A 137,706-nucleotide genomic window follows, 5' to 3' on the forward strand; every position below is an offset into this window, starting at 1 on the left:
CTACTCGAGTTTTTTACCCGAGTCGGGTCTACTCGAGGTTTTCCCGAGTCGGGTCTACTCGAGTTTTTTTCCCAAGTCGGGTCTACTCGAGGTTTTTACCCGAGTCGGGTCTAGTCGAGGTTTTTAACCGAGTCGGGTCTACTCGAGTTTTTACCCGAGTCGGGTCTACTCGAGGTTTTTATCCGAGTCGGGTCTACTCGAGGTTTTTACCCGAGTCGGGTCTACTAGAGTTTTTACTTCGAGTCAGGTCTACTAAAGTTTTTTCCCGAGTCGGGTCTACTGGAGGTTTTTACCCGAGTCGGTCCTACTCGAGGTTTTCCCGAGTCGGGTCTACTCGAGTTTTTTCCCCGAGTCGGGTCTACTCGAGGTTTTTCCCCGAGTCGGGCCTACTCGAGATTTTAACCCGCGTCGGGTCTACTCGAGTTTTTTATCCGAGTCGGGTCTACTCGAGGTTTTTACCCGAGTCGGGTCTACTCGAGGTTTTTAGCCGAGTCCGTCCTACTCGAGTTTTTTACCCGAGTCGGGTCTACTCGAGGTTTTTTCGGAGTCGGTCCTACTCGAGGTTTTTACCCGAGTCGGGTCTACTCGAGTTTATTCCCCGAGTCGGGTCTACTCGAGTTTTTACCCAAGTCGGGTCTACTCGAGGTTTTTATCCGAGTCGGGTCTACTCGAGGTTTTTACCCCAGTCGGGTCTACTAGAGTTTTTTCCCCTAGTCGGGTCTACTAAAGTTTTTTTCCGAGTGGGGTCTACTCGAGGTGTTTCCCCGAGTCGGGTCTACTCGAGGTTTTTAGCCGAGTCCGTCCTACTCGAGTTTTTTACTCGAGTCGGTCCTACTCTAGGTTTTTATCCGAGTCGGGTCTACTCGAGGTTTTTCCCCGAGTCGGGCCTACTCGAGATTTTAACCCGCGTCGGGTCTACTCGAGTTTTTTATCCGAGTCGGGTCTACTCGAGGTTTTTAACCGAGTCGGGTCTACTAGAGGTTTTTACCCGAGTCGGGTGTACTCGAGGTTTTTATCCGAGTCGGGTCTACTCGAGTTTTTACCCGAGTCGGTCCTACTCGAGTTTTTAACCGAGTCGGGTCTACTCGAGGTTTTTACCCGAGTCGGGTCTACTCGAGGTTTTTATCCGAGTCGGGTCTACTCGAGTTTTTTCCCCGAGTCGGGTCTACTCGAGTTTTTTACCCGAGTCGGGTGTACTCGAGTTTTTTATCCGAGTCGGGTCTACTCGAGTTTTTTACCCGAGTCGGGTCTACTCGAGGTTTTTACCCGAGTCCGGTCTACTCGAGGTTTTTACCCGAGTCGGGTCTACTCGAGGTTTTCCCGAGTCGGGTCTACTCGAGTTTTTTACCCAAGTCGGGTCTACTCGAGTTTTTTTCCGAGTCGGGTCTACTCGAGGTTTTTACCAGAGTCGGGTCTACTCGAGTTTTTTACCCGAGTCCGGTCTACTCGAGGTTTTTCCCCGAGTCGGGTCTACTCGAGTTTTTTTATCCGAGTCGGGTCTACTGGAGGTTTTTACCCGTGTCGGTCCTACTCGAGGTTTTTACCCGAGTCGGGTCTACTCGAGGTTTTTACCCGAGTCGGGTCTACTCGAGGTTTTTAGCCGAGTCCGTCCTACTCCAGTTTATTACCAGAGTCGGGTCTACTCGAGTTTTTTACCCGAGTCGGGTGTACTCGAGTTTTTTATCCGAGTCGGGTCTACTCGAGGTTTTTACCCGAGTCGGGTCTACTCGAGTTTTTTACCCGAGTCCGGTCTACTCGAGTTTTTTACCCGAGTCGGGTCTACTCGAGGTTTTCCCGAGTCGGGTCTACTCGAGTTTTTTTCCCAAGTCGGGTCTACTCGAGGTTTTTACCCGAGTCGGGTCTAGTCGAGGTTTTTATCCGAGTCGGGTCTACTCGAGTTTTTACCCGAGTCGGGTCTACTCGAGGTTTTTATCCGAGTCGGGTCTACTCGAGGTTTTTACCCGAGTCGGGTCTACAAGAGTTTTTACTTCGAGTCAGGTCTACTAAAGTTTTTTCCCGAGTCGGGTCTACTGGAGGTTTTTACCCGAGTCGGTCCTACTCGAGGTTTTCCCGAGTCGGGTCTACTCGAGTTTTTTACCCGAGTCGGGTCTACTCGAGGTTTTTCCCCGAGTCGGGCCTACTCGAGATTTTAACCCGCGTCGGGTCTACTCGAGTTTTTTATCCGAGTCGGGTCTACTCGAGGTTTTTACCCGAGTCGGGTCTACTCGAGGTTTTTACCCGAGTCGGGTCTACTCGAGTTTTTTCCCCGAGTCGGGTCTACTCGAGTTTTTTACCCGAGTCGGGTGTACTCGAGTTTTTTATCCGAGTCGGGTCTACTCGAGGTTTTTACCCGAGTCGGGTCTACTCGAGGTTTTTACCCGAGTCCGGTCTACTCGAGGTTTTTACCCGAGTCGGGTCTACTCGAGGTTTTCCCGAGTCGGGTCTACTCGAGTTTTTTTCCCAAATCGGGTCTACTCGAGTTTTTTACCGAGTCGGGTCTACTCGAGTTTTTTTCCCGAGTCGGGTCTACTCGAGTTTTTTATCCGAGTCGGGTCTACTCGAGGTTTTTACCCGAGTCGGGTCTACTCGAGGTTTTTACCCGAGTCGGGTCTACTCGAGGTTTTTACCCGAGTCGGGTCTACTCGAGTTTTTTACCCGAGTCGGATCTACTCTAGTTTTTTTATCCGAGTCGGGTCTACTCGAGGTTTTTTCCCGAGTCGGGTCTACTCGAGGTTTTTACCCGAGTCGGGTCTACTCGAGGTTTTTACCCGAGTCGGGTCTACTCGAGGTTTTTCGGGAGTCGGTCCTACTCGAGTTTTTTATCCGAGTCGGGTCTACTCGAGTTTTTTACCCGAGTCGGGTCTACTCGAGGTTTTTACCCGAGTCGGGTCTACTCGAGGTGTTTCCCCGAGTCGGGTCTACTCGAGGTTTTTAGCCGAGTCCGTCCTACTCGAGTTTTTTACCCGAGTCGGGTCTACTCGAGGTTTTTTCGGAGTCGGTCCTACTCGAGGTTTTTACCCGAGTCGGGTCTACTCGAGTTTTTTCCCCGAGTCGGGTCTACTCGAGTTTTTACCCGAGTCGGGTCTACTCGAGGTTTTTATTCGAGTCGGGTGTACTCGAGGTTTTTACCCGAGTCGGGTCTACTAGAGTTTTTTCCCCTAGTCGGGTCTACTAAAGTTTTTTTCCGAGTCAGGTCTACCCGAGGTCTTTCACCCGAGTCGGGTCTACTCGAGGTTTTTACCCGAGTCGGGTCTACTCGAGGTTTTTAGCCGAGTCCGCCCTACTCGAGTTTTTTACCCGAGTCGGGTCTACTCGTGGTTTTTACCCCAGTCGGTCTTACTCGAGTTTTTTACCTGAGTCGGGTCTACTCGAGATTATTTCGGAGTCGGTCCTACTCGAGGTTTTTATCCGAGTCGGGTCTAGTCGAGGTTTTTATCCGAGTCGGGTGTACTCGAGGTTTTAACCCGCGTTGGGTCTACTCGAGGTTTTTATCCGAGTCGGGTCTACTCGAGGTTTATACCCGAGTCGGGTCTACTCGAGTTTTTACCCGAGTCGGTCCTACTCGAGTTTTTACCCGAGTCGGGTCTACTCGAGGTTTTTACCCGAGTCGGGTCTACTCGAGGTTTTTATCCGAGTCGGGTCTACTCGAGTTTTTTCCCCGAGACGGGTCTACTCGAGTTTTTACCCGAGTCGGGTCTACTCGAGGTTTTTATCCGAGTCGGGTCTACTCGAGGTTTTTACCCGAGTCGGGTCTACTAGAGTTTTTTCCTTGAGTCGGGTCTACTAAAGTTTTTTCCCGAGTCGGGTCTACTCGAGTTTTTTCGCCGAGTCGGGTCTACTCGAGTTTTTACCCGAGTCGGGTCTACTCGAGGTTTTTATCCGAGTCGGGTGTACTCGAGGTTTTTACCCGAGTCGGGTCTACTAGAGTTTTTTCCCCTAGTCGGGTCTACTAAAGTTTTTTTCCGAGTCGGGTCTACCCGAGGTCTTTCACCCGAGTCGGGTCTACTCGAGGTTTTTACCCGAATCGGGTCTACTCGAGGTTTTTAGCCGAGTCCGCCCTACTCGAGTTTTTTACCCGAGTCGGGTCTACTCGTGGTTTTTACCCCAGTCGGTCTTACTCGAGTTTTTTACCTGAGTCGGGTCTACTCGAGATTATTTCGGAGTCGGTCCTACTCGAGGTTTTTATCCGAGTCGGGTCTAGTCGAGGTTTTTATCCGAGTCGGGTGTACTCGAGGTTTTAACCCGCGTTGGGTCTACTCGAGGTTTTTATCCGAGTCGGGTCTACTCGAGGTTTATACCCGAGTCGGGTCTACTCGAGTTTTTACCCGAGTCGGTCCTACTCGAGTTTTTACCCGAGTCGGGTCTACTCGAGGTTTTTACCCGAGTCGGGTCTACTCGAGGTTTTTATCCGAGTCGGGTCTACTCGAGTTTTTTCCCCGAGACGGGTCTACTCGAGTTTTTACCCGAGTCGGGTCTACTCGAGGTTTTTATCCGAGTCGGGTCTACTCGAGGTTTTTACCCGAGTCGGGTCTACTAGAGTTTTTTCCTTGAGTCGGGTCTACTAAAGTTTTTTCCCGAGTCGGGTCTACTCGAGTTTTTTCCCCGAGTCGGGTCTACTCGAGGTTTTTTTCCGAGTCGGGTCTACTCGAGGTCTTTCACCCGAGTCGGGTCTACTCGAGGTTTTTCCCCGAGTCGGGTCTACTCGAGGTTTTTAGCCGAGTCCGTCCTACTCCAGTTTTTTACCCGAGTCGGGTCTACTCGAGTTTTTTACCCGAGTCGGGTGTACTCGAGTTTTTTATCCGAGTCGGGTCTACTCGAGGTTTTTACCCGAGTCGGGTCTACTCGAGGTTTTTACCCGAGTCCGGTCTACTCGAGTTTTTTACCCGAGTCGGGTCTACTCGAGGTTTTCCCGAGTCGGGTCTACTCGAGTTTTTTTCCCAAGTCGGGTCTACTCGAGGTTTTTACCCGAGTCGGGTCTAGTCGAGGTTTTTAACCGAGTCGGGTCTACTCGAGTTTTTACCCGAGTCGGGTCTACTCGAGGTTTTTATCCGAGTCGGGTCTACTCGAGGTTTTTACCCGAGTCGGGTCTACTAGAGTTTTTACTTCGAGTCAGGTCTACTAAAGTTTTTTCCCGAGTCGGGTCTACTGGAGGTTTTTACCCGAGTCGGTCCTACTCGAGGTTTTCCCGAGTCGGGTCTACTCGAGTTTTTTCCCCGAGTCGGGTCTACTCGAGGTTTTTCCCCGAGTCGGGCCTACTCGAGATTTTAACCCGCGTCGGGTCTACTCGAGTTTTTTATCCGAGTCGGGTCTACTCGAGGTTTTTACCCGAGTCGGGTCTACTCAAGGTTTTTAGCCGAGTCCGTCCTACTCGAGTTTTTTACCCGAGTCGGGTCTACTCGAGGTTTTTTCGGAGTCGGTCCTACTCGAGGTTTTTACCCGAGTCGGGTCTACTCGAGTTTATTCCCCGAGTCGGGTCTACTCGAGTTTTTACCCAAGTCGGGTCTACTCGAGGTTTTTATCCGAGTCGGGTCTACTCGAGGTTTTTACCCCAGTCGGGTCTACTAGAGTTTTTTCCCCTAGTCGGGTCTACTAAAGTTTTTTTCCGAGTGGGGTCTACTCGAGGTTTTTCCCCGAGTCGGGTCTACTCGAGGTTTTTAGCCGAGTCCGTCCTACTCGAGTTTTTTACTCGAGTCGGTCCTACTCTAGGTTTTTATCCGAGTCGGGTCTACTCGAGGTTTTTCCCCGAGTCGGGCCTACTCGAGTTTTTTATCCAAGTCGGGTGTACTCGAGGATTTTACCCGAGTCGGGTCTACTCGAGGTTTTTACCCGAGTCCGGTCTACTCCAGTTTTTTACCCGAGTCGGGTCTACTCGAGGTTTTTCCGGAGTCGGTCCTACTCGAGGTTTTTACCCGAGTGGGGTCTACTCGAGGTTTTTACCCGAGTCGGGTCTACTCGAGGTTTTTATCCGAGTCGGGTCTACTCTAGGTTTTTACCCGAGTCGGTCCTTCTCGAGGTTTTTATCCGAGTCGGGTCTACTCGAGTTTTTTACCCGAGTCGGTCCTACTCGAGGTTTTTTACCTGATTCGGGTCTACTCGAGATTTTTACCCCAGTCGGGTCTACTCGAGGTTTTTACCCGAGTCGGTCCTACTCGAGTTTTTTATCCGAGTCGGGTCTACTCGAGGTTTTTACCCGAGTCGGGTCTACTCGAGGTTTTTACCCGAGTCGGGTCTACTCGAGGTTTTTACCCGAGTCGGGTCTACTCGAGGTTTTTACCCGAGTCGGGTCTACTCGAGGTTTTTAGCCGAGTCCGTCCTACTCCAGTTTTTTACCCGAGTCGGGTCTACTCGAGTTTTTTACCCGAGTCGGGTGTACTCGAGTTTTTTATCCGAGTCGGGTCTACTCGAGGTTTTTACCCGAGTCGGGTCTACTCGAGGTTTTTACCCGAGTCCGGTCTACTCGAGTTTTTTACCCGAGTCGGGTCTACTCGAGGTTTTCCCGAGTCGGGTCTACTCGAGTTTTTTTCCCAAGTCGGGTCTACTCGAGGTTTTTACCCGAGTCGGGTCTAGTCGAGGTTTTTAACCGAGTCGGGTCTACTCGAGTTTTTACCCGAGTCGGGTCTACTCGAGGTTTTTATCCGAGTCGGGTCTACTCGAGGTTTTTACCCGAGTCGGGTCTACTAGAGTTTTTACTTCGAGTCAGGTCTACTAAAGTTTTTTCCCGAGTCGGGTCTACTGGAGGTTTTTACCCGAGTCGGTCCTACTCGAGGTTTTCCCGAGTCGGGTCTACTCGAGTTTTTTCCCCGAGTCGGGTCTACTCGAGGTTTTTCCCCGAGTCGGGCCTACTCGAGATTTTAACCCGCGTCGGGTCTACTCGAGTTTTTTATCCGAGTCGGGTCTACTCGAGGTTTTTACCCGAGTCGGGTCTACTCGAGGTTTTTAGCCGAGTCCGTCCTACTCGAGTTTTTTACCCGAGTCGGGTCTACTCGAGGTTTTTTCGGAGTCGGTCCTACTCGAGGTTTTTACCCGAGTCGGGTCTACTCGAGTTTATTCCCCGAGTCGGGTCTACTCGAGTTTTTACCCAAGTCGGGTCTACTCGAGGTTTTTATCCGAGTCGGGTCTACTCGAGGTTTTTACCCCAGTCGGGTCTACTAGAGTTTTTTCCCCTAGTCGGGTCTACTAAAGTTTTTTTCCGAGTGGGGTCTACTCGAGGTTTTTCCCCGAGTCGGGTCTACTCGAGGTTTTTAGCCGAGTCCGTCCTACTCGAGTTTTTTACTCGAGTCGGTCCTACTCTAGGTTTTTATCCGAGTCGGGTCTACTCGAGGTTTTTCCCCGAGTCGGGCCTACTCGAGTTTTTTATCCAAGTCGGGTGTACTCGAGGATTTTACCCGAGTCGGGTCTACTCGAGGTTTTTACCCGAGTCCGGTCTACTCCAGTTTTTTACCCGAGTCGGGTCTACTCGAGGTTTTTCCGGAGTCGGTCCTACTCGAGGTTTTTACCCGAGTGGGGTCTACTCGAGGTTTTTACCCGAGTCGGGTCTACTCGAGGTTTTTATCCGAGTCGGGTCTACTCTAGGTTTTTACCCGAGTCGGTCCTTCTCGAGGTTTTTATCCGAGTCGGGTCTACTCGAGTATTTTACCCGAGTCGGTCCTACTCGAGGTTTTTTACCTGATTCGGGTCTACTCGAGATTTTTACCCCAGTCGGGTCTACTCGAGGTTTTTACCCGAGTCGGTCCTACTCGAGTTTTTTATCCGAGTCGGGTCTACTCGAGGTTTTTACCGGAGTCGGGTCTACTCGAGGTTTTTACCCGAGTCGGGTCTACTCGAGGTTTTTACCCGAGTCGGGTCTACTCGAGGTTTTTACCCGAGTCGGGTCTACTCGAGGTTTTTAGCCGAGTCCGTCCTACTCCAGTTTTTTACCCGAGTCGGGTCTACTCGAGTTTTTTACCCGAGTCGGGTGTACTCGAGTTTTTTATCCGAGTCGGGTCTACTCGAGGTTTTTACCCGAGTCGGGTCTACTCGAGGTTTTTACCCGAGTCCGGTCTACTCGAGTTTTTTACCCGAGTCGGGTCTACTCGAGGTTTTCCCGAGTCGGGTCTACTCGAGTTTTTTTCCCAAGTCGGGTCTACTCGAGGTTTTTACCCGAGTCGGGTCTAGTCGAGGTTTTTAACCGAGTCCGGTCTACTCGAGTTTTTACCCGAGTCGGGTCTACTCGAGGTTTTTCTCCGAGTCGGGTCTACTCGAGGTTTTTACCCGAGTCGGGTCTACTAGAGTTTTTACTTCGAGTCAGGTCTACTAAAGTTTTTTCCCGAGTCGGGTCTACTGGAGGTTTTTACCCGAGTCGGTCCTACTCGAGGTTTTCCCGAGTCGGGTCTACTCGAGTTTTTTCCCCGAGTCGGGTCTACTCGAGGTTTTTCCCCGAGTCGGGCCTACTCGAGATTTTAACCCGCGTCGGGTCTACTCGAGTTTTTTATCCGAGTCGGGTCTACTCGAGGTTTTTACCCGAGTCGGGTCTACTCGAGGTTTTTAGCCGAGTCCGTCCTACTCGAGTTTTTTACCCGAGTCGGGTCTACTCGAGGTTTTTTCGGAGTCGGTCCTACTCGAGGTTTTTACCCGAGTCGGGTCTACTCGAGTTTATTCCCCGAGTCGGGTCTACTCGAGTTTTTACCCAAGTCGGGTCTACTCGAGGTTTTTATCCGAGTCGGGTCTACTCGAGGTTTTTACCCCAGTCGGGTCTACTAGAGTTTTTTCCCCTAGTCGGGTCTACTAAAGTTTTTTTCCGAGTGGGGTCTACTCGAGGTGTTTCCCCGAGTCGGGTCTACTCGAGGTTTTTAGCCGAGTCCGTCCTACTCGAGTTTTTTACTCGAGTCGGTCCTACTCTAGGTTTTTATCCGAGTCGGGTCTACTCGAGGTTTTTCCCCGAGTCGGGCCTACTCGAGATTTTAACCCGCGTCGGGTCTACTCGAGTTTTTTATCCGAGTCGGGTCTACTCGAGGTTTTTAACCGAGTCGGGTCTACTAGAGGTTTTTACCCGAGTCGGGTGTACTCGAGGTTTTTATCCGAGTCGGGTCTACTCGAGTTTTTACCCGAGTCGGTCCTACTCGAGTTTTTAACCGAGTCGGGTCTACTCGAGGTTTTTACCCGAGTCGGGTCTACTCGAGGTTTTTATCCGAGTCGGGTCTACTCGAGTTTTTTCCCCGAGTCGGGTCTACTCGAGTTTTTTACCCGAGTCGGGTGTACTCGAGTTTTTTATCCGAGTCGGGTCTACTCGAGTTTTTTACCCGAGTCGGGTCTACTCGAGGTTTTTACCCGAGTCCGGTCTACTCGAGGTTTTTACCCGAGTCGGGTCTACTCGAGGTTTTCCCGAGTCGGGTCTACTCGAGTTTTTTACCCAAGTCGGGTCTACTCGAGTTTTTTTCCGAGTCGGGTCTACTCGAGGTTTTTACCAGAGTCGGGTCTACTCGAGTTTTTTACCCGAGTCCGGTCTACTCGAGGTTTTTCCCCGAGTCGGGTCTACTCGAGTTTTTTTATCCGAGTCGGGTCTACTGGAGGTTTTTACCCGTGTCGGTCCTACTCGAGGTTTTTACCCGAGTCGGGTCTACTCGAGGTTTTTACCCGAGTCGGGTCTACTCGAGGTTTTTAGCCGAGTCCGTCCTACTCCAGTTTATTACCAGAGTCGGGTCTACTCGAGTTTTTTACCCGAGTCGGGTGTACTCGAGTTTTTTATCCGAGTCGGGTCTACTCGAGGTTTTTACCCGAGTCGGGTCTACTCGAGTTTTTTACCCGAGTCCGGTCTACTCGAGTTTTTTACCCGAGTCGGGTCTACTCGAGGTTTTCCCGAGTCGGGTCTACTCGAGTTTTTTTCCCAAGTCGGGTCTACTCGAGGTTTTTACCCGAGTCGGGTCTAGTCGAGGTTTTTATCCGAGTCGGGTCTACTCGAGTTTTTACCCGAGTCGGGTCTACTCGAGGTTTTTATCCGAGTCGGGTCTACTCGAGGTTTTTACCCGAGTCGGGTCTACAAGAGTTTTTACTTCGAGTCAGGTCTACTAAAGTTTTTTCCCGAGTCGGGTCTACTGGAGGTTTTTACCCGAGTCGGTCCTACTCGAGGTTTTCCCGAGTCGGGTCTACTCGAGTTTTTTCCCCGAGTCGGGTCTACTCGAGGTTTTTCCCCGAGTCGGGCCTACTCGAGATTTTAACCCGCGTCGGGTCTACTCGAGTTTTTTATCCGAGTCGGGTCTACTCGAGGTTTTTAACCGAGTCGGGTCTACTCGAGGTTTTTACCCGAGTCGGGTCTACTCGAGTTTTTTCCCCGAGTCGGGTCTACTCGAGTTTTTTCCCCGAGTCGGGTGTACTCGAGTTTTTTATCCGAGTCGGGTCTACTCGAGGTTTTTACCCGAGTCGGGTCTACTCGAGGTTTTTACCCGAGTCCGGTCTACTCGAGGTTTTTACCCGAGTCGGGTCTACTCGAGGTTTTCCCGAGTCGGGTCTACTCGAGTTTTTTTCCCAAGTCGGGTCTACTCGAGTTTTTTACCGAGTCGGGTCTACTCGAGTTTTTTTCCCGAGTCGGGTCTACTCGAGGTTTTTACCCGAGTCGGGTCTACTCGAGGTTTTTACCCGAGTCGGGTCTACTCGAGGTTTTTCCCGAGTCGGGTCTACTCGAGTTTTTTACCCGAGTCGGATCTACTCTAGTTTTTTTATCCGAGTCGGGTCTACTCGAGGTTTTTTCCCGAGTCGGGTCTACTCGAGGTTTTTACCCGAGTCGGGTCTACTCGAGGTTTTTACCCGAGTCGGGTCTACTCGAGGTTTTTCGGGAGTCGGTCCTACTCGAGTTTTTTATCCGAGTCGGGTCTACTCGAGTTTTTTACCCGAGTCGGGTCTACTCGAGGTTTTTACCCGAGTCGGGTCTACTCGAGGTGTTTCCCCGAGTCGGGTCTACTCGAGGTTTTTAGCCGAGTCCGTCCTACTCGAGTTTTTTACCCGAGTCGGGTCTACTCGAGGTTTTTTCGGAGTCGGTCCTACTCGAGGTTTTTACCCGAGTCGGGTCTACTCGAGTTTTTTCCCCGAGTCGGGTCTACTCGAGTTTTTACCCGAGTCGGGTCTACTCGAGGTTTTTATTCGAGTCGGGTGTACTCGAGGTTTTTACCCGAGTCGGGTCTACTAGAGTTTTTTCCCCTAGTCGGGTCTACTAAAGTTTTTTTCCGAGTCAGGTCTACCCGAGGTCTTTCACCCGAGTCGGGTCTACTCGAGGTTTTTACCCGAGTCGGGTCTACTCGAGGTTTTTAGCCGAGTCCGCCCTACTCGAGTTTTTTACCCGAGTCGGGTCTACTCGTGGTTTTTACCCCAGTCGGTCTTACTCGAGTTTTTTACCTGAGTCGGGTCTACTCGAGATTATTTCGGAGTCGGTCCTACTCGAGGTTTTTATCCGAGTCGGGTCTAGTCGAGGTTTTTATCCGAGTCGGGTGTACTCGAGGTTTTAACCCGCGTTGGGTCTACTCGAGGTTTTTATCCGAGTCGGGTCTACTCGAGGTTTATACCCGAGTCGGGTCTACTCGAGTTTTTACCCGAGTCGGGTCTACTCGAGGTTTTTACCCGAGTCGGGTCTACTCGAGGTTTTTATCCGAGTCGGGTCTACTCGAGGTTTTTACCCGAGTCGGGTCTACTAGAGTTTTTTCCTTGAGTCGGGTCTACTAAAGTTTTTTCCCGAGTCGGGTCTACTCGAGTTTTTTCCCCGAGTCGGGTCTACTCGAGTTTTTACCCGAGTCGGGTCTACTCGAGGTTTTTATCCGAGTCGGGTGTACTCGAGGTTTTTACCCGAGTCGGGTCTACTAGAGTTTTTTCCCCTAGTCGGGTCTACTAAAGTTTTTTTCCGAGTCGGGTCTACCCGAGGTCTTTCACCCGAGTCGGGTCTACTCGAGGTTTTTACCCGAATCGGGTCTACTCGAGGTTTTTAGCCGAGTCCGCCCTACTCGAGTTTTTTACCCGAGTCGGGTCTACTCGTGGTTTTTACCCCAGTCGGTCTTACTCGAGTTTTTTACCTGAGTCGGGTCTACTCGAGATTATTTCGGAGTCGGTCCTACTCGAGGTTTTTATCCGAGTCGGGTCTAGTCGAGGTTTTTATCCGAGTCGGGTGTACTCGAGGTTTTAACCCGCGTTGGGTCTACTCGAGGTTTTTATCCGAGTCGGGTCTACTCGAGGTTTATACCCGAGTCGGGTCTACTCGAGTTTTTACCCGAGTCGGTCCTACTCGAGTTTTTACCCGAGTCGGGTCTACTCGAGGTTTTTACCCGAGTCGGGTCTACTCGAGGTTTTTATCCGAGTCGGGTCTACTCGAGTTTTTTCCCCGAGACGGGTCTACTCGAGTTTTTACCCGAGTCGGGTCTACTCGAGGTTTTTATCCGAGTCGGGTCTACTCGAGGTTTTTACCCGAGTCGGGTCTACTAGAGTTTTTTCCTTGAGTCGGGTCTACTAAAGTTTTTTCCCGAGTCGGGTCTACTCGAGTTTTTTCCCCGAGTCGGGTCTACTCGAGGTTTTTTTCCGAGTCGGGTCTACTCGAGGTCTTTCACCCGAGTCGGGTCTACTCGAGGTTTTTAGCCGAGTCCGTCCTACTCCAGTTTTTTACCCGAGTCGGGTCTACTCGAGTTTTTTACCCGAGTCGGGTGTACTCGAGTTTTTTATCCGAGTCGGGTCTACTCGAGGTTTTTACCCGAGTCGGGTCTACTCGAGGTTTTTACCCGAGTCCGGTCTACTCGAGTTTTTTACCCGAGTCGGGTCTACTCGAGGTTTTCCCGAGTCGGGTCTACTCGAGTTTTTTTCCCAAGTCGGGTCTACTCGAGGTTTTTACCCGAGTCGGGTCTAGTCGAGGTTTTTAACCGAGTCGGGTCTACTCGAGTTTTTACCCGAGTCGGGTCTACTCGAGGTTTTTATCCGAGTCGGGTCTACTCGAGGTTTTTACCCGAGTCGGGTCTACTAGAGTTTTTACTTCGAGTCAGGTCTACTAAAGTTTTTTCCCGAGTCGGGTCTACTGGAGGTTTTTACCCGAGTCGGTCCTACTCGAGGTTTTCCCGAGTCGGGTCTACTCGAGTTTTTTCCCCGAGTCGGGTCTACTCGAGGTTTTTCCCCGAGTCGGGCCTACTCGAGATTTTAACCCGCGTCGGGTCTACTCGAGTTTTTTATCCGAGTCGGGTCTACTCGAGGTTTTTACCCGAGTCGGGTCTACTCAAGGTTTTTAGCCGAGTCCGTCCTACTCGAGTTTTTTACCCGAGTCGGGTCTACTCGAGGTTTTTTCGGAGTCGGTCCTACTCGAGGTTTTTACCCGAGTCGGGTCTACTCGAGTTTATTCCCCGAGTCGGGTCTACTCGAGTTTTTACCCAAGTCGGGTCTACTCGAGGTTTTTATCCGAGTCGGGTCTACTCGAGGTTTTTACCCCAGTCGGGTCTACTAGAGTTTTTTCCCCTAGTCGGGTCTACTAAAGTTTTTTTCCGAGTGGGGTCTACTCGAGGTTTTTCCCCGAGTCGGGTCTACTCGAGGTTTTTAGCCGAGTCCGTCCTACTCGAGTTTTTTACTCGAGTCGGTCCTACTCTAGGTTTTTATCCGAGTCGGGTCTACTCGAGGTTTTTCCCCGAGTCGGGCCTACTCGAGATTTTAACCCGCGTCGGGTCTACTCGAGTTTTTTATCCGAGTCGGGTCTACTCGAGGTTTTTAACCGAGTCGGGTCTACTAGAGGTTTTTACCCGAGTCGGGTGTACTCGAGGTTTTTATCCGAGTCGGGTCTACTCGAGTTTTTACCCGAGTCGGTCCTACTCGAGTTTTTAACCGAGTCGGGTCTACTCGAGGTTTTTACCCGAGTCGGGTCTACTCGAGGTTTTTATCCGAGTCGGGTCTACTCGAGTTTTTTCCCCGAGTCGGGTCTACTCGAGTTTTTTACCCGAGTCGGTCCTACTCGAGGTTTTTATCCGAGTCGGGTCTACTCGAGTTTTTTACCCGAGTCGGGTCTACTCGAGGTTTTTATCCGAGTCGGGTCTACTCGAGGTGTTTCCCCGAGTCGGGTCTACTCGAGGTTTTTAGCCGAGTCCGTCCTACTCGAGTTTTTTACCCGAGTCGGGTCTACTCGAGGTTTTTTCGGAGTCGGTCCTACTCGAGGTTTTTACCCGAGTCGGGTCTACTCGAGTTTTTTCCCCGAGTCGGGTCTACTCGAGTTTTTACCCGAGTCGGGTCTACTCGAGGTTTTTATTCGAGTCGGGTGTACTCGAGGTTTTTACCCGAGTCGGGTCTACTAGAGTTTTTTCCCCTAGTCGGGTCTACTAAAGTTTTTTTCCGAGTCAGGTCTACCCGAGGTCTTTCACCCGAGTCGGGTCTACTCGAGGTTTTTACCCGAGTCGGGTCTACTCGAGGTTTTTAGCCGAGTCCGCCCTACTCGAGTTTTTTACCCGAGTCGGGTCTACTCGTGGTTTTTACCCCAGTCGGTCTTACTCGAGTTTTTTACCTGAGTCGGGTCTACTCGAGATTATTTCGGAGTCGGTCCTACTCGAGGTTTTTATCCGAGTCGGGTCTACTCGAGGTTTTTATCCGAGTCGGGTGTACTCGAGCTTTTAACCCGCGTTGGGTCTACTCGAGGTTTTTATCCGAGTCGGGTCTACTCGAGGTTTATACCCGAGTCGGGTCTACTCGAGTTTTTACCCGAGTCGGTCCTACTCGAGTTTTTACCCGAGTCGGGTCTACTCGAGGTTTTTACCCGAGTCGGGTCTACTCGAGGTTTTTATCCGAGTCGGGTCTACTCGAGTTTTTTCCCCGAGACGGGTCTACTCGAGTTTTTACCCGAGTCGGGTCTACTCGAGGTTTTTATCCGAGTCGGGTCTACTCGAGGTTTTTACCCGAGTCGGGTCTACTAGAGTTTTTTCCTTGAGTCGGGTCTACTAAAGTTTTTTCCCGAGTCGGGTCTACTCGAGTTTTTTCCCCGAGTCGGGTCTACTCGAGTTTTTACCCGAGTCGGGTCTACTCGAGGTTTTTACCCGAGTCGGGTCTACTAGAGTTTTTTCCCCTAGTCGGGTCTACTAAAGTTTTTTTCCGAGTCAGGTCTACCCGAGGTCTTTCACCCGAGTCGGGTCTACTCGAGGTTTTTACCCGAATCGGGTCTACTCGAGGTTTTTAGCCGAGTCCGCCCTACTCGAGTTTTTTACCCGAGTCGGGTCTACTCGTGGTTTTTACCCCAGTCGGTCTTACTCGAGTTTTTTACCTGAGTCGGGTCTACTCGAGATTATTTCGGAGTCGGTCCTACTCGAGGTTTTTATCCGAGTCGGGTCTACTCGAGGTTTTTTTCCGAGTCGGGTCTACTCGAGGTCTTTCACCCGAGTCGGGTCTACTCGAGGTTTTTCCCCGAGTCGGGTCTACTCGAGGTTTTTAGCCGAGTCCGTCCTACTCCAGTTTTTTACCCGAGTCGGGTCTACTCGAGTTTTTTACCCGAGTCGGGTGTACTCGAGTTTTTTATCCGAGTCGGGTCTACTCGAGGTTTTTACCCGAGTCGGGTCTACTCGAGGTTTTTACCCGAGTCCGGTCTACTCGAGTTTTTTACCCGAGTCGGGTCTACTCGAGGTTTTCCCGAGTCGGGTCTACTCGAGTTTTTTTCCCAAGTCGGGTCTACTCGAGGTTTTTACCCGAGTCGGGTCTAGTCGAGGTTTTTAACCGAGTCGGGTCTACTCGAGTTTTTACCCGAGTCGGGTCTACTCGAGGTTTTTATCCGAGTCGGGTCTACTCGAGGTTTTTACCCGAGTCGGGTCTACTAGAGTTTTTACTTCGAGTCAGGTCTACTAAAGTTTTTTCCCGAGTCGGGTCTACTGGAGGTTTTTACCCGAGTCGGTCCTACTCGAGGTTTTCCCGAGTCGGGTCTACTCGAGTTTTTTCCCCGAGTCGGGTCTACTCGAGGTTTTTCCCCGAGTCGGGCCTACTCGAGATTTTAACCCGCGTCGGGTCTACTCGAGTTTTTTATCCGAGTCGGGTCTACTCGAGGTTTTTACCCGAGTCGGGTCTACTCGAGGTTTTTAGCCGAGTCCGTCCTACTCGAGTTTTTTACCCGAGTCGGGTCTACTCGAGGTTTTTTCGGAGTCGGTCCTACTCGAGGTTTTTACCCGAGTCGGGTCTACTCGAGTTTATTCCCCGAGTCGGGTCTACTCGAGTTTTTACCCAAGTCGGGTCTACTCGAGGTTTTTATCCGAGTCGGGTCTACTCGAGGTTTTTACCCCAGTCGGGTCTACTAGAGTTTTTTCCCCTAGTCGGGTCTACTAAAGTTTTTTTCCGAGTGGGGTCTACTCGAGGTGTTTCCCCGAGTCGGGTCTACTCGAGGTTTTTAGCCGAGTCCGTCCTACTCGAGTTTTTTACTCGAGTCGGTCCTACTCTAGGTTTTTATCCGAGTCGGGTCTACTCGAGGTTTTTCCCCGAGTCGGGCCTACTCGAGATTTTAACCCGCGTCGGGTCTACTCGAGTTTTTTATCCGAGTCGGGTCTACTCGAGGTTTTTAACCGAGTCGGGTCTACTAGAGGTTTTTACCCGAGTCGGGTGTACTCGAGGTTTTTATCCGAGTCGGGTCTACTCGAGTTTTTTACCCGAGTCGGGTGTACTCGAGTTTTTTACGCGAGTCGGGTCTACTCGAGTTTTTTACCCGAGTCGGGTCTACTCGAGGTTTTTACCCGAGTCCGGTCTACTCGAGGTTTTTACCCGAGTCGGGTCTACTCGAGGTTTTCCCGAGTCGGGTCTACTCGAGTTTTTTACCCGAGTCGGGTGTACTCGAGTTTTTTATCCGAGTCGGGTCTACTCGAGTTTTTTACCCGAGTCGGGTCTACTCGAGGTTTTTACCCGAGTCGGGTCTACTCGAGGTGTTTCCCCGAGTCGGGTCTACTCGAGGTTTTTAGCCGAGTCCGTCCTACTCGAGTTTTTTACCCGAGTCGGGTCTACTCGAGGTTTTTTCGGAGTCGGTCCTACTCGAGGTTTTTACCCGAGTCGGGTCTACTCGAGTTTTTTCCCCGAGTCGGGTCTACTCGAGTTTTTACCCGAGTCGGGTCTACTCGAGGTTTTTATTCGAGTCGGGTGTACTCGAGGTTTTTACCCGAGTCGGGTCTACTAGAGTTTTTTCCCCTAGTCGGGTCTACTAAAGTTTTTTTCCGAGTCAGGTCTACCCGAGGTCTTTCACCCGAGTCGGGTCTACTCGAGTTTTTACCCGAGTCGGGTCTACTCGAGGTTTTTAGCCGAGTCCGCCCTACTCGAGTTTTTTACCCGAGTCGGGTCTACTCGTGGTTTTTACCCCAGTCGGTCTTACTCGAGTTTTTTACCTGAGTCGGGTCTACTCGAGATTATTTCGGAGTCGGTCCTACTCGAGGTTTTTATCCGAGTCGGGTCTAGTCGAGGTTTTTATCCGAGTCGGGTGTACTCGAGGTTTTAACCCGCGTTGGGTCTACTCGAGGTTTTTATCCGAGTCGGGTCTACTCGAGGTTTATACCCGAGTCGGGTCTACTCGAGTTTTTACCCGAGTCGGTCCTACTCGAGTTTTTACCCGAGTCGGGTCTACTCGAGGTTTTTACCCGAGTCGGGTCTACTCGAGGTTTTTATCCGAGTCGGGTCTACTCGAGTTTTTTCCCCGAGACGGGTCTACTCGAGTTTTTACCCGAGTCGGGTCTACTCGAGGTTTTTATCCGAGTCGGGTCTACTCGAGGTTTTTACCCGAGTCGGGTCTACTAGAGTTTTTTCCTTGAGTCGGGTCTACTAAAGTTTTTTCCCGAGTCGGGTCTACTCGAGTTTTTTCCCCGAGTCGGGTCTACTCGAGGTTTTTTTCCGAGTCGGGTCTACTCGAGGTCTTTCACCCGAGTCGGGTCTACTCGAGGTTTTTCCCCGAGTCGGGTCTACTCGAGGTTTTTAGCCGAGTCCGTCCTACTCCAGTTTTTTACCCGAGTCGGGTCTACTCGAGTTTTTTACCCGAGTCGGGTGTACTCGAGTTTTTTATCCGAGTCGGGTCTACTCGAGGTTTTTACCCGAGTCGGGTCTACTCGAGGTTTTTACCCGAGTCCGGTCTACTCGAGTTTTTTACCCGAGTCGGGTCTACTCGAGGTTTTCCCGAGTCGGGTCTACTCGAGTTTTTTTCCCAAGTCGGGTCTACTCGAGGTTTTTACCCGAGTCGGGTCTAGTCGAGGTTTTTAACCGAGTCGGGTCTACTCGAGTTTTTACCCGAGTCGGGTCTACTCGAGGTTTTTATCCGAGTCGGGTCTACTCGAGGTTTTTCCCCGAGTCGGGCCTACTCGAGATTTTAACCCGCGTCGGGTCTACTCGAGTTTTTTATCCGAGTCGGGTCTACTCGAGGTTTTTACCCGAGTCGGGTCTACTCGAGGTTTTTAGCCGAGTCCGTCCTACTCGAGTTTTTTACCCGAGTCGGGTCTACTCGAGGTTTTTTCGGAGTCGGTCCTACTCGAGGTTTTTACCCGAGTCGGGTCTACTCGAGTTTATTCCCCGAGTCGGGTCTACTCGAGTTTTTACCCAAGTCGGGTCTACTCGAGGTTTTTATCCGAGTCGGGTCTACTCGAGGTTTTTACCCCAGTCGGGTCTACTAGAGTTTTTTCCCCTAGTCGGGTCTACTAAAGTTTTTTTCCGAGTGGGGTCTACTCGAGGTTTTTCCCCGAGTCGGGTCTACTCGAGGTTTTTAGCCGAGTCCGTCCTACTCGAGTTTTTTACTCGAGTCGGTCCTACTCTAGGTTTTTATCCGAGTCGGGTCTACTCGAGGTTTTTCCCCGAGTCGGGTCTACTAGAGGTTTTTTCCCAAGTCGGGTCTACTCGAGGTTTTTACCCGAGTCGGGTCTAGTCGAGGTTTTTAACCGAGTCGGGTCTACTCGAGTTTTTACCCGAGTCGGGTCTACTCGAGGTTTTTATCCGAGTCGGGTCTACTAGAGGTTTTTACCCGAGTCGGGTGTACTCGAGGTTTTTATCCGAGTCGGGTCTACTCGAGTTTTTACCCGAGTCGGTCCTACTCGAGTTTTTAACCGAGTCGGGTCTACTCGAGGTTTTTACCCGAGTCGGGTCTACTCGAGGTTTTTATCCGAGTCGGGTCTACTCGAGTTTTTTCCCCGAGTCGGGTCTACTCGAGTTTTTTACCCGAGTCGGGTCTACTCGAGTTTTTTATCCGAGTCGGGTCTACTCGAGTTTTTTACCCGAGTCGGGTCTACTCGAGGTTTTTACCCGAGTCCGGTCTACTCGAGGTTTTTACACGAGTCGGGTCTACTCGAGGTTTTCCCGAGTCGGGTCTACTCGAGTTTTTTACCCAAGTCGGGTCTACTCGAGTTTTTTTCCGAGTCGGGTCTACTCGAGGTTTTTACCAGAGTCGGGTCTACTCGAGTTTTTTACCCGAGTCCGGTCTACTCGAGGTTTTTCCCCGAGTCGGGTCTACTCGAGTTTTTTTATCCGAGTCGGGTCTACTGGAGGTTTTTACCCGTGTCGGTCCTACTCGAGGTTTTTACCCGAGTCGGGTCTACTCGAGGTTTTTACCCGAGTCGGGTCTACTCGAGTTTTTTACCCGAGTCGGGTGTACTCGAGTTTTTTATCCGAGTCGGGTCTACTCGAGGTTTTTACCCGAGTCGGGTCTACTCGAGTTTTTTACCTGAGTCGGGTCTACTCGAGATTATTTCGGAGTCGGTCCTACTCGAGGTTTTTATCCGAGTCGGGTCTAGTCGAGGTTTTTATCCGAGTCGGGTGTACTCGAGGTTTTAACCCGCGTTGGGTCTACTCGAGGTTTTTATCCGAGTCGGGTCTACTCGAGGTTTATACCCGAGTCGGGTCTACTCGAGTTTTTACCCGAGTCGGTCCTACTCGAGTTTTTACCCGAGTCGGGTCTACTCGAGTTTTTACCCGAGTCGGGTCTACTCGAGGTTTTTATCCGAGTCGGGTCTACTCGAGGTTTTTACCCGAGTCGGGTCTACTAGAGTTTTTTCCTTGAGTCGGGTCTACTAAAGTTTTTTCCCGAGTCGGGTCTACTCGAGTTTTTTCCCCGAGTCGGGTCTACTCGAGGTTTTTTTCCGAGTCGGGTCTACTCGAGGTCTTTCACCCGAGTCGGGTCTACTCGAGGTTTTTTCCCGAGTCGGGTCTACTCGAGGTTTTCCCGAGTCGGGTCTACTCGAGTTTTTTCCCCGAGTCGGGTCTACTCGAGGTTTTTTTCCGAGTCGGGTCTACTCGAGGTTTTTTCCCGAGTCGGGTCTACTCGAGTTTTTTATCCGAGTCGGGTCTACTCGAGGTTTTTACCCGAGTCGGGTCTACTCGAGGTTTTTACCCGAGTCCGGTCTACTCGAGGTTTTTACCCGAGTCGGGTCTACTCGAGGTTTTCCCGAGTCGGGTCTACTCGAGTTTTTTCCCGAGTCGGGTCTACTCGAGGTTTTTACCCGAGTCGGGTCTAGTCGAGGTTTTTATCCGAGTCGGGTCTACTCGAGTTTTTACCCGAGTCGGGTCTACTCGAGGTTTTTATCCGAGTCGGGTCTACTCGAGGTTTTTACCCGAGTCGGGTCTACAAGAGTTTTTACTTCGAGTCAGGTCTACTCGAGGTTTTTCCCCGAGTCGGGCCTACTCGAGATTTTAACCCGCGTCGGGTCTACTCGAGTTTTTTATCCGAGTCGGGTCTACTCGAGGTTTTTAACCGAGTCGGGTCTACTCGAGGTTTTTACCCGAGTCGGGTCTACTCGAGTTTTTTCCCCGAGTCGGGTCTACTCGAGTTTTTTACCCGAGTCGGGTGTACTCGAGTTTTTTATCCGAGTCGGGTCTACTCGAGGTTTTTACCCGAGTCGGGTCTACTCGAGGTTTTTACCCGAGTCCGGTCTACTCGAGGTTTTTACCCGAGTCGGGTCTACTCGAGGTTTTCCCGAGTCGGGTCTACTCGAGTTTTTTACCCGAGTCGGATCTACTCTAGTTTTTTTATCCGAGTCGGGTCTACTCGAGGTTTTTTCCCGAGTCGGGTCTACTCGAGGTTTTTACCCGAGTCGGGTCTACTCGAGGTTTTTACCCGAGTCGGGTCTACTCGAGGTTTTTACCCGAGTCGGGTCTACTCGAGGTTTTTCGGGAGTCGGTCCTACTCGAGTTTTTTATCCGAGTCGGGTCTACTCGAGTTTTTTACCCGAGTCGGGTCTACTCGAGGTTTTTACCCGAGTCGGGTCTACTCGAGGTGTTTCCCCGAGTCGGGTCTACTCGAGGTTTTTAGCCGAGTCCGTCCTACTCGAGTTTTTTACCCGAGTCGGGTCTACTCGAGGTTTTTTCGGAGTCGGTCCTACTCGAGGTTTTTACCCGAGTCGGGTCTACTCGAGTTTTTTCCCCGAGTCGGGTCTACTCGAGTTTTTACCCGAGTCGGGTCTACTCGAGTTTTTTACCCGAGTCGGGTCTACTCGAGGTTTTTATTCGAGTCGGGTGTACTCGTGGTTTTTACCCCAGTCGGTCTTACTCGAGTTTTTTACCTGAGTCGGGTCTACTCGAGATTATTTCGGAGTCGGTCCTACTCGAGGTTTTTATCCGAGTCGGGTCTAGTCGAGGTTTTTATCCGAGTCGGGTGTACTCGAGGTTTTAACCCGCGTTGGGTCTACTCGAGGTTTTTATCCGAGTCGGGTCTACTCGAGGTTTATACCCGAGTCGGGTCTACTCGAGTTTTTTATCCGAGTCGGGTCTACTCGAGGTTTTTACCCGAGTCGGGTCTACTCGAGGTTTTTATCCGAGTCGGGTCTACTCGAGGTTTTTACCGGAGTCGGGTCTACTAGAGTTTTTTCCTTGAGTCGGGTCTACTAAAGTTTTTTCCCGAGTCGGGTCTACTCGAGTTTTTTCCCCGAGTCGGGTCTACTCGAGGTTTTTTTTCCGAGTCGGGTCTACTCGAGGTCTTTCACCCGAGTCGGGTCTACTCGAGGTTTTTTCCCGAGTCGGGTCTACTCGAGGTTTTTACCCGAGTCCGGTCTACTCGAGGTTTTTACCCGAGTCGGGTCTACTCGAGGTTTTTACCCGAGTCCGGTCTACTCGAGGTTTTTACCCGAGTCGGGTCTACTCGAGGTTTTCCCAAGTCGGGTCTACTCGAGTTTTTTTCCCGAGTCGGGTCTACTCGAGTTTTTTCCCGAGTCGGGTCTACTCGAGTTTTTTACCCGAGTCGGATCTACTCGAGTTTTTTTATCCGAGTCGGGTCTACTCGAGGTTTTTTCCCGAGTCGGGTCTACTCGAGGTTTTTACCCGAGTCGGGTCTACTCGAGGTTTTTACCCGAGTCGGGTCTACTCGAGGTTTTTCGGGAGTCGGTCTTACTCGAGTTTTTTATCCGAGTCGGGTCTACTCGAGTTTTTTACCCGAGTCGGGTCTACTCGAGGTTTTTACCCGAGTCGGGTCTACTCGAGGTTTTTACCCGAGTCGGGTCTACTAGAGTTTTTTCCCCTAGTCGGGTCTACTAAAGTTTTTTTCCGAGTCAGGTCTACCCGAGGTCTTTCACCCGAGTCGGGTCTACTCGAGTTTTTTACCCGAGTCGGGTCTACTCGTGGTTTTTACCCCAGTCGGTCTTACTCGAGTTTTTTACCTGAGTCGGGTCTACTCGAGATTATTTCGGAGTCGGTCCTACTCGAGGTTTTTATCCGAGTCGGGTCTAGTCGAGGTTTTTATCCGAGTCGGGTGTACTCGAGGTTTTAACCCGCGTTGGGTCTACTCGAGGTTTTTATCCGAGTCGGGTCTACTCGAGGTTTATACCCGAGTCGGGTCTACTCGAGTTTTTACCCGAGTCGGTCCTACTCGAGTTTTTACCCGAGTCGGGTCTACTCGAGGTTTTTACCCGAGTCGGGTCTACTCGAGGTTTTTATCCGAGTCGGGTCTACTCGAGTTTTTTCCCCGAGTCGGGTCTACTCGAGTTTTTACCCGAGTCGGGTCTACTCGAGGTTTTTATCCGAGTCGGGTCTACTCGAGGTTTTTACCCGAGTCGGGTCTACTAGAGTTTTTTCCTTGAGTCGGGTCTACTAAAGTTTTTTCCCGAGTCGGGTCTACTCGAGTTTTTTCCCCGAGTCGGGTCTACTCGAGGTTTTTTCCGAGTCGGGTCTACTCGAGGTCTTTCACCCGAGTCGGGTCTACTCGAGGTTTTTTCCCGAGTCGGGTCTACTCGAGGTTTTCCCGAGTCGGGTCTACTCGAGTTTTTTCCCCGAGTCGGGTCTACTCGAGGTTTTTTCCCGAGTCGGGTCTACTCGAGTTTTTTATCCGAGTCGGGTCTACTCGAGGTTTTTACCCGAGTCGGGTCTACTCGAGGTTTTTACCCGAGTCCGGTCTACTCGAGGTTTTTACCCGAGTCGGGTCTACTCGAGGTTTTCCCGAGTCGGGTCTACTCGAGTTTTTTTCCCGAGTCGGGTCTACTCGAGTTTTTTCCCGAGTCGGGTCTACTCGAGTTTTTTTCCCGAGTCGGGTCTACTCGAGTTTTTTATCCGAGTCGGGTCTACTCGAGGTTTTTACCCGAGTCGGGTCTACTCGAGGTTTTTACCCGAGTCGGGTCTACTCGAGGTTTTTCCCGAGTCGGGTCTACTCGAGTTTTTTACCCGAGTCGGATCTACTCGAGTTTTTTTATCCGAGTCGGGTCTACTCGAGGTTTTTTCCCGAGTCGGGTCTACTCGAGGTTTTTACCCGAGTCGGGTCTACTCGAGGTTTTTACCCGAGTCGGGTCTACTCGAGGTGTTTCCCCGAGTCGGGTCTACTCGAGGTTTTTAGCCGAGTCCGTCCTACTCGAGTTTTTTACCCGAGTCGGGTCTACTCGAGGTTTTTTCGGAGTCGGTCCTACTCGAGGTTTTTACCCGAGTCGGGTCTACTCGAGTTTTTTCCCCGAGTCGGGTCTACTCGAGTTTTTACCCGAGTCGGGTCTACTCGAGGTTTTTATCCGAGTCGGGTGTACTCGAGGTTTTTACCCGAGTCGGGTCTACTAGAGTTTTTTCCCCTAGTCGGGTCTACTAAAGTTTTTTTCCGAGTCAGGTCTACCCGAGGTCTTTCACCCGAGTCGGGTCTACTCGAGGTTTTTACCCGAATCGGGTCTACTCGAGGTTTTTAGCCGAGTCCGCCCTACTCGAGTTTTTTACCCGAGTCGGGTCTACTCGTGGTTTTTACCCCAGTCGGTCTTACTCGAGTTTTTTACCTGAGTCGGGTCTACTCGAGATTATTTCGGAGTCGGTCCTACTCGAGGTTTTTATCCGAGTCGGGTCTACTCGAGGTTTTTATCCGAGTCGGGTCTACTCGAGGTTTATACCCGAGTCGGGTCTACTCGAGTTTTTACCCGAGTCGGTCCTACTCGAGTTTTTACCCGAGTCGGGTCTACTCGAGGTTTTTACCCGAGTCGGGTCTACTCGAGGTTTTTATCCGAGTCGGGTCTACTCGAGTTTTTTCCCCGAGTCGGGTCTACTCGAGTTTTTACCCGAGTCGGGTCTACTCGAGGTTTTTATCCGAGTCGGGTCTACTCGAGGTTTTTACCCGAGTCGGGTCTACTAGAGTTTTTTCCTTGAGTCGGGTCTACTAAAGTTTTTTCCCGAGTCGGGTCTACTCGAGGTTTTTTTCCGAGTCGGGTCTACTCGAGGTCTTTCACCCGAGTCGGGTCTACTCGAGGTTTTTCCCGAGTCGGGTCTACTCGAGGTTTTCCCGAGTCGGGTCTACACGAGTTTTTTCCCCGAGTCGGGTCTACTCGAGGTTTTTTTCCGAGTCGGGTCTACTCGAGGTCTTTCACCCGAGTCGGGTCTACTCGAGGTTTTTAACCAAGTCGGGTCTACTCGAGTTTTTATCCGAGTCGGGTCTACTCGATTTTTTTACCCGAGTCGGGTCTACTCGAGGTTTTTACCCGAGTCGGGTGTACTCGATGTTTTTATCCGAGTCGGGTCTACTCGAGTTTTTACCCGAGTCGGTCCTACTCGAGTATTTACCCGAGTCGGGTCTACTCGAGGTTTTTACCCGAGTCGGGTCTACTCGAGGTTTTTATCCGAGTCGGGTCTACTCGAGGTTTTTATCCGAGTCGGGTCTACTCGAGTTTTTTCCCCGAGACGGGTCTACTCGAGTTTTTACCCGAGTCGGGTCTACTCGAGGTGTTTCCCCGAGTCGGGTCTACTCGAGGTTTTTACCCGAGTCGGGTCTACTCGAGTTTTTTCCCCGAGTCGGGTGTACTCGAGTTTTTTATCCGAGTCGGGTCTACTCGAGGTCTTTCACCCGAGTCGGGTCTACTAAAGTTTTTTCCCGAGTCGGGTCTACTCGAGGTTTTCCCGAGTCGGGTCTACTCGAGTTTTTTCCCCGAGTCGGGTCTACTCGAGGTTTTTTTCCGAGTCGGGTCTACTCGAGGTCTTTCACCCGAGTCGGGTCTACTCGAGGTTTTTTCCCGAGTCGGGTCTACTCGAGGTTTTTAACCAAGTCGGGTCTACTCGAGTTTTTATCCGAGTCGGGTCTACTCGAGTTTTTTACTCGAGTCGGGTCTACTCGATTTTTTTACCCGAGTCGGGTCTACTCGAGGTTTTTACCCGAGTCGGGTGTACTCGAGGTTTTTATCCGAGTCGGGTCTACTCGAGTTTTTACCCGAGTCGGTCCTACTCGAGTATTTACCCGAGTCGGGTCTACTCGAGGTTTTTTTCCGAGTCGGGTCTACTCGAGGTCTTTCACCCGAGTCGGGTCTACTCGAGGTTTTTTCCCGAGTCGGGTCTACTCGAGGTTTTTAACCAAGTCGGTCCTACTCGAGTTTTTATCCGAGTCGGGTCTACTCGAGGTTTTTAACCAAGTCGGTCCTACTCGAGTTTTTATCCGAGTCGGGTCTACTCGAGTTTTTTATCCGAGTCGGGTCTACTCGAGGTGTTTCCCCGAGTCGGGTCTACTCGAGGTTTTTAGCCGAGTCCGTCCTACTCGAGTTTTTTACCCGAGTCGGGTGTACTCGAGGTTTTTTCGGAGTCGGTCCTACTCGAGGTTTTTATCCGAGTCGGGTCTAGTCGAGGTTTTTATCCGAGTCGGGTGTACTCGAGGTTTTAACCCGCGTTGGGTCTACTCGAGGTTTTTATCCGAGTCGGGTCTACTCGAGGTTTATACCCGAGTCGGGTCTACTCGAGTTTTTACCCGAGTCGGTCCTACTCGAGTTTTTACCCGAGTCGGGTCTACTCGAGGTTTTTACCCGAGTCGGGTCTACTCGAGGTTTTTATCCGAGTCGGGTCTACTCGAGTTTTTTCCCCGAGACGGGTCTACTCGAGTTTTTACCCGAGTCGGGTCTACTCGAGGTTTTTATCCGAGTCGGGTCTACTCGAGGTTTTTACCCGAGTCGGGTCTACTAGAGTTTTTTCCTTGAGTCGGGTCTACTAAAGTTTTTTCCCGAGTCGGGTCTACTCGAGTTTTTTCCCCGAGTCGGGTCTACTCGAGGTTTTTTTCCGAGTCGGGTCTACTCGAGGTCTTTCACCCGAGTCGGGTCTACTCGAGGTTTTTTCCCGAGTCGGGTCTACTCGAGGTTTTCCCGAGTCGGGTGTACTCGAGTTTTTTCCCCGAGTCGGGTCTACTCGAGGTTTTTTCCCGAGTCGGGTCTACTCGAGTTTTTTATCCGAGTCGGGTCTACTCGAGGTTTTTACCCGAGTCGGGTCTACTCGAGGTTTTTACCCGAGTCCGGTCTACTCGAGGTTTTTACCCGAGTCGGGTCTACTCGAGGTTTTCCCGAGTCGGGTCTACTCGAGTTTTTTTCCCGAGTCGGGTCTACTCGAGTTTTTTCCCGAGTCGGGTCTACTCGAGTTTTTTTCCCGAGTCGGGTCTACTCGAGTTTTTTATCCGAGTCGGGTCTACTCGAGGTTTTTACCCGAGTCGGGTCTACTTGAGGTTTTTACCCGAGTCGGGTCTACTCGAGGTTTTTCCCGAGTCGGGTCTACTCGAGTTTTTTACCCGAGTCGGGTCTACTCGAGTTTTTTACCCGAGTCGGGTCTACTCGAGTTTTTTTATCCGAGTCGGGTCTACTCGAGGTTTTTTCCCGAGTCGGGTCTACTCGAGGTTTTTACCCGAGTCGGGTCTACTCGAGGTTTTTACCCGAGTCGGGTCTACTCGAGGTTTTTCGGGAGTCGGTCTTACTCGAGTTTTTTATCCGAGTCGGGTCTACTCGAGTTTTTTACCCGAGTCGGGTCTACTCGAGGTTTTTACCCGAGTCGGGTCTACTCGAGGTGTTTCCCCGAGTCGGGTCTACTCGAGGTTTTTAGCCGAGTCCGTCCTACTCGAGTTTTTTACCCGAGTCGGGTCTACTCGAGGTTTTTTCGGAGTCGGTCCTACTCGAGGTTTTTACCCGAGTCGGGTCTACTCGAGTTTTTTCCCCGAGTCGGGTCTACTCGAGTTTTTACCCGAGTCGGGTCTACTCGAGGTTTTTATCCGAGTCGGGTGTACTCGAGGTTTTTACCCGAGTCGGGTCTACTAGAGTTTTTTCCCCTAGTCGGGTCTACTAAAGTTTTTTTCCGAGTCAGGTCTACCCGAGGTCTTTCACCCGAGTCGGGTCTACTCGAGGTTTTTACCCGAATCGGGTCTACTCGAGGTTTTTAGCCGAGTCCGCCCTACTCGAGTTTTTTACCCGAGTCGGGTCTACTCGTGGTTTTTACCCCAGTCGGTCTTACTCGAGTTTTTTACCTGAGTCGGGTCTACTCGAGATTATTTCGGAGTCGGTCCTACTCGAGGTTTTTATCCGAGTCGGGTCTAGTCGAGGTTTTTATCCGAGTCGGGTGTACTCGAGGTTTTAACCCGCGTTGGGTCTACTCGAGGTTTTTATCCGAGTCGGGTCTACTCGAGGTTTATACCCGAGTCGGGTCTACTCGAGTTTTTACCCGAGTCGGTCCTACTCGAGTTTTTACCCGAGTCGGTCCTACTCGAGTTTTTACCCGAGTCGTGTCTACTAAAGTTTTTTCCCGAGTCGGGTCTACTCGAGTTTTTTCCCCGAGTCGGGTCTACTCGAGGTTTTTTTCCGAGTCGGGTCTACTCGAGGTCTTTCACCCGAGTCGGGTCTACTCGAGGTTTTTCCCGAGTCGGGTCTACTCGAGGTTTTCCCGAGTCGGGTCTACTCGAGTTTTTTCCCCGAGTCGGGTCTACTCGAGGTTTTTTTCCGAGTCGGGTCTACTCGAGGTCTTTCACCCGAGTCGGGTCTACTCGAGGTTTTTAACCAAGTCGGGTCTACTCGAGTTTTTATCCGAGTCGGGTCTACTCGATTTTTTTACCCGAGTCGGGTCTACTCGAGGTTTTTACCCGAGTCGGGTGTACTCGAGGTTTTTATCCGAGTCGGGTCTACTCGAGTTTTTACCCGAGTCGGTCCTACTCGAGTATTTACCCGAGTCGGGTCTACTCGAGGTTTTTACCCGAGTCGGGTCTACTCGAGGTTTTTATCCGAGTCGGGTCTACTCGAGGTTTTTATCCGAGTCGGGTCTACTCGAGTTTTTACCCGAGTCGGGTCTACTCGAGTTTTTCCCCGAGTCGGGTCTACTCGAGGTTTTTACCCGAGTCGGGTCTACTCGAGTTTTTTCCCCGAGTCGGGTGTACTCGAGTTTTTTATCCGAGTCGGGTCTACTCGAGGTCTTTCACCCGAGTCGGGTCTACTAAAGTTTTTTCCCGAGTCGGGTCTACTCGAGGTTTTCCCGAGTCGGGTCTACTCGAGTTTTTTCCCCGAGTCGGGTCTACTCGAGGTTTTTTTCCGAGTCGGGTCTACTCGAGGTCTTTCACCCGAGTCGGGTCTACTCGAGGTTTTTTCCCGAGTCGGGTCTACTCGAGGTTTTTAACCAAGTCGGGTCTACTCGAGTTTTTATCCGAGTCGGGTCTACTCGAGTTTTTTACTCGAGTCGGGTCTACTCGAGTTTTTACCCGAGTCGGTCCTACTCGAGTATTTACCCGAGTCGGGTCTACTCGAGGTTTTTACCCGAGTCGGGTCTACTCGAGGTTTTTATCCGAGTCGGGTCTACTCGAGGTTTTTATCCGAGTCGGGTCTACTCGAGTTTTTACCCGAGTCGGGTCTACTCGAGGTGTTTCCCCGAGTCGGGTCTACTCGAGGTTTTTACCCGAGTCGGGTCTACTCGAGTTTTTTCCCCGAGTCGGGTGTACTCGAGTTTTTTATCCGAGTCGGGTCTACTCGAGGTCTTTCACCCGAGTCGGGTCTACTAAAGTTTTTTCCCGAGTCGGGTCTACTCGAGGTTTTCCCGAGTCGGGTCTACTCGAGTTTTTTCCCCGAGTCGGGTCTACTCGAGGTTTTTTTCCGAGTCGGGTCTACTCGAGGTCTTTCACCCGAGTCGGGTCTACTCGAGGTTTTTTCCCGAGTCGGGTCTACTCGAGGTTTTTAACCAAGTCGGGTCTACTCGAGTTTTTATCCGAGTCGGGTCTACTCGAGTTTTTTACTCGAGTCGGGTCTACTCGATTTTTTTACCCGAGTCGGGTCTACTCGAGGTTTTTACCCGAGTCGGGTGTACTCGAGGTTTTTATCCGAGTCGGGTCTACTCGAGTTTTTACCCGAGTCGGTCCTACTCGAGTATTTACCCGAGTCGGGTCTACTCGAGGTTTACCCGAGTCGGGTCTACTCGAGGTTTTTTTCCGAGTCGGGTCTACTCGAGGTCTTTCACCCGAGTCGGGTCTACTCGAGGTTTTTTCCCGAGTCGGGTCTACTCGAGGTTTTTAACCAAGTCGGTCCTACTCGAGTTTTTATCCGAGTCGGGTCTACTCGAGGTTTTTAACCAAGTCGGTCCTACTCGAGTTTTTATCCGAGTCGGGTCTACTCGAGGTGTTTCCCCGAGTCGGGTCTACTCGAGGTTTTTAGCCGAGTCCGTCCTACTCGAGTTTTTTACCCGAGTCGGGTGTACTCGAGGTTTTTTCGGAGTCGGTCCTACTCGAGTTTTTACCCGAGTCGGGTCTACTCGAGGTTTTTATCCGAGTCGGGTCTACTCGAGGTTTTTACCCGAGTCGGGTCTACTAGAGTTCTTTCCCCTAGTCGGGTCTACTAAAGTTTTTTTCCGAGTCGGGTCTACTCGAGGTATTTCACCCGAGTCGGGTCTACTCGAGGTTTTTACCCGAGTCGGGTCTACTCGAGGTTTTAACCCGCGTTGGGTCTACTCGAGGTTTTTATCCGAGTCGGGTCTACTCGAGGTTTATACCCGAGTCGGGTCTACTCGAGTTTTTACCCGAGTCGGTCCTACTCGAGTTTTTACCCGAGTCGGGTCTACTCGAGGTTTTTACCCGAGTCGGGTCTACTCGAGGTTTTTACCCGAGTCGGGTCTACTCGAGTTTTTACCCGAGTCGGGTCTACTCGAGGTTTTTATCCGAGTCGGGTCTACTCGAGGTTTTTACCCGAGTCGGGTCTACTAGAGTTTTTTCCTTGAGTCGGGTCTACTAAAGTTTTTTCCCGAGTCGGGTCTACTCGAGTTTTTTCCCCGAGTCGGGTCTACTCGAGGTTTTTTTCCGAGTCGGGTCTACTCGAGGTCTTTCACCCGAGTCGGGTCTACTCGAGGTTTTTTCCCGAGTCGGGTCTACTTGAGGTTTTCCCGAGTCGGGTCTACTCGAGTTTTTTCCCCGAGTCGGGTCTACTCGAGGTTTTTTCCCGAGTCGGGTCTACTCGAGTTTTTTATCCGAGTCGGGTCTACTCGAGGTTTTTACCCGAGTCGGGTCTACTCGAGGTTTTTACCCGAGTCCGGTCTACTCGAGGTTTTTACCCGAGTCGGGTCTACTCGAGGTTTTCCCGAGTCGGGTCTACTCGAGTTTTTTTCCCGAGTCGGGTCTACTCGAGTTTTTTCCCGAGTCGGGTCTACTCGAGTTTTTTTCCCGAGTCGGGTCTACTCGAGTTTTTTATCCGAGTCGGGTCTACTCGAGGTTTTTACCCGAGTCGGGTCTACTCGAGGTTTTTACCCGAGTCGGGTCTACTCGAGGTTTTTCCCGAGTCGGGTCTACTCGAGTTTTTTACCCGAGTCGGATCTACTCGAGTTTTTTTATCCGAGTCGGGTCTACTCGAGGTTTTTTCCCGAGTCGGGTCTACTCGAGGTTTTTATCCGAGTCGGGTCTACTCGAGGTTTTTACCCGAGTCGGGTCTACTCGAGGTTTTTCGGGAGTCGGTCTTACTCGAGTTTTTTATCCGAGTCGGGTCTACTCGAGTTTTTTACCCGAGTCGGGTCTACTCGAGGTTTTTACCCGAGTCGGGTCTACTCGAGGTGTTTCCCCGAGTCGGGTCTACTCGAGGTTTTTAGCCGAGTCGGGTCTACTCGAGGTTTTCCCGAGTCGGGTCTACTCGAGTTTTTTTCCCGAGTCGGGTCTACTCGAGGTTTTTTTCCGAGTCGGGTCTACTCGAGGTCTTTCACCCGAGTCGGGTCTACTCGAGGTTTTTTCCCGAGTCGGGTCTACTCGAGGTTTTTAACCAAGTCGGGTCTACTCGAGTTTTTATCCGAGTCGGGTCTACTCGAGTTTTTTACTCGAGTCGGGTCTACTCGATTTTTTTACCCGAGTCGGGTCTACTCGAGGTTTTAACCCGAGTCGGGTCTACTCGAGGTTTTTACCCGAGTCGGGTGTACTCGAGGTTTTTATCCGAGTCGGGTCTACTCGAGTTTTTACCCGAGTCGGTCCTACTCGAGTATTTACCCGAGTCGGGTCTACTCGAGGTTTTCCCGAGTCGGGTCTACTCGAGGTCTTTCACCCGAGTCGGGTCTACTCGAGGTTTTTTTCCGAGTCGGGTCTACTCGAGGTTTTTAACCAAGTCGGTCCTACTCGAGTTTTTATCCGAGTCGGGTCTACTCGAGGTTTTTAACCAAGTCGGTCCTACTCGAGTTTTTATCCGAGTCGGGTCTACTCGAGGTTTTTATCCGAGTCGGGTCTACTCGAGGTGTTTCCCCGAGTCGGGTCTACTCGAGGTTTTTAGCCGAGTCCGTCCTACTCGAGTTTTTTACCCGAGTCGGGTGTACTCGAGGTTTTTTCGGAGTCGGTCCTACTCGAGGTTTTTACCCGAGTCGGGTCTACTTGAGTTTTTTCCCCGAGTCGGGTCTACTCGAGTTTTTACCCGAGTCGGGTCTACTCGAGGTTTTTATCCGAGTCGGGTCTACTCGAGGTTTTTACCCGAGTCGGGTCTACTAGAGTTCTTTCCCCTAGTCGGGTCTACTAAAGTTTTTTTCCGAGTCGGGTCTACTCGAGGTCTTTCACCCGAGTCGGGTCTACTCGAGGTTTTTACCCGAGTCGGGTCTACTCGAGGTTTTAACCCGCGTTGGGTCTACTCGAGGTTTTTATCCGAGTCGGGTCTACTCGAGGTTTATACCCGAGTCGGGTCTACTCGAGTTTTTACCCGAGTCGGTCCTACTCGAGTTTTTACCCGAGTCGGGTCTACTCGAGGTTTTTACCCGAGTCGGGTCTACTCGAGGTTTTTATCCGAGTCGGGTCTACTCGAGTTTTTTCCCCGAGACGGGTCTACTCGAGTTTTTACCCGAGTCGGGTCTACTCGAGGTTTTTATCCGAGTCGGGTCTACTCGAGGTTTTTACCCGAGTCGGGTCTACTAGAGTTTTTTCCTTGAGTCGGGTCTACTCGAGGTTTTCCCGAGTCGGGTCTACTCGAGTTTTTTCCCCGAGTCGGGTCTACTCGAGGTTTTTTCCCGAGTCGGGTCTACTCGAGTTTTTTATCCGAGTCGGGTCTACTCGAGGTTTTTACCCGAGTCGGGTCTACTCGAGGTTTTTACCCGAGTCCGGTCTACTCGAGGTTTTTACCCGAGTCGGGTCTACTCGAGGTTTTCCCGAGTCGGGTCTACTCGAGTTTTTTTCCCAAGTCGGGTCTACTCGAGTTTTTTACCGAGTCGGGTCTACTCGAGTTTTTTCCCGAGTCGGGTCTACTCGAGTTTTTTATCCGAGTCGGGTCTACTCGAGGTTTTTTCCCGAGTCGGGTCTACTCGAGGTTTTTACCCGAGTCGGGTCTACTCGAGGTTTTTACCCGAGTCGGGTCTACTCGAGGTTTTTCGGGAGTCGGTCCTACTCGAGTTTTTTATCCGAGTCGGGTCTACTCGAGTTTTTTACCCGAGTCGGGTCTACTCGAGGTTTTTACCCGAGTCGGGTCTACTCGAGGTGTTTCCCCGAGTCGGGTCTACTCGAGGTTTTTAGCCGAGTCCGTCCTACTCGAGTTTTTTACCCGAGTCGGGTCTACTCGAGGTTTTTTCGGAGTCGGTCCTACTCGAGGTTTTTACCCGAGTCGGGTCTACTCGAGTTTTTTCCCCGAGTCGGGTCTACTCGAGTTTTTACCCGAGTCGGGTCTACTCGAGGTTTTTATCCGAGTCGGGTGTACTCGAGGTTTTTACCCGAGTCGGGTCTACTAGAGTTTTTTCCCCTAGTCGGGTCTACTAAAGTTTTTTTCCGAGTCAGGTCTACCCGAGGTCTTTCACCCGAGTCGGGTCTACTCGAGGTTTTTACCCGAGTCGGGTCTACTCGAGGTTTTTAGCCGAGTCCGCCCTACTCGAGTTTTTTACCCGAGTCGGGTCTACTCGTGGTTTTTACCCCAGTCGGTCTTACTCGAGTTTTTTACCTGAGTCGGGTCTACTCGAGATTATTTCGGAGTCGGTCCTACTCGAGGTTTTTATCCGAGTCGGGTCTAGTCGAGGTTTTTATCCGAGTCGGGTGTACTCGAGGTTTTAACCCGCGTTGGGTCTACTCGAGGTTTTTATCCGAGTCGGGTCTACTCGAGGTTTATACCCGAGTCGGGTCTACTCGAGTTTTTACCCGAGTCGGTCCTACTCGAGTTTTTACCCGAGTCGGGTCTACTCGAGGTTTTTACCCGAGTCGGGTCTACTCGAGGTTTTTATCCGAGTCGGGTCTACTCGAGTTTTTTCCCCGAGACGGGTCTACTCGAGTTTTTACCCGAGTCGGGTCTACTCGAGGTTTTTATCCGAGTCGGGTCTACTCGAGGTTTTTACCCGAGTCGGGTCTACTAGAGTTTTTTCCTTGAGTCGGGTCTACTAAAGTTTTTTCCCGAGTCGGGTCTACTCGAGTTTTTTCCCCGAGTCGGGTCTACTCGAGGTTTTTTTCCGAGTCGGGTCTACTCGAGGTCTTTCACCCGAGTCGGGTCTACTCGAGGTTTTTTCCCGAGTCGGGTCTACTCGAGGTTTTCCCGAGTCGGGTCTACTCGAGTTTTTTCCCCGAGTCGGGTCTACTCGAGGTTTTTTTCCGAGTCGGGTCTACTCGAGGTCTTTCACCCGAGTCAGGTCTACTCGAGGTTTTTAACCAAGTCGGGTCTACTCGAGTTTTTATCCGAGTCGGGTCTACTCGAGTTTTTTACTCGAGTCGGGTCTACTCGATTTTTTTACCCGAGTCGGGTCTACTCGAGGTTTTTACCCGAGTCGGGTGTACTCGAGGTTTTTATCCGAGTCGGGTCTACTCGAGGTTTTTACCCGAGTCGGGTCTACTAGAGTTTTTTCCTTGAGTCGGGTCTACTAAAGTTTTTTCCCGAGTCGGGTCTACTCGAGTTTTTTCCCCGAGTCGGGTCTACTCGAGGTTTTTTTCCGAGTCGGGTCTACTCGAGGTCTTTCACCCGAGTCGGGTCTACTCGAGGTTTTTCCCCGAGTCGGGTCTACTCGAGGTTTTTAGCCGAGTCCGTCCTACTCCAGTTTTTTACCCGAGTCGGGTCTACTCGAGTTTTTTACCCGAGTCGGGTGTACTCGAGTTTTTTATCCGAGTCGGGTCTACTCGAGGTTTTTATCCGAGTCGGGTCTACTCGAGGTTTTTACCCGAGTCCGGTCTACTCGAGTTTTTTACCCGAGTCGGGTCTACTCGAGGTTTTTACCCGAGTCCGTCCTACTCGAGTTTTTTACCCGAGTCGGGTCTACTCGAGGTTTTTTCGGAGTCGGTCCTACTCGAGGTTTTTACCCGAGTCGGGTCTACTCGAGTTTATTCCCCGAGTCGGGTCTACTCGAGTTTTTACCCAAGTCGGGTCTACTCGAGGTTTTTATCCGAGTCGGGTCTACTCGAGGTTTTTACCCCAGTCGGGTCTACTAGAGTTTTTTCCCCTAGTCGGGTCTACTAAAGTTTTTTTCCGAGTGGGGTCTACTCGAGGTTTTTCCCCGAGTCGGGTCTACTCGAGGTTTTTAGCCGAGTCCGTCCTACTCGAGTTTTTTACTCGAGTCGGTCCTACTCTAGGTTTTTATCCGAGTCGGGTCTACTCGAGGTTTTTCCCCGAGTCGGGCCTACTCGAGATTTTAACCCGCGTCGGGTCTACTCGAGTTTTTTATCCGAGTCGGGTCTACTCGAGTTTTTACCCGAGTCGGTCCTACTCGAGTTTTTAACCGAGTCGGGTCTACTCGAGGTTTTTACCCGAGTCGGGTCTACTCGAGGTTTTTATCCGAGTCGGGTCTACTCGAGTTTTTTCCCCGAGTCGGGTCTACTCGAGTTTTTTACCCGAGTCGGGTGTACTCGAGTTTTTTATCCGAGTCGGGTCTACTCGAGTTTTTTACCCGAGTCGGGTCTACTCGAGGTTTTTACCCGAGTCCGGTCTACTCGAGGTTTTTACCCGAGTCGGGTCTACTCGAGGTTTTCCCGAGTCGGGTCTACTCGAGTTTTTTACCCAAGTCGGGTCTACTCGAGTTTTTTTCCGAGTCGGGTCTACTCGAGGTTTTTCCCCGAGTCGGGTCTACTCGAGTTTTTTTATCCGAGTCGGGTCTACTGGAGGTTTTTACCCGTGTCGGTCCTACTCGAGGTTTTTACCCGAGTCGGGTCTACTCGAGGTTTTTACCCGAGTCGGGTCTACTCGAGGTTTTTAGCCGAGTCCGTCCTACTCCAGTTTATTACCAGAGTCGGGTCTACTCGAGTTTTTTACCCGAGTCGGGTGTACTCGAGTTTTTTATCCGAGTCGGGTCTACTCGAGGTTTTTACCCGAGTCGGGTCTACTCGAGTTTTTTACCCGAGTCCGGTCTACTCGAGTTTTTTACCCGAGTCGGGTCTACTCGAGGTTTTCCCGAGTCGGGTCTACTCGAGTTTTTTTCCCAAGTCGGGTCTACTCGAGGTTTTTACCCGAGTCGGGTCTAGTCGAGGTTTTTATCCGAGTCGGGTCTACTCGAGTTTTTACCCGAGTCGGGTCTACTAGAGGTTTTTATCCGAGTCGGGTCTACTCGAGGTTTTTACCCGAGTCGGGTCTACAAGAGTTTTTACTTCGAGTCAGGTCTACTAAAGTTTTTTCCCGAGTCGGGTCTACTGGAGGTTTTTACCCGAGTCGGTCCTACTCGAGGTTTTCCCGAGTCGGGTCTACTCGAGTTTTTTCCCCGAGTCGGGTCTACTCGAGGTTTTTCCCCGAGTCGGGCCTACTCGAGATTTTAACCCGCGTCGGGTCTACTCGAGTTTTTTATCCGAGTCGGGTCTACTCGAGGTTTTTAACCGAGTCGGGTCTACTCGAGGTTTTCCCGAGTCGGGTCTACTCGAGTTTTTTTCCCAAGTCGGGTCTACTCGAGTTTTTTACCGAGTCGGGTCTACTCGAGTTTTTTTCCCGAGTCGGGTCTACTCGAGTTTTTTATCCGAGTCGGGTCTACTCGAGGTTTTTACCCGAGTCGGGTCTACTCGAGGTTTTTACCCGAGTCGGGTCTACTCGAGGTTTTTCCCGAGTCGGGTCTACTCGAGTTTTTTACCCGAGTCGGATCTACTCTAGTTTTTTTATCCGAGTCGGGTCTACTCGGGGTTTTTTCCCGAGTCGGGTCTACTCGAGGTTTTTACCCGAGTCGGGTCTACTCGAGGTTTTTACCCGAGTCGGGTCTACTCGTGGTTTTTCGGGAGTCGGTCCTACTCGAGTTTTTTATCCGAGTCGGGTCTACTCGAGTTTTTTACCCGAGTCGGGTCTACTCGAGGTTTTTACCCGAGTCGGGTCTACTCGAGGTGTTTCCCCGAGTCGGGTCTACTCGAGGTTTTTAGCCGAGTCCGTCCTACTCGAGTTTTTTACCCGAGTCGGGTCTACTCGAGGTTTTTTCGGAGTCGGTCCTACTCGAGGTTTTTACCCGAGTCGGGTCTACTCGAGTTTTTTCCCCGAGTCGGGTCTACTCGAGTTTTTACCCGAGTCGGGTCTACTCGAGGTTTTTATTCGAGTCGGGTGTACTCGAGGTTTTTACCCGAGTCGGGTCTACTAGAGTTTTTTCCCCTAGTCGGGTCTACTAAAGTTTTTTTTCGAGTCAGGTCTACCCGAGGTCTTTCACCCGAGTCGGGTCTACTCGAGGTTTTTACCCGAGTCGGGTCTACTCGAGGTTTTTAGCCGAGTCCGCCCTACTCGAGTTTTTTACCCGAGTCGGGTCTACTCGTGGTTTTTACCCCAGTCGGTCTTACTCGAGTTTTTTACCTGAGTCGGGTCTACTCGAGATTATTTCGGAGTCGGTCCTACTCGAGGTTTTTATCCGAGTCGGGTCTAGTCGAGGTTTTTATCCGAGTCGGGTGTACTCGAGGTTTTAACCCGCGTTGGGTCTACTTGAGGTTTATACCCGAGTCGGGTCTACTCGAGTTTTTACCCGAGTCGGTCCTACTCGAGTTTTTACCCGAGTCGGGTCTACTCGAGGTTTTTACCCGAGTCGGGTCTACTCGAGGTTTTTATCCGAGTCGGGTCTACTCGAGTTTTTTCCCCGAGACGGGTCTACTCGAGTTTTTACCCGAGTCGGGTCTACTCGAGGTTTTTATCCGAGTCGGGTCTACTCGAGGTTTTTACCCGAGTCGGGTCTACTAGAGTTTTTTCCTTGAGTCGGGTCTACTAAAGTTTTTTCCCGAGTCGGGTCTACTCGAGTTTTTTCCCCGAGTCGGGTCTACTCGAGGTTTTTTTCCGAGTCGGGTCTACTCGAGGTCTTTCACCCGAGTCGGGTCTACTTGAGGTTTTTTCCCGAGTCGGGTCTACTCGAGGTTTTCCCGAGTCGGGTCTACTCGAGTTTTTTCCCCGAGTCGGGTCTACTCGAGGTTTTTTCCCGAGTCGGGTCTACTCGAGTTTTTTATCCGAGTCGGGTCTACTCGAGGTTTTTACCCGAGTCGGGTCTACTCGAGGTTTTTACCCGAGTCCGGTCTACTCGAGGTTTTTACCCGAGTCGGGTCTACTCGAGGTTTTCCCGAGTCGGGTCTACTCGAGTTTTTTTCCCGAGTCGGGTCTACTCGAGTTTTTTCCCGAGTCGGGTCTACTCGAGTTTTTTTCCCGAGTCGGGTCTACTCGAGTTTTTTATCCGAGTCGGGTCTACTCGAGGTTTTTACCCGAGTCGGGTCTACTCGAGGTTTTTACCCGAGTCGGGTCTACTCGAGGTTTTTCCCGAGTCGGGTCTACTCGAGTTTTTTACCCGAGTCGGATCTACTCGAGTTTTTTTATCCGAGTCGGGTCTACTCGAGGTTTTTTCCCGAGTCGGGTCTACTCGAGGTTTTTACCCGAGTCGGGTCTACTCGAGGTTTTTACCCGAGTCGGGTCTACTCGAGGTTTTTCGGGAGTCGGTCTTACTCGAGTTTTTTATCCGAGTCGGGTCTACTCGAGTTTTTTACCCGAGTCGGGTCTACTCGAGGTTTTTACCCGAGTCGGGTCTACTCGAGGTGTTTCCCCGAGTCGGGTCTACTCGAGGTTTTTAGCCGAGTCCGTCCTACTCGAGTTTTTTACCCGAGTCGGGTCTACTCGAGGTTTTTTCGGAGTCGGTCCTACTCGAGGTTTTTACCCGAGTCGGGTCTACTCGAGTTTTTACCCGAGTCGGGTCTACTCGAGTTTTTACCCGAGTCGGGTCTACTCGAGGTTTTTATCCGAGTCGGGTGTACTCGAGGTTTTTACCCGAGTCGGGTCTACTAGAGTTTTTTCCCCTAGTCGGGTCTACTAAAGTTTTTTTCCGAGTCAGGTCTACCCGAGGTCTTTCACCCGAGTCGGGTCTACTCGAGGTTTTTACCCGAATCGGGTCTACTCGAGGTTTTTAGCCGAGTCCGCCCTACTCGAGTTTTTTACCCGAGTCGGGTCTACTCGTGGTTTTTACCCCAGTCGGTCTTACTCGAGTTTTTTACCTGAGTCGGGTCTACTCGAGATTATTTCGGAGTCGGTCCTACTCGAGGTTTTTATCCGAGTCGGGTCTAGTCGAGGTTTTTATCCGAGTCGGGTGTACTCGAGGTTTTAACCCGCGTTGGGTCTACTCGAGGTTTTTATCCGAGTCGGGTCTACTCGAGGTTTATACCCGAGTCGGGTCTACTCGAGTTTTTACCCGAGTCGGTCCTACTCGAGTTTTTACCCGAGTCGGGTCTACTCGAGGTTTTTACCCGAGTCGGGTCTACTCGAGGTTTTTATCCGAGTCGGGTCTACTCGAGTTTTTTCCCCGAGACGGGTCTACTCGAGTTTTTACCCGAGTCGGGTCTACTCGAGGTTTTTATCCGAGTCGGGTCTACTCGAGGTTTTTACCCGAGTCGGGTCTACTAGAGTTTTTTCCTTGAGTCGGGTCTACTAAAGTTTTTTCCCGAGTCGGGTCTACTCGAGTTTTTTCCCCGAGTCGGGTCTACTCGAGGTTTTTTTCCGAGTCGGGTCTACTCGAGGTCTTTCACCCGAGTCGGGTCTACTCGAGGTTTTTCCCGAGTCGGGTCTACTCGAGGTTTTCCCGAGTCGGGTCTACTCGAGTTTTTTCCCCGAGTCGGGTCTACTCGAGGTTTTTTTCCGAGTCGGGTCTACTCGAGGTCTTTCACCCGAGTCGGGTCTACTCGAGGTTTTTAACCAAGTCGGGTCTACTCGAGTTTTTATCCGAGTCGGGTCTACTCGAGTTTTTACCCGAGTCGGTCCTACTCGAGTATTTACCCGAGTCGGGTCTACTCGAGGTTTTTACCCGAGTCGGGTCTACTCGAGGTTTTTATCCGAGTCGGGTCTACTCGAGGTTTTTATCCGAGTCGGGTCTACTCGAGTTTTTTTCCCGAGACGGGTCTACTCGAGTTTTTACCCGAGTCGGGTCTACTCGAGGTGTTTCCCCGAGTCGGGTCTACTCGAGGTTTTTACCCGAGTCGGGTCTACTCGAGTTTTTTCCCCGAGTCGGGTGTACTCGAGTTTTTTATCCGAGTCGGGTCTACTCGAGGTCTTTCACCCGAGTCGGGTCTACTAAAGTTTTTTCCCGAGTCGGGTCTACTCGAGGTTTTCCCGAGTCGGGTCTACTCGAGTTTTTTCCCCGAGTCGGGTCTACTCGAGGTTTTTTTCCGAGTCGGGTCTACTCGAGGTCTTTCACCCGAGTCGGGTCTACTCGAGGTTTTTTCCCGAGTCGGGTCTACTCGAGGTTTTTAACCAAGTCGGTCCTACTCGAGTTTTTATCCGAGTCGGGTCTACTCGAGTTTTTTACTCGAGTCGGGTCTACTAGAGTTTTTTACCCGAGTCGGGTCTACTCGAGTTTTTTATCCGAGTCGGGTCTACTCGAGGTGTTTCCCCGAGTCGGGTCTACTCGAGGTTTTTAGCCGAGTCCGTCCTACTCGAGGTTTTTACCCGAGTCGGGTCTACTCGAGGTTTTAACCCGCGTTGGGTCTACTCGAGGTTTTCCCGAGTCGGGTCTACTCGAGTTTTTTTCCCAAGTCGGGTCTACTTCGAGGTTTTTACCCGAGTCGGGTCTAGTCGAGGTTTTTATCCGAGTCGGGTCTACTCGAGTTTTTACCCGAGTCGGGTCTACTCGAGGTTTTTATCCGAGTCGGGTCTACTCGAGGTTTTTACCCGAGTCGGGTCTACAAGAGTTTTTACTTCGAGTCAGGTCTACTAAAGTTTTTTCCCGAGTCGGGTCTACTGGAGGTTTTTACCCGAGTCGGTCCTACTCGAGTTTTTCCCGAGTCGGGTCTACTCGAGTTTTTTCCCCGAGTCGGGTCTACTCGAGGTTTTTCCCCGAGTCGGGCCTACTCGAGATTTTAACCCGCGTCGGGTCTACTCGAGTTTTTTATCCGAGTCGGGTCTACTCGAGGTTTTTAACCGAGTCAGGTCTACTCGAGGTTTTTACCCGAGTCGGGTCTACTCGAGTTTTTTCCCCGAGTCGGGTCTACTCGAGTTTTTTACCCGAGTCGGGTGTACTCGAGTTTTTTATCCGAGTCGGGTCTACTCGAGGTTTTTACCCGAGTCCGGTCTACTCGAGGTTTTTACCCGAGTCCGGTCTACTCGAGGTTTTTACCCGAGTCGGGTCTACTCGAGGTTTTCCCGAGTCGGGTCTACTCGAGTATTTTACCCGAGTCGGATCTACTCTAGTTTTTTTATCCGAGTCGGGTCTACTCGAGGTTTTTTCCCGAGTCGGGTCTACTCGAGGTTTTTACCCGAGTCGGGTCTACTCGAGGTTTTTCGGGAGTCGGTCCTACTCGAGTTTTTTATCCGAGTCGGGTCTACTCGAGTTTTTTACCCGAGTCGGGTCTACTCGAGGTTTTTACCCGAGTCGGGTCTACTCGAGGTGTTTCCCCGAGTCGGGTCTACTCGAGGTTTTTAGCCGAGTCCGTCCTACTCGAGTTTTTTACCCGAGTCGGGTCTACTCGAGGTTTTTTCGGAGTCGGTCCTACTCGAGGTTTTTACCCGAGTCGGGTCTACTCGAGTTTTTTCCCCGAGTCGGGTCTACTCGAGTTTTTACCCGAGTCGGGTCTACTAGAGTTTTTTCCCCTAGTCGGGTCTACTAAAGTTTTTTTCCGAGTCAGGTCTACCCGAGGTCTTTCACCCGAGTCGGGTCTACTCGAGGTTTTTACCCGAGTCGGGTCTACTCGAGGTTTTTAGCCGAGTCCGCCCTACTCGAGTTTTTTACCCGAGTCGGGTCTACTCGTGGTTTTTAACCAAGTCGGTCCTACTCGAGTTTTTATCCGAGTCGGGTCTACTCGAGGTTTTTATCCGAGTCGGGTCTACTCGAGGTGTTTCCCCGAGTCGGGTCTACTCGAGGTTTTTAGCCGAGTCCGTCCTACTCGAGTTTTTTACCCGAGTCGGGTGTACTCGAGGTTTTTTCGGAGTCGGTCCTACTCGAGGTTTTTTACCCGAGTCGGGTCTACTTGAGTTTTTTCCCCGAGTCGGGTCTACTCGAGTTTTTACCCGAGTCGGGTCTACTCGAGGTTTTTATCCGAGTCGGGTCTACTCGAGGTTTTTACCCGAGTCGGGTCTACTCGAGGTTTTTACCCGAGTCGGGTCTACTCGAGGTTTTAACCCGCGTTGGGTCTACTCGAGGTTTTTATCCGAGTCGGGTCTACTCGAGGTTTATACCGAGTCGGGTCTACTCGAGTTTTTACCCGAGTCGGTCCTACTCGAGTTTTTACCCGAGTCGGGTCTACTCGAGGTTTTTACCCGAGTCGGGTCTACTCGAGGTTTTTATCCGAGTCGGGTCTACTCGAGTTTTTTCCCCGAGACGGGTCTACTCGAGTTTTTACCCGAGTCGGGTCTACTCGAGGTTTTTATCCGAGTCGGGTCTACTCGAGGTTTTTACCCGAGTCGGGTCTACTAGAGTTTTTTCCTTGAGTCGGGTCTACTAAAGTTTTTTCCCGAGTCGGGTCTACTCGAGTTTTTTCCCCGAGTCGGGTCTACTCGAGGTTTTTTTCCGAGTCGGGTCTACTCGAGGTCTTTCACCCGAGTCGGGTCTACTCGAGGTTTTTTCCCGAGTCGGGTCTACTCGAGGTTTTCCCGAGTCGGGTCTACTCGAGTTTTTTCCCCGAGTCGGGTCTACTCGAGGTTTTTTTCCGAGTCGGGTCTACTCGAGGTCTTTCACCCGAGTCAGGTCTACTCGAGGTTTTTAACCAAGTCGGGTCTACTCGAGTTTTTATCCGAGTCGGGTCTACTCGAGTTTTTTACTCGAGTCGGGTCTACTCGATTTTTTTACCCGAGTCGGGTCTACTCGAGGTTTTTACCCGAGTCGGGTGTACTCGAGGTTTTTATCCGAGTCGGGTCTACTCGAGGTTTTTACCCGAGTCGGGTCTACTAGAGTTTTTTCCTTGAGTCGGGTCTACTAAAGTTTTTTCCCGAGTCGGGTCTACTCGAGTTTTTTCCCGAGTCGGGTCTACTCGAGGTTTTTTCCGAGTCGGGTCTACTCGAGGTCTTTCACCCGAGTCGGGTCTACTCGAGGTTTTTCCCCGAGTCGGGTCTACTCGAGGTTTTTAGCCGAGTCCGTCCTACTCCAGTTTTTTACCCGAGTCGGGTCTACTCGAGTTTTTTACCCGAGTCGGGTGTACTCGAGTTTTTTATCCGAGTCGGGTCTACTCGAGGTTTTTATCCGAGTCGGGTCTACTCGAGGTTTTTACCCGAGTCCGGTCTACTCGAGTTTTTTACCCGAGTCGGGTCTACTCGAGGTTTTTACCCGAGTCCGTCCTACTCGAGTTTTTTACCCGAGTCGGGTCTACTCGAGGTTTTTTCGGAGTCGGTCCTACTCGAGGTTTTTACCCGAGTCGGGTCTACTCGAGTTTATTCCCCGAGTCGGGTCTACTCGAGTTTTTACCCAAGTCGGGTCTACTCGAGGTTTTTATCCGAGTCGGGTCTACTCGAGGTTTTTAGCCGAGTCCGTCCTACTCGAGTTTTTTACTCGAGTCGGTCCTACTCTAGGTTTTTATCCGAGTCGGGTCTACTCGAGGTTTTTCCCCGAGTCGGGCCTACTCGAGATTTTAACCCGCGTCGGGTCTACTCGAGTTTTTTATCCGAGTCGGGTCTACTCGAGGTTTTTAACCGAGTCGGGTCTACTAGAGGTTTTTACCCGAGTCGGGTGTACTCGAGGTTTTTATCCGAGTCGGGTCTACTCGAGGTTTTTATCCGAGTCGGGTCTACTCGAGTTTTTTCCCCGAGTCGGGTCTACTCGAGTTTTTTACCCGAGTCGGGTGTACTCGAGTTTTTTATCCGAGTCGGGTCTACTCGAGTTTTTTACCCGAGTCGGGTCTACTCGAGGTTTTTACCCGAGTCCGGTCTACTCGAGGTTTTTACCCGAGTCGGGTCTACTCGAGGTTTTCCCGAGTCGGGTCTACTCGAGTTTTTTACCCAAGTCGGGTCTACTCGAGTTTTTTTCCGAGTCGGGTCTACTCGAGGTTTTTACCAGAGTCGGGTCTACTCGAGTTTTTTACCCGAGTCCGGTCTACTCGAGGTTTTTCCCCGAGTCGGGTCTACTCGAGTTTTTTTATCCGAGTCGGGTCTACTGGAGGTTTTTACCCGTGTCGGTCCTACTCGAGGTTTTTACCCGAGTCGGGTCTACTCGAGGTTTTTACCCGAGTCGGGTCTACTCGAGGTTTTTACCCGAGTCGGGTCTACTCGAGGTTTTTACCCGAGTCGGGTCTACTCGAGGTTTTTACCCGAGTCGGGTCTACTCGAGTTTTTTACCCGAGTCCGGTCTACTCGAGTTTTTTACCCGAGTCGGGTCTACTCGAGGTTTTCCCGAGTCGGGTCTACTCGAGTTTTTTTCCCAAGTCGGGTCTACTCGAGGTTTTTACCCGAGTCGGGTCTAGTCGAGGTTTTTATCCGAGTCGGGTCTACTCGAGTTTTTACCCGAGTCGGGTCTACTCGAGGTTTTTATCCGAGTCGGGTCTACTCGAGGTTTTTACCCGAGTCGGGTCTACAAGAGTTTTTACTTCGAGTCAGGTCTACTAAAGTTTTTTCCCGAGTCGGGTCTACTGGAGGTTTTTACCCGAGTCGGTCCTACTCGAGGTTTTCCCGAGTCGGGTCTACTCGAGGTTTTTCCCCGAGTCGGGCCTACTCGAGATTTTAACCCGCGTCGGGTCTACTCGAGTTTTTTATCCGAGTCGGGTCTACTCGAGGTTTTTAACCGAGTCGGGTCTACTCGAGGTTTTTACCCGAGTCGGGTCTACTCGAGTTTTTTCCCCGAGTCGGGTCTACTCGAGTTTTTTACCCGAGTCGGGTGTACTCGAGTTTTTTATCCGAGTCGGGTCTACTCGAGGTTTTTACCCGAGTCGGGTCTACTCGAGGTTTTTACCCGAGTCCGGTCTACTCGAGGTTTTTACCCGAGTCGGGTCTACTCGAGGTTTTCCCGAGTCGGGTCTACTCGAGTTTTTTTCCCAAGTCGGGTCTACTCGAGTTTTTTACCGAGTCGGGTCTACTCGAGTTTTTTTCCCGAGTCGGGTCTACTCGAGTTTTTTATCCGAGTCGGGTCTACTCGAGGTTTTTACCCGAGTCGGGTCTACTCGAGGTTTTTACCCGAGTCGGGTCTACTCGAGGTTTTTCCCGAGTCGGGTCTACTCGAGTTTTTTACCCGAGTCGGATCTACTCTAGTTTTTTTATCCGAGTCGGGTCTACTCGAGGTTTTTTTCCCGAGTCGGGTCTACTCGAGGTTTTTACCCGAGTCGGGTCTACTCGAGGTTTTTACCCGAGTCGGGTCTACTCGTGGTTTTTCGGGAGTCGGTCCTACTCGAGTTTTTTATCCGAGTCGGGTCTACTCGAGTTTTTTACCCGAGTCGGGTCTACTCGAGGTTTTTACCCGAGTCGGGTCTACTCGAGGTGTTTCCCCGAGTCGGGTCTACTCGAGGTTTTTAGCCGAGTCCGTCCTACTCGAGTTTTTTACCCGAGTCGGGTCTACTCGAGGTTTTTTCGGAGTCGGTCCTACTCGAGGTTTTTACCCGAGTCGGGTCTACTCGAGTTTTTTCCCCGAGTCGGGTCTACTCGAGTTTTTACCCGAGTCGGGTCTACTCGAGGTTTTTATTCGAGTCGGGTGTACTCGAGGTTTTTACCCGAGTCGGGTCTACTAGAGTTTTTTCCCCTAGTCGGGTCTACTAAAGTTTTTTTCCGAGTCAGGTCTACCCGAGGTCTTTCACCCGAGTCGGGTCTACTCGAGGTTTTTACCCGAGTCGGGTCTACTCGAGGTTTTTAGCCGAGTCCGCCCTACTCGAGTTTTTTACCCGAGTCGGGTCTACTCGTGGTTTTTACCCCAGTCGGTCTTACTCGAGTTTTTTACCTGAGTCGGGTCTACTCGAGATTATTTCGGAGTCGGTCCTACTCGAGGTTTTTATCCGAGTCGGGTCTAGTCGAGGTTTTTATCCGAGTCGGGTGTACTCGAGGTTTTAACCCGCGTTGGGTCTACTCGAGGTTTTTATCCGAGTCGGGTCTACTCGAGGTTTATACCCGAGTCGGGTCTACTCGAGTTTTTACCCGAGTCGGTCCTACTCGAGTTTTTACCCGAGTCGGGTCTACTCGAGGTTTTTACCCGAGTCGGGTCTACTCGAGGTTTTTATCCGAGTCGGGTCTACTCGAGTTTTTTCCCCGAGACGGGTCTACTCGAGTTTTTACCCGAGTCGGGTCTACTCGAGGTTTTTATCCGAGTCGGGTCTACTCGAGGTTTTTACCCGAGTCGGGTCTACTAGAGTTTTTTCCTTGAGTCGGGTCTACTAAAGTTTTTTCCCGAGTCGGGTCTACTCGAGTTTTTTCCCCGAGTCGGGTCTACTCGAGGTTTTTTCCCGAGTCGGGTCTACTCGAGTTTTTTATCCGAGTCGGGTCTACTCGAGGTTTTTACCCGAGTCGGGTCTACTCGAGGTTTTTACCCGAGTCCGGTCTACTCGAGGTTTTTACCCGAGTCGGGTCTACTCGAGGTTTTCCCGAGTCGGGTCTACTCGAGTTTTTTTCCCGAGTCGGGTCTACTCGAGTTTTTTCCCGAGTCGGGTCTACTCGAGTTTTTTTCCCAAGTCGGGTCTACTCGAGTTTTTTATCCGAGTCGGGTCTACTCGAGGTTTTTACCCGAGTCGGGTCTACTCGAGGTTTTTACCCGAGTCGGGTCTACTCGAGGTTTTTCCCGAGTCGGGTCTACTCGAGTTTTTTACCCGAGTCGGATCTACTCGAGTTTTTTTATCCGAGTCGGGTCTACTCGAGGTTTTTTCCCGAGTCGGGTCTACTCGAGGTTTTTACCCGAGTCGGGTCTACTCGAGGTTTTTACCCGAGTCGGGTCTACTCGAGGTTTTTCGGGAGTCGGTCTTACTCGAGTTTTTTATCCGAGTCGGGTCTACTCGAGTTTTTTACCCGAGTCGGGTCTACTCGAGGTTTTTACCCGAGTCGGGTCTACTCGAGGTGTTTCCCCGAGTCGGGTCTACTCGAGGTTTTTAGCCGAGTCCGTCCTACTCGAGTTTTTTACCCGAGTCGGGTCTACTCGAGGTTTTTTCGGAGTCGGTCCTACTCGAGGTTTTTACCCGAGTCGGGTCTACTCGAGTTTTTTCCCCGAGTCGGGTCTACTCGAGTTTTTACCCGAGTCGGGTCTACTCGAGGTTTTTATCCGAGTCGGGTGTACTCGAGGTTTTTACCCGAGTCGGGTCTACTAGAGTTTTTTCCCCTAGTCGGGTCTACTAAAGTTTTTTTCCGAGTCAGGTCTACCCGAGGTCTTTCACCCGAGTCGGGTCTACTCGAGGTTTTTAGCCGAGTCCGCCCTACTCGAGTTTTTTACCCGAGTCGGGTCTACTCGTGGTTTTTACCCCAGTCGGTCTTACTCGAGTTTTTTACCTGAGTCGGGTCTACTCGAGATTATTTCGGAGTCGGTCCTACTCGAGGTTTTTATCCGAGTCGGGTCTAGTCGAGGTTTTTATCCGAGTCGGGTGTACTCGAGGTTTTAACCCGCGTTGGGTCTACTCGAGGTTTTTATCCGAGTCGGGTCTACTCGAGGTTTATACCCGAGTCGGGTCTACTCGAGTTTTTACCCGAGTCGGTCCTACTCGAGTTTTTACCCGAGTCGGGTCTACTCGAGGTTTTTACCCGAGTCGGGTCTACTCGAGGTTTTTATCCGAGTCGGGTCTACTCGAGTTTTTTCCCCGAGACGGGTCTACTCGAGTTTTTACCCGAGTCGGGTCTACTCGAGGTTTTTATCCGAGTCGGGTCTACTCGAGGTTTTTACCCGAGTCGGGTCTACTAGAGTTTTTTCCTTGAGTCGGGTCTACTAAAGTTTTTTCCCGAGTCGGGTCTACTCGAGTTTTTTCCCCGAGTCGGGTCTACTCGAGGTTTTTTTCCGAGTCGGGTCTACTCGAGGTCTTTCACCCGAGTCGGGTCTACTCGAGGTTTTTCCCGAGTCGGGTCTACTCGAGGTTTTCCCGAGTCGGGTCTACTCGAGTTTTTTCCCCGAGTCGGGTCTACTCGAGGTTTTTTTCCGAGTCGGGTCTACTCGAGGTCTTTCACCCGAGTCGGGTCTACTCGAGGTTTTTAACCAAGTCGGGTCTACTCGAGTTTTTATCCGAGTCGGGTCTACTCGAGTTTTTTACTCGAGTCGGGTCTACTCGATTTTTTTACCCGAGTCGGGTCTACTCGAGGTTTTTACCCGAGTCGGGTGTACTCGAGGTTTTTATCCGAGTCGGGTCTACTCGAGTTTTTACCCGAGTCGGTCCTACTCGAGTATTTACCCGAGTCGGGTCTACTCGAGGTTTTTACCCGAGTCGGGTCTACTCGAGGTTTTTATCCGAGTCGGGTCTACTCGAGGTTTTTATCCGAGTCGGGTCTACTCGAGTTTTTTTCCCGAGACGGGTCTACTCGAGGTTTTTAACCGAGTCGGGTCTACTCGAGGTGTTTCCCCGAGTCGGGTGTACTCGAGTTTTTTATCCGAGTCGGGTCTACTCGAGGTCTTTCACCCGAGTCGGGTCTACTAAAGTTTTTTCCCGAGTCGGGTCTACTCGAGGTTTTCCCGAGTCGGGTCTACTCGAGTTTTTTCCCCGAGTCGGGTCTACTCGAGGTTTTTTTCCGAGTCGGGTCTACTCGAGGTCTTTCACCCGAGTCGGGTCTACTCGAGGTTTTTTCCCGAGTCGGGTCTACTCGAGGTTTTTAACCAAGTCGGGTCTACTCGAGTTTTTATCCGAGTCGGGTCTACTCGAGTTTTTTACTCGAGTCGGGTCTACTCGATTTTTTTACCCGAGTCGGGTCTACTCGAGGTTTTTACCCGAGTCGGGTGTACTCGAGGTTTTTATCCGAGTCGGGTCTACTCGAGTTTTTACCCGAGTCGGTCCTACTCGAGTATTTACCCGAGTCGGGTCTACTCGAGGTTTTCCCGAGTCGGGTCTACTCGAGGTTTTTTTCCGAGTCGGGTCTACTCGAGGTCTTTCACCCGAGTCGGGTCTACTCGAGGTTTTTTCCCGAGTCGGGTCTACTCGAGGTTTTTAACCAAGTCGGTCCTACTCGAGTTTTTATCCGAGTCGGGTCTACTCGAGGTTTTTAACCAAGTCGGTCCTACTCGAGTTTTTTACCCGAGTCGGGTCTACTCGAGTTTTTTATCCGAGTCGGGTCTACTCGAGGTGTTTCCCCGAGTCGGGTCTACTCGAGGTTTTTAGCCGAGTCCGTCCTACTCGAGTTTTTTACCCGAGTCGGGTGTACTCGAGGTTTTTTCGGAGTCGGTCCTACTCGAGTTTTTACCCGAGTCGGGTCTACTCGAGGTTTTTATCCGAGTCGGGTCTACTCGAGGTTTTTACCCGAGTCGGGTCTACTCGAGGTTTTAACCCGCGTTGGGTCTACTCGAGGTTTTCCCGAGTCGGGTCTACTCGAGTTTTTTTCCCAAGTCGGGTCTACTCGAGGTTTTTACCCGAGTCGGGTCTAGTCGAGGTTTTTATCCGAGTCGGGTCTACTCGAGTTTTTACCCGAGTCGGGTCTACTCGAGGTTTTTATCCGAGTCGGGCCTACTCGAGATTTTAACCCGCGTCGGGTCTACTCGAGTTTTTTATCCGAGTCGGGTCTACTCGAGGTTTTTAACCGAGTCAGGTCTACTCGAGTTTTTTACCCGAGTCGGGTGTACTCGAGTTTTTTATCCGAGTCGGGTCTACTCGAGGTTTTTACCCGAGTCCGGTCTACTCGAGGTTTTTACCCGAGTCGGGTCTACTCGAGGTTTTCCCGAGTCGGGTCTACTCGAGTATTTTACCCGAGTCGGATCTACTCTAGTTTTTTTATCCGAGTCGGGTCTACTCGAGGTTTTTTCCCGAGTCGGGTCTACTCGAGGTTTTTACCCGAGTCGGGTCTACTCGAGGTTTTTACCCGAGTCGGGTCTACTCGAGGTTTTTCGGGAGTCGGTCCTACTCGAGTTTTTTATCCGAGTCGGGTCTACTCGAGTTTTTTACCCGAGTCGGGTCTACTCGAGGTTTTTACCCGAGTCGGGTCTACTCGAGGTGTTTCCCCGAGTCGGGTCTACTCGAGGTTTTTAGCCGAGTCCGTCCTACTCGAGTTTTTTACCCGAGTCGGGTCTACTCGAGGTTTTTTCGGAGTCGGTCCTACTCGAGGTTTTTACCCGAGTCGGGTCTACTCGAGTTTTTTCCCCGAGTCGGGTCTACTCGAGTTTTTACCCGAGTCGGGTCTACTCGAGGTTTTTATCCGAGTCGGGTGTACTCGAGGTTTTTACCCGAGTCGGGTCTACTAGAGTTTTTTCCCCTAGTCGGGTCTACTAAAGTTTTTTTCCGAGTCAGGTCTACCCGAGGTCTTTCACCCGAGTCGGGTCTACTCGAGGTTTTTACCCGAGTCGGGTCTACTCGAGGTTTTTAGCCGAGTCCGCCCTACTCGAGTTTTTTACCCGAGTCGGGTCTACTCGTGGTTTTTACCCCAGTCGGTCTTACTCGAGTTTTTTACCTGAGTCGGGTCTACTCGAGATTATTTCGGAGTCGGTCCTACTCGAGGTTTTTATCCGAGTCGGGTCTAGTCGAGGTTTTTATCCGAGTCGGGTGTACTCGAGGTTTTAACCCGAGTCGGGTCTACTCGAGGTTTTTATCCGAGTCGGGTCTACTCGAGGTTTATACCCGAGTCGGGTCTACTCGAGTTTTTACCCGAGTCGGTCCTACTCGAGTTTTTACCCGAGTCGGGTCTACTCGAGTTTTTACCCGAGTCGGGTCTACTCGAGGTTTTTATCCGAGTCGGGTCTACTCGAGGTTTTTACCCGAGTCGGGTCTACTAGAGTTTTTTCCCGAGTCGGGTCTACTCGAGTTTTTTCCCCGAGTCGGGTCTACTCGAGGTTTTTTTCCGAGTCGGGTCTACTCGAGGTCTTTCACCCGAGTCGGGTCTACTTGAGGTTTTTTCCCGAGTCGGGTCTACTCGAGGTTTTCCCGAGTCGGGTCTACTCGAGTTTTTTCCCCGAGTCGGGTCTACTCGAGGTTTTTTCCCGAGTCGGGTCTACTCGAGTTTTTTATCCGAGTCGGGTCTACTCGAGGTTTTTACCCGAGTCGGGTCTACTCGAGGTTTTTACCCGAGTCCGGTCTACTCGAGGTTTTTACCCGAGTCGGGTCTACTCGAGGTTTTCCCGAGTCGGGTCTACTCGAGTTTTTTTCCCGAGTCGGGTCTACTCGAGTTTTTTCCCGACTCGGGTCTACTCTAGTTTTTTTCCCGAGTCGGGTCTACTCGAGTTTTTTATCCGAGTCGGGTCTACTCGAGGTTTTTACCCGAGTCGGGTCTACTCGAGGTTTTTACCCGAGTCGGGTCTACTCGAGGTTTTTCCCGAGTCGGGTCTACTCGAGTTTTTTACCCGAGTCGGATCTACTCGAGTTTTTTTATCCGAGTCGGGTCTACTCGAGGTTTTTTCCCGAGTCGGGTCTACTCGAGGTTTTTACCCGAGTCGGGTCTACTCGAGGTTTTTACCCGAGTCGGGTCTACTCGAGGTTTTTCGGGAGTCGGTCTTACTCGAGTTTTTTATCCGAGTCGGGTCTACTCGAGTTTTTTACCCGAGTCGGGTCTACTCGAGGTTTTTACCCGAGTCGGGTCTACTCGAGGTGTTTCCCCGAGTCGGGTCTACTCGAGGTTTTTAGCCGAGTCCGTCCTACTCGAGTTTTTTACCCGAGTCGGGTCTACTCGAGGTTTTTTCGGAGTCGGTCCTACTCGAGGTTTTTACCCGAGTCGGGTCTACTCGAGTTTTTTCCCCGAGTCGGGTCTACTCGAGTTTTTACCCGAGTCGGGTCTACTCGAGGTTTTTATCCGAGTCGGGTGTACTCGAGGTTTTTACCCGAGTCGGGTCTACTCGAGTTTTTTCCCCGAGACGGGTCTACTCGAGTTTTTACCCGAGTCGGGTCTACTCGAGGTTTTTATCCGAGTCGGGTCTACTCGAGGTTTTTACCCGAGTCGGGTCTACTAGAGTTTTTTCCTTGAGTCGGGTCTACTAAAGTTTTTTCCCGAGTCGGGTCTACTCGAGTTTTTTCCCCGAGTCCGGTCTACTCGAGGTTTTTTTCCGAGTCGGGTCTACTCGAGGTCTTTCACCCGAGTCGGGTCTACTCGAGGTTTTTCCCGAGTCGGGTCTACTCGAGGTTTTCCCGAGTCGGGTCTACTCGAGTTTTTTCCCCGAGTCGGGTCTACTCGAGGTTTTTTTTCCGAGTCGGGTCTACTCGAGGTCTTTCACCCGAGTCGGGTCTACTCGAGGTTTTTAACCAAGTCGGGTCTACTCGAGGTTTTTAACCAAGTCGGTCCTACTCGAGTTTTTATCCGAGTCGGGTCTACTCGAGGTTTTTACCCGAGTCGGGTCTACTCGTGGTTTTTCGGGAGTCGGTCCTACTCGAGTTTTTTATCCGAGTCGGGTCTACTCGAGTTTTTTACCCGAGTCGGGTCTACTCGAGTTTTTACCCGAGTCGGGTCTACTCGAGGTTTTTACCCGAGTCGGGTCTACTCGAGGTTTTTATCCGAGTCGGGTCTACTCGAGTTTTTTCCCCGAGACGGGTCTACTCGAGTTTTTACCCGAGTCGGGTCTACTCGAGGTTTTTATCCGAGTCGGGTCTACTCGAGGTTTTTACCCGAGTCGGGTCTACTAGAGTTTTTTCCTTGAGTCGGGTCTACTAAAGTTTTTTTCCCGAGTCGGGTCTACTCGAGTTTTTTCCCCGAGTCGGGTCTACTCGAGGTTTTTTTCCGAGTCGGGTCTACTCGAGGTCTTTCACCCGAGTCGGGTCTACTTGAGGTTTTTTCCCGAGTCGGGTCTACTCGAGGTTTTCCCGAGTCGGGTCTACTCGAGTTTTTTCCCCGAGTCGGGTCTACTCGAGGTTTTTTCCCGAGTCGGGTCTACTCGAGTTTTTTATCCGAGTCGGGTCTACTCGAGGTTTTTACCCGAGTCGGGTCTACTCGAGGTTTTTACCCGAGTCCGGTCTACTCGAGGTTTTTACCCGAGTCGGGTCTACTCGAGGTTTTCCCGAGTCGGGTCTACTCGAGTTTTTTTCCCGAGTCGGGTCTACTCGAGTTTTTTCCCGAGTCGGGTCTACTCGAGTTTTTTTCCCGAGTCGGGTCTACTCGAGTTTTTTATCCGAGTCGGGTCTACTCGAGGTTTTTACCCGAGTCGGGTCTACTCGAGGTTTTTACCCGAGTCGGGTCTACTCGAGGTTTTTCCCGAGTCGGGTCTACTCGAGTTTTTTACCCGAGTCGGATCTACTCGAGTTTTTTTATCCGAGTCGGGTCTACTCGAGGTTTTTTTCCCGAGTCGGGTCTACTCGAGGTTTTTACCCGAGTCGGGTCTACTCGAGGTTTTTACCCGAGTCGGGTCTACTCGAGGTTTTTCGGGAGTCGGTCTTACTCGAGTTTTTTATCCGAGTCGGGTCTACTCGAGTTTTTTACCCGAGTCGGGTCTACTCGAGTTTTTTTATCCGAGTCGGGTCTACTCGAGGTTTTTTCCCGAGTCGGGTCTACTCGAGTTTTTTTCCCGAGTCGGGTCTACTCGAGGTTTTTACCCGAGTCGGGTCTACTCGAGGTGTTTCCCCGAGTCGGGTCTACTCGAGGTTTTTAGCCGAGTCCGTCCTACTCGAGTTTTTTACCCGAGTCGGGTCTACTCGAGGTTTTTTCGGAGTCGGTCCTACTCGAGGTTTTTACCCGAGTCGGGTCTACTCGAGTTTTTTCCCCGAGTCGGGTCTACTCGAGTTTTTACCCGAGTCGGGTCTACTCGAGGTTTTTATCCGAGTCGGGTGTACTCGAGGTTTTTACCCGAGTCGGGTCTACTAGAGTTTTTTCCCCTAGTCGGGTCTACTAAAGTTTTTTTCCGAGTCAGGTCTACCCGAGGTCTTTCACCCGAGTCGGGTCTACTCGAGGTTTTTACCCGAATCGGGTCTACTCGAGGTTTTTAGCCGAGTCCGCCCTACTCGAGTTTTTTACCCGAGTCGGGTCTACTCGTGGTTTTTACCCCAGTCGGTCTTACTCGAGTTTTTTACCTGAGTCGGGTCTACTCGAGATTATTTCGGAGTCGGTCCTACTCGAGGTTTTTATCCGAGTCGGGTCTAGTCGAGGTTTTTATCCGAGTCGGGTGTACTCGAGGTTTTAACCCGCGTTGGGTCTACTCGAGGTTTTTATCCGAGTCGGGTCTACTCGAGGTTTATACCCGAGTCGGGTCCACTCGAGTTTTTACCCGAGTCGGTCCTACTCGAGTTTTTACCCGAGTCGGGTCTACTCGAGGTTTTTACCCGAGTCGGGTCTACTCGAGGTTTTTATCCGAGTCGGGTCTACTCGAGTTTTTTCCCCGAGACGGGTCTACTCGAGTTTTTACCCGAGTCGGGTCTACTCGAGGTTTTTATCCGAGTCGGGTCTACTCGAGGTTTTTACCCGAGTCGGGTCTACTAGAGTTTTTTCCTTGAGTCGGGTCTACTAAAGTTTTTTCCCGAGTCGGGTCTACTCGAGTTTTTTCCCCGAGTCGGGTCTACTCGAGGTTTTTTTCCGAGTCGGGTCTACTCGAGGTCTTTCACCCGAGTCGGGTCTACTCGAGGTTTTTCCCGAGTCGGGTCTACTCGAGGTTTTCCCGAGTCGGGTCTACTCGAGTTTTTTCCCCGAGTCGGGTCTACTCGAGGTTTTTTTCCGAGTCGGGTCTACTCGAGGTCTTTCACCCGAGTCGGGTCTACTCGAGGTTTTTAACCAAGTCGGGTCTACTCGAGGTTTTTATCCGAGTCGGGTCTACTCGAGTTTTTTACTCGAGTCGGGTCTACTCGATTTTTTTACCCGAGTCGGGTCTACTCGAGGTTTTTACCCGAGTCGGGTGTACTCGAGGTTTTTATCCGAGTCGGGTCTACTCGAGTTTTTACCCGAGTCGGTCCTACTCGAGTATTTACCCGAGTCGGGTCTACTCGAGGTTTTTACCCGAGTCGGGTCTACTCGAGGTTTTTATCCGAGTCGGGTCTACTCGAGGTTTTTATCCGAGTCGGGTCTACTCGAGTTTTTTCCCCGAGACGGGTCTACTCGAGTTTTTACCCGAGTCGGGTCTACTCGAGGTGTTTCCCCGAGTCGGGTCTACTCGAGGTTTTTACCCGAGTCGGGTCTACTCGAGTTTTTTCCCCGAGTCGGGTGTACTCGAGTTTTTTATCCGAGTCGGGTCTACTCGAGGTCTTTCACCCGAGTCGGGTCTACTAAAGTTTTTTCCCGAGTCGGGTCTACTCGAGGTTTTCCCGAGTCGGGTCTACTCGAGTTTTTTCCCCGAGTCGGGTCTACTCGAGGTTTTTTTCCGAGTCGGGTCTACTCGAGGTCTTTCACCCGAGTCGGGTCTACTCGAGGTTTTTTCCCGAGTCGGGTCTACTCGAGGTTTTTAACCAAGTCGGGTCTACTCGAGTTTTTATCCGAGTCGGGTCTACTCGAGTTTTTTACTCGAGTCGGGTCTACTCGATTTTTTTACCCGAGTCGGGTCTACTCGAGGTTTTTACCCGAGTCGGGTGTACTCGAGGTTTTTATCCGAGTCGGGTCTACTCGAGTTTTTACCCGAGTCGGTCCTACTCGAGTATTTACCCGAGTCGGGTCTACTCGAGGTTTTCCCGAGTCGGGTCTACTCGAGGTTTTTTTCCGAGTCGGGTCTACTCGAGGTCTTTCACCCGAGTCGGGTCTACTCGAGGTTTTTTCCCGAGTCGGGTCTACTCGAGGTTTTTAACCAAGTCGGTCCTACTCGAGTTTTTATCCGAGTCGGGTCTACTCGAGTTTTTTATCCGAGTCGGGTCTACTCGAGGTGTTTCCCCGAGTCGGGTCTACTCGAGGTTTTTAGCCGAGTCCGTCCTACTCGAGTTTTTTACCCGAGTCGGGTGTACTCGAGGTTTTTTCGGAGTCGGTCCTACTCGAGTTTTTACCCGAGTCGGGTCTACTCGAGGTTTTTATCCGAGTCGGGTCTACTCGAGGTTTTTACCCGAGTCGGGTCTACTAGAGTTCTTTCCCCTAGTCGGGTCTACTAAAGTTTTTTTCCGAGTCGGGTCTACTCGAGGTATTTCACCCGAGTCGGGTCTACTCGAGGTTTTTACCCGAGTCGGGTCTACTCGAGGTTTTAACCCGCGTTGGGTCTACTCGAGTTTTTACCCGAGTCGGTCCTACTCGAGTTTTTACCCCAGTCGGGTCTACTCGAGGTTTTTACCCGAGTCGGGTCTACTCGAGGTTTTTATCCGAGTCGGGTCTACTCGAGTTTTTTCCCCGAGACGGGTCTACTCGAGTTTTTACCCGAGTCGGGTCTACTCGAGGTTTTTATCCGAGTCGGGTCTACTCGAGGTTTTTACCCGAGTCGGGTCTACTAGCGTTTTTTCCTTGAGTCGGGTCTACTAAAGTTTTTTCCCGAGTCGGGTCTACTCGAGTTTTTTCCCCGAGTCGGGTCTACTCGAGGTTTTTTTCCGAGTCGGGTCTACTCGAGGTCTTTCACCCGAGTCGGGTCTACTCGAGGTTTTTTCCCGAGTCGGGTCTACTCGAGGTTTTCCCGAGTCGGGTCTACTCGAGTTTTTTCCCCGAGTCGGGTCTACTCGAGGTTTTTTCCCGAGTCGGGTCTACTCGAGTTTTTTATCCGAGTCGGGTCTACTCGAGGTGTTTCCCCGAGTCGGGTCTACTCGAGGTTTTTAGCCGAGTCCGTCCTACTCGAGTTTTTTACCCGAGTCGGGTGTACTCGAGGTTTTTTCGGAGTCGGTCCTACTCGAGGTTTTTATCCGAGTCGGGTCTAGTCGAGGTTTTTATCCGAGTCGGGTGTACTCGAGGTTTTAACCCGCGTTGGGTCTACTCGAGGTTTTTATCCGAGTCGGGTCTACTCGAGGTTTATACCCGAGTCGGGTCTACTCGAGTTTTTACCCGAGTCGGTCCTACTCGAGTTTTTACCCGAGTCGGGTCTACTCGAGGTTTTTACCCGAGTCGGGTCTACTCGAGGTTTTTATCCGAGTCGGGTCTACTCGAGTTTTTTCCCCGAGACGGGTCTACTCGAGTTTTTACCCGAGTCGGGTCTACTCGAGGTTTTTATCCGAGTCGGGTCTACTCGAGGTTTTTACCCGAGTCGGGTCTACTAGAGTTTTTTCCTTGAGTCGGGTCTACTAAAGTTTTTTCCCGAGTCGGGTCTACTCGAGTTTTTTCCCCGAGTCGGGTCTACTCGAGGTTTTTTTCCGAGTCGGGTCTACTCGAGGTCTTTCACCCGAGTCGGGTCTACTCGAGGTTTTTTCCCGAGTCGGGTCTACTCGAGGTTTTCCCGAGTCGGGTGTACTCGAGTTTTTTCCCCGAGTCGGGTCTACTCGAGGTTTTTTCCCGAGTCGGGTCTACTCGAGTTTTTTATCCGAGTCGGGTCTACTCGAGGTTTTTACCCGAGTCGGGTCTACTCGAGGTTTTTACCCGAGTCCGGTCTACTCGAGGTTTTTACCCGAGTCGGGTCTACTCGAGGTTTTCCCGAGTCGGGTCTACTCGAGTTTTTTTCCCGAGTCGGGTCTACTCGAGTTTTTTCCCGAGTCGGGTCTACTCGAGTTTTTTTCCCGAGTCGGGTCTACTCGAGTTTTTTATCCGAGTCGGGTCTACTCGAGGTTTTTACCCGAGTCGGGTCTACTTGAGGTTTTTACCCGAGTCGGGTCTACTCGAGGTTTTTCCCGAGTCGGGTCTACTCGAGTTTTTTACCCGAGTCGGGTCTACTCGAGTTTTTACCCCAGTCGGGTCTACTCGAGGTTTTTTCCCGAGTCGGGTCTACTCGAGTTTTTTATCCGAGTCGGGTCTACTCGAGGTTTTTACCCGAGTCGGGTCTACTCGAGGTTTTTACCCGAGTCCGGTCTACTCGAGGTTTTTACCCGAGTCGGGTCTACTCGAGGTTTTCCCGAGTCGGGTCTACTCGAGTTTTTTTCCCGAGTCGGGTCTACTCGAGTTTTTTCCCGAGTCGGGTCTACTCGAGTTTTTTTCCCGAGTCGGGTCTACTCGAGTTTTTTATCCGAGTCGGGTCTACTCGAGGTTTTTACCCGAGTCGGGTCTACTTGAGGTTTTTACCCGAGTCGGGTCTACTCGAGGTTTTTTCCCGAGTCGGGTCTACTCGAGTTTTTACCCGAGTCGGTCCTACTCGAGTTTTTACCCCAGTCGGGTCTACTCGAGGTTTTTACCCGAGTCGGGTCTACTCGAGGTTTTTATCCGAGTCGGGTCTACTCGAGTTTTTTCCCCGAGACGGGTCTACTCGAGTTTTTACCCGAGTCGGGTCTACTCGAGGTTTTTATCCGAGTCGGGTCTACTCGAGGTTTTTACCCGAGTCGGGTCTACTAGCGTTTTTTCCTTGAGTCGGGTCTACTAAAGTTTTTTCCCGAGTCGGGTCTACTCGAGTTTTTTCCCCGAGTCGGGTCTACTCGAGGTTTTTTTCCGAGTCGGGTCTACTCGAGGTCTTTCACCCGAGTCGGGTCTACTCGAGGTTTTTTCCCGAGTCGGGTCTACTCGAGGTTTTCCCGAGTCGGGTCTACTCGAGTTTTTTCCCCGAGTCGGGTCTACTCGAGGTTTTTTCCCGAGTCGGGTCTACTCGAGTTTTTTATCCGAGTCGGGTCTACTCGAGGTTTTTACCCGAGTCGGGTCTACTCGAGGTTTTTACCCGAGTCCGGTCTACTCGAGGTTTTTACCCGAGTCGGGTCTACTCGAGGTTTTCCCGAGTCGGGTCTACTCGAGTTTTTTTCCCAAGTCGGGTCTACTCGAGCTTTTTACCGAGTCGGGTCTACTCGAGTTTTTTTCCCGAGTCGGGTCTACTCGAGTTTTTTATCCGAGTCGGGTCTACTCGAGGTTTTTACCCGAGTCGGGTCTACTCGAGGTTTTTACCCGAGTCGGGTCTACTCGAGGTTTTTCCCGAGTCGGGTCTACTCGAGGTTTTTACCCGAGTCGGGTGTACTCGATGTTTTTATCCGAGTCGGGTCTACTCGAGTTTTTACCCGAGTCGGTCCTACTCGAGTATTTACCCGAGTCGGGTCTACTCGAGGTTTTTACCCGAGTCGGGTCTACTCGAGGTTTTTATCCGAGTCGGGTCTACTCGAGGTTTTTATCCGAGTCGGGTCTACTCGAGTTTTTTCCCCGAGACGGGTCTACTCGAGTTTTTACCCGAGTCGGGTCTACTCGAGGTGTTTCCCCGAGTCGGGTCTACTCGAGGTTTTTACCCGAGTCGGGTCTACTCGAGTTTTTTCCCCGAGTCGGGTGTACTCGAGTTTTTTATCCGAGTCGGGTCTACTCGAGGTCTTTCACCCGAGTCGGGTCTACTAAAGTTTTTTCCCGAGTCGGGTCTACTCGAGGTTTTCCCGAGTCGGGTCTACTCGAGTTTTTTCCCCGAGTCGGGTCTACTCGAGGTTTTTTTCCGAGTCGGGTCTACTCGAGGTCTTTCACCCGAGTCGGGTCTACTCGAGGTTTTTTCCCGAGTCGGGTCTACTCGAGGTTTTTAACCAAGTCGGGTCTACTCGAGTTTTTATCCGAGTCGGGTCTACTCGAGTTTTTTACTCGAGTCGGGTCTACTCGATTTTTTTACCCGAGTCGGGTCTACTCGAGGTTTTTACCCGAGTCGGGTGTACTCGAGGTTTTTATCCGAGTCGGGTCTACTCGAGTTTTTACCCGAGTCGGTCCTACTCGAGTATTTACCCGAGTCGGGTCTACTCGAGGTTTTCCCGAGTCGGGTCTACTCGAGGTTTTTTTCCGAGTCGGGTCTACTCGAGGTCTTTCACCCGAGTCGGGTCTACTCGAGGTTTTTTCCCGAGTCGGGTCTACTCGAGGTTTTTAACCAAGTCGGTCCTACTCGAGTTTTTATCCGAGTCGGGTCTACTCGAGGTTTTTAACCAAGTCGGTCCTACTCGAGTTTTTATCCGAGTCGGGTCTACTCGAGTTTTTTATCCGAGTCGGGTCTACTCGAGGTGTTTCCCCGAGTCGGGTCTACTCGAGGTTTTTAGCCGAGTCCGTCCTACTCGAGTTTTTTACCCGAGTCGGGTGTACTCGAGGTTTTTTCGGAGTCGGTCCTACTCGAGGTTTTTATCCGAGTCGGGTCTAGTCGAGGTTTTTATCCGAGTCGGGTGTACTCGAGGTTTTAACCCGCGTTGGGTCTACTCGAGGTTTTTATCCGAGTCGGGTCTACTCGAGGTTTATACCCGAGTCGGGTCTACTCGAGTTTTTACCCGAGTCGGTCCTACTCGAGTTTTTACCCGAGTCGGGTCTACTCGAGGTTTTTACCCGAGTCGGGTCTACTCGAGGTTTTTATCCGAGTCGGGTCTACTCGAGTTTTTTCCCCGAGACGGGTCTACTCGAGTTTTTACCCGAGTCGGGTCTACTCGAGGTTTTTATCCGAGTCGGGTCTACTCGAGGTTTTTACCCGAGTCGGGTCTACTAGAGTTTTTTCCTTGAGTCGGGTCTACTAAAGTTTTTTCCCGAGTCGGGTCTACTCGAGTTTTTTCCCCGAGTCGGGTCTACTCGAGGTTTTTTTCCGAGTCGGGTCTACTCGAGGTCTTTCACCCGAGTCGGGTCTACTCGAGGTTTTTTCCCGAGTCGGGTCTACTCGAGGTTTTCCCGAGTCGGGTGTACTCGAGTTTTTTCCCCGAGTCGGGTCTACTCGAGGTTTTTTCCCGAGTCGGGTCTACTCGAGTTTTTTATCCGAGTCGGGTCTACTCGAGGTTTTTACCCGAGTCGGGTCTACTCGAGGTTTTTACCCGAGTCCGGTCTACTCGAGGTTTTTACCCGAGTCGGGTCTACTCGAGGTTTTCCCGAGTCGGGTCTACTCGAGTTTTTTTCCCGAGTCGGGTCTACTCGAGTTTTTTCCCGAGTCGGGTCTACTCGAGTTTTTTTCCCGAGTCGGGTCTACTCGAGTTTTTTATCCGAGTCGGGTCTACTCGAGGTTTTTACCCGAGTCGGGTCTACTTGAGGTTTTTACCCGAGTCGGGTCTACTCGAGGTTTTTCCCGAGTCGGGTCTACTCGAGTTTTTTACCCGAGTCGGGTCTACTCGAGTTTTTTACCCGAGTCGGGTCTACTCGAGTTTTTTTATCCGAGTCGGGTCTACTCGAGGTTTTTTCCCGAGTCGGGTCTACTCGAGGTTTTTACCCGAGTCGGGTCTACTCGAGGTTTTTACCCGAGTCGGGTCTACTCGAGGTTTTTCGGGAGTCGGTCTTACTCGAGTTTTTTATCCGAGTCGGGTCTACTCGAGTTTTTTACCCGAGTCGGGTCTACTCGAGGTTTTTACCCGAGTCGGGTCTACTCGAGGTGTTTCCCCGAGTCGGGTCTACTCGAGGTTTTTAGCCGAGTCCGTCCTACTCGAGTTTTTTACCCGAGTCGGGTCTACTCGAGGTTTTTTCGGAGTCGGTCCTACTCGAGGTTTTTACCCGAGTCGGGTCTACTCGAGTTTTTTCCCCGAGTCGGGTCTACTCGAGTTTTTACCCGAGTCGGGTCTACTCGAGGTTTTTATCCGAGTCGGGTGTACTCGAGGTTTTTACCCGAGTCGGGTCTACTAGAGTTTTTTCCCCTAGTCGGGTCTACTAAAGTTTTTTTCCGAGTCAGGTCTACCCGAGGTCTTTCACCCGAGTCGGGTCTACTCGAGGTTTTTACCCGAATCGGGTCTACTCGAGGTTTTTAGCCGAGTCCGCCCTACTCGAGTTTTTTACCCGAGTCGGGTCTACTCGTGGTTTTTACCCCAGTCGGTCTTACTCGAGTTTTTTACCTGAGTCGGGTCTACTCGAGATTATTTCGGAGTCGGTCCTACTCGAGGTTTTTATCCGAGTCGGGTCTAGTCGAGGTTTTTATCCGAGTCGGGTGTACTCGAGGTTTTAACCCGCGTTGGGTCTACTCGAGGTTTTTATCCGAGTCGGGTCTACTCGAGGTTTATACCCGAGTCGGGTCTACTCGAGTTTTTACCCGAGTCGGTCCTACTCGAGTTTTTACCCGAGTCGGTCCTACTCGAGTTTTTACCCGAGTCGTGTCTACTAAAGTTTTTTCCCGAGTCGGGTCTACTCGAGTTTTTTCCCCGAGTCGGGTCTACTCGAGGTTTTTTTCCGAGTCGGGTCTACTCGAGGTCTTTCACCCGAGTCGGGTCTACTCGAGGTTTTTCCCGAGTCGGGTCTACTCGAGGTTTTCCCGAGTCGGGTCTACTCGAGTTTTTTCCCCGAGTCGGGTCTACTCGAGGTTTTTTTCCGAGTCGGGTCTACTCGAGGTCTTTCACCCGAGTCGGGTCTACTCGAGGTTTTTAACCAAGTCGGGTCTACTCGAGTTTTTATCCGAGTCGGGTCTACTCGATTTTTTTACCCGAGTCGGGTCTACTCGAGGTTTTTACCCGAGTCGGGTGTACTCGAGGTTTTTATCCGAGTCGGGTCTACTCGAGTTTTTACCCGAGTCGGTCCTACTCGAGTATTTACCCGAGTCGGGTCTACTCGAGGTTTTTACCCGAGTCGGGTCTACTCGAGGTTTTTATCCGAGTCGGGTCTACTCGAGGTTTTTATCCGAGTCGGGTCTACTCGAGTTTTTACCCGAGTCGGGTCTACTCGAGTTTTTCCCCGAGTCGGGTCTACTCGAGGTTTTTACCCGAGTCGGGTCTACTCGAGTTTTTTCCCCGAGTCGGGTGTACTCGAGTTTTTTATCCGAGTCGGGTCTACTCGAGGTCTTTCACCCGAGTCGGGTCTACTAAAGTTTTTTCCCGAGTCGGGTCTACTCGAGGTTTTCCCGAGTCGGGTCTACTCGAGTTTTTTCCCCGAGTCGGGTCTACTCGAGGTTTTTTTCCGAGTCGGGTCTACTCGAGGTCTTTCACCCGAGTCGGGTCTACTCGAGGTTTTTTCCCGAGTCGGGTCTACTCGAGGTTTTTAACCAAGTCGGGTCTACTCGAGTTTTTATCCGAGTCGGGTCTACTCGAGTTTTTTACTCGAGTCGGGTCTACTCGAGTTTTTACCCGAGTCGGTCCTACTCGAGTATTTACCCGAGTCGGGTCTACTCGAGGTTTTTACCCGAGTCGGGTCTACTCGAGGTTTTTATCCGAGTCGGGTCTACTCGAGGTTTTTATCCGAGTCGGGTCTACTCGAGTTTTTACCCGAGTCGGGTCTACTCGAGGTGTTTCCCCGAGTCGGGTCTACTCGAGGTTTTTACCCGAGTCGGGTCTACTCGAGTTTTTTCCCCGAGTCGGGTGTACTCGAGTTTTTTATCCGAGTCGGGTCTACTCGAGGTCTTTCACCCGAGTCGGGTCTACTAAAGTTTTTTCCCGAGTCGGGTCTACTCGAGGTTTTCCCGAGTCGGGTCTACTCGAGTTTTTTCCCCGAGTCGGGTCTACTCGAGGTTTTTTTCCGAGTCGGGTCTACTCGAGGTCTTTCACCCGAGTCGGGTCTACTCGAGGTTTTTTCCCGAGTCGGGTCTACTCGAGGTTTTTAACCAAGTCGGGTCTACTCGAGTTTTTATCCGAGTCGGGTCTACTCGAGTTTTTTACTCGAGTCGGGTCTACTCGATTTTTTTACCCGAGTCGGGTCTACTCGAGGTTTTTACCCGAGTCGGGTGTACTCGAGGTTTTTATCCGAGTCGGGTCTACTCGAGTTTTTACCCGAGTCGGTCCTACTCGAGTATTTACCCGAGTCGGGTCTACTCGAGGTTTACCCGAGTCGGGTCTACTCGAGGTTTTTTTCCGAGTCGGGTCTACTCGAGGTCTTTCACCCGAGTCGGGTCTACTCGAGGTTTTTTCCCGAGTCGGGTCTACTCGAGGTTTTTAACCAAGTCGGTCCTACTCGAGTTTTTATCCGAGTCGGGTCTACTCGAGGTTTTTAACCAAGTCGGTCCTACTCGAGTTTTTATCCGAGTCGGGTCTACTCGAGGTGTTTCCCCGAGTCGGGTCTACTCGAGGTTTTTAGCCGAGTCCGTCCTACTCGAGTTTTTTACCCGAGTCGGGTGTACTCGAGGTTTTTTCGGAGTCGGTCCTACTCGAGTTTTTACCCGAGTCGGGTCTACTCGAGGTTTTTATCCGAGTCGGGTCTACTCGAGGTTTTTACCCGAGTCGGGTCTACTAGAGTTCTTTCCCCTAGTCGGGTCTACTAAAGTTTTTTTCCGAGTCGGGTCTACTCGAGGTATTTCACCCGAGTCGGGTCTACTCGAGGTTTTTACCCGAGTCGGGTCTACTCGAGGTTTTAACCCGCGTTGGGTCTACTCGAGGTTTTTATCCGAGTCGGGTCTACTCGAGGTTTATACCCGAGTCGGGTCTACTCGAGTTTTTACCCGAGTCGGTCCTACTCGAGTTTTTACCCGAGTCGGGTCTACTCGAGGTTTTTACCCGAGTCGGGTCTACTCGAGGTTTTTACCCGAGTCGGGTCTACTCGAGTTTTTACCCGAGTCGGGTCTACTCGAGGTTTTTATCCGAGTCGGGTCTACTCGAGGTTTTTACCCGAGTCGGGTCTACTAGAGTTTTTTCCTTGAGTCGGGTCTACTAAAGTTTTTTCCCGAGTCGGGTCTACTCGAGTTTTTTCCCCGAGTCGGGTCTACTCGAGGTTTTTTTCCGAGTCGGGTCTACTCGAGGTCTTTCACCCGAGTCGGGTCTACTCGAGGTTTTTTCCCGAGTCGGGTCTACTTGAGGTTTTCCCGAGTCGGGTCTACTCGAGTTTTTTCCCCGAGTCGGGTCTACTCGAGGTTTTTTCCCGAGTCGGGTCTACTCGAGTTTTTTATCCGAGTCGGGTCTACTCGAGGTTTTTACCCGAGTCGGGTCTACTCGAGGTTTTTACCCGAGTCCGGTCTACTCGAGGTTTTTACCCGAGTCGGGTCTACTCGAGGTTTTCCCGAGTCGGGTCTACTCGAGTTTTTTTCCCGAGTCGGGTCTACTCGAGTTTTTTCCCGAGTCGGGTCTACTCGAGTTTTTTTCCCGAGTCGGGTCTACTCGAGTTTTTTATCCGAGTCGGGTCTACTCGAGGTTTTTACCCGAGTCGGGTCTACTCGAGGTTTTTACCCGAGTCGGGTCTACTCGAGGTTTTTCCCGAGTCGGGTCTACTCGAGTTTTTTACCCGAGTCGGATCTACTCGAGTTTTTTTATCCGAGTCGGGTCTACTCGAGGTTTTTTCCCGAGTCGGGTCTACTCGAGGTTTTTATCCGAGTCGGGTCTACTCGAGGTTTTTACCCGAGTCGGGTCTACTCGAGGTTTTTCGGGAGTCGGTCTTACTCGAGTTTTTTATCCGAGTCGGGTCTACTCGAGTTTTTTACCCGAGTCGGGTCTACTCGAGGTTTTTACCCGAGTCGGGTCTACTCGAGGTGTTTCCCCGAGTCGGGTCTACTCGAGGTTTTTAGCCGAGTCGGGTCTACTCGAGGTTTTCCCGAGTCGGGTCTACTCGAGTTTTTTTCCCGAGTCGGGTCTACTCGAGGTTTTTTTCCGAGTCGGGTCTACTCGAGGTCTTTCACCCGAGTCGGGTCTACTCGAGGTTTTTTCCCGAGTCGGGTCTACTCGAGGTTTTTAACCAAGTCGGGTCTACTCGAGTTTTTATCCGAGTCGGGTCTACTCGAGTTTTTTACTCGAGTCGGGTCTACTCGATTTTTTTACCCGAGTCGGGTCTACTCGAGGTTTTAACCCGAGTCGGGTCTACTCGAGGTTTTTACCCGAGTCGGGTGTACTCGAGGTTTTTATCCGAGTCGGGTCTACTCGAGTTTTTACCCGAGTCGGTCCTACTCGAGTATTTACCCGAGTCGGGTCTACTCGAGGTTTTCCCGAGTCGGGTCTACTCGAGGTTTTTTTCCGAGTCGGGTCTACTCGAGGTCTTTCACCCGAGTCGGGTCTACTCGAGGTTTTTTTCCGAGTCGGGTCTACTCGAGGTTTTTAACCAAGTCGGTCCTACTCGAGTTTTTATCCGAGTCGGGTCTACTCGAGGTTTTTAACCAAGTCGGTCCTACTCGAGTTTTTATCCGAGTCGGGTCTACTCGAGGTTTTTATCCGAGTCGGGTCTACTCGAGGTGTTTCCCCGAGTCGGGTCTACTCGAGGTTTTTAGCCGAGTCCGTCCTACTCGAGTTTTTTACCCGAGTCGGGTGTACTCGAGGTTTTTTCGGAGTCGGTCCTACTCGAGGTTTTTACCCGAGTCGGGTCTACTTGAGTTTTTTCCCCGAGTCGGGTCTACTCGAGTTTTTACCCGAGTCGGGTCTACTCGAGGTTTTTATCCGAGTCGGGTCTACTCGAGGTTTTTACCCGAGTCGGGTCTACTAGAGTTCTTTCCCCTAGTCGGGTCTACTAAAGTTTTTTTCCGAGTCGGGTCTACTCGAGGTCTTTCACCCGAGTCGGGTCTACTCGAGGTTTTTACCCGAGTCGGGTCTACTCGAGGTTTTAACCCGCGTTGGGTCTACTCGAGGTTTTTATCCGAGTCGGGTCTACTCGAGGTTTATACCCGAGTCGGGTCTACTCGAGTTTTTACCCGAGTCGGTCCTACTCGAGTTTTTACCCGAGTCGGGTCTACTCGAGGTTTTTATCCGAGTCGGGTCTACTCGAGTTTTTTCCCCGAGACGGGTCTACTCGAGTTTTTACCCGAGTCGGGTCTACTCGAGGTTTTTATCCGAGTCGGGTCTACTCGAGGTTTTTACCCGAGTCGGGTCTACTAGAGTTTTTTCCTTGAGTCGGGTCTACTCGAGGTTTTCCCGAGTCGGGTCTACTCGAGTTTTTTCCCCGAGTCGGGTCTACTCGAGGTTTTTTCCCGAGTCGGGTCTACTCGAGTTTTTTATCCGAGTCGGGTCTACTCGAGGTTTTTACCCGAGTCGGGTCTACTCGAGGTTTTTACCCGAGTCCGGTCTACTCGAGGTTTTTACCCGAGTCGGGTCTACTCGAGGTTTTCCCGAGTCGGGTCTACTCGAGTTTTTTTCCCAAGTCGGGTCTACTCGAGTTTTTTACCGAGTCGGGTCTACTCGAGTTTTTTCCCGAGTCGGGTCTACTCGAGTTTTTTATCCGAGTCGGGTCTACTCGAGGTTTTTTCCCGAGTCGGGTCTACTCGAGGTTTTTACCCGAGTCGGGTCTACTCGAGGTTTTTACCCGAGTCGGGTCTACTCGAGGTTTTTCGGGAGTCGGTCCTACTCGAGTTTTTTATCCGAGTCGGGTCTACTCGAGTTTTTTACCCGAGTCGGGTCTACTCGAGGTTTTTACCCGAGTCGGGTCTACTCGAGGTGTTTCCCCGAGTCGGGTCTACTCGAGGTTTTTAGCCGAGTCCGTCCTACTCGAGTTTTTTACCCGAGTCGGGTCTACTCGAGGTTTTTTCGGAGTCGGTCCTACTCGAGGTTTTTACCCGAGTCGGGTCTACTCGAGTTTTTTCCCCGAGTCGGGTCTACTCGAGTTTTTACCCGAGTCGGGTCTACTCGAGGTTTTTATCCGAGTCGGGTGTACTCGAGGTTTTTACCCGAGTCGGGTCTACTAGAGTTTTTTCCCCTAGTCGGGTCTACTAAAGTTTTTTTCCGAGTCAGGTCTACCCGAGGTCTTTCACCCGAGTCGGGTCTACTCGAGGTTTTTACCCGAGTCGGGTCTACTCGAGGTTTTTAGCCGAGTCCGCCCTACTCGAGTTTTTTACCCGAGTCGGGTCTACTCGTGGTTTTTACCCCAGTCGGTCTTACTCGAGTTTTTTACCTGAGTCGGGTCTACTCGAGATTATTTCGGAGTCGGTCCTACTCGAGGTTTTTATCCGAGTCGGGTCTAGTCGAGGTTTTTATCCGAGTCGGGTGTACTCGAGGTTTTAACCCGCGTTGGGTCTACTCGAGGTTTTTATCCGAGTCGGGTCTACTCGAGGTTTATACCCGAGTCGGGTCTACTCGAGTTTTTACCCGAGTCGGTCCTACTCGAGTTTTTACCCGAGTCGGGTCTACTCGAGGTTTTTACCCGAGTCGGGTCTACTCGAGGTTTTTATCCGAGTCGGGTCTACTCGAGTTTTTTCCCCGAGACGGGTCTACTCGAGTTTTTACCCGAGTCGGGTCTACTCGAGGTTTTTATCCGAGTCGGGTCTACTCGAGGTTTTTACCCGAGTCGGGTCTACTAGAGTTTTTTCCTTGAGTCGGGTCTACTAAAGTTTTTTCCCGAGTCGGGTCTACTCGAGTTTTTTCCCCGAGTCGGGTCTACTCGAGGTTTTTACCCGAGTCGGGTCTACTCGAGGTCTTTCACCCGAGTCGGGTCTACTCGAGGTTTTTTCCCGAGTCGGGTCTACTCGAGGTTTTCCCGAGTCGGGTCTACTCGAGTTTTTTCCCCGAGTCGGGTCTACTCGAGGTTTTTTTCCGAGTCGGGTCTACTCGAGGTCTTTCACCCGAGTCAGGTCTACTCGAGGTTTTTAACCAAGTCGGGTCTACTCGAGTTTTTATCCGAGTCGGGTCTACTCGAGTTTTTTACTCGAGTCGGGTCTACTCGATTTTTTTACCCGAGTCGGGTCTACTCGAGGTTTTTACCCGAGTCGGGTGTACTCGAGGTTTTTATCCGAGTCGGGTCTACTCGAGGTTTTTACCCGAGTCGGGTCTACTAGAGTTTTTTCCTTGAGTCGGGTCTACTAAAGTTTTTTCCCGAGTCGGGTCTACTCGAGTTTTTTCCCCGAGTCGGGTCTACTCGAGGTTTTTTTCCGAGTCGGGTCTACTCGAGGTCTTTCACCCGAGTCGGGTCTACTCGAGGTTTTTCCCCGAGTCGGGTCTACTCGAGGTTTTTAGCCGAGTCCGTCCTACTCCAGTTTTTTACCCGAGTCGGATCTACTCGAGTTTTTTACCCGAGTCGGGTGTACTCGAGTTTTTTATCCGAGTCGGGTCTACTCGAGGTTTTTATCCGAGTCGGGTCTACTCGAGGTTTTTACCCGAGTCCGGTCTACTCGAGTTTTTTACCCGAGTCGGGTCTACTCGAGGTTTTTACCCGAGTCCGTCCTACTCGAGTTTTTTACCCGAGTCGGGTCTACTCGAGGTTTTTTCGGAGTCGGTCCTACTCGAGGTTTTTACCCGAGTCGGGTCTACTCGAGTTTATTCCCCGAGTCGGGTCTACTCGAGTTTTTACCCAAGTCGGGTCTACTCGAGGTTTTTATCCGAGTCGGGTCTACTCGAGGTTTTTACCCCAGTCGGGTCTACTAGAGTTTTTTCCCCTAGTCGGGTCTACTAAAGTTTTTTTCCGAGTGGGGTCTACTCGAGGTTTTTCCCCGAGTCGGGTCTACTCGAGGTTTTTAGCCGAGTCCGTCCTACTCGAGTTTTTTACTCGAGTCGGTCCTACTCTAGGTTTTTATCCGAGTCGGGTCTACTCGAGGTTTTTCCCCGAGTCGGGCCTACTCGAGATTTTAACCCGCGTCGGGTCTACTCGAGTTTTTTATCCGAGTCGGGTCTACTCGAGTTTTTACCCGAGTCGGTCCTACTCGAGTTTTTAACCGAGTCGGGTCTACTCGAGGTTTTTACCCGAGTCGGGTCTACTCGAGGTTTTTATCCGAGTCGGGTCTACTCGAGTTTTTTCCCCGAGTCGGGTCTACTCGAGTTTTTTACCCGAGTCGGGTGTACTCGAGTTTTTTATCCGAGTCGGGTCTACTCGAGTTTTTTACCCGAGTCGGGTCTACTCGAGGTTTTTACCCGAGTCCGGTCTACTCGAGGTTTTTACCCGAGTCGGGTCTACTCGAGGTTTTCCCGAGTCGGGTCTACTCGAGTTTTTTACCCAAGTCGGGTCTACTCGAGTTTTTTTCCGAGTCGGGTCTACTCGAGGTTTTTACCAGAGTCGGGTCTACTCGAGTTTTTTACCCGAGTCCGGTCTACTCGAGGTTTTTCCCCGAGTCGGGTCTACTCGAGTTTTTTTATCCGAGTCGGGTCTACTGGAGGTTTTTACCCGTGTCGGTCCTACTCGAGGTTTTTACCCGAGTCGGGTCTACTCGAGGTTTTTACCCGAGTCGGGTCTACTCGAGGTTTTTAGCCGAGTCCGTCCTACTCCAGTTTATTACCAGAGTCGGGTCTACTCGAGTTTTTTACCCGAGTCGGGTGTACTCGAGTTTTTTATCCGAGTCGGGTCTACTCGAGGTTTTTACCCGAGTCGGGTCTACTCGAGTTTTTTACCCGAGTCCGGTCTACTCGAGTTTTTTACCCGAGTCGGGTCTACTCGAGGTTTTCCCGAGTCGGGTCTACTCGAGTTTTTTTCCCAAGTCGGGTCTACTCGAGGTTTTTACCCGAGTCGGGTCTAGTCGAGGTTTTTATCCGAGTCGGGTCTACTCGAGTTTTTACCCGAGTCGGGTCTACTAGAGGTTTTTATCCGAGTCGGGTCTACTCGAGGTTTTTACCCGAGTCGGGTCTACAAGAGTTTTTACTTCGAGTCAGGTCTACTAAAGTTTTTTCCCGAGTCGGGTCTACTGGAGGTTTTTACCCGAGTCGGTCCTACTCGAGGTTTTCCCGAGTCGGGTCTACTCGAGTTTTTTCCCCGAGTCGGGTCTACTCGAGGTTTTTCCCCGAGTCGGGCCTACTCGAGATTTTAACCCGCGTCGGGTCTACTCGAGTTTTTTATCCGAGTCGGGTCTACTCGAGGTTTTTAACCGAGTCGGGTCTACTCGAGGTTTTCCCGAGTCGGGTCTACTCGAGTTTTTTTCCCAAGTCGGGTCTACTCGAGTTTTTTACCGAGTCGGGTCTACTCGAGTTTTTTTCCCGAGTCGGGTCTACTCGAGTTTTTTATCCGAGTCGGGTCTACTCGAGGTTTTTACCCGAGTCGGGTCTACTCGAGGTTTTTACCCGAGTCGGGTCTACTCGAGGTTTTTCCCGAGTCGGGTCTACTCGAGTTTTTTACCCGAGTCGGATCTACTCTAGTTTTTTTATCCGAGTCGGGTCTACTCGGGGTTTTTTCCCGAGTCGGGTCTACTCGAGGTTTTTACCCGAGTCGGGTCTACTCGAGGTTTTTACCCGAGTCGGGTCTACTCGTGGTTTTTCGGGAGTCGGTCCTACTCGAGTTTTTTATCCGAGTCGGGTCTACTCGAGTTTTTTACCCGAGTCGGGTCTACTCGAGGTTTTTACCCGAGTCGGGTCTACTCGAGGTGTTTCCCCGAGTCGGGTCTACTCGAGGTTTTTAGCCGAGTCCGTCCTACTCGAGTTTTTTACCCGAGTCGGGTCTACTCGAGGTTTTTTCGGAGTCGGTCCTACTCGAGGTTTTTACCCGAGTCGGGTCTACTCGAGTTTTTTCCCCGAGTCGGGTCTACTCGAGTTTTTACCCGAGTCGGGTCTACTCGAGGTTTTTATTCGAGTCGGGTGTACTCGAGGTTTTTACCCGAGTCGGGTCTACTAGAGTTTTTTCCCCTAGTCGGGTCTACTAAAGTTTTTTTTCGAGTCAGGTCTACCCGAGGTCTTTCACCCGAGTCGGGTCTACTCGAGGTTTTTACCCGAGTCGGGTCTACTCGAGGTTTTTAGCCGAGTCCGCCCTACTCGAGTTTTTTACCCGAGTCGGGTCTACTCGTGGTTTTTACCCCAGTCGGTCTTACTCGAGTTTTTTACCTGAGTCGGGTCTACTCGAGATTATTTCGGAGTCGGTCCTACTCGAGGTTTTTATCCGAGTCGGGTCTAGTCGAGGTTTTTATCCGAGTCGGGTGTACTCGAGGTTTTAACCCGCGTTGGGTCTACTTGAGGTTTATACCCGAGTCGGGTCTACTCGAGTTTTTACCCGAGTCGGTCCTACTCGAGTTTTTACCCGAGTCGGGTCTACTCGAGGTTTTTACCCGAGTCGGGTCTACTCGAGGTTTTTATCCGAGTCGGGTCTACTCGAGTTTTTTCCCCGAGACGGGTCTACTCGAGTTTTTACCCGAGTCGGGTCTACTCGAGGTTTTTATCCGAGTCGGGTCTACTCGAGGTTTTTACCCGAGTCGGGTCTACTAGAGTTTTTTCCTTGAGTCGGGTCTACTAAAGTTTTTTCCCGAGTCGGGTCTACTCGAGTTTTTTCCCCGAGTCGGGTCTACTCGAGGTTTTTTTCCGAGTCGGGTCTACTCGAGGTCTTTCACCCGAGTCGGGTCTACTTGAGGTTTTTTCCCGAGTCGGGTCTACTCGAGGTTTTCCCGAGTCGGGTCTACTCGAGTTTTTTCCCCGAGTCGGGTCTACTCGAGGTTTTTTCCCGAGTCGGGTCTACTCGAGTTTTTTATCCGAGTCGGGTCTACTCGAGGTTTTTACCCGAGTCGGGTCTACTCGAGGTTTTTACCCGAGTCCGGTCTACTCGAGGTTTTTACCCGAGTCGGGTCTACTCGAGGTTTTCCCGAGTCGGGTCTACTCGAGTTTTTTTCCCGAGTCGGGTCTACTCGAGTTTTTTCCCGAGTCGGGTCTACTCGAGTTTTTTTCCCGAGTCGGGTCTACTCGAGTTTTTTATCCGAGTCGGGTCTACTCGAGGTTTTTACCCGAGTCGGGTCTACTCGAGGTTTTTACCCGAGTCGGGTCTACTCGAGGTATTTCCCGAGTCGGGTCTACTCGAGTTTTTTACCCGAGTCGGATCTACTCGAGTTTTTTTATCCGAGTCGGGTCTACTCGAGGTTTTTTCCCGAGTCGGGTCTACTCGAGGTTTTTACCCGAGTCGGGTCTACTCGAGGTTTTTACCCGAGTCGGGTCTACTCGAGGTTTTTCGGGAGTCGGTCTTACTCGAGTTTTTTATCCGAGTCGGGTCTACTCGAGTTTTTTACCCGAGTCGGGTCTACTCGAGGTTTTTACCCGAGTCGGGTCTACTCGAGGTGTTTCCCCGAGTCGGGTCTACTCGAGGTTTTTAGCCGAGTCCGTCCTACTCGAGTTTTTTACCCGAGTCGGGTCTACTCGAGGTTTTTTCGGAGTCGGTCCTACTCGAGGTTTTTACCCGAGTCGGGTCTACTCGAGTTTTTACCCGAGTCGGGTCTACTCGAGTTTTTACCCGAGTCGGGTCTACTCGAGGTTTTTATCCGAGTCGGGTGTACTCGAGGTTTTTACCCGAGTCGGGTCTACTAGAGTTTTTTCCCCTAGTCGGGTCTACTAAAGTTTTTTTCCGAGTCAGGTCTACCCGAGGTCTTTCACCCGAGTCGGGTCTACTCGAGGTTTTTACCCGAATCGGGTCTACTCGAGGTTTTTAGCCGAGTCCGCCCTACTCGAGTTTTTTACCCGAGTCGGGTCTACTCGTGGTTTTTACCCCAGTCGGTCTTACTCGAGTTTTTTACCTGAGTCGGGTCTACTCGAGATTATTTCGGAGTCGGTCCTACTCGAGGTTTTTATCCGAGTCGGGTCTAGTCGAGGTTTTTATCCGAGTCGGGTGTACTCGAGGTTTTAACCCGCGTTGGGTCTACTCGAGGTTTTTATCCGAGTCGGGTCTACTCGAGGTTTATACCCGAGTCGGGTCTACTCGAGTTTTTACCCGAGTCGGTCCTACTCGAGTTTTTACCCGAGTCGGGTCTACTCGAGGTTTTTACCCGAGTCGGGTCTACTCGAGGTTTTTATCCGAGTCGGGTCTACTCGAGTTTTTTCCCCGAGACGGGTCTACTCGAGTTTTTACCCGAGTCGGGTCTACTCGAGGTTTTTATCCGAGTCGGGTCTACTCGAGGTTTTTACCCGAGTCGGGTCTACTAGAGTTTTTTCCTTGAGTCGGGTCTACTAAAGTTTTTTCCCGAGTCGGGTCTACTCGAGTTTTTTCCCCGAGTCGGGTCTACTCGAGGTTTTTTTCCGAGTCGGGTCTACTCGAGGTCTTTCACCCGAGTCGGGTCTACTCGAGGTTTTTCCCGAGTCGGGTCTACTCGAGGTTTTCCCGAGTCGGGTCTACTCGAGTTTTTTCCCCGAGTCGGGTCTACTCGAGGTTTTTTTCCGAGTCGGGTCTACTCGAGGTCTTTCACCCGAGTCGGGTCTACTCGAGGTTTTTAACCAAGTCGGGTCTACTCGAGTTTTTATCCGAGTCGGGTCTACTCGAGTTTTTACCCGAGTCGGTCCTACTCGAGTATTTACCCGAGTCGGGTCTACTCGAGGTTTTTACCCGAGTCGGGTCTACTCGAGGTTTTTATCCGAGTCGGGTCTACTCGAGGTTTTTATCCGAGTCGGGTCTACTCGAGTTTTTTTCCCGAGACGGGTCTACTCGAGTTTTTACCCGAGTCGGGTCTACTCGAGGTGTTTCCCCGAGTCGGGTCTACTCGAGGTTTTTACCCGAGTCGGGTCTACTCGAGTTTTTTCCCCGAGTCGGGTGTACTCGAGTTTTTTATCCGAGTCGGGTCTACTCGAGGTCTTTCACCCGAGTCGGGTCTACTAAAGTTTTTTCCCGAGTCGGGTCTACTCGAGGTTTTCCCGAGTCGGGTCTACTCGAGTTTTTTCCCCGAGTCGGGTCTACTCGAGGTTTTTTTCCGAGTCGGGTCTACTCGAGGTCTTTCACCCGAGTCGGGTCTACTCGAGGTTTTTTCCCGAGTCGGGTCTACTCGAGGTTTTTAACCAAGTCGGTCCTACTCGAGTTTTTATCCGAGTCGGGTCTACTCGAGTTTTTTACTCGAGTCGGGTCTACTAGAGTTTTTTACCCGAGTCGGGTCTACTCGAGTTTTTTATCCGAGTCGGGTCTACTCGAGGTGTTTCCCCGAGTCGGGTCTACTCGAGGTTTTTAGCCGAGTCCGTCCTACTCGAGGTTTTTACCCGAGTCGGGTCTACTCGAGGTTTTAACCCGCGTTGGGTCTACTCGAGGTTTTCCCGAGTCGGGTCTACTCGAGTTTTTTTCCCAAGTCGGGTCTACTCGAGGTTTTTACCCGAGTCGGGTCTAGTCGAGGTTTTTATCCGAGTCGGGTCTACTCGAGTTTTTACCCGAGTCGGGTCTACTCGAGGTTTTTATCCGAGTCGGGTCTACTCGAGGTTTTTACCCGAGTCGGGTCTACAAGAGTTTTTACTTCGAGTCAGGTCTACTAAAGTTTTTTCCCGAGTCGGGTCTACTGGAGGTTTTTACCCGAGTCGGTCCTACTCGAGTTTTTCCCGAGTCGGGTCTACTCGAGTTTTTTCCCCGAGTCGGGTCTACTCGAGGTTTTTCCCCGAGTCGGGCCTACTCGAGATTTTAACCCGCGTCGGGTCTACTCGAGTTTTTTATCCGAGTCGGGTCTACTCGAGGTTTTTAACCGAGTCAGGTCTACTCGAGGTTTTTACCCGAGTCGGGTCTACTCGAGTTTTTTCCCCGAGTCGGGTCTACTCGAGTTTTTTACCCGAGTCGGGTGTACTCGAGTTTTTTATCCGAGTCGGGTCTACTCGAGGTTTTTACCCGAGTCCGGTCTACTCGAGGTTTTTACCCGAGTCCGGTCTACTCGAGGTTTTTACCCGAGTCGGGTCTACTCGAGGTTTTCCCGAGTCGGGTCTACTCGAGTATTTTACCCGAGTCGGATCTACTCTAGTTTTTTTATCCGAGTCGGGTCTACTCGAGGTTTTTTCCCGAGTCGGGTCTACTCGAGGTTTTTACCCGAGTCGGGTCTACTCGAGGTTTTTCGGGAGTCGGTCCTACTCGAGTTTTTTATCCGAGTCGGGTCTACTCGAGTTTTTTACCCGAGTCGGGTCTACTCGAGGTTTTTACCCGAGTCGGGTCTACTCGAGGTGTTTCCCCGAGTCGGGTCTACTCGAGTTTTTTCCCCTAGTCGGGTCTACTAAAGTTTTTTTCCGAGTCAGGTCTACCCGAGGTCTTTCACCCGAGTCGGGTCTACTCGAGGTTTTTACCCGAGTCGGGTCTACTCGAGGTTTTTAGCCGAGTCCGCCCTACTCGAGTTTTTTACCCGAGTCGGGTCTACTCGTGGTTTTTAACCAAGTCGGTCCTACTCGAGTTTTTATCCGAGTCGGGTCTACTCGAGGTTTTTATCCGAGTCGGGTCTACTCGAGGTGTTTCCCCGAGTCGGGTCTACTCGAGGTTTTTAGCCGAGTCCGTCCTACTCGAGTTTTTTACCCGAGTCGGGTGTACTCGAGGTTTTTTCGGAGTCGGTCCTACTCGAGGTTTTTACCCGAGTCGGGTCTACTTGAGTTTTTTCCCCGAGTCGGGTCTACTCGAGTTTTTACCCGAGTCGGGTCTACTCGAGGTTTTTATCCGAGTCGGGTCTACTCGAGGTTTTTACCCGAGTCGGGTCTACTCGAGGTTTTTACCCGAGTCGGGTCTACTCGAGGTTTTAACCCGCGTTGGGTCTACTCGAGGTTTTTATCCGAGTCGGGTCTACTCGAGGTTTATACCCGAGTCGGGTCTACTCGAGTTTTTACCCGAGTCGGTCCTACTCGAGTTTTTACCCGAGTCGGGTCTACTCGAGGTTTTTACCCGAGTCGGGTCTACTCGAGGTTTTTATCCGAGTCGGGTCTACTCGAGTTTTTTCCCCGAGACGGGTCTACTCGAGTTTTTACCCGAGTCGGGTCTACTCGAGGTTTTTATCCGAGTCGGGTCTACTCGAGGTTTTTACCCGAGTCGGGTCTACTAGAGTTTTTTCCTTGAGTCGGGTCTACTAAAGTTTTTTCCCGAGTCGGGTCTACTCGAGTTTTTTCCCCGAGTCGGGTCTACTCGAGGTTTTTTTCCGAGTCGGGTCTACTCGAGGTCTTTCACCCGAGTCGGGTCTACTCGAGGTTTTTTCCCGAGTCGGGTCTACTCGAGGTTTTCCCGAGTCGGGTCTACTCGAGTTTTTTCCCCGAGTCGGGTCTACTCGAGGTTTTTTTCCGAGTCGGGTCTACTCGAGGTCTTTCACCCGAGTCAGGTCTACTCGAGGTTTTTAACCAAGTCGGGTCTACTCGAGTTTTTATCCGAGTCGGGTCTACTCGAGTTTTTTACTCGAGTCGGGTCTACTCGATTTTTTTACCCGAGTCGGGTCTACTCGAGGTTTTTACCCGAGTCGGGTGTACTCGAGGTTTTTATCCGAGTCGGGTCTACTCGAGGTTTTTACCCGAGTCGGGTCTACTAGAGTTTTTTCCTTGAGTCGGGTCTACTAAAGTTTTTTCCCGAGTCGGGTCTACTCGAGTTTTTTCCCCGAGTCGGGTCTACTCGAGGTTTTTTTCCGAGTCGGGTCTACTCGAGGTCTTTCACCCGAGTCGGGTCTACTCGAGGTTTTTCCCCGAGTCGGGTCTACTCGAGGTTTTTAGCCGAGTCCGTCCTACTCCAGTTTTTTACCCGAGTCGGGTCTACTCGAGTTTTTTACCCGAGTCGGGTGTACTCGAGTTTTTTATCCGAGTCGGGTCTACTCGAGGTTTTTATCCGAGTCGGGTCTACTCGAGGTTTTTACCCGAGTCCGGTCTACTCGAGTTTTTTACCCGAGTCGGGTCTACTCGAGGTTTTTACCCGAGTCCGTCCTACTCGAGTTTTTTACCCGAGTCGGGTCTACTCGAGGTTTTTTCGGAGTCGGTCCTACTCGAGGTTTTTACCCGAGTCGGGTCTACTCGAGTTTATTCCCCGAGTCGGGTCTACTCGAGTTTTTACCCAAGTCGGGTCTACTCGAGGTTTTTATCCGAGTCGGGTCTACTCGAGGTTTTTAGCCGAGTCCGTCCTACTCGAGTTTTTTACTCGAGTCGGTCCTACTCTAGGTTTTTATCCGAGTCGGGTCTACTCGAGGTTTTTCCCCGAGTCGGGCCTACTCGAGATTTTAACCCGCGTCGGGTCTACTCGAGTTTTTTATCCGAGTCGGGTCTACTCGAGGTTTTTAACCGAGTCGGGTCTACTAGAGGTTTTTACCCGAGTCGGGTGTACTCGAGGTTTTTATCCGAGTCGGGTCTACTCGAGTTTTTACCCGAGTCGGTCCTACTCGAGTTTTTAACCGAGTCGGGTCTACTCGAGGTTTTTACCCGAGTCGGGTCTACTCGAGGTTTTTATCCGAGTCGGGTCTACTCGAGTTTTTTCCCCGAGTCGGGTCTACTCGAGTTTTTTACCCGAGTCGGGTGTACTCGAGTTTTTTATCCGAGTCGGGTCTACTCGAGTTTTTTACCCGAGTCGGGTCTACTCGAGGTTTTTACCCGAGTCCGGTCTACTCGAGGTTTTTACCCGAGTCGGGTCTACTCGAGGTTTTCCCGAGTCGGGTCTACTCGAGTTTTTTACCCAAGTCGGGTCTACTCGAGTTTTTTTCCGAGTCGGGTCTACTCGAGGTTTTTACCAGAGTCGGGTCTACTCGAGTTTTTTACCCGAGTCCGGTCTACTCGAGGTTTTTCCCCGAGTCGGGTCTACTCGAGTTTTTTTATCCGAGTCGGGTCTACTGGAGGTTTTTACCCGTGTCGGTCCTACTCGAGGTTTTTACCCGAGTCGGGTCTACTCGAGGTTTTTACCCGAGTCGGGTCTACTCGAGGTTTTTACCCGAGTCGGGTCTACTCGAGGTTTTTACCCGAGTCGGGTCTACTCGAGGTTTTTACCCGAGTCGGGTCTACTCGAGTTTTTTACCCGAGTCCGGTCTACTCGAGTTTTTTACCCGAGTCGGGTCTACTCGAGGTTTTCCCGAGTCGGGTCTACTCGAGTTTTTTTCCCAAGTCGGGTCTACTCGAGGTTTTTACCCGAGTCGGGTCTAGTCGAGGTTTTTATCCGAGTCGGGTCTACTCGAGTTTTTACCCGAGTCGGGTCTACTCGAGGTTTTTATCCGAGTCGGGTCTACTCGAGGTTTTTACCCGAGTCGGGTCTACAAGAGTTTTTACTTCGAGTCAGGTCTACTAAAGTTTTTTCCCGAGTCGGGTCTACTGGAGGTTTTTACCCGAGTCGGTCCTACTCGAGGTTTTCCCGAGTCGGGTCTACTCGAGGTTTTTCCCCGAGTCGGGCCTACTCGAGATTTTAACCCGCGTCGGGTCTACTCGAGTTTTTTATCCGAGTCGGGTCTACTCGAGGTTTTTAACCGAGTCGGGTCTACTCGAGGTTTTTACCCGAGTCGGGTCTACTCGAGTTTTTTCCCCGAGTCGGGTCTACTCGAGTTTTTTACCCGAGTCGGGTGTACTCGAGTTTTTTATCCGAGTCGGGTCTACTCGAGGTTTTTACCCGAGTCGGGTCTACTCGAGGTTTTTACCCGAGTCCGGTCTACTCGAGGTTTTTACCCGAGTCGGGTCTACTCGAGGTTTTCCCGAGTCGGGTCTACTCGAGTTTTTTTCCCAAGTCGGGTCTACTCGAGTTTTTTACCGAGTCGGGTCTACTCGAGTTTTTTTCCCGAGTCGGGTCTACTCGAGTTTTTTATCCGAGTCGGGTCTACTCGAGGTTTTTACCCGAGTCGGGTCTACTCGAGGTTTTTACCCGAGTCGGGTCTACTCGAGGTTTTTCCCGAGTCGGGTCTACTCGAGTTTTTTACCCGAGTCGGATCTACTCTAGTTTTTTTATCCGAGTCGGGTCTACTCGAGGTTTTTTCCCGAGTCGGGTCTACTCGAGGTTTTTACCCGAGTCGGGTCTACTCGAGGTTTTTACCCGAGTCGGGTCTACTCGTGGTTTTTCGGGAGTCGGTCCTACTCGAGTTTTTTATCCGAGTCGGGTCTACTCGAGTTTTTTACCCGAGTCGGGTCTACTCGAGGTTTTTACCCGAGTCGGGTCTACTCGAGGTGTTTCCCCGAGTCGGGTCTACTCGAGGTTTTTAGCCGAGTCCGTCCTACTCGAGTTTTTTACCCGAGTCGGGTCTACTCGAGGTTTTTTCGGAGTCGGTCCTACTCGAGGTTTTTACCCGAGTCGGGTCTACTCGAGTTTTTTCCCCGAGTCGGGTCTACTCGAGTTTTTACCCGAGTCGGGTCTACTCGAGGTTTTTATTCGAGTCGGGTGTACTCGAGGTTTTTACCCGAGTCGGGTCTACTAGAGTTTTTTCCCCTAGTCGGGTCTACTAAAGTTTTTTTCCGAGTCAGGTCTACCCGAGGTCTTTCACCCGAGTCGGGTCTACTCGAGGTTTTTACCCGAGTCGGGTCTACTCGAGGTTTTTAGCCGAGTCCGCCCTACTCGAGTTTTTTACCCGAGTCGGGTCTACTCGTGGTTTTTACCCCAGTCGGTCTTACTCGAGTTTTTTACCTGAGTCGGGTCTACTCGAGATTATTTCGGAGTCGGTCCTACTCGAGGTTTTTATCCGAGTCGGGTCTAGTCGAGGTTTTTATCCGAGTCGGGTGTACTCGAGGTTTTAACCCGCGTTGGGTCTACTCGAGGTTTTTATCCGAGTCGGGTCTACTCGAGGTTTATACCCGAGTCGGGTCTACTCGAGTTTTTACCCGAGTCGGTCCTACTCGAGTTTTTACCCGAGTCGGGTCTACTCGAGGTTTTTACCCGAGTCGGGTCTACTCGAGGTTTTTATCCGAGTCGGGTCTACTCGAGTTTTTTCCCCGAGACGGGTCTACTCGAGTTTTTACCCGAGTCGGGTCTACTCGAGGTTTTTATCCGAGTCGGGTCTACTCGAGGTTTTTACCCGAGTCGGGTCTACTAGAGTTTTTTCCTTGAGTCGGGTCTACTAAAGTTTTTTCCCGAGTCGGGTCTACTCGAGTTTTTTCCCCGAGTCGGGTCTACTCGAGGTTTTTTCCCGAGTCGGGTCTACTCGAGTTTTTTATCCGAGTCGGGTCTACTCGAGGTTTTTACCCGAGTCGGGTCTACTCGAGGTTTTTACCCGAGTCCGGTCTACTCGAGGTTTTTACCCGAGTCGGGTCTACTCGAGGTTTTCCCGAGTCGGGTCTACTCGAGTTTTTTTCCCGAGTCGGGTCTACTCGAGTTTTTTCCCGAGTCGGGTCTACTCGAGTTTTTTTCCCAAGTCGGGTCTACTCGAGTTTTTTATCCGAGTCGGGTCTACTCGAGGTTTTTACCCGAGTCGGGTCTACTCGAGGTTTTTACCCGAGTCGGGTCTACTCGAGGTTTTTCCCGAGTCGGGTCTACTCGAGTTTTTTACCCGAGTCGGATCTACTCGAGTTTTTTTATCCGAGTCGGGTCTACTCGAGGTTTTTTCCCGAGTCGGGTCTACTCGAGGTTTTTACCCGAGTCGGGTCTACTCGAGGTTTTTACCCGAGTCGGGTCTACTCGAGGTTTTTCGGGAGTCGGTCTTACTCGAGTTTTTTATCCGAGTCGGGTCTACTCGAGTTTTTTACCCGAGTCGGGTCTACTCGAGGTTTTTACCCGAGTCGGGTCTACTCGAGGTGTTTCCCCGAGTCGGGTCTACTCGAGGTTTTTAGCCGAGTCCGTCCTACTCGAGTTTTTTACCCGAGTCGGGTCTACTCGAGGTTTTTTCGGAGTCGGTCCTACTCGAGGTTTTTACCCGAGTCGGGTCTACTCGAGTTTTTTCCCCGAGTCGGGTCTACTCGAGTTTTTACCCGAGTCGGGTCTACTCGAGGTTTTTATCCGAGTCGGGTGTACTCGAGGTTTTTACCCGAGTCGGGTCTACTAGAGTTTTTTCCCCTAGTCGGGTCTACTAAAGTTTTTTTCCGAGTCAGGTCTACCCGAGGTCTTTCACCCGAGTCGGGTCTACTCGAGGTTTTTAGCCGAGTCCGCCCTACTCGAGTTTTTTACCCGAGTCGGGTCTACTCGTGGTTTTTACCCCAGTCGGTCTTACTCGAGTTTTTTACCTGAGTCGGGTCTACTCGAGATTATTTCGGAGTCGGTCCTACTCGAGGTTTTTATCCGAGTCGGGTCTAGTCGAGGTTTTTATCCGAGTCGGGTGTACTCGAGGTTTTAACCCGCGTTGGGTCTACTCGAGGTTTTTATCCGAGTCGGGTCTACTCGAGGTTTATACCCGAGTCGGGTCTACTCGAGTTTTTACCCGAGTCGGTCCTACTCGAGTTTTTACCCGAGTCGGGTCTACTCGAGGTTTTTACCCGAGTCGGGTCTACTCGAGGTTTTTATCCGAGTCGGGTCTACTCGAGTTTTTTCCCCGAGACGGGTCTACTCGAGTTTTTACCCGAGTCGGGTCTACTCGAGGTTTTTATCCGAGTCGGGTCTACTCGAGGTTTTTACCCGAGTCGGGTCTACTAGAGTTTTTTCCTTGAGTCGGGTCTACTAAAGTTTTTTCCCGAGTCGGGTCTACTCGAGTTTTTTCCCCGAGTCGGGTCTACTCGAGGTTTTTTTCCGAGTCGGGTCTACTCGAGGTCTTTCACCCGAGTCGGGTCTACTCGAGGTTTTTCCCGAGTCGGGTCTACTCGAGGTTTTCCCGAGTCGGGTCTACTCGAGTTTTTTCCCCGAGTCGGGTCTACTCGAGGTTTTTTTCCGAGTCGGGTCTACTCGAGGTCTTTCACCCGAGTCGGGTCTACTCGAGGTTTTTAACCAAGTCGGGTCTACTCGAGTTTTTATCCGAGTCGGGTCTACTCGAGTTTTTTACTCGAGTCGGGTCTACTCGATTTTTTTACCCGAGTCGGGTCTACTCGAGGTTTTTACCCGAGTCGGGTGTACTCGAGGTTTTTATCCGAGTCGGGTCTACTCGAGTTTTTACCCGAGTCGGTCCTACTCGAGTATTTACCCGAGTCGGGTCTACTCGAGGTTTTTACCCGAGTCGGGTCTACTCGAGGTTTTTATCCGAGTCGGGTCTACTCGAGGTTTTTATCCGAGTCGGGTCTACTCGAGTTTTTTTCCCGAGACGGGTCTACTCGAGGTTTTTAACCGAGTCGGGTCTACTCGAGGTGTTTCCCCGAGTCGGGTCTACTCGAGGTTTTTACCCGAGTCGGGTCTACTCGAGTTTTTTCCCCGAGTCGGGTGTACTCGAGTTTTTTATCCGAGTCGGGTCTACTCGAGGTCTTTCACCCGAGTCGGGTCTACTAAAGTTTTTTCCCGAGTCGGGTCTACTCGAGGTTTTCCCGAGTCGGGTCTACTCGAGTTTTTTCCCCGAGTCGGGTCTACTCGAGGTTTTTTTCCGAGTCGGGTCTACTCGAGGTCTTTCACCCGAGTCGGGTCTACTCGAGGTTTTTTCCCGAGTCGGGTCTACTCGAGGTTTTTAACCAAGTCGGGTCTACTCGAGTTTTTATCCGAGTCGGGTCTACTCGAGTTTTTTACTCGAGTCGGGTCTACTCGATTTTTTTACCCGAGTCGGGTCTACTCGAGGTTTTTACCCGAGTCGGGTGTACTCGAGGTTTTTATCCGAGTCGGGTCTACTCGAGTTTTTACCCGAGTCGGTCCTACTCGAGTATTTACCCGAGTCGGGTCTACTCGAGGTTTTCCCGAGTCGGGTCTACTCGAGGTTTTTTTCCGAGTCGGGTCTACTCGAGGTCTTTCACCCGAGTCGGGTCTACTCGAGGTTTTTTCCCGAGTCGGGTCTACTCGAGGTTTTTAACCAAGTCGGTCCTACTCGAGTTTTTATCCGAGTCGGGTCTACTCGAGGTTTTTAACCAAGTCGGTCCTACTCGAGTTTTTTACCCGAGTCGGGTCTACTCGAGTTTTTTATCCGAGTCGGGTCTACTCGAGGTGTTTCCCCGAGTCGGGTCTACTCGAGGTTTTTAGCCGAGTCCGTCCTACTCGAGTTTTTTACCCGAGTCGGGTGTACTCGAGGTTTTTTCGGAGTCGGTCCTACTCGAGTTTTTACCCGAGTCGGGTCTACTCGAGGTTTTTATCCGAGTCGGGTCTACTCGAGGTTTTTACCCGAGTCGGGTCTACTCGAGGTTTTAACCCGCGTTGGGTCTACTCGAGGTTTTCCCGAGTCGGGTCTACTCGAGTTTTTTTCCCAAGTCGGGTCTACTCGAGGTTTTTACCCGAGTCGGGTCTAGTCGAGGTTTTTATCCGAGTCGGGTCTACTCGAGTTTTTACCCGAGTCGGGTCTACTCGAGGTTTTTATCCGAGTCGGGCCTACTCGAGATTTTAACCCGCGTCGGGTCTACTCGAGTTTTTTATCCGAGTCGGGTCTACTCGAGGTTTTTAACCGAGTCAGGTCTACTCGAGTTTTTTACCCGAGTCGGGTGTACTCGAGTTTTTTATCCGAGTCGGGTCTACTCGAGGTTTTTACCCGAGTCCGGTCTACTCGAGGTTTTTACCCGAGTCGGGTCTACTCGAGGTTTTCCCGAGTCGGGTCTACTCGAGTATTTTACCCGAGTCGGATCTACTCTAGTTTTTTTATCCGAGTCGGGTCTACTCGAGGTTTTTTCCCGAGTCGGGTCTACTCGAGGTTTTTACCCGAGTCGGGTCTACTCGAGGTTTTTACCCGAGTCGGGTCTACTCGAGGTTTTTCGGGAGTCGGTCCTACTCGAGTTTTTTATCCGAGTCGGGTCTACTCGAGTTTTTTACCCGAGTCGGGTCTACTCGAGGTTTTTACCCGAGTCGGGTCTACTCGAGGTGTTTCCCCGAGTCGGGTCTACTCGAGGTTTTTAGCCGAGTCCGTCCTACTCGAGTTTTTTACCCGAGTCGGGTCTACTCGAGGTTTTTTCGGAGTCGGTCCTACTCGAGGTTTTTACCCGAGTCGGGTCTACTCGAGTTTTTTCCCCGAGTCGGGTCTACTCGAGTTTTTACCCGAGTCGGGTCTACTCGAGGTTTTTATCCGAGTCGGGTGTACTCGAGGTTTTTACCCGAGTCGGGTCTACTAGAGTTTTTTCCCCTAGTCGGGTCTACTAAAGTTTTTTTCCGAGTCAGGTCTACCCGAGGTCTTTCACCCGAGTCGGGTCTACTCGAGGTTTTTACCCGAGTCGGGTCTACTCGAGGTTTTTAGCCGAGTCCGCCCTACTCGAGTTTTTTACCCGAGTCGGGTCTACTCGTGGTTTTTACCCCAGTCGGTCTTACTCGAGTTTTTTACCTGAGTCGGGTCTACTCGAGATTATTTCGGAGTCGGTCCTACTCGAGGTTTTTATCCGAGTCGGGTCTAGTCGAGGTTTTTATCCGAGTCGGGTGTACTCGAGGTTTTAACCCGAGTCGGGTCTACTCGAGGTTTTTATCCGAGTCGGGTCTACTCGAGGTTTATACCCGAGTCGGGTCTACTCGAGTTTTTACCCGAGTCGGTCCTACTCGAGTTTTTACCCGAGTCGGGTCTACTCGAGTTTTTACCCGAGTCGGGTCTACTCGAGGTTTTTATCCGAGTCGGGTCTACTCGAGGTTTTTACCCGAGTCGGGTCTACTAGAGTTTTTTCCCGAGTCGGGTCTACTCGAGTTTTTTCCCCGAGTCGGGTCTACTCGAGGTTTTTTTCCGAGTCGGGTCTACTCGAGGTCTTTCACCCGAGTCGGGTCTACTTGAGGTTTTTTCCCGAGTCGGGTCTACTCGAGGTTTTCCCGAGTCGGGTCTACTCGAGTTTTTTCCCCGAGTCGGGTCTACTCGAGGTTTTTTCCCGAGTCGGGTCTACTCGAGTTTTTTATCCGAGTCGGGTCTACTCGAGGTTTTTACCCGAGTCGGGTCTACTCGAGGTTTTTACCCGAGTCCGGTCTACTCGAGGTTTTTACCCGAGTCGGGTCTACTCGAGGTTTTCCCGAGTCGGGTCTACTCGAGTTTTTTTCCCGAGTCGGGTCTACTCGAGTTTTTTCCCGACTCGGGTCTACTCTAGTTTTTTTCCCGAGTCGGGTCTACTCGAGTTTTTTATCCGAGTCGGGTCTACTCGAGGTTTTTACCCGAGTCGGGTCTACTCGAGGTTTTTACCCGAGTCGGGTCTACTCGAGGTTTTTCCCGAGTCGGGTCTACTCGAGTTTTTTACCCGAGTCGGATCTACTCGAGTTTTTTTATCCGAGTCGGGTCTACTCGAGGTTTTTTCCCGAGTCGGGTCTACTCGAGGTTTTTACCCGAGTCGGGTCTACTCGAGGTTTTTACCCGAGTCGGGTCTACTCGAGGTTTTTCGGGAGTCGGTCTTACTCGAGTTTTTTATCCGAGTCGGGTCTACTCGAGTTTTTTACCCGAGTCGGGTCTACTCGAGGTTTTTACCCGAGTCGGGTCTACTCGAGGTGTTTCCCCGAGTCGGGTCTACTCGAGGTTTTTAGCCGAGTCCGTCCTACTCGAGTTTTTTACCCGAGTCGGGTCTACTCGAGGTTTTTTCGGAGTCGGTCCTACTCGAGGTTTTTACCCGAGTCGGGTCTACTCGAGTTTTTTCCCCGAGTCGGGTCTACTCGAGTTTTTACCCGAGTCGGGTCTACTCGAGGTTTTTATCCGAGTCGGGTGTACTCGAGGTTTTTACCCGAGTCGGGTCTACTCGAGTTTTTTCCCCGAGACGGGTCTACTCGAGTTTTTACCCGAGTCGGGTCTACTCGAGGTTTTTATCCGAGTCGGGTCTACTCGAGGTTTTTACCCGAGTCGGGTCTACTAGAGTTTTTTCCTTGAGTCGGGTCTACTAAAGTTTTTTCCCGAGTCGGGTCTACTCGAGTTTTTTCCCCGAGTCCGGTCTACTCGAGGTTTTTTTCCGAGTCGGGTCTACTCGAGGTCTTTCACCCGAGTCGGGTCTACTCGAGGTTTTTCCCGAGTCGGGTCTACTCGAGGTTTTCCCGAGTCGGGTCTACTCGAGTTTTTTCCCCGAGTCGGGTCTACTCGAGGTTTTTTTCCGAGTCGGGTCTACTCGAGGTCTTTCACCCGAGTCGGGTCTACTCGAGGTTTTTAACCAAGTCGGGTCTACTCGAGGTTTTTAACCAAGTCGGTCCTACTCGAGTTTTTATCCGAGTCGGGTCTACTCGAGGTTTTTACCCGAGTCGGGTCTACTCGTGGTTTTTCGGGAGTCGGTCCTACTCGAGTTTTTTATCCGAGTCGGGTCTACTCGAGTTTTTTACCCGAGTCGGGTCTACTCGAGTTTTTACCCGAGTCGGGTCTACTCGAGGTTTTTACCCGAGTCGGGTCTACTCGAGGTTTTTATCCGAGTCGGGTCTACTCGAGTTTTTTCCCCGAGACGGGTCTACTCGAGTTTTTACCCGAGTCGGGTCTACTCGAGGTTTTTATCCGAGTCGGGTCTACTCGAGGTTTTTACCCGAGTCGGGTCTACTAGAGTTTTTTCCTTGAGTCGGGTCTACTAAAGTTTTTTCCCGAGTCGGGTCTACTCGAGTTTTTTCCCCGAGTCGGGTCTACTCGAGGTTTTTTTCCGAGTCGGGTCTACTCGAGGTCTTTCACCCGAGTCGGGTCTACTTGAGGTTTTTTCCCGAGTCGGGTCTACTCGAGGTTTTCCCGAGTCGGGTCTACTCGAGTTTTTTCCCCGAGTCGGGTCTACTCGAGGTTTTTTCCCGAGTCGGGTCTACTCGAGTTTTTTATCCGAGTCGGGTCTACTCGAGGTTTTTACCCGAGTCGGGTCTACTCGAGGTTTTTACCCGAGTCCGGTCTACTCGAGGTTTTTACCCGAGTCGGGTCTACTCGAGGTTTTCCCGAGTCGGGTCTACTCGAGTTTTTTTCCCGAGTCGGGTCTACTCGAGTTTTTTCCCGAGTCGGGTCTACTCGAGTTTTTTTCCCGAGTCGGGTCTACTCGAGTTTTTTATCCGAGTCGGGTCTACTCGAGGTTTTTACCCGAGTCGGGTCTACTCGAGGTTTTTACCCGAGTCGGGTCTACTCGAGGTTTTTCCCGAGTCGGGTCTACTCGAGTTTTTTACCCGAGTCGGATCTACTCGAGTTTTTTTATCCGAGTCGGGTCTACTCGAGGTTTTTTCCCGAGTCGGGTCTACTCGAGGTTTTTACCCGAGTCGGGTCTACTCGAGGTTTTTACCCGAGTCGGGTCTACTCGAGGTTTTTCGGGAGTCGGTCTTACTCGAGTTTTTTATCCGAGTCGGGTCTACTCGAGTTTTTTACCCGAGTCGGGTCTACTCGAGGTTTTTACCCGAGTCGGGTCTACTCGAGGTGTTTCCCCGAGTCGGGTCTACTCGAGGTTTTTAGCCGAGTCCGTCCTACTCGAGTTTTTTACCCGAGTCGGGTCTACTCGAGGTTTTTTCGGAGTCGGTCCTACTCGAGGTTTTTACCCGAGTCGGGTCTACTCGAGTTTTTTCCCCGAGTCGGGTCTACTCGAGTTTTTACCCGAGTCGGGTCTACTCGAGGTTTTTATCCGAGTCGGGTGTACTCGAGGTTTTTACCCGAGTCGGGTCTACTAGAGTTTTTTCCCCTAGTCGGGTCTACTAAAGTTTTTTTCCGAGTCAGGTCTACCCGAGGTCTTTCACCCGAGTCGGGTCTACTCGAGGTTTTTACCCGAATCGGGTCTACTCGAGGTTTTTAGCCGAGTCCGCCCTACTCGAGTTTTTTACCCGAGTCGGGTCTACTCGTGGTTTTTACCCCAGTCGGTCTTACTCGAGTTTTTTACCTGAGTCGGGTCTACTCGAGATTATTTCGGAGTCGGTCCTACTCGAGGTTTTTATCCGAGTCGGGTCTAGTCGAGGTTTTTATCCGAGTCGGGTGTACTCGAGGTTTTAACCCGCGTTGGGTCTACTCGAGGTTTTTATCCGAGTCGGGTCTACTCGAGGTTTATACCCGAGTCGGGTCCACTCGAGTTTTTACCCGAGTCGGTCCTACTCGAGTTTTTACCCGAGTCGGGTCTACTCGAGGTTTTTACCCGAGTCGGGTCTACTCGAGGTTTTTATCCGAGTCGGGTCTACTCGAGTTTTTTCCCCGAGACGGGTCTACTCGAGTTTTTACCCGAGTCGGGTCTACTCGAGGTTTTTATCCGAGTCGGGTCTACTCGAGGTTTTTACCCGAGTCGGGTCTACTAGAGTTTTTTCCTTGAGTCGGGTCTACTAAAGTTTTTTCCCGAGTCGGGTCTACTCGAGTTTTTTCCCCGAGTCGGGTCTACTCGAGGTTTTTTTCCGAGTCGGGTCTACTCGAGGTCTTTCACCCGAGTCGGGTCTACTCGAGGTTTTTCCCGAGTCGGGTCTACTCGAGGTTTTCCCGAGTCGGGTCTACTCGAGTTTTTTCCCCGAGTCGGGTCTACTCGAGGTTTTTTTCCGAGTCGGGTCTACTCGAGGTCTTTCACCCGAGTCGGGTCTACTCGAGGTTTTTAACCAAGTCGGGTCTACTCGAGGTTTTTATCCGAGTCGGGTCTACTCGAGTTTTTTACTCGAGTCGGGTCTACTCGATTTTTTTACCCGAGTCGGGTCTACTCGAGGTTTTTACCCGAGTCGGGTGTACTCGAGGTTTTTATCCGAGTCGGGTCTACTCGAGTTTTTACCCGAGTCGGTCCTACTCGAGTATTTACCCGAGTCGGGTCTACTCGAGGTTTTTACCCGAGTCGGGTCTACTCGAGGTTTTTATCCGAGTCGGGTCTACTCGAGGTTTTTATCCGAGTCGGGTCTACTCGAGTTTTTTCCCCGAGACGGGTCTACTCGAGTTTTTACCCGAGTCGGGTCTACTCGAGGTGTTTCCCCGAGTCGGGTCTACTCGAGGTTTTTACCCGAGTCGGGTCTACTCGAGTTTTTTCCCCGAGTCGGGTGTACTCGAGTTTTTTATCCGAGTCGGGTCTACTCGAGGTCTTTCACCCGAGTCGGGTCTACTAAAGTTTTTTCCCGAGTCGGGTCTACTCGAGGTTTTCCCGAGTCGGGTCTACTCGAGTTTTTTCCCCGAGTCGGGTCTACTCGAGGTTTTTTTCCGAGTCGGGTCTACTCGAGGTCTTTCACCCGAGTCGGGTCTACTCGAGGTTTTTTCCCGAGTCGGGTCTACTCGAGGTTTTTAACCAAGTCGGGTCTACTCGAGTTTTTATCCGAGTCGGGTCTACTCGAGTTTTTTACTCGAGTCGGGTCTACTCGATTTTTTTACCCGAGTCGGGTCTACTCGAGGTTTTTACCCGAGTCGGGTGTACTCGAGGTTTTTATCCGAGTCGGGTCTACTCGAGTTTTTACCCGAGTCGGTCCTACTCGAGTATTTACCCGAGTCGGGTCTACTCGAGGTTTTCCCGAGTCGGGTCTACTCGAGGTTTTTTTCCGAGTCGGGTCTACTCGAGGTCTTTCACCCGAGTCGGGTCTACTCGAGGTTTTTTCCCGAGTCGGGTCTACTCGAGGTTTTTAACCAAGTCGGTCCTACTCGAGTTTTTATCCGAGTCGGGTCTACTCGAGTTTTTTATCCGAGTCGGGTCTACTCGAGGTGTTTCCCCGAGTCGGGTCTACTCGAGGTTTTTAGCCGAGTCCGTCCTACTCGAGTTTTTTACCCGAGTCGGGTGTACTCGAGGTTTTTTCGGAGTCGGTCCTACTCGAGTTTTTACCCGAGTCGGGTCTACTCGAGGTTTTTATCCGAGTCGGGTCTACTCGAGGTTTTTACCCGAGTCGGGTCTACTAGAGTTCTTTCCCCTAGTCGGGTCTACTAAAGTTTTTTTCCGAGTCGGGTCTACTCGAGGTATTTCACCCGAGTCGGGTCTACTCGAGGTTTTTACCCGAGTCGGGTCTACTCGAGGTTTTAACCCGCGTTGGGTCTACTCGAGTTTTTACCCGAGTCGGTCCTACTCGAGTTTTTACCCCAGTCGGGTCTACTCGAGGTTTTTACCCGAGTCGGGTCTACTCGAGGTTTTTATCCGAGTCGGGTCTACTCGAGTTTTTTCCCCGAGACGGGTCTACTCGAGTTTTTACCCGAGTCGGGTCTACTCGAGGTTTTTATCCGAGTCGGGTCTACTCGAGGTTTTTACCCGAGTCGGGTCTACTAGCGTTTTTTCCTTGAGTCGGGTCTACTAAAGTTTTTTCCCGAGTCGGGTCTACTCGAGTTTTTTCCCCGAGTCGGGTCTACTCGAGGTTTTTTTCCGAGTCGGGTCTACTCGAGGTCTTTCACCCGAGTCGGGTCTACTCGAGGTTTTTTCCCGAGTCGGGTCTACTCGAGGTTTTCCCGAGTCGGGTCTACTCGAGTTTTTTCCCCGAGTCGGGTCTACTCGAGGTTTTTTCCCGAGTCGGGTCTACTCGAGTTTTTTATCCGAGTCGGGTCTACTCGAGGTTTTTACCCGAGTCGGGTCTACTCGAGGTTTTTACCCGAGTCCGGTCTACTCGAGGTTTTTACCCGAGTCGGGTCTACTCGAGGTTTTCCCGAGTCGGGTCTACTCGAGTTTTTTTCCCAAGTCGGGTCTACTCGAGCTTTTTACCGAGTCGGGTCTACTCGAGTTTTTTTCCCGAGTCGGGTCTACTCGAGTTTTTTATCCGAGTCGGGTCTACTCGAGGTTTTTACCCGAGTCGGGTCTACTCGAGGTTTTTACCCGAGTCGGGTCTACTCGAGGTTTTTCCCGAGTCGGGTCTACTCGAGTTTTTTACCCGAGTCGGATCTACTCGAGTTTTTTTATCCGAGTCGGGTCTACTCGAGGTTTTTTCCCGAGTCGGGTCTACTCGAGGTTTTTACCCGAGTCGGGTCTACTCGAGGTTTTTACCCGAGTCGGGTCTACTCGAGGTTTTTCGGGAGTCGGTCCTACTCGAGTTTTTTATCCGAGTCGGGTCTACTCGAGTTTTTTACCCGAGTCGGGTCTACTCGAGGTTTTTACCCGAGTCGGGTCTACTCGAGGTGTTTCCCCAAGTCGGGTCTACTCGAGGTTTTTAGCCGAGTCCGTCCTACTCGAGTTTTTTACCCGAGTCGGGTCTACTCGAGGTTTTTTCGGAGTCGGTCCTACTCGAGGTTTTTACCCGAGTCGGGTCTACTCGAGTTTTTTCCCCGAGTCGGGTCTACTCGAGTTTTTACCCGAGTCGGGTCTACTCGAGGTTTTTATCCGAGTCGGGTGTACTCGAGGTTTTTACCCGAGTCGGGTCTACTAGAGTTTTTTCCCCTAGTCGGGTCTACTAAAGTTTTTTTCCGAGTCAGGTCTACCCGAGGTCTTTCACCCGAGTCGGGTCTACTCGAGGTTTTTACCCGAGTCGGGTCTACTCGAGGTTTTTAGCCGAGTCCGCCCTACTCGAGTTTTTTACCCGAGTCGGGTCTACTCGTGGTTTTTACCCCAGTCGGTCTTACTCGAGTTTTTTACCTGAGTCGGGTCTACTCGAGATTATTTCGGAGTCGGTCCTACTCGAGGTTTTTATCCGAGTCGGGTCTAGTCGAGGTTTTTATCCGAGTCGGGTGTACTCGAGGTTTTAACCCGCGTTGGGTCTACTCGAGGTTTTTATCCGAGTCGGGTCTACTCGAGGTTTATACCCGAGTCGGGTCTACTCGAGTTTTTACCCGAGTCGGTCCTACTCGAGTTTTTACCCGAGTCGGGTCTACTCGAGGTTTTTACCCGAGTCGGGTCTACTCGAGTTTTTTACCCAAGTCGGGTCTACTCGAGGTTTTTAGCCGAGTCCGCCCTACTCGAGTTTTTTACCCGAGTCGGGTCTACTCGTGGTTTTTACCCCAGTCGGTCTTACTCGAGTTTTTTACCTGAGTCGGGTCTACTCGAGATTATTTCGGAGTCGGTCCTACTCGAGGTTTTTATCCGAGTCGGGTCTAGTCGAGGTTTTTATCCGAGTCGGGTGTACTCGAGGTTTTAACCCGCGTTGGGTCTACTCGAGGTTTTTATCCGAGTCGGGTCTACTCGAGGTTTATACCCGAGTCGGGTCTACTCGAGTTTTTACCCGAGTCGGTCCTACTCGAGTTTTTACCCGAGTCGGGTCTACTCGAGGTTTTTATCCGAGTCGGGTCTACTCGAGGTTTTTATCCGAGTCGGGTCTACTCGAGTTTTTTCCCCGAGACGGGTCTACTCGAGTTTTTACCCGAGTCGGGTCTACTCGAGGTTTTTATCCGAGTCGGGTCTACTCGAGGTTTTTACCCGAGTCGGGTCTACTAGAGTTTTTTCCCGAGTCGGGTCTACTCGAGGTTTTTTCCCGAGTCGGGTCTACTCGAGTTTTTTCCCCGAGTCGGGTCTACTCGAGGTTTTCTTCCGAGTCGGGTCTACTCGAGGTCTTTCACCCGAGTCGGGTCTACTTGAGGTTTTTTCCCGAGTCGGGTCTACTCGAGGTTTTCCCGAGTCGGGTCTACTCGAGTTTTTTCCCCGAGTCGGGTCTACTCGAGGTTTTTTCCCGAGTCGGGTCTACTCGAGTTTTTTATCCGAGTCGGGTCTACTCGAGGTTTTTACCCGAGTCGGGTCTACTCGAGGTTTTTACCCGAGTCCGGTCTACTCGAGGTTTTTACCCGAGTCGGGTCTACTCGAGGTTTTCCCGAGTCGGGTCTACTCGAGTTTTTTTCCCGAGTCGGGTCTACTCGAGTTTTTTCCCGAGTCGGGTCTACTCGAGTTTTTTATCCGAGTCGGGTCTACTCGAGGTTTTTACCCGAGTCGGGTCTACTCGAGGTTTTTACCCGAGTCGGGTCTACTCGAGGTTTTTCCCGAGTCGGGTCTACTCGAGTTTTTTACCCGAGTCGGATCTACTCGAGTTTTTTTATCCGAGTCGGGTCTACTCGAGGTTTTTTCCCGAGTCGGGTCTACTCGAGGTTTTTACCCGAGTCGGGTCTACTCGAGGTTTTTACCCGAGTCGGGTCTACTCGAGTTTTTTATCCGAGTCGGGTCTACTCGAGGTTTTTACCCGAGTCGGGTCTACTCGAGGTTTTTACCCGAGTCGGGTCTACTCGAGGTTTTTCCCGAGTCGGGTCTACTCGAGTTTTTTACCCGAGTCGGATCTACTCGAGTTTTTTTATCCGAGTCGGGTCTACTCGAGGTTTTTTCCCGAGTCGGGTCTACTCGAGGTTTTTACCCGAGTCGGGTCTACTCGAGGTTTTTACCCGAGTCGGGTCTACTCGAGGTTTTTCGGGAGTCGGTCCTACTCGAGTTTTTTATCCGAGTCGGGTCTACTCGAGTTTTTTACCCGAGTCGGGTCTAGTCGAGGTTTTTACCCGAGTCGGGTCTACTCGAGGTGTTTCCCCAAGTCGGGTCTACTCGAGGTTTTTAGCCGAGTCCGTCCTACTCGAGTTTTTTACCCGAGTCGGGTCTACTCGAGGTTTTTTCGGAGTCGGTCCTACTCGAGGTTTTTACCCGAGTCGGGTCTACTCGAGTTTTTTCCCCGAGTCGGGTCTACTCGAGTTTTTACCCGAGTCGGGTCTACTCGAGGTTTTTACCCGAGTCGGGTCTACTCGAGGTTTATACCCGAGTCCGCCCTACTCGAGTTTTTTACCCGAGTCGGGTCTACTCGTGGTTTTTACCCCAGTCGGTCTTACTCGAGTTTTTTACCTGAGTCGGGTCTACTCGAGATTATTTCGGAGTCGGTCCTACTCGAGGTTTTTATCCGAGTCGGGTCTAGTCGAGGTTTTTATCCGAGTCGGGTGTACTCGAGGTTTTAACCCGCGTTGGGTCTACTCGAGGTTTTTATCCGAGTCGGGTCTACTCGAGGTTTATACCCGAGTCGGGTCTACTCGAGTTTTTACCCGAGTCGGTCCTACTCGAGTTTTTACCCGAGTCGGGTCTACTCGAGGTTTTTACCCGAGTCGGGTCTACTCGAGGTTTTTATCCGAGTCGGGTCTACTCGAGTTTTTTCCCCGAGACGGGTCTACTCGAGTTTTTACCCGAGTCGGGTCTACTCGAGGTTTTTATCCGAGTCGGGTCTACTCGAGGTTTTTACCCGAGTCGGGTCTACTAGAGTTTTTTCCTTGAGTCGGGTCTACTAAAGTTTTTTCCCGAGTCGGGTCTACTGGAGTTTTTTCCCCGAGTCGGGTCTACTCGAGGTTTTCCCGAGTCGGGTCTACTCGAGTTTTTTCCCCGAGTCGGGTCTACTCGAGGTTTTTTTCCGAGTCGGGTCTACTCGAGGTCTTTCACCCGAGTCAGGTCTACTCGAGGTTTTTAACCAAGTCGGGTCTACTCGAGTTTTTATCCGAGTCGGGTCTACTCGAGTTTTTTACTCAAGTCGGGTCTACTCGATTTTTTTACCCGAGTCGGGTCTACTCGAGGTTTTTACCCGAGTCGGGTGTACTCGAGGTTTTTATCCGAGTCGGGTCTACTCGAGTTTTTACCCGAGTCGGTCCTACTCGAGTATTTACCCGAGTCGGGTCTACTCGAGGTTTTTACCCGAGTCGGGTCTACTCGAGGTTTTTATCCGAGTCGGGTCTACTCGAGGTTTTTATCCGAGTCGGGTCTACTCGAGTTTTTTCCCCGAGACGGGTCTACTCGAGTTTTTACCCGAGTCGGGTCTACTCGAGGTGTTTCCCCGAGTCGGGTCTACTCGAGGTTTTTACCCGAGTCGGGTCTACTCGAGTTTTTTCCCCGAGTCGGGTGTACTCGAGTTTTTTATCCGAGTCGGGTCTACTCGAGGTCTTTCACCCGAGTCGGGTCTACTAAAGTTTTTTCCCGAGTCGGGTCTACTCGAGGTTTTCCCGAGTCGGGTCTACTCGAGGTTTTTAACCAAGTCGGGTCTACTCGAGTTTTTATCCGAGTCGGGTCTACTCGAGTTTTTTACCCGAGTCGGGTCTACTCGAGGTTTTTACCCGAGTCGGGTGTACTCGAGGTTTTTATCCGAGTCGGGTCTACTCGAGTTTTTACCCGAGTCGGTCCTACTCGAGTATTTACCCGAGTCGGGTCTACTCGAGGTTTTCCCGAGTCGGGTCTACTCGAGGTTTTTTTCCGAGTCGGGTCTACTCGAGGTCTTTCACCCGAGTCGGGTCTACTCGAGGTTTTTTCCCGAGTCGGGTCTACTCGAGGTTTTTAACCAAGTCGGTCCTACTCGAGTTTTTATCCGAGTCGGGTCTACTAGAGTTTTTTCCCCTAGTCGGGTCTACTAAAGTTTTTTTCCGAGTCAGGTCTACCCGAGGTCTTTCACCCGAGTCGGGTCTACTCGAGGTTTTTACCCGAGTCGGGTCTACTCGAGGTTTTTAGCCGAGTCCGCCCTACTCGAGTTTTTTACCCGAGTCGGGTCTACTCGTGGTTTTTACCCCAGTCGGTCTTACTCGAGTTTTTTACCTGAGTCGGGTCTACTCGAGGTTTTTATCCGAGTCGGGTGTACTCGAGGTTTTAACCCGCGTTGGGTCTACTCGAGGTTTTAACCCGCGTTGGGTCTACTCGAGGTTTTTATCCGAGTCGGGTCTACTCGAGGTTTATACCCGAGTCGGGTCTACTCGAGTTTTTACCCGAGTCGGTCCTACTCGAGTTTTTTACCCGAGTCGGGTCTACTCGAGGTTTTTATCCGAGTCGGGTCTACTCGAGTTTTTTCCCCGAGACGGGTCTACTCGAGTTTTTACCCGAGTCGGGTCTACTCGAGGTTTTTATCCGAGTCGGGTCTACTCGAGGTTTTTACCCGAGTCGGGTCTACTAGAGTTTTTTCCTTGAGTCGGGTCTACTAAAGTTTTTTCCCGAGTCGGGTCTACTCGAGTTTTTTCCCCGAGTCGGGTCTACTCGAGGTTTTTTTCCGAGTCGGGTCTACTCGAGGTCTTTCACCCGAGTCGGGTCTACTCGAGGTTTTTTCCCGAGTCGGGTCTACTCGAGGTTTTCCCGAGTCGGGTCTACTCGAGTTTTTTCCCCGAGTCGGGTCTACTCGAGGTTTTTTTCCGAGTCGGGTCTACTCGAGGTCTTTCACCCGAGTCAGGTCTACTCGAGGTTTTTAACCAAGTCGGGTCTACTCGAGTTTTTATCCGAGTCGGGTCTACTCGAGTTTTTTACTCGAGTCGGGTCTACTCGATTTTTTTACCCGAGTCGGGTCTACTCGAGGTTTTTACCCGAGTCGGGTGTACTCGAGGTTTTTATCCGAGTCGGGTCTACTCGAGTTTTTACCCGAGTCGGTCCTACTCGAGTATTTACCCGAGTCGGGTCTACTCGAGGTTTTTACCCGAGTCGGGTCTACTCGAGGTTTTTATCCGAGTCGGGTCTACTCGAGGTTTTTATCCGAGTCGGGTCTACTCGAGTTTTTTCCCCGAGACGGGTCTACTCGAGTTTTTACCCGAGTCGGGTCTACTCGAGGTGTTTCCCCGAGTCGGGTCTACTCGAGGTTTTTACCCGAGTCGGGTCTACTCGAGTTTTTTCCCCGAGTCGGGTGTACTCGAGTTTTTTATCCGAGTCGGGTCTACTCGAGGTCTTTCACCCGAGTCGGGTCTACTAAAGTTTTTTCCCGAGTCGGGTCTACTCGAGGTTTTCCCGAGTCGGGTCTACTCGAGTTTTTTCCCCGAGTCGGGTCTACTCGAGGTTTTTTTCCGAGTCGGGTCTACTCGAGGTCTTTCACCCGAGTCGGGTCTACTCGAGGTTTTTTCCCGAGTCGGGTCTACTCGAGGTTTTTAACCAAGTCGGGTCTACTCGAGTTTTTATCCGAGTCGGGTCTACTCGAGTTTTTTACTCGAGTCGGGTCTACTCGATTTTTTTACCCGAGTCGGGTCTACTCGAGGTTTTTACCCGAGTCGGGTGTACTCGAGGTTTTTATCCGAGTCGGGTCTACTCGAGTTTTTACCCGAGTCGGTCCTACTCGAGTATTTACCCGAGTCGGGTCTACTCGAGGTTTTCCCGAGTCGGGTCTACTCGAGGTTTTTTTCCGAGTCGGGTCTACTCGAGGTCTTTCACCCGAGTCGGGTCTACTCGAGGTTTTTAACCAAGTCGGGTCTACTCGAGTTTTTATCCGAGTCGGGTCTACTCGAGGTTTTTAACCAAGTCGGTCCTACTCGAGTTTTTATCCGAGTCGGGTCTACTCGAGTTTTTTATCCGAGTCGGGTCTACTCGAGGTGTTTCCCCGAGTCGGGTCTACTCGAGGTTTTTAGCCGAGTCCGTCCTACTCGAGTTTTTTACCCGAGTCGGGTGTACTCGAGGTTTTTTCGGAGTCGGTCCTACTCGAGGTTTTTACCCGAGTCGGGTCTACTTGAGTTTTTTCCCCGAGTCGGGTCTACTCGAGTTTTTACCCGAGTCGGGTCTACTAGAGTTCTTTCCCCTAGTCGGGTCTACTAAAGTTTTTTTCCGAGTCGGGTCTACTCGAGGTCTTTCACCCGAGTCGGGTCTACTCGAGGTTTTTACCCGAGTCGGGTCTACTCGAGGTTTTAACCCGCGTTGGGTCTACTCGAGGTTTTTATCCGAGTCGGGTCTACTCGAGGTTTATACCCGAGTCGGGTCTACTCGAGTTTTTACCCGAGTCGGTCCTACTCGAGTTTTTACCCGAGTCGGGTCTACTCGAGGTTTTTACCCGAGTCGGGTCTACTCGAGGTTTTTATCCGAGTTGGGTCTACTCGAGTTTTTTCCCCGAGACGGGTCTACTCGAGTTTTTACCCGAGTCGGGTCTACTCGAGGTTTTTATCCGAGTCGGGTCTACTCGAGGTTTTTACCCGAGTCGGGTCTACTAGAGTTTTTTCCTTGAGTCGGGTCTACTAAAGTTTTTTCCCGAGTCGGGTCTACTCGAGTTTTTTCCCCGAGTCGGCTCTACTCGAGGTTTTTTTCCGAGTCGGGTCTACTCGAGGTCTTTCACCCGAGTCGGGTCTACTCGAGGTTTTTTCCCGAGTCGGGTCTACTCGAGGTTTTCCCGAGTCGGGTCTACTCGAGTTTTTTCCCCGAGTCGGGTCTACTCGAGGTTTTTTCCCGAGTCGGGTCTACTCGAGGTTTTTACCCGAGTCGGGTCTACTCGAGGTTTTTACCCGAGTCCGGTCTACTCGAGGTTTTTACCCGAGTCGGGTCTACTCGAGGTTTTCCCGAGTCGGGTCTACTCGAGGTTTTCCCGAGTCGGGTCTACTCGAGTTTTTTTCCCAAGTCGGGTCTACTCGAGTTTTTTACCGAGTCGGGTCTACTCGAGTTTTTTTCCCGAGTCGGGTCTACTCGAGTTTTTTATCCGAGTCGGGTCTACTCGAGGTTTTTACCCGAGTCGGGTCTACTCGAGGTTTTTCGGGAGTCGGTCTTACTCGAGTTTTTTATCCGAGTCGGGTCTACTCGAGTTTTTTACCCGAGTCGGGTCTACTCGAGGTTTTTACCCGAGTCGGGTCTACTCGAGGTGTTTCCCCGAGTCGGGTCTACTCGAGGTTTTTAGCCGAGTCCGTCCTACTCGAGTTTTTTACCCGAGTCGGGTCTACTCGAGGTTTTTTCGGAGTCGGTCCTACTCGAGGTTTTTACCCGAGTCGGGTCTACTCGAGTTTTTTTCCCCGAGTCGGGTCTACTCGAGTTTTTACCCGAGTCGGGTCTACTCGAGGTTTTTATCCGAGTCGGGTGTACTCGAGGTTTTTACCCGAGTCGGGTCTACTCGAGTTTTTTCCCCGAGACGGGTCTACTCGAGTTTTTACCCGAGTCGGGTCTACTCGAGGTTTTTATCCGAGTCGGGTCTACTCGAGGTTTTTACCCGAGTCGGGTCTACTAGAGTTTTTTCCTTGAGTCGGGTCTACTAAAGTTTTTTCCCGAGTCGGGTCTACTCGAGTTTTTTCCCCGAGTCCGGTCTACTCGAGGTTTTTTTCCGAGTCGGGTCTACTCGAGGTCTTTCACCCGAGTCGGGTCTACTCGAGGTTTTTCCCGAGTCGGGTCTACTCGAGGTTTTCCCGAGTCGGGTCTACTCGAGTTTTTTCCCCGAGTCGGGTCTACTCGAGGTTTTTTTCCGAGTCGGGTCTACTCGAGGTCTTTCACCCGAGTCGGGTCTACTCGAGGTTTTTAACCAAGTCGGGTCTACTCGAGTTTTTATCCGAGTCGGGTCTACTCGAGTTTTTTACTCGAGTCGGGTCTACTCGATTTTTTTACCCGAGTCGGGTCTACTCGAGGTTTTTACCCGAGTCGGGTGTACTCGAGGTTTTTATCCGAGTCGGGTCTACTCGAGTTTTTACCCGAGTCGGTCCTACTCGAGTATTTACCCGAGTCGGGTCTACTCGAGGTTTTTACCCGAGTCGGGTCTACTCGAGGTTTTTATCCGAGTCGGGTCTACTCGAGGTTTTTATCCGAGTCGGGTCTACTCGAGTTTTTTCCCCGAGACGGGTCTACTCGAGTTTTTACCCGAGTCGGGTCTACTCGAGGTGTTTCCCCGAGTCGGGTGTACTCGAGGTTTTTACCCGAGTCGGGTCTACTAGAGTTTTTTCCCCTAGTCGGGTCTACTAAAGTTTTTTTCCGAGTCAGGTCTACCCGAGGTCTTTCACCCGAGTCGGGTCTACTCGAGGTTTTTACCCGAATCGGGTCTACTCGAGGTTTTTAGCCGAGTCCGCCCTACTCGAGTTTTTTACCCGAGTCGGGTCTACTCGTGGTTTTTACCCCAGTCGGTCTTACTCGAGTTTTTTACCTGAGTCGGGTCTACTCGAGATTATTTCGGAGTCGGTCCTACTCGAGGTTTTTATCCGAGTCGGGTCTAGTCGAGGTTTTTATCCGAGTCGGGTGTACTCGAGGTTTTAACCCGCGTTGGGTCTACTCGAGGTTTTTATCCGAGTCGGGTCTACTCGAGGTTTATACCCGAGTCGGGTCTACTCGAGTTTTTACCCGAGTCGGTCCTACTCGAGTTTTTACCCGAGTCGGGTCTACTCGAGGTTTTTACCCGAGTCGGGTCTACTCGAGGTTTTTATCCGAGTCGGGTCTACTCGAGTTTTTTCCCCGAGACGGGTCTACTCGAGTTTTTACCCGAGTCGGGTCTACTCGAGGTTTTTATCCGAGTCGGGTCTACTCGAGGTTTTTACCCGAGTCGGGTCTACTAGAGTTTTTTCCTTGAGTCGGGTCTACTAAAGTTTTTTCCCGAGTCGGGTCTACTCGAGTTTTTTCCCCGAGTCGGGTCTACTCGAGGTTTTTTTCCGAGTCGGGTCTACTCGAGGTCTTTCACCCGAGTCGGGTCTACTCGAGGTTTTTTCCCGAGTCGGGTCTACTCGAGGTTTTCCCGAGTCGGGTCTACTCGAGTTTTTTCCCCGAGTCGGGTCTACTCGAGGTTTTTTTCCGAGTCGGGTCTACTCGAGGTCTTTCACCCGAGTCGGGTCTACTCGAGGTTTTTAACCAAGTCGGGTCTACTCGAGTTTTTATCCGAGTCGGGTCTACTCGAGTTTTTTACTCGAGTCGGGTCTACTCGATTTTTTTACCCGAGTCGGGTCTACTCGAGGTTTTTACCCGAGTCGGGTGTACTCGAGGTTTTTATCCGAGTCGGGTCTACTCGAGTTTTTACCCGAGTCGGTCCTACTCGAGTATTTACCCGAGTCGGGTCTACTCGAGGTTTTTACCCGAGTCGGGTCTACTCGAGGTTTTTATCCGAGTCGGGTCTACTCGAGGTTTTTATCCGAGTCGGGTCTACTCGAGTTTTTTCCCCGAGACGGGTCTACTCGAGTTTTTACCCGAGTCGGGTCTACTCGAGGTGTTTCCCCGAGTCGGGTCTACTCGAGGTTTTTACCCGAGTCGGGTCTACTCGAGTTTTTTCCCCGAGTCGGGTGTACTCGAGTTTTTTATCCGAGTCGGGTCTACTCGAGGTCTTTCACCCGAGTCGGGTCTACTAAAGTTTTTTCCCGAGTCGGGTCTACTCGAGGTTTTCCCGAGTCGGGTCTACTCGAGTTTTTTCCCCGAGTCGGGTCTACTCGAGGTTTTTTTCCGAGTCGGGTCTACTCGAGGTCTTTCACCCGAGTCGGGTCTACTCGAGGTTTTTTCCCGAGTCGGGTCTACTCGAGGTTTTTAACCAAGTCGGGTCTACTCGAGTTTTTATCCGAGTCGGGTCTACTCGAGTTTTTTACTCGAGTCGGGTCTACTCGATTTTTTTACCCGAGTCGGGTCTACTCGAGGTTTTTACCCGAGTCGGGTGTACTCGAGGTTTTTATCCGAGTCGGGTCTACTCGAGTTTTTACCCGAGTCGGTCCTACTTGAGTATTTACCCGAGTCGGGTCTACTCGAGGTTTTCCCGAGTCGGGTCTACTCGAGGTTTTTTTCCGAGTCGGGTCTACTCGAGGTCTTTCACCCGAGTCGGGCCTACTCGAGGTTTTTTCCCGAGTCGGGTCTACTCGAGGTTTTTAACCAAGTCGGTCCTACTCGAGTTTTTATCCGAGTCGGGTCTACTCGAGGTTTTTAACCAAGTCGGTCCTACTCGAGTTTTTTACCCGAGTCGGGTCTACTCGAGGTTTTTTCGGAGTCGGTCCTACTCGAGGTTTTTACCCGAGTCGGGTCTACTCGAGTTTTTTCCCCGAGTCGGGTCTACTCGAGTTTTTACCCGAGTCGGGTCTACTCGAGGTTTTTATCCGAGTCGGGTGTACTCGAGGTTTTTACCCGAGTCGGGTCTACTAGAGTTTTTTCCCCTAGTCGGGTCTACTAAAGTTTTTTTCCGAGTCAGGTCTACCCGAGGTCTTTCACCCGAGTCGGGTCTACTCGAGGTTTTTACCCGAGTCGGGTCTACTCGAGGTTTTTAGCCGAGTCCGCCCTACTCGAGTTTTTTACCCGAGTCGGGTCTACTCGTGGTTTTTACCCCAGTCGGTCTTACTCGAGTTTTTTACCTGAGTCGGGTCTACTCGAGATTATTTCGGAGTCGGTCCTACTCGAGGTTTTTATCCGAGTCGGGTCTAGTCGAGGTTTTTATCCGAGTCGGGTGTACTCGAGGTTTTAACCCGCGTTGGGTCTACTCGAGGTTTTTATCCGAGTCGGGTCTACTCGAGGTTTATACCCGAGTCGGGTCTACTCGAGTTTTTACCCGAGTCGGTCCTACTCGAGTTTTTACCCGAGTCGGGTCTACTCGAGGTTTTTACCCGAGTCGGGTCTACTCGAGGTTTTTATCCGAGTCGGGTCTACTCGAGTTTTTTCCCCGAGACGGGTCTACTCGAGTTTTTACCCGAGTCGGGTCTACTCGAGGTTTTTATCCGAGTCGGGTCTACTCGAGGTTTTTACCCGAGTCGGGTCTACTAGAGTTTTTTCCTTGAGTCGGGTCTACTAAAGTTTTTTCCCCGAGTCGGGTCTACTCGAGGTTTTTTTCCGAGTCGGGTCTACTCGAGGTCTTTCACCCGAGTCGGGTCTACTCGAGGTTTTTTCCCGAGTCGGGTCTACTCGAGGTTTTCCCGAGTCGGGTCTACTCGAGTTTTTTCCCCGAGTCGGGTCTACTCGAGGTTTTTTTCCGAGTCGGGTCTACTCGAGGTCTTTCACCCGAGTCGGGTCTACTCGAGGTTTTTAACCAAGTCGGGTCTACTCGAGTTTTTATCCGAGTCGGGTCTACTCGAGGTTTTTACCCGAGTCGGGTCTACTCGAGTTTTTTCCCCGAGTCGGGTGTACTCGAGTTTTTTATCCGAGTCGGGTCTACTCGAGGTCTTTCACCCGAGTCGGGTCTACTAAAGTTTTTTCCCGAGTCGGGTCTACTCGAGGTTTTCCCGAGTCGGGTCTACTCGAGTTTTTTCCCCGAGTCGGGTCTACTCGAGGTTTTTTTCCGAGTCGGGTCTACTCGAGGTCTTTCACCCGAGTCGGGTCTACTCGAGGTTTTTATCCGAGTCGGGTCTACTCGAGTTTTTACCCGAGTCGGGTCTACTCGAGGTTTTTATCCGAGTCGGGTCTACTCGAGGTTTTTACCCGAGTCGGGTCTACTAGAGTTTTTTCCTTGAGTCGGGTCTACTAAAGTTTTTTCCCGAGTCGGGTCTACTCGAGTTTTTTCCCCGAGTCGGGTCTACTCGAGGTTTTTTTCCGAGTCGGGTCTACTCGAGGTCTTTCACCCGAGTCGGGTCTACTCGAGGTTTTTTCCCGAGTCGGGTCTACTCGAGGTTTTCCCGAGTCGGGTCTACTCGAGTTTTTTCCCCGAGTCGGGTCTACTCGAGGTTTTTTTCCGAGTCGGGTCTACTCGAGGTCTTTCACCCGAGTCAGGTCTACTCGAGGTTTTTAACCAAGTCGGGTCTACTCGAGTTTTTATCCGAGTCGGGTCTACTCGAGTTTTTTACTCGAGTCGGGTCTACTCGATTTTTTTACCCGAGTCGGGTCTACTCGAGGTTTTTACCCGAGTCGGGTGTACTCGAGGTTTTTATCCGAGTCGGGTCTACTCGAGTTTTTACCCGAGTCGGTCCTACTCGAGTATTTACCCGAGTCGGGTCTACTCGAGGTTTTTACCCGAGTCGGGTCTACTCGAGGTTTTTATCCGAGTCGGGTCTACTCGAGGTTTTTATCCGAGTCGGGTCTACTCGAGTTTTTTCCCCGAGACGGGTCTACTCGAGTTTTTACCCGAGTCGGGTCTACTCGAGGTGTTTCCCCGAGTCGGGTCTACTCGAGGTTTTTACCCGAGTCGGGTCTACTCGAGTTTTTTCCCCGAGTCGGGTGTACTCGAGTTTTTTATCCGAGTCGGGTCTACTCGAGGTCTTTCACCCGAGTCGGGTCTACTAAAGTTTTTTCCCGAGTCGGGTCTACTCGAGGTTTTCCCGAGTCGGGTCTACTCGAGTTTTTTCCCCGAGTCGGGTCTACTCGAGGTTTTTTTCCGAGTCGGGTCTACTCGAGGTCTTTCACCCGAGTCGGGTCTACTCGAGGTTTTTTCCCGAGTCGGGTCTACTCGAGGTTTTTAACCAAGTCGGGTCTACTCGAGTTTTTATCCGAGTCGGGTCTACTCGAGTTTTTTACTCGAGTCGGGTCTACTCGATTTTTTTACCCGAGTCGGGTCTACTCGAGGTTTTTACCCGAGTCGGGTGTACTCGAGGTTTTTATCCGAGTCGGGTCTACTCGAGTTTTTACCCGAGTCGGTCCTACTCGAGTATTTACCCGAGTCGGGTCTACTCGAGGTTTTCCCGAGTCGGGTCTACTCGAGGTTTTTTTCCGAGTCGGGTCTACTCGAGGTCTTTCACCCGAGTCGGGTCTACTCGAGGTTTTTAACCAAGTCGGGTCTACTCGAGTTTTTATCCGAGTCGGGTCTACTCGAGGTTTTTAACCAAGTCGGTCCTACTCGAGTTTTTATCCGAGTCGGGTCTACTCGAGTTTTTTATCCGAGTCGGGTCTACTCGAGGTGTTTCCCCGAGTCGGGTCTACTCGAGGTTTTTAGCCGAGTCCGTCCTACTCGAGTTTTTTACCCGAGTCGGGTGTACTCGAGGTTTTTTCGGAGTCGGTCCTACTCGAGGTTTTTACCCGAGTCGGGTCTACTTGAGTTTTTTCCCCGAGTCGGGTCTACTCGAGTTTTTACCCGAGTCGGGTCTACTAGAGTTCTTTCCCCTAGTCGGGTCTACTAAAGTTTTTTTCCGAGTCGGGTCTACTCGAGGTCTTTCACCCGAGTCGGGTCTACTCGAGGTTTTTACCCGAGTCGGGTCTACTCGAGGTTTTAACCCGCGTTGGGTCTACTCGAGGTTTTTATCCGAGTCGGGTCTACTCGAGGTTTATACCCGAGTCGGGTCTACTCGAGTTTTTACCCGAGTCGGTCCTACTCGAGTTTTTACCCGAGTCGGGTCTACTCGAGGTTTTTACCCGAGTCGGGTCTACTCGAGGTTTTTATCCGAGTTGGGTCTACTCGAGTTTTTTCCCCGAGACGGGTCTACTCGAGTTTTTACCCGAGTCGGGTCTACTCGAGGTTTTTATCCGAGTCGGGTCTACTCGAGGTTTTTACCCGAGTCGGGTCTACTAGAGTTTTTTCCTTGAGTCGGGTCTACTAAAGTTTTTTCCCGAGTCGGGTCTACTCGAGTTTTTTCCCCGAGTCGGGTCTACTCGAGGTTTTTTTCCGAGTCGGGTCTACTCGAGGTCTTTCACCCGAGTCGGGTCTACTCGAGGTTTTTTCCCGAGTCGGGTCTACTCGAGGTTTTCCCGAGTCGGGTCTACTCGAGTTTTTTCCCCGAGTCGGGTCTACTCGAGGTTTTTTCCCGAGTCGGGTCTACTCGAGGTTTTTACCCGAGTCGGGTCTACTCGAGGTTTTTACCCGAGTCCGGTCTACTCGAGGTTTTTACCCGAGTCGGGTCTACTCGAGGTTTTCCCGAGTCGGGTCTACTCGAGGTTTTCCCGAGTCGGGTCTACTCGAGTTTTTTTCCCAAGTCGGGTCTACTCGAGTTTTTTACCGAGTCGGGTCTACTCGAGTTTTTTTCCCGAGTCGGGTCTACTCGAGTTTTTTATCCGAGTCGGGTCTACTCGAGGTTTTTACCCGAGTCGGGTCTACTCGAGGTTTTTCGGGAGTCGGTCTTACTCGAGTTTTTTATCCGAGTCGGGTCTACTCGAGTTTTTTACCCGAGTCGGGTCTACTCGAGGTTTTTACCCGAGTCGGGTCTACTCGAGGTGTTTCCCCGAGTCGGGTCTACTCGAGGTTTTTAGCCGAGTCCGTCCTACTCGAGTTTTTTACCCGAGTCGGGTCTACTCGAGGTTTTTTCGGAGTCGGTCCTACTCGAGGTTTTTACCCGAGTCGGGTCTACTCGAGTTTTTTCCCCGAGTCGGGTCTACTCGAGTTTTTACCCGAGTCGGGTCTACTCGAGGTTTTTATCCGAGTCGGGTGTACTCGAGGTTTTTACCCGAGTCGGGTCTACTCGAGTTTTTTCCCCGAGACGGGTCTACTCGAGTTTTTACCCGAGTCGGGTCTACTCGAGGTTTTTATCCGAGTCGGGTCTACTCGAGGTTTTTACCCGAGTCGGGTCTACTAGAGTTTTTTCCTTGAGTCGGGTCTACTAAAGTTTTTTCCCGAGTCGGGTCTACTCGAGTTTTTTCCCCGAGTCCGGTCTACTCGAGGTTTTTTTCCGAGTCGGGTCTACTCGAGGTCTTTCACCCGAGTCGGGTCTACTCGAGGTTTTTCCCGAGTCGGGTCTACTCGAGGTTTTCCCGAGTCGGGTCTACTCGAGTTTTTTCCCCGAGTCGGGTCTACTCGAGGTTTTTTTCCGAGTCGGGTCTACTCGAGGTCTTTCACCCGAGTCGGGTCTACTCGAGGTTTTTAACCAAGTCGGGTCTACTCGAGTTTTTATCCGAGTCGGGTCTACTCGAGTTTTTTACTCGAGTCGGGTCTACTCGATTTTTTTACCCGAGTCGGGTCTACTCGAGGTTTTTACCCGAGTCGGGTGTACTCGAGGTTTTTATCCGAGTCGGGTCTACTCGAGTTTTTACCCGAGTCGGTCCTACTCGAGTATTTACCCGAGTCGGGTCTACTCGAGGTTTTTACCCGAGTCGGGTCTACTCGAGGTTTTTATCCGAGTCGGGTCTACTCGAGGTTTTTATCCGAGTCGGGTCTACTCGAGTTTTTTCCCCGAGACGGGTCTACTCGAGTTTTTACCCGAGTCGGGTCTACTCGAGGTGTTTCCCCGAGTCGGGTGTACTCGAGGTTTTTACCCGAGTCGGGTCTACTAGAGTTTTTTCCCCTAGTCGGGTCTACTAAAGTTTTTTTCCGAGTCAGGTCTACCCGAGGTCTTTCACCCGAGTCGGGTCTACTCGAGGTTTTTACCCGAATCGGGTCTACTCGAGGTTTTTAGCCGAGTCCGCCCTACTCGAGTTTTTTACCCGAGTCGGGTCTACTCGTGGTTTTTACCCCAGTCGGTCTTACTCGAGTTTTTTACCTGAGTCGGGTCTACTCGAGATTATTTCGGAGTCGGTCCTACTCGAGGTTTTTATCCGAGTCGGGTCTAGTCGAGGTTTTTATCCGAGTCGGGTGTACTCGAGGTTTTAACCCGCGTTGGGTCTACTCGAGGTTTTTATCCGAGTCGGGTCTACTCGAGGTTTATACCCGAGTCGGGTCTACTCGAGTTTTTACCCGAGTCGGTCCTACTCGAGTTTTTACCCGAGTCGGGTCTACTCGAGGTTTTTACCCGAGTCGGGTCTACTCGAGGTTTTTATCCGAGTCGGGTCTACTCGAGTTTTTTCCCCGAGACGGGTCTACTCGAGTTTTTACCCGAGTCGGGTCTACTCGAGGTTTTTATCCGAGTCGGGTCTACTCGAGGTTTTTACCCGAGTCGGGTCTACTAGAGTTTTTTCCTTGAGTCGGGTCTACTAAAGTTTTTTCCCGAGTCGGGTCTACTCGAGTTTTTTCCCCGAGTCGGGTCTACTCGAGGTTTTTTTCCGAGTCGGGTCTACTCGAGGTCTTTCACCCGAGTCGGGTCTACTCGAGGTTTTTTCCCGAGTCGGGTCTACTCGAGGTTTTCCCGAGTCGGGTCTACTCGAGTTTTTTCCCCGAGTCGGGTCTACTCGAGGTTTTTTTCCGAGTCGGGTCTACTCGAGGTCTTTCACCCGAGTCGGGTCTACTCGAGGTTTTTAACCAAGTCGGGTCTACTCGAGTTTTTATCCGAGTCGGGTCTACTCGAGTTTTTTACTCGAGTCGGGTCTACTCGATTTTTTTACCCGAGTCGGGTCTACTCGAGGTTTTTACCCGAGTCGGGTGTACTCGAGGTTTTTATCCGAGTCGGGTCTACTCGAGTTTTTACCCGAGTCGGTCCTACTCGAGTATTTACCCGAGTCGGGTCTACTCGAGGTTTTTACCCGAGTCGGGTCTACTCGAGGTTTTTATCCGAGTCGGGTCTACTCGAGGTTTTTATCCGAGTCGGGTCTACTCGAGTTTTTTCCCCGAGACGGGTCTACTCGAGTTTTTACCCGAGTCGGGTCTACTCGAGGTGTTTCCCCGAGTCGGGTCTACTCGAGGTTTTTACCCGAGTCGGGTCTACTCGAGTTTTTTCCCCGAGTCGGGTGTACTCGAGTTTTTTATCCGAGTCGGGTCTACTCGAGGTCTTTCACCCGAGTCGGGTCTACTAAAGTTTTTTCCCGAGTCGGGTCTACTCGAGGTTTTCCCGAGTCGGGTCTACTCGAGTTTTTTCCCCGAGTCGGGTCTACTCGAGGTTTTTTTCCGAGTCGGGTCTACTCGAGGTCTTTCACCCGAGTCGGGTCTACTCGAGGTTTTTTCCCGAGTCGGGTCTACTCGAGGTTTTTAACCAAGTCGGGTCTACTCGAGTTTTTATCCGAGTCGGGTCTACTCGAGTTTTTTACTCGAGTCGGGTCTACTCGATTTTTTTACCCGAGTCGGGTCTACTCGAGGTTTTTACCCGAGTCGGGTCTACTCGAGGTTTTTATCCGAGTCGGGTCTACTCGAGTTTTTACCCGAGTCGGTCCTACTCGAGTATTTACCCGAGTCGGGTCTACTCGAGGTTTTCCCGAGTCGGGTCTACTCGAGGTTTTTTTCCGAGTCGGGTCTACTCGAGGTCTTTCACCCGAGTCGGGCCTACTCGAGGTTTTTTCCCGAGTCGGGTCTACTCGAGGTTTTTAACCAAGTCGGTCCTACTCGAGTTTTTATCCGAGTCGGGTCTACTCGAGGTTTTTAACCAAGTCGGTCCTACTCGAGTTTTTTACCCGAGTCGGGTCTACTCGAGGTTTTTTCGGAGTCGGTCCTACTCGAGGTTTTTACCCGAGTCGGGTCTACTCGAGTTTTTTCCCCGAGTCGGGTCTACTCGAGTTTTTACCCGAGTCGGGTCTACTCGAGGTTTTTATCCGAGTCGGGTGTACTCGAGGTTTTTACCCGAGTCGGGTCTACTAGAGTTTTTTCCCCTAGTCGGGTCTACTAAAGTTTTTTTCCGAGTCAGGTCTACCCGAGGTCTTTCACCCGAGTCGGGTCTACTCGAGGTTTTTACCCGAGTCGGGTCTACTCGAGGTTTTTAGCCGAGTCCGCCCTACTCGAGTTTTTTACCCGAGTCGGGTCTACTCGTGGTTTTTACCCCAGTCGGTCTTACTCGAGTTTTTTACCTGAGTCGGGTCTACTCGAGATTATTTCGGAGTCGGTCCTACTCGAGGTTTTTATCCGAGTCGGGTCTAGTCGAGGTTTTTATCCGAGTCGGGTGTACTCGAGGTTTTAACCCGCGTTGGGTCTACTCGAGGTTTTTATCCGAGTCGGGTCTACTCGAGGTTTATACCCGAGTCGGGTCTACTCGAGTTTTTACCCGAGTCGGTCCTACTCGAGTTTTTACCCGAGTCGGGTCTACTCGAGGTTTTTACCCGAGTCGGGTCTACTCGAGGTTTTTATCCGAGTCGGGTCTACTCGAGTTTTTTCCCCGAGACGGGTCTACTCGAGTTTTTACCCGAGTCGGGTCTACTCGAGGTTTTTATCCGAGTCGGGTCTACTCGAGGTTTTTACCCGAGTCGGGTCTACTAGAGTTTTTTCCTTGAGTCGGGTCTACTAAAGTTTTTTCCCGAGTCGGGTCTACTCGAGTTTTTTCCCCGAGTCGGGTCTACTCGAGGTTTTTTTCCGAGTCGGGTCTACTCGAGGTCTTTCACCCGAGTCGGGTCTACTCGAGGTTTTTTCCCGAGTCGGGTCTACTCGAGGTTTTCCCGAGTCGGGTCTACTCGAGTTTTTTCCCCGAGTCGGGTCTACTCGAGGTTTTTTTCCGAGTCGGGTCTACTCGAGGTCTTTCACCCGAGTCGGGTCTACTCGAGGTTTTTAACCAAGTCGGGTCTACTCGAGTTTTTATCCGAGTCGGGTCTACTCGAGGTTTTTACCCGAGTCGGGTCTACTCGAGTTTTTTCCCCGAGTCGGGTGTACTCGAGTTTTTTATCCGAGTCGGGTCTACTCGAGGTCTTTCACCCGAGTCGGGTCTACTAAAGTTTTTTCCCGAGTCGGGTCTACTCGAGGTTTTCCCGAGTCGGGTCTACTCGAGTTTTTTCCCCGAGTCGGGTCTACTCGAGGTTTTTTTCCGAGTCGGGTCTACTCGAGGTCTTTCACCCGAGTCGGGTCTACTCGAGGTTTTTTCCCGAGTCGGGTCTACTCGAGGTTTTTAACCAAGTCGGGTCTACTCGAGTTTTTATCCGAGTCGGGTCTACTCGAGTTTTTTACTCGAGTCGGGTCTACTCGATTTTTTTACCCGAGTCGGGTCTACTCGAGTTTTTTACCCGAGTCGGGTGTACTCGAGGTTTTTATCCGAGTCGGGTCTACTCGAGTTTTTACCCGAGTCGGTCCTACTCGAGTATTTACCCGAGTCGGGTCTACTCGAGGTTTTCCCGAGTCGGGTCTACTCGAGGTTTTTTTCCGAGTCGGGTCTACTCGAGGTCTTTCACCCGAGTCGGGTCTACTCGAGGTTTTTAACCAAGTCGGTCCTACTCGAGTTTTTATCCGAGTCGGGTCTACTCGAGGTTTTTAACCAAGTCGGTCCTACTCGAGTTTTTTACCCGAGTCGGGTCTACTCGAGTTTTTTATCCGAGTCGGGTCTACTCGAGGTGTTTCCCCGAGTCGGGTCTACTCGAGGTTTTTAGCCGAGTCCGTCCTACTCGAGTTTTTTACCCGAGTCGGGTGTACTCGAGGTTTTTTCGGAGTCGGTCCTACTCGAGTTTTTACCCGAGTCGGGTCTACTCGAGGTTTTTATCCGAGTCGGGTCTACTCGAGGTTTTTACCCGAGTCGGGTCTACTCGAGGTTTTAACCCGCGTTGGGTCTACTCGAGGTTTTCCCGAGTCGGGTCTACTCGAGTTTTTTTCCCAAGTCGGGTCTACTCGAGGTTTTTACCCGAGTCGGGTCTAGTCGAGGTTTTTATCCGAGTCGGGTCTACTCGAGTTTTTACCCGAGTCGGGTCTACTCGAGGTTTTTATCCGAGTCGGGTCTACTCGAGGTTTTTACCCGAGTCGGGTCTACAAGAGTTTTTACTTCGAGTCAGGTCTACTAAAGTTTTTTCCCGAGTCGGGTCTACTGGAGGTTTTTACCCGAGTCGGTCCTACTCGAGGTTTTCCCGAGTCGGGTCTACTCGAGTTTTTTCCCCGAGTCGGGTCTACTCGAGGTTTTTCCCCGAGTCGGGCCTACTCGAGATTTTAACCCGCGTCGGGTCTACTCGAGTTTTTTATCCGAGTCGGGTCTACTCGAGGTTTTTAACCGAGTCAGGTCTACTCGAGGTTTTTACCCGAGTCGGGTCTACTCGAGTTTTTTCCCCGAGTCGGGTCTACTCGAGTTTTTTACCCGAGTCGGGTGTACTCGAGTTTTTTATCCGAGTCGGGTCTACTCGAGGTTTTTACCCGAGTCCGGTCTACTCGAGGTTTTTACCCGAGTCCGGTCTACTCGAGGTTTTTACCCGAGTCGGGTCTACTCGAGGTTTTCCCGAGTCGGGTCTACTCGAGTATTTTACCCGAGTCGGATCTACTCTAGTTTTTTTATCCGAGTCGGGTCTACTCGAGGTTTTTTCCCGAGTCGGGTCTACTCGAGGTTTTTACGCGAGTCGGGTCTACTCGAGGTTTTTACCCGAGTCGGGTCTACTCGAGGTTTTTCGGGAGTCGGTCCTACTCGAGTTTTTTATCCGAGTCGGGTCTACTCGAGTTTTTTACCCGAGTCGGGTCTACTCGAGGTTTTTACCCGAGTCGGGTCTACTCGAGGTGTTTCCCCGAGTCGGGTCTACTCGAGGTTTTTAGCCGAGTCCGTCCTACTCGAGTTTTTTACCCGAGTCGGGTCTACTCGAGGTTTTTTCGGAGTCGGTCCTACTCGAGGTTTTTACCCGAGTCGGGTCTACTCGAGTTTTTTCCCCGAGTCGGGTCTACTCGAGTTTTTACCCGAGTCGGGTCTACTCGAGGTTTTTATTCGAGTCGGGTGTACTCGAGGTTTTTACCCGAGTCGGGTCTACTAGAGTTTTTTCCCCTAGTCGGGTCTACTAAAGTTTTTTTCCGAGTCAGGTCTACCCGAGGTCTTTCACCCGAGTCGGGTCTACTCGAGGTTTTTACCCGAGTCGGGTCTACTCGAGGTTTTTAGCCGAGTCCGCCCTACTCGAGTTTTTTACCCGAGTCGGGTCTACTCGTGGTTTTTACCCCAGTCGGTCTTACTCGAGTTTTTTACCTGAGTCGGGTCTACTCGAGATTATTTCGGAGTCGGTCCTACTCGAGGTTTTTATCCGAGTCGGGTCTACTCGAGTTTTTATCCGAGTCGGGTGTACTCGAGGTTTTAACCCGCGTTGGGTCTACTCGAGGTTTTTATCCGAGTCGGGTCTACTCGAGGTTTATACCCGAGTCGGGTCTACTCGAGTTTTTACCCGAGTCGGTCCTACTCGAGTTTTTACCCGAGTCGGGTCTACTCGAGGTTTTTATCCGAGTCGGGTCTACTCGAGGTTTTTATCCGAGTCGGGTCTACTCGAGGTTTTTATCCGAGTCGGGTCTACTCGAGGTTTTTTCCCGAGTCGGGTCTACTCGAGTTTTTTCCCCGAGTCGGGTCTACTCGAGGTTTTTTTCCGAGTCGGGTCTACTCGAGGTCTTTCACCCGAGTCGGGTCTACTTGAGGTTTTTTCCCGAGTCGGGTCTACTCGAGGTTTTCCCGAGTCGGGTCTACTCGAGTTTTTTCCCCGAGTCGGGTCTACTCGAGGTTTTTTCCCGAGTCGGGTCTACTCGAGTTTTTTATCCGAGTCGGGTCTACTCGAGGTTTTTACCCGAGTCGGGTCTACTCGAGGTTTTTACCCGAGTCCGGTCTACTCGAGGTTTTTACCCGAGTCGGGTCTACTCGAGGTTTTCCCGAGTCGGGTCTACTCGAGTTTTTTTCCCGAGTCGGGTCTACTCGAGTTTTTTCCCGAGTCGGGTCTACTCGAGTTTTTTTCCCGAGTCGGGTCTACTCGAGTTTTTTATCCGAGTCGGGTCTACTCGAGGTTTTTACCCGAGTCGGGTCTACTCGAGGTTTTTACCCGAGTCGGGTCTACTCGAGGTTTTTCCCGAGTCGGGTCTACTCGAGTTTTTTACCCGAGTCGGATCTACTCGAGTTTTTTTATCCGAGTCGGGTCTACTCGAGGTTTTTTCCCGAGTCGGGTCTACTCGAGGTTTTTACCCGAGTCGGGTCTACTCGAGGTTTTTACCCGAGTCGGGTCTACTCGAGGTTTTTCGGGAGTCGGTCTTACTCGAGTTTTTTATCCGAGTCGGGTCTACTCGAGTTTTTTACCCGAGTCGGGTCTACTCGAGGTTTTTACCCGAGTCGGGTCTACTCGAGGTGTTTCCCCGAGTCGGGTCTACTCGAGGTTTTTAGCCGAGTCCGTCCTACTCGAGTTTTTTACCCGAGTCGGGTCTACTCGAGGTTTTTTCGGAGTCGGTCCTACTCGAGGTTTTTACCCGAGTCGGGTCTACTCGAGTTTTTTCCCCGAGTCGGGTCTACTCGAGTTTTTACCCGAGTCGGGTCTACTCGAGGTTTTTATCCGAGTCGGGTGTACTCGAGGTTTTTACCCGAGTCGGGTCTACTCGAGTTTTTTCCCCGAGACGGGTCTACTCGAGTTTTTACCCGAGTCGGGTCTACTCGAGGTTTTTATCCGAGTCGGGTCTACTCGAGGTTTTTACCCGAGTCGGGTCTACTAGAGTTTTTTCCTTGAGTCGGGTCTACTAAAGTTTTTTCCCGAGTCGGGTCTACTCGAGTTTTTTCCCCGAGTCCGGTCTACTCGAGGTTTTTTTCCGAGTCGGGTCTACTCGAGGTCTTTCACCCGAGTCGGGTCTACTCGAGGTTTTTCCCGAGTCGGGTCTACTCGAGGTTTTCCCGAGTCGGGTCTACTCGAGTTTTTTCCCCGAGTCGGGTCTACTCGAGGTTTTTTTCCGAGTCGGGTCTACTCGAGGTCTTTCACCCGAGTCGGGTCTACTCGAGGTTTTTAACCAAGTCGGGTCTACTCGAGTTTTTATCCGAGTCGGGTCTACTCGAGTTTTTTACTCGAGTCGGGTCTACTCGATTTTTTTACCCGAGTCGGGTCTACTCGAGGTTTTTACCCGAGTCGGGTGTACTCGAGGTTTTTATCCGAGTCGGGTCTACTCGAGTTTTTACCCGAGTCGGTCCTACTCGAGTATTTACCCGAGTCGGGTCTACTCGAGGTTTTTACCCGAGTCGGGTCTACTCGAGGTTTTTATCCGAGTCGGGTCTACTCGAGGTTTTTATCCGAGTCGGGTCTACTCGAGTTTTTTCCCCGAGACGGGTCTACTCGAGTTTTTACCCGAGTCGGGTCTACTCGAGGTGTTTCCCCGAGTCGGGTCTACTCGAGGTTTTTACCCGAGTCGGGTCTACTCGAGTTTTTTCCCCGAGTCGGGTGTACTCGAGTTTTTTATCCGAGTCGGGTCTACTCGAGGTCTTTCACCCGAGTCGGGTCTACTAAAGTTTTTTCCCGAGTCGGGTCTACTCGAGGTTTTCCCGAGTCGGGTCTACTCGAGTTTTTTCCCCGAGTCGGGTCTACTCGAGGTTTTTTTCCGAGTCGGGTCTACTCGAGGTCTTTCACCCGAGTCGGGTCTACTCGAGGTTTTTTCCCGAGTCGGGTCTACTCGAGGTTTTTAACCAAGTCGGGTCTACTCGAGTTTTTATCCGAGTCGGGTCTACTCGAGTTTTTTACTCGAGTCGGGTCTACTCGATTTTTTTACCCGAGTCGGGTCTACTCGAGGTTTTTACCCGAGTCGGGTGTACTCGAGGTTTTTATCCGAGTCGGGTCTACTCGAGTTTTTACCCGAGTCGGTCCTACTCGAGTATTTACCCGAGTCGGGTCTACTCGAGGTTTTCCCGAGTCGGGTCTACTCGAGGTTTTTTTCCGAGTCGGGTCTACTCGAGGTCTTTCACCCGAGTCGGGTCTACTCGAGGTTTTCCCGAGTCGGGTCTACTCGAGTTTTTTTCCCAAGTCGGGTCTACTCGAGCTTTTTACCGAGTCGGGTCTACTCGAGTTTTTTTCCCGAGTCGGGTCTACTCGAGTTTTTTATCCGAGTCGGGTCTACTCGAGGTTTTTACCCGAGTCGGGTCTACTCGAGGTTTTTACCCGAGTCGGGTCTACTCGAGGTTTTTCCCGAGTCGGGTCTACTCGAGTTTTTTACCCGAGTCGGATCTACTCGAGTTTTTTTATCCGAGTCGGGTCTACTCGAGGTTTTTTCCCGAGTCGGGTCTACTCGAGGTTTTTACCCGAGTCGGGTCTACTCGAGGTTTTTACCCGAGTCGGGTCTACTCGAGGTTTTTCGGGAGTCGGTCCTACTCGAGTTTTTTATCCGAGTCGGGTCTACTCGAGTTTTTTACCCGAGTCGGGTCTACTCGAGGTTTTTACCCGAGTCGGGTCTACTCGAGGTGTTTCCCCAAGTCGGGTCTACTCGAGGTTTTTAGCCGAGTCCGTCCTACTCGAGTTTTTTACCCGAGTCGGGTCTACTCGAGGTTTTTTCGGAGTCGGTCCTACTCGAGGTTTTTACCCGAGTCGGGTCTACTCGAGTTTTTTCCCCGAGTCGGGTCTACTCGAGTTTTTACCCGAGTCGGGTCTACTCGAGGTTTTTATCCGAGTCGGGTGTACTCGAGGTTTTTACCCGAGTCGGGTCTACTAGAGTTTTTTCCCCTAGTCGGGTCTACTAAAGTTTTTTTCCGAGTCAGGTCTACCCGAGGTCTTTCACCCGAGTCGGGTCTACTCGAGGTTTTTACCCGAGTCGGGTCTACTCGAGGTTTTTAGCCGAGTCCGCCCTACTCGAGTTTTTTACCCGAGTCGGGTCTACTCGTGGTTTTTACCCCAGTCGGTCTTACTCGAGTTTTTTACCTGAGTCGGGTCTACTCGAGATTATTTCGGAGTCGGTCCTACTCGAGGTTTTTATCCGAGTCGGGTCTAGTCGAGGTTTTTATCCGAGTCGGGTGTACTCGAGGTTTTAACCCGCGTTGGGTCTACTCGAGGTTTTTATCCGAGTCGGGTCTACTCGAGGTTTATACCCGAGTCGGGTCTACTCGAGTTTTTACCCGAGTCGGTCCTACTCGAGTTTTTACCCGAGTCGGGTCTACTCGAGGTTTTTACCCGAGTCGGGTCTACTCGAGTTTTTTACCCGAATCGGGTCTACTCGAGGTTTTTAGCCGAGTCCGCCCTACTCGAGTTTTTTACCCGAGTCGGGTCTACTCGTGGTTTTTACCCCAGTCGGTCTTACTCGAGTTTTTTACCTGAGTCGGGTCTACTCGAGATTATTTCGGAGTCGGTCCTACTCGAGGTTTTTATCCGAGTCGGGTCTAGTCGAGGTTTTTATCCGAGTCGGGTGTACTCGAGGTTTTAACCCGCGTTGGGTCTACTCGAGGTTTTTATCCGAGTCGGGTCTACTCGAGGTTTATACCCGAGTCGGGTCTACTCGAGTTTTTACCCGAGTCGGTCCTACTCGAGTTTTTACCCGAGTCGGGTCTACTCGAGGTTTTTATCCGAGTCGGGTCTACTCGAGGTTTTTACCCGAGTCGGGTCTACTAGAGTTTTTTCCCGAGTCGGGTCTACTCGAGGTTTTTTCCCGAGTCGGGTCTACTCGAGTTTTTTCCCCGAGTCGGGTCTACTCGAGGTTTTCTTCCGAGTCGGGTCTACTCGAGGTCTTTCACCCGAGTCGGGTCTACTTGAGGTTTTTTCCCGAGTCGGGTCTACTCGAGGTTTTCCCGAGTCGGGTCTACTCGAGTTTTTTCCCCGAGTCGGGTCTACTCGAGGTTTTTTCCCGAGTCGGGTCTACTCGAGTTTTTTATCCGAGTCGGGTCTACTCGAGGTTTTTACCCGAGTCGGGTCTACTCGAGGTTTTTACCCGAGTCCGGTCTACTCGAGGTTTTTACCCGAGTCGGGTCTACTCGAGGTTTTCCCGAGTCGGGTCTACTCGAGTTTTTTTCCCGAGTCGGGTCTACTCGAGTTTTTTCCCGAGTCGGGTCTACTCGAGTTTTTTTCCCGAGTCGGGTCTACTCGAGTTTTTTATCCGAGTCGGGTCTACTCGAGGTTTTTACCCGAGTCGGGTCTACTCGAGGTTTTTACCCGAGTCGGGTCTACTCGAGGTTTTTCCCGAGTCGGGTCTACTCGAGTTTTTTACCCGAGTCGGATCTACTCGAGTTTTTTTATCCGAGTCGGGTCTACTCGAGGTTTTTTCCCGAGTCGGGTCTACTCGAGGTTTTTACCCGAGTCGGGTCTACTCGAGGTTTTTACCCGAGTCGGGTCTACTCGAGGTTTTTCGGGAGTCGGTCCTACTCGAGTTTTTTATCCGAGTCGGGTCTACTCGAGTTTTTTACCCGAGTCGGGTCTAGTCGAGGTTTTTACCCGAGTCGGGTCTACTCGAGGTGTTTCCCCAAGTCGGGTCTACTCGAGGTTTTTAGCCGAGTCCGTCCTACTCCAGTTTTTTACCCGAGTCGGGTCTACTCGAGGTTTTTTCGGAGTCGGTCCTACTCGAGGTTTTTACCCGAGTCGGGTCTACTCGAGTTTTTTCCCCGAGTCGGGTCTACTCGAGTTTTTACCCGAGTCGGGTCTACTCGAGGTTTTTATCCGAGTCGGGTGTACTCGAGGTTTTTACCCGAGTCGGGTCTACTAGAGTTTTTTCCCCTAGTCGGGTCTACTAAAGTTTTTTTCCGAGTCAGGTCTACCCGAGGTCTTTCACCCGAGTCGGGTCTACTCGAGGTTTTTACCCGAGTCGGGTCTACTCGAGGTTTTTAGCCGAGTCCGTCCTACTCGAGTTTTTTACCCGAGTCGGGTCTACTCGTGGTTTTTACCCCAGTCGGTCTTACTCGAGTTTTTTACCTGAGTCGGGTCTACTCGAGATTATTTCGGAGTCGGTCCTACTCGAGGTTTTTATCCGAGTCGGGTCTAGTCGAGGTTTTTATCCGAGTCGGGTGTACTCGAGGTTTTAACCCGCGTTGGGTCTACTCGAGGTTTTTATCCGAGTCGGGTCTACTCGAGGTTTATACCCGAGTCGGGTCTACTCGAGTTTTTACCCGAGTCGGTCCTACTCGAGTTTTTACCCGAGTCGGGTCTACTCGAGGTTTTTACCCGAGTCGGGTCTACTCGAGGTTTTTACCCGAGTCGGGTCTACTAGAGTTTTTTCCTTGAGTCGGGTCTACTAAAGTTTTTTCCCGAGTCGGGTCTACTGGAGTTTTTTCCCCGAGTCGGGTCTACTCGAGGTTTTCCCGAGTCGGGTCTACTCGAGTTTTTTCCCCGAGTCGGGTCTACTCGAGGTTTTTTTCCGAGTCGGGTCTACTCGAGGTCTTTCACCCGAGTCAGGTCTACTCGAGGTTTTTAACCAAGTCGGGTCTACTCGAGTTTTTATCCGAGTCGGGTCTACTCGAGTTTTTTACTCAAGTCGGGTCTACTCGATTTTTTTACCCGAGTCGGGTCTACTCGAGGTTTTTACCCGAGTCGGGTGTACTCGAGGTTTTTATCCGAGTCGGGTCTACTCGAGTTTTTACCCGAGTCGGGTCTACTCGAGGTGTTTCCCCGAGTCGGGTCTACTCGAGGTTTTCCCGAGTCGGGTCTACTCGAGGTTTTTTTCCGAGTCGGGTCTACTCGAGGTCTTTCACCCGAGTCGGGTCTACTCGAGGTTTTTTCCCGAGTCGGGTCTACTCGAGGTTTTTAACCAAGTCGGTCCTACTCGAGTTTTTTTATCCGAGTCGGGTCTACTCGAGTTTTTTACCCGAGTCGGGTCTAGTCGAGGTTTTTACCCGAGTCGGGTCTACTCGAGGTGTTTCCCCAAGTCGGGTCTACTCGAGGTTTTTAGCCGAGTCCGTCCTACTCGAGTTTTTTACCCGAGTCGGGTCTACTCGAGGTTTTTTCGGAGTCGGTCCTACTCGAGGTTTTTACCCGAGTCGGGTCTACTCGAGTTTTTTCCCCGAGTCGGGTCTACTCGAGTTTTTACCCGAGTCGGGTCTACTCGAGGTTTTTATCCGAGTCGGGTGTACTCGAGGTTTTTACCCGAGTCGGGTCTACTAGAGTTTTTTCCCCTAGTCGGGTCTACTAAAGTTTTTTTCCGAGTCAGGTCTACCCGAGGTCTTTCACCCGAGTCGGGTCTACTCGAGGTTTTTACCCGAGTCGGGTCTACTCGAGGTTTTTAGCCGAGTCCGCCCTACTCGAGTTTTTTACCCGAGTCGGGTCTACTCGTGGTTTTTACCCCAGTCGGTCTTACTCGAGTTTTTTACCTGAGTCGGGTCTACTCGAGATTATTTCGGAGTCGGTCCTACTCGAGGTTTTTATCCGAGTCGGGTCTAGTCGAGGTTTTTATCCGAGTCGGGTGTACTCGAGGTTTTAACCCGCGTTGGGTCTACTCGAGGTTTTTATCCGAGTCGGGTCTACTCGAGGTTTATACCCGAGTCGGGTCTACTCGAGTTTTTACCCGAGTCGGTCCTACTCGAGTTTTTACCCGAGTCGGGTCTACTCGAGGTTTTTACCCGAGTCGGGTCTACTCGAGGTTTTTATCCGAGTCGGGTCTACTCGAGTTTTTTCCCCGAGACGGGTCTACTCGAGTTTTTACCCGAGTCGGGTCTACTCGAGGTTTTTATCCGAGTCGGGTCTACTCGAGGTTTTTACCCGAGTCGGGTCTACTAGAGTTTTTTCCTTGAGTCGGGTCTACTAAAGTTTTTTCCCGAGTCGGGTCTACTGGAGTTTTTTCCCCGAGTCGGGTCTACTCGAGGTTTTTTTCCGAGTCGGGTCTACTCGAGGTCTTTCACCCGAGTCGGGTCTACTCGAGGTTTTTTCCCGAGTCGGGTCTACTCGAGGTTTTCCCGAGTCGGGTCTACTCGAGTTTTTTCCCCGAGTCGGGTCTACTCGAGGTTTTTTTCCGAGTCGGGTCTACTCGAGGTCTTTCACCCGAGTCGGGTCTACTCGAGGTTTTTAACCAAGTCGGGTCTACTCGAGTTTTTATCCGAGTCGGGTCTACTCGAGTTTTTTACTCGAGTCGGGTCTACTCGATTTTTTTACCCGAGTCGGGTCTACTCGAGGTTTTTACCCGAGTCGGGTGTACTCGAGGTTTTTATCCGAGTCGGGTCTACTCGAGTTTTTACCCGAGTCGGTCCTACTCGAGTATTTACCCGAGTCGGGTCTACTCGAGGTTTTTACCCGAGTCGGGTCTACTCGAGGTTTTTATCCGAGTCGGGTCTACTCGAGGTTTTTATCCGAGTCGGGTCTACTCGAGTTTTTTCCCCGAGACGGGTCTACTCGAGTTTTTACCCGAGTCGGGTCTACTCGAGGTGTTTCCCCGAGTCGGGTCTACTCGAGGTTTTTACCCGAGTCGGGTCTACTCGAGTTTTTTCCCCGAGTCGGGTGTACTCGAGTTTTTTATCCGAGTCGGGTCTACTCGAGGTCTTTCACCCGAGTCGGGTCTACTAAAGTTTTTTCCCGAGTCGGGTCTACTCGAGGTTTTCCCGAGTCGGGTCTACTCGAGTTTTTTCCCCGAGTCGGGTCTACTCGAGGTTTTTTTCCGAGTCGGGTCTACTCGAGGTCTTTCACCCGAGTCGGGTCTACTCGAGGTTTTTTCCCGAGTCGGGTCTACTCGAGGTTTTTAACCAAGTCGGGTCTACTCGAGTTTTTATCCGAGTCGGGTCTACTCGAGTTTTTTACTCGAGTCGGGTCTACTCGATTTTTTTACCCGAGTCGGGTCTACTCGAGGTTTTTACCCGAGTCGGGTGTACTCGAGGTTTTTATCCGAGTCGGGTCTACTCGAGTTTTTACCCGAGTCGGTCCTACTCGAGTATTTACCCGAGTCGGGTCTACTCGAGGTTTTCCCGAGTCGGGTCTACTCGAGGTTTTTTTCCGAGTCGGGTCTACTCGAGGTCTTTCACCCGAGTCGGGCCTACTCGAGGTTTTTTCCCGAGTCGGGTCTACTCGAGGTTTTTAACCAAGTCGGTCCTACTCGAGTTTTTATCCGAGTCGGGTCTACTCGAGGTTTTTAACCAAGTCGGTCCTACTCGAGTTTTTATCCGAGTCGGGTCTACTCGAGTTTTTTATCCGAGTCGGGTCTACTCGAGGTGTTTCCCCGAGTCGGGTCTACTCGAGGTTTTTAGCCGAGTCCGTCCTACTCGAGTTTTTTACCCGAGTCGGGTGTACTCGAGGTTTTTTCGGAGTCGGTCCTACTCGAGGTTTTTACCCGAGTCGGGTCTACTTGAGTTTTTTCCCCGAGTCGGGTCTACTCGAGTTTTTACCCGAGTCGGGTCTACTCGAGGTTTTTATCCGAGTCGGGTCTACTCGAGGTTTTTACCCGAGTCGGGTCTACTAGAGTTCTTTCCCCTAGTCGGGTCTACTAAAGTTTTTTTCCGAGTCGGGTCTACTCGAGGTCTTTCACCCGAGTCGGGTCTACTCGAGGTTTTTACCCGAGTCGGGTCTACTCGAGGTTTTTAGCCGAGTCCGTCCTACTCGAGTTTTTTATCCGCGTCGGGTCTACTCGTGGTTTTTACCCCAGTCGGTCTTACTCGAGTTTTTTACCCGAGTCGGTCCAACTCGAGGTTTTTATCCGAGTCGGGGCTACTCGAGGTTTTTCCCCGAGTCGGGCCTACTCGAGATTTTAACCCGCGTCGGGTCTACTCGAGGTTTTTATCCGAGTCGGGTCTACTCGAGGTTTTTTCCCGAGTCGGGACTGCTCGAGTTTTTTTCCCAAGTCGGGTCTACTCGAGTTTTTTACCCGAGTCGGGTCTACTCGAGTTTTTTCCCCGAGTCGGGTCTACTCGAGGTTTTTTTCCGAGTCGGGTCTACTCGAGGTCTTTCACCCGAGTCGGGTCTACTCGAGTTTTTTACCGAGTCGGGTCTACTCGAGTTTTTTTCCCGAGTCGGGTCTACTCGAGTTTTTTATCCGAGTCGGGTCTACTCGAGGTTTTTACCCGAGTCGGGTCTACTCGAGGTTTTTACCCGAGTCGGGTCTACTCGAGGTTTTTCCCGAGTCGGGTCTACTCGAGTTTTTTACCCGAGTCGGGTCTACTCGAGGTTTTTACCCGAGTCGGGTCTACTCGAGGTGTTTCCCCGAGTCGGGTCTACTCGAGGTTTTTAGCCGAGTCCGTCCTACTCGAGTTTTTTACCCGAGTCGGGTCTACTCGAGGTTTTTACCCGAGTCGGGTCTACTCGAGGTTTTTAGCCGAGTCCGCCCTACTCGAGTTTTTTACCCGAGTCGGGTCTACTCGTGGTTTTTACCCCAGTCGGTCTTACTCGAGTTTTTTACCTGAGTCGGGTCTACTCGAGATTATTTCGGAGTCGGTCCTACTCGAGGTTTTTATCCGAGTCGGGTCTAGTCGAGGTTTTTATCCGAGTCGGGTGTACTCGAGGTTTTAACCCGCGTTGGGTCTACTCGAGGTTTTTATCCGAGTCGGGTCTACTCGAGGTTTATACCCGAGTCGGGTCTACTCGAGTTTTTACCCGAGTCGGTCCTACTCGAGTTTTTACCCGAGTCGGGTCTACTCGAGGTTTTTACCCGAGTCGGGTCTACTCGAGGTTTTTATCCGAGTCGGGTCTACTCGAGTTTTTTCCCCGAGACGGGTCTACTCGAGTTTTTACCCGAGTCGGGTCTACTCGAGGTTTTTATCCGAGTCGGGTCTACTCGAGGTTTTTACCCGAGTCGGGTCTACTAGAGTTTTTTCCTTGAGTCGGGTCTACTAAAGTTTTTTCCCGAGTCGGGTCTACTCGAGTTTTTTCCCCGAGTCGGGTCTACTCGAGGTTTTTTTCCGAGTCGGGTCTACTCGAGGTCTTTCACCCGAGTCGGGTCTACTCGAGGTTTTTTCCCGAGTCGGGTCTACTCGAGGTTTTTAACCAAGTCGGGTCTACTCGAGTTTTTATCCGAGTCGGGTCTACTCGAGTTTTTTACTCGAGTCGGGTCTACTCGATTTTTTTACCCGAGTCGGGTCTACTCGAGGTTTTTACCCGAGTCGGGTGTACTCGAGGTTTTTATCCGAGTCGGGTCTACTCGAGTTTTTACCCGAGTCGGTCCTACTCGAGTATTTACCCGAGTCGGGTCTACTCGAGGTTTTCCCGAGTCGGGTCTACTCGAGGTTTTTTTCCGAGTCGGGTCTACTCGAGGTCTTTCACCCGAGTCGGGTCTACTCGAGGTTTTTAACCAAGTCGGGTCTACTCGAGGTTTTTAACCAAGTCGGTCCTACTCTAGTTTTTATCCGAGTCGGGTCTACTCGAGGTTTTTAACCAAGTCGGTCCTACTCGAGTTTTTATCCGAGTCGGGTCTACTCGAGTTTTTTATCCGAGTCGGGTCTACTCGAGGTGTTTCCCCGAGTCGGGTCTACTCGAGGTTTTTAGCCGAGTCCGTCCTACTCGAGTTTTTTACCCGAGTCGGGTGTACTCGAGGTTTTTTCGGAGTCGGTCCTACTCGAGGTTTTTACCCGAGTCGGGTCTACTTGAGTTTTTTCCCCGAGTCGGGTCTACTCGAGTTTTTACCCGAGTCGGGTCTACTAGAGTTCTTTCCCCTAGTCGGGTCTACTAAAGTTTTTTTCCGAGTCGGGTCTACTCGAGTTTTTACCCGAGTCGGTCCTACTCGAGTATTTACCCGAGTCGGGTCTACTCGAGGTTTTTACCCGAGTCGGGTCTACTCGAGGTTTTTATCCGAGTCGGGTCTACTCGAGGTTTTTATCCGAGTCGGGTCTACTCGAGTTTTTTCCCCGAGACGGGTCTACTCGAGTTTTTACCCGAGTCGGGTCTACTCGAGGTGTTTCCCCGAGTCGGGTCTACTCGAGGTTTTTACCCGAGTCGGGTCTACTCGAGTTTTTTCCCCGAGTCGGGTGTACTCGAGTTTTTTATCCGAGTCGGGTCTACTCGAGGTCTTTCACCCGAGTCGGGTCTACTAAAGTTTTTTCCCGAGTCGGGTCTACTCGAGGTTTTCCCGAGTCGGGTCTACTCGAGTTTTTTCCCCGAGTCGGGTCTACTCGAGGTTTTTTTCCGAGTCGGGTCTACTCGAGGTCTTTCACCCGAGTCGGGTCTACTCGAGGTTTTTTCCCGAGTCGGGTCTACTCGAGGTTTTTAACCAAGTCGGGTCTACTCGAGTTTTTATCCGAGTCGGGTCTACTCGAGTTTTTTACTCGAGTCGGGTCTACTCGATTTTTTTACCCGAGTCGGGTCTACTCGAGGTTTTTACCCGAGTCGGGTGTACTCGAGGTTTTTATCCGAGTCGGGTCTACTCGAGTTTTTACCCGAGTCGGTCCTACTCGAGTATTTACCCGAGTCGGGTCTACTCGAGGTTTTCCCGAGTCGGGTCTACTCGAGGTTTTTTTCCGAGTCGGGTCTACTCGAGGTCTTTCACCCGAGTCGGGTCTACTCGAGGTTTTTTCCCGAGTCGGGTCTACTCGAGGTTTTTAACCAAGTCGGTCCTACTCGAGTTTTTATCCGAGTCGGGTCTACTCGAGGTTTTTAACCAAGTCGGTCCTACTCGAGTTTTTATCCGAGTCGGGTCTACTCGAGTTTTTTATCCGAGTCGGGTCTACTCGAGGTGTTTCCCCGAGTCGGGTCTACTCGAGGTTTTTAGCCGAGTCCGTCCTACTCGAGTTTTTTACCCGAGTCGGGTGTACTCGAGGTTTTTTCGGAGTCGGTCCTACTCGAGGTTTTTACCCGAGTCGGGTCTACTCGAGTTTTTTCCCCGAGTCGGGTCTACTCGAGTTTTTACCCGAGTCGGGTCTACTCGAGGTTTTTATCCGAGTCGGGTCTACTCGAGGTTTTTACCCGAGTCGGGTCTACTAGAGTTCTTTCCCCTAGTCGGGTCTACTAAAGTTTTTTTCCGAGTCGGGTCTACTCGAGGTCTTTCACCCGAGTCGGGTCTACTCGAGGTTTTTACCCGAGTCGGGTCTACTCGAGGTTTTTAGCCGAGTCCGTCCTACTCGAGTTTTTTATCCGCGTCGGGTCTACTCGTGGTTTTTACCCCAGTCGGTCTTACTCGAGTTTTTTACCCGAGTCGGTCCAACTCGAGGTTTTTATCCGAGTCGGGTCTACTCGAGGTTTTTCCCCGAGTCGGGCCTACTCGAGATTTTAACCCGCGTCGGGTCTACTCGAGGTTTTTATCCGAGTCGGGTCTACTCGAGGTTTTTTCCCGAGTCGGGACTGCTCGAGTTTTTTTCCCAAGTCGGGTCTACTCGAGTTTTTTACCCGAGTCGGGTCTACTCGAGTTTTTTCCCCGAGTCGGGTCTACTCGAGGTTTTTTTCCGAGTCGGGTCTACTCGAGGTCTTTCACCCGAGTCGGGTCTACTCGAGTTTTTTACCCGAGTCGGGTCTACTCGAGGTTTTTACCCGAGTCGGGTCTACTCGAGGTGTTTCCCCGAGTCGGGTCTACTCGAGGTTTTTAGCCGAGTCCGTCCTACTCGAGTTTTTTACCCGAGTCGGGTCTACTCGAGGTTTTTTCGGAGTCGGTCCTACTCGAGGTTTTTACCCGAGTCGGGTCTACTCGAGTTTTTTCCCCGAGTCGGGTCTACTAAAGTTTTTTTCCGAGTCAGGTCTACCCGAGGTCTTTCACCCGAGTCGGGTCTACTCGAGGTTTTTACCCGAGTCGGGTCTACTCGAGGTTTTTAGCCGAGTCCGCCCTACTCGAGTTTTTTACCCGAGTCGGGTCTACTCGTGGTTTTTACCCCAGTCGGTCTTACTCGAGTTTTTTACCTGAGTCGGGTCTACTCGAGATTATTTCGGAGTCGGTCCTACTCGAGGTTTTTATCCGAGTCGGGTCTAGTCGAGGTTTTTATCCGAGTCGGGTGTACTCGAGGTTTTAACCCGCGTTGGGTCTACTCGAGGTTTTTATCCGAGTCGGGTCTACTCGAGGTTTATACCCGAGTCGGGTCTACTCGAGTTTTTACCCGAGTCGGTCCTACTCGAGTTTTTACCCGAGTCGGGTCTACTCGAGGTTTTTACCCGAGTCGGGTCTACTCGAGGTTTTTATCCGAGTCGGGTCTACTCGAGTTTTTTCCCCGAGACGGGTCTACTCGAGTTTTTACCCGAGTCGGGTCTACTCGAGGTTTTTATCCGAGTCGGGTCTACTCGAGGTTTTTACCCGAGTCGGGTCTACTAGAGTTTTTTCCTTGAGTCGGGTCTACTAAAGTTTTTTCCCGAGTCGGGTCTACTCGAGTTTTTTCCCCGAGTCGGGTCTACTCGAGGTTTTTTTCCGAGTCGGGTCTACTCGAGGTCTTTCACCCGAGTCGGGTCTACTCGAGGTTTTTTCCCGAGTCGGGTCTACTCGAGGTTTTTAACCAAGTCGGGTCTACTCGAGTTTTTATCCGAGTCGGGTCTACTCGAGTTTTTTACTCGAGTCGGGTCTACTCGATTTTTTTACCCGAGTCGGGTCTACTCGAGGTTTTTACCCGAGTCGGGTGTACTCGAGGTTTTTATCCGAGTCGGGTCTACTCGAGTTTTTACCCGAGTCGGTCCTACTCGAGTATTTACCCGAGTCGGGTCTACTCGAGGTTTTCCCGAGTCGGGTCTACTCGAGGTTTTTTTCCGAGTCGGGTCTACTCGAGGTCTTTCACCCGAGTCGGGTCTACTCGAGGTTTTTATCCAAGTCGGGTCTACTCGAGGTTTTTAACCAAGTCGGTCCTACTCGAGGTTTTTATCCGAGTCGGGTCTACTCGAGGTTTTTAACCAAGTCGGTCCTACTCGAGTTTTTATCCGAGTCGGGTCTACTCGAGTTTTTTATCCGAGTCGGGTCTACTCGAGGTGTTTCCCCGAGTCGGGTCTACTCGAGGTTTTTAGCCGAGTCCGTCCTACTCGAGTTTTTTACCCGAGTCGGGTGTACTCGAGGTTTTTTCGGAGTCGGTCCTACTCGAGGTTTTTACCCGAGTCGGGTCTACTTGAGTTTTTTCCCCGAGTCGGGTCTACTCGAGTTTTTACCCGAGTCGGGTCTACTCGAGGTTTTTATCCGAGTCGGGTCTACTCGAGGTTTTTACCCGAGTCGGGTCTACTAGAGTTCTTTCCCCTAGTCGGGTCTACTAAAGTTTTTTTCCGAGTCGGGTCTACTCGAGGTCTTTCACCCGAGTCGGGTCTACTCGAGGTTTTTACCCGAGTCGGGTCTACTCGAGGTTTTTACCCGAGTCCGTCCTACTCGAGTTTTTTATCCGCGTCGGGTCTACTCGTGGTTTTTACCCCAGTCGGTCTTACTCGAGTTTTTTACCCGAGTCGGTCCAACTCGAGTTTTTTCCCCGAGTCGGGTCTACTAAAGTTTTTTTCCGAGTCAGGTCTACCCGAGGTCTTTCACCCGAGTCGGGTCTACTCGAGGTTTTTACCCGAGTCGGGTCTACTCGAGGTTTTTAGCCGAGTCCGCCCTACTCGAGTTTTTTACCCGAGTCGGGTCTACTCGTGGTTTTTACCCCAGTCGGTCTTACTCGAGTTTTTTACCTGAGTCGGGTCTACTCGAGATTATTTCGGAGTCGGTCCTACTCGAGGTTTTTATCCGAGTCGGGTCTAGTCGAGGTTTTTATCCGAGTCGGGTGTACTCGAGGTTTTAACCCGCGTTGGGTCTACTCGAGGTTTTTATCCGAGTCGGGTCTACTCGAGGTTTATACCCGAGTCGGGTCTACTCGAGTTTTTACCCGAGTCGGTCCTACTCGAGTTTTTACCCGAGTCGGGTCTACTCGAGGTTTTTACCCGAGTCGGGTCTACTCGAGGTTTTTATCCGAGTCGGGTCTACTCGAGTTTTTTCCCCGAGACGGGTCTACTCGAGTTTTTACCCGAGTCGGGTCTACTCGAGGTTTTTATCCGAGTCGGGTCTACTCGAGGTTTTTACCCGAGTCGGGTCTACTAGAGTTTTTTCCTTGAGTCGGGTCTACTAAAGTTTTTTCCCGAGTCGGGTCTACTGGAGTTTTTTCCCCGAGTCGGGTCTACTCGAGGTTTTTTTCCGAGTCGGGTCTACTCGAGGTCTTTCACCCGAGTCGGGTCTACTCGAGGTTTTTTCCCGAGTCGGGTCTACTCGAGGTTTTCCCGAGTCGGGTCTACTCGAGTTTTTTCCCCGAGTCGGGTCTACTCGAGGTTTTTTTCCGAGTCGGGTCTACTCGAGGTCTTTCACCCGAGTCGGGTCTACTCGAGGTTTTTAACCAAGTCGGGTCTACTCGAGTTTTTATCCGAGTCGGGTCTACTCGAGTTTTTTACTCGAGTCGGGTCTACTCGATTTTTTTACCCGAGTCGGGTCTACTCGAGGTTTTTACCCGAGTCGGGTGTACTCGAGGTTTTTATCCGAGTCGGGTCTACTCGAGTTTTTACCCGAGTCGGTCCTACTCGAGTATTTACCCGAGTCGGGTCTACTCGAGGTTTTTACCCGAGTCGGGTCTACTCGAGGTTTTTATCCGAGTCGGGTCTACTCGAGGTTTTTATCCGAGTCGGGTCTACTCGAGTTTTTTCCCCGAGACGGGTCTACTCGAGTTTTTACCCGAGTCGGGTCTACTCGAGGTGTTTCCCCGAGTCGGGTCTACTCGAGGTTTTTACCCGAGTCGGGTCTACTCGAGGTTTTTCCCGAGTCGGGTCTACTCGAGTTTTTTACCCGAGTCGGGTCTACTCGAGGTTTTTACCCGAGTCGGGTCTACTCGAGGTGTTTCCCCGAGTCGGGTCTACTCGAGGTTTTTAGCCGAGTCCGTCCTACTCGAGTTTTTTACCCGAGTCGGGTCTACTCGAGGTTTTTTCGGAGTCGGTCCTACTCGAGGTATTTACCCGAGTCGGGTCTACTCGAGTTTTTTCCCCGAGTCGGGTCTACTAAAGTTTTTTTCCGAGTCAGGTCTACCCGAGGTCTTTCACCCGAGTCGGGTCTACTCGAGGTTTTTACCCGAGTCGGGTCTACTCGAGGTTTTTAGCCGAGTCCGCCCTACTCGAGTTTTTTACCCGAGTCGGGTCTACTCGTGGTTTTTACCCCAGTCGGTCTTACTCGAGTTTTTTACCTGAGTCGGGTCTACTCGAGATTATTTCGGAGTCGGTCCTACTCGAGGTTTTTATCCGAGTCGGGTCTAGTCGAGGTTTTTATCCGAGTCGGGTGTACTCGAGGTTTTAACCCGCGTTGGGTCTACTCGAGGTTTTTATCCGAGTCGGGTCTACTCGAGGTTTATACCCGAGTCGGGTCTACTCGAGTTTTTACCCGAGTCGGTCCTACTCGAGTTTTTACCCGAGTCGGGTCTACTCGAGGTTTTTACCCGAGTCGGGTCTACTCGAGGTTTTTATCCGAGTCGGGTCTACTCGAGTTTTTTCCCCGAGACGGGTCTACTCGAGTTTTTACCCGAGTCGGGTCTACTCGAGGTTTTTATCCGAGTCGGGTCTACTCGAGGTTTTTACCCGAGTCGGGTCTACTAGAGTTTTTTCCTTGAGTCGGGTCTACTAAAGTTTTTTCCCGAGTCGGGTCTACTGGAGTTTTTTCCCCGAGTCGGGTCTACTCGAGGTTTTTTTCCGAGTCGGGTCTACTCGAGGTCTTTCACCCGAGTCGGGTCTACTCGAGGTTTTTTCCCGAGTCGGGTCTACTCGAGGTTTTCCCGAGTCGGGTCTACTCGAGTTTTTTCCCCGAGTCGGGTCTACTCGAGGTTTTTTTCCGAGTCGGGTCTACTCGAGGTCTTTCACCCGAGTCGGGTCTACTCGAGGTTTTTAACCAAGTCGGGTCTACTCGAGTTTTTATCCGAGTCGGGTCTACTCGAGTTTTTTACTCGAGTCGGGTCTACTCGATTTTTTTACCCGAGTCGGGTCTACTCGAGGTTTTTACCCGAGTCGGGTGTACTCGAGGTTTTTATCCGAGTCGGGTCTACTCGAGTTTTTACCCGAGTCGGTCCTACTCGAGTATTTACCCGAGTCGGGTCTACTCGAGGTTTTTACCCGAGTCGGGTCTACTCGAGGTTTTTATCCGAGTCGGGTCTACTCGAGGTTTTTATCCGAGTCGGGTCTACTCGAGTTTTTTCCCCGAGACGGGTCTACTCGAGTTTTTACCCGAGTCGGGTCTACTCGAGGTGTTTCCCCGAGTCGGGTCTACTCGAGGTTTTTACCCGAGTCGGGTCTACTCGAGTTTTTTCCCCGAGTCGGGTGTACTCGAGTTTTTTATCCGAGTCGGGTCTACTCGAGGTCTTTCACCCGAGTCGGGTCTACTAAAGTTTTTTCCCGAGTCGGGTCTACTCGAGGTTTTCCCGAGTCGGGTCTACTCGAGTTTTTTCCCCGAGTCGGGTCTACTCGAGGTTTTTTTCCGAGTCGGGTCTACTCGAGGTCTTTCACCCGAGTCGGGTCTACTCGAGGTTTTTTCCCGAGTCGGGTCTACTCGAGGTTTTTAACCAAGTCGGGTCTACTCGAGTTTTTATCCGAGTCGGGTCTACTCGAGTTTTTTACTCGAGTCGGGTCTACTCGATTTTTTTACCCGAGTCGGGTCTACTCGAGGTTTTTACCCGAGTCGGGTGTACTCGAGGTTTTTATCCGAGTCGGGTCTACTCGAGTTTTTACCCGAGTCGGTCCTACTCGAGTATTTACCCGAGTCGGGTCTACTCGAGGTTTTCCCGAGTCGGGTCTACTCGAGGTTTTTTTCCGAGTCGGGTCTACTCGAGGTCTTTCACCCGAGTCGGGTCTACTCGAGGTTTTTTCCCGAGTCGGGTCTACTCGAGGTTTTTAACCAAGTCGGTCCTACTCGAGTTTTTATCCGAGTCGGGTCTACTCGAGGTTTTTAACCAAGTCGGTCCTACTCGAGTTTTTATCCGAGTCGGGTCTACTCGAGTTTTTTATCCGAGTCGGGTCTACTCGAGTTTTTTCCCCGAGTCGGGTCTACTCGAGTTTTTACCCGAGTCGGGTCTACTCGAGGTTTTTATCCGAGTCGGGTCTACTCGAGGTTTTTACCCGAGTCGGGTCTACTAGAGTTCTTTCCCCTAGTCGGGTCTACTAAAGTTTTTTTCCGAGTCGGGTCTACTCGAGGTCTTTCACCCGAGTCGGGTCTACTCGAGGTTTTTACCCGAGTCGGGTCTACTCGAGGTTTTTAGCCGAGTCCGTCCTACTCGAGTTTTTTATCCGCGTCGGGTCTACTCGTGGTTTTTACCCCAGTCGGTCTTACTCGAGTTTTTTACCCGAGTCGGTCCAACTCGAGGTTTTTATCCGAGTCGGGTCTACTCGAGGTTTTTCCCCGAGTCGGGCCTACTCGAGATTTTAACCCGCGTCGGGTCTACTCGAGGTTTTTATCCGAGTCGGGTCTACTCGAGGTTTTTTCCCGAGTCGGGACTGCTCGAGTTTTTTTCCCAAGTCGGGTCTACTCGAGTTTTTTACCCGAGTCGGGTCTACTCGAGTTTTTTCCCCGAGTCGGGTCTACTCGAGGTTTTTTTCCGAGTCGGGTCTACTCGAGGTCTTTCACCCGAGTCGGGTCTACTCGAGTTTTTTACCCGAGTCGGGTCTACTCGAGGTTTTTACCCGAGTCGGGTCTACTCGAGGTGTTTCCCCGAGTCGGGTCTACTCGAGGTTTTTAGCCGAGTCCGTCCTACTCGAGTTTTTTACCCGAGTCGGGTCTACTCGAGGTTTTTTCGGAGTCGGTCCTACTCGAGGTTTTTACCCGAGTCGGGTCTACTCGAGTTTTTTCCCCGAGTCGGGTCTACTAAAGTTTTTTTCCGAGTCAGGTCTACCCGAGGTCTTTCACCCGAGTCGGGTCTACTCGAGGTTTTTACCCGAGTCGGGTCTACTCGAGGTTTTTAGCCGAGTCCGCCCTACTCGAGTTTTTTACCCGAGTCGGGTCTACTCGTGGTTTTTACCCCAGTCGGTCTTACTCGAGTTTTTTACCTGAGTCGGGTCTACTCGAGATTATTTCGGAGTCGGTCCTACTCGAGGTTTTTATCCGAGTCGGGTCTAGTCGAGGTTTTTATCCGAGTCGGGTGTACTCGAGGTTTTAACCCGCGTTGGGTCTACTCGAGGTTTTTATCCGAGTCGGGTCTACTCGAGGTTTATACCCGAGTCGGGTCTACTCGAGTTTTTACCCGAGTCGGTCCTACTCGAGTTTTTACCCGAGTCGGGTCTACTCGAGGTTTTTACCCGAGTCGGGTCTACTCGAGGTTTTTATCCGAGTCGGGTCTACTCGAGTTTTTTCCCCGAGACGGGTCTACTCGAGTTTTTACCCGAGTCGGGTCTACTCGAGGTTTTTATCCGAGTCGGGTCTACTCGAGGTTTTTACCCGAGTCGGGTCTACTAGAGTTTTTTCCTTGAGTCGGGTCTACTAAAGTTTTTTCCCGAGTCGGGTCTACTCGAGTTTTTTCCCCGAGTCGGGTCTACTCGAGGTTTTTTTCCGAGTCGGGTCTACTCGAGGTCTTTCACCCGAGTCGGGTCTACTCGAGGTTTTTTCCCGAGTCGGGTCTACTCGAGGTTTTTAACCAAGTCGGGTCTACTCGAGTTTTTATCCGAGTCGGGTCTACTCGAGTTTTTTACTCGAGTCGGGTCTACTCGATTTTTTTACCCGAGTCGGGTCTACTCGAGGTTTTTACCCGAGTCGGGTGTACTCGAGGTTTTTATCCGAGTCGGGTCTACTCGAGTTTTTACCCGAGTCGGTCCTACTCGAGTATTTACCCGAGTCGGGTCTACTCGAGGTTTTCCCGAGTCGGGTCTACTCGAGGTTTTTTTCCGAGTCGGGTCTACTCGAGGTCTTTCACCCGAGTCGGGTCTACTCGAGGTTTTTATCCAAGTCGGGTCTACTCGAGGTTTTTAACCAAGTCGGTCCTACTCGAGTTTTTATCCGAGTCGGGTCTACTCGAGGTTTTTAACCAAGTCGGTCCTACTCGAGTTTTTATCCGAGTCGGGTCTACTCGAGTTTTTTATCCGAGTCGGGTCTACTCGAGGTGTTTCCCCGAGTCGGGTCTACTCGAGGTTTTTAGCCGAGTCCGTCCTACTCGAGTTTTTTACCCGAGTCGGGTGTACTCGAGGTTTTTTCGGAGTCGGTCCTACTCGAGGTTTTTACCCGAGTCGGGTCTACTTGAGTTTTTTCCCCGAGTCGGGTCTACTCGAGTTTTTACCCGAGTCGGGTCTACTCGAGGTTTTTATCCGAGTCGGGTCTACTCGAGGTTTTTACCCGAGTCGGGTCTACTAGAGTTCTTTCCCCTAGTCGGGTCTACTAAAGTTTTTTTCCGAGTCGGGTCTACTCGAGGTCTTTCACCCGAGTCGGGTCTACTCGAGGTTTTTACCCGAGTCGGGTCTACTCGAGGTTTTTACCCGAGTCCGTCCTACTCGAGTTTTTTATCCGCGTCGGGTCTACTCGTGGTTTTTACCCCAGTCGGTCTTACTCGAGTTTTTTACCCGAGTCGGTCCAACTCGAGTTTTTTCCCCGAGTCGGGTCTACTAAAGTTTTTTTCCGAGTCAGGTCTACCCGAGGTCTTTCACCCGAGTCGGGTCTACTCGAGGTTTTTACCCGAGTCGGGTCTACTCGAGGTTTTTAGCCGAGTCCGCCCTACTCGAGTTTTTTACCCGAGTCGGGTCTACTCGTGGTTTTTACCCCAGTCGGTCTTACTCGAGTTTTTTACCTGAGTCGGGTCTACTCGAGATTATTTCGGAGTCGGTCCTACTCGAGGTTTTTATCCGAGTCGGGTCTAGTCGAGGTTTTTATCCGAGTCGGGTGTACTCGAGGTTTTAACCCGCGTTGGGTCTACTCGAGGTTTTTATCCGAGTCGGGTCTACTCGAGGTTTATACCCGAGTCGGGTCTACTCGAGTTTTTACCCGAGTCGGTCCTACTCGAGTTTTTACCCGAGTCGGGTCTACTCGAGGTTTTTACCCGAGTCGGGTCTACTCGAGGTTTTTATCCGAGTCGGGTCTACTCGAGTTTTTTCCCCGAGACGGGTCTACTCGAGTTTTTACCCGAGTCGGGTCTACTCGAGGTTTTTATCCGAGTCGGGTCTACTCGAGGTTTTTACCCGAGTCGGGTCTACTAGAGTTTTTTCCTTGAGTCGGGTCTACTAAAGTTTTTTCCCGAGTCGGGTCTACTCGAGTTTTTTCCCCGAGTCGGGTCTACTCGAGGTTTTTTTCCGAGTCGGGTCTACTCGAGGTCTTTCACCCGAGTCGGGTCTACTCGAGGTTTTTTCCCGAGTCGGGTCTACTCGAGGTTTTCCCGAGTCGGGTCTACTCGAGTTTTTTCCCCGAGTCGGGTCTACTCGAGGTTTTTTTCCGAGTCGGGTCTACTCGAGGTCTTTCACCCGAGTCGGGTCTACTCGAGGTTTTTAACCAAGTCGGGTCTACTCGAGTTTTTATCCGAGTCGGGTCTACTCGAGTTTTTTACTCGAGTCGGGTCTACTCGATTTTTTTACCCGAGTCGGGTCTACTCGAGGTTTTTACCCGAGTCGGGTGTACTCGAGGTTTTTATCCGAGTCGGGTCTACTCGAGTTTTTACCCGAGTCGGTCCTACTCGAGTATTTACCCGAGTCGGGTCTACTCGAGGTTTTTACCCGAGTCGGGTCTACTCGAGGTTTTTATCCGAGTCGGGTCTACTCGAGGTTTTTATCCGAGTCGGGTCTACTCGAGTTTTTTCCCCGAGACGGGTCTACTCGAGTTTTTACCCGAGTCGGGTCTACTCGAGGTGTTTCCCCGAGTCGGGTCTACTCAAGGTTTTTACCCGAGTCGGGTCTACTCGAGGTTTTTCCCGAGTCGGGTCTACTCGAGTTTTTTACCCGAGTCGGGTCTACTCGAGGTTTTTACCCGAGTCGGGTCTACTCGAGGTGTTTCCCCGAGTCGGGTCTACTCGAGGTTTTTAGCCGAGTCCGTCCTACTCGAGTTTTTTACCCGAGTCGGGTCTACTCGAGGTTTTTTCGGAGTCGGTCCTACTCGAGGTATTTACCCGAGTCGGGTCTACTCGAGTTTTTTCCCCGAGTCGGGTCTACTAAAGTTTTTTTCCGAGTCAGGTCTACCCGAGGTCTTTCACCCGAGTCGGGTCTACTCGAGGTTTTTACCCGAGTCGGGTCTACTCGAGGTTTTTAGCCGAGTCCGCCCTACTCGAGTTTTTTACCCGAGTCGGGTCTACTCGTGGTTTTTACCCCAGTCGGTCTTACTCGAGTTTTTTACCTGAGTCGGGTCTACTCGAGATTATTTCGGAGTCGGTCCTACTCGAGGTTTTTATCCGAGTCGGGTCTAGTCGAGGTTTTTATCCGAGTCGGGTGTACTCGAGGTTTTAACCCGCGTTGGGTCTACTCGAGGTTTTTATCCGAGTCGGGTCTACTCGAGGTTTATACCCGAGTCGGGTCTACTCGAGTTTTTACCCGAGTCGGTCCTACTCGAGTTTTTACCCGAGTCGGGTCTACTCGAGGTTTTTACCCGAGTCGGGTCTACTCGAGGTTTTTATCCGAGTCGGGTCTACTCGAGTTTTTTCCCCGAGACGGGTCTACTCGAGTTTTTACCCGAGTCGGGTCTACTCGAGGTTTTTATCCGAGTCGGGTCTACTCGAGGTTTTTACCCGAGTCGGGTCTACTAGAGTTTTTTCCTTGAGTCGGGTCTACTAAAGTTTTTTCCCGAGTCGGGTCTACTGGAGTTTTTTCCCCGAGTCGGGTCTACTCGAGGTTTTTTTCCGAGTCGGGTCTACTCGAGGTCTTTCACCCGAGTCGGGTCTACTCGAGGTTTTTTCCCGAGTCGGGTCTACTCGAGGTTTTCCCGAGTCGGGTCTACTCGAGTTTTTTCCCCGAGTCGGGTCTACTCGAGGTTTTTTTCCGAGTCGGGTCTACTCGAGGTCTTTCACCCGAGTCGGGTCTACTCGAGGTTTTTAACCAAGTCGGGTCTACTCGAGTTTTTATCCGAGTCGGGTCTACTCGAGTTTTTTACTCGAGTCGGGTCTACTCGATTTTTTTACCCGAGTCGGGTCTACTCGAGGTTTTTACCCGAGTCGGGTGTACTCGAGGTTTTTATCCGAGTCGGGTCTACTCGAGTTTTTACCCGAGTCGGTCCTACTCGAGTATTTACCCGAGTCGGGTCTACTCGAGGTTTTTACCCGAGTCGGGTCTACTCGAGGTTTTTATCCGAGTCGGGTCTACTCGAGGTTTTTATCCGAGTCGGGTCTACTCGAGTTTTTTCCCCGAGACGGGTCTACTCGAGTTTTTACCCGAGTCGGGTCTACTCGAGGTGTTTCCCCGAGTCGGGTCTACTCGAGGTTTTTACCCGAGTCGGGTCTACTCGAGTTTTTTCCCCGAGTCGGGTGTACTCGAGTTTTTTATCCGAGTCGGGTCTACTCGAGGTCTTTCACCCGAGTCGGGTCTACTAAAGTTTTTTCCCGAGTCGGGTCTACTCGAGGTTTTCCCGAGTCGGGTCTACTCGAGTTTTTTCCCCGAGTCGGGTCTACTCGAGGTTTTTTTCCGAGTCGGGTCTACTCGAGGTCTTTCACCCGAGTCGGGTCTACTCGAGGTTTTTTCCCGAGTCGGGTCTACTCGAGGTTTTTAACCAAGTCGGGTCTACTCGAGTTTTTATCCGAGTCGGGTCTACTCGAGTTTTTTACTCGAGTCGGGTCTACTCGATTTTTTTACCCGAGTCGGGTCTACTCGAGGTTTTTACCCGAGTCGGGTGTACTCGAGGTTTTTATCCGAGTCGGGTCTACTCGAGTTTTTACCCGAGTCGGTCCTACTCGAGTATTTACCCGAGTCGGGTCTACTCGAGGTTTTCCCGAGTCGGGTCTACTCGAGGTTTTTTTCCGAGTCGGGTCTACTCGAGGTCTTTCACCCGAGTCGGGTCTACTCGAGGTTTTTTCCCGAGTCGGGTCTACTCGAGGTTTTTAACCAAGTCGGTCCTACTCGAGTTTTTATCCGAGTCGGGTCTACTCGAGGTTTTTAACCAAGTCGGTCCTACTCGAGTTTTTATCCGAGTCGGGTCTACTCGAGTTTTTTATCCGAGTCGGGTCTACTCGAGGTGTTTCCCCGAGTCGGGTCTACTCGAGGTTTTTAGCCGAGTCCGTCCTACTCGAGTTTTTTACCCGAGTCGGGTGTACTCGAGGTTTTTTCGGAGTCGGTCCTACTCGAGGTTTTTACCCGAGTCGGGTCTACTTGAGTTTTTTCCCCGAGTCGGGTCTACTCGAGTTTTTACCCGAGTCGGGTCTACTCGAGGTTTTTATCCGAGTCGGGTCTACTCGAGGTTTTTACCCGAGTCGGGTCTACTAGAGTTCTTTCCCCTAGTCGGGTCTACTAAAGTTTTTTTCCGAGTCGGGTCTACTCGAGGTCTTTCACCCGAGTCGGGTCTACTCGAGGTTTTTCCCCGAGTCGGGTCTACTTGAGGTTTTTAGCCGAGTCCGTCCTACTCGAGTTTTTTATCCGCGTCGGGTCTACTCGTGGTTTTTACCCCAGTCGGTCTTACTCGAGTTTTTTACCCGAGTCGGTCCAACTCGAGGTTTTTATCCGAGTCGGGTCTACTCGAGGTTTTTCCCCGAGTCGGGCCTACTCGAGATTTTAACCCGCGTCGGGTCTACTCGAGGTTTTTATCCGAGTCGGGTCTACTCGAGGTTTTTTCCCGAGTCGGGACTGCTCGAGTTTTTTTCCCAAGTCGGGTCTACTCGAGTTTTTTACCCGAGTCGGGTCTACTCGAGGTTTTTAACCGAGTCCGGTCTACTCGAGGTTTTTACCCGAGTCGGGTGTACTCGAGGTTTTTATCCGAGTCGGGTCTTCTCGAGTTTTTACCCGAGTCGGTCCTACTCGAGTTTTTACCCGAGTCGGGTCTACTCGAGGTTTTTACCCGAGTCGGGTCTACTCGAGGTTTTTACCCGAGTCGGGTCTACTCGAGTTTTTTAGCCGAGTCCGTCCTACTCCAGTTTTTTACCAGAGTCGGGTCTACTCGAGGTTTTTTCGGAGTCGGTCCTACTCGAGTTTTTTCCCCGAGTCGGGTCTAGTCGAGTTTTTTATCCGAGTCGGGTCTACTCGAGTTTTTACCCGAGTCGGGTCTACTCGAGGTTTTTATCCGAGTCGGGTCTACTCGAGGTTTTTACCCGAGTCGGGTCTACTAGAGTTTTTTCCCCGAG

The sequence above is a fragment of the Poecile atricapillus genome, chromosome 30, assembly GCF_030490865.1.
Source record: "Poecile atricapillus isolate bPoeAtr1 chromosome 30, bPoeAtr1.hap1, whole genome shotgun sequence".
Taxonomy (NCBI): domain Eukaryota; kingdom Metazoa; phylum Chordata; class Aves; order Passeriformes; family Paridae; genus Poecile; species Poecile atricapillus.